General features: G+C 41.6%; 5 protein-coding genes across 8 annotated transcripts; 3 read left to right on the forward strand and 2 right to left on the reverse strand.

The window, feature by feature from the left end:
- Nucleotides 1-203: 203 nt before the first annotated feature.
- On the forward strand, nt 204-11,153 carry BMPR1A (bone morphogenetic protein receptor type 1A; the record flags this gene model as incomplete). Of its 4 annotated transcripts, none has more annotated exons than XM_082002047.1 (10): nt 204-364; nt 2,240-2,342; nt 3,846-3,945; nt 5,043-5,142; nt 6,047-6,191; nt 6,937-7,129; nt 7,517-7,814; nt 8,603-8,778; nt 9,549-9,679; nt 10,787-11,153. In XM_082002047.1, 10 exons carry the CDS (start codon nt 219-221, stop codon nt 10,910-10,912), a joined length of 1,518 nt encoding a protein of 505 aa, XP_081858173.1. In that variant the 3' UTR covers nt 10,913-11,153. The 4 variants fall into 4 exon arrangements, with proteins under 4 accessions (XP_081858173.1, XP_081858175.1, XP_081858176.1 ...); XM_082002049.1 differs by having other exon boundaries at nt 210-364; nt 3,846-3,939; nt 6,943-7,129; XM_082002048.1 differs by having other exon boundaries at nt 219-364; nt 3,846-3,939.
- Nucleotides 11,154-20,624: 9,471 nt separating this feature from the next.
- On the reverse strand, nt 20,625-42,814 carry MMRN2 (multimerin 2; the record flags this gene model as incomplete). The annotated part of the gene is made up of 7 exons (XM_082002585.1): nt 41,413-42,814; nt 29,286-29,408; nt 27,939-28,045; nt 26,461-26,523; nt 25,047-25,220; nt 22,041-23,951; nt 20,625-21,013 (listed from the first exon to the last, which is right to left on the reverse strand). Exons 1-7 carry the CDS (start codon nt 41,691-41,693, stop codon nt 20,625-20,627), a joined length of 3,048 nt encoding a protein of 1,015 aa, XP_081858711.1. The 5' UTR covers nt 41,694-42,814.
- A 6,684-nt stretch (nt 42,815-49,498) lies between these two features.
- Nucleotides 49,499-65,800, forward strand: SNCG (synuclein gamma; the record flags this gene model as incomplete). Its single annotated transcript, XM_082001955.1, has 5 exons — nt 49,499-49,619; nt 54,702-54,743; nt 55,617-55,744; nt 64,494-64,739; nt 65,780-65,800. 5 exons carry the CDS (start codon nt 49,499-49,501, stop codon nt 65,798-65,800), a joined length of 558 nt encoding a protein of 185 aa, XP_081858081.1.
- Nucleotides 65,801-74,824: 9,024 nt separating this feature from the next.
- ADIRF (adipogenesis regulatory factor) lies at nt 74,825-77,518 on the forward strand (the record flags this gene model as incomplete). The annotated part of the gene is made up of 3 exons (XM_082002210.1): nt 74,825-74,885; nt 76,534-76,596; nt 77,412-77,518. The coding sequence occupies 3 exons, from the start codon at nt 74,825-74,827 to the stop codon at nt 77,516-77,518; spliced, it is 231 nt and encodes a 76-aa protein (XP_081858336.1).
- Nucleotides 77,519-92,461: 14,943 nt separating this feature from the next.
- GLUD1 (glutamate dehydrogenase 1) lies at nt 92,462-122,176 on the reverse strand (the record flags this gene model as incomplete). The annotated part of the gene is made up of 13 exons (XM_082002051.1): nt 92,462-92,581; nt 93,229-93,291; nt 95,604-95,695; nt 97,175-97,298; nt 98,039-98,119; nt 98,245-98,382; nt 99,440-99,577; nt 101,338-101,517; nt 106,037-106,131; nt 107,817-107,880; nt 108,769-108,824; nt 109,660-109,740; nt 121,738-122,176. 13 exons carry the CDS (start codon nt 122,174-122,176, stop codon nt 92,462-92,464), a joined length of 1,671 nt encoding a protein of 556 aa, XP_081858177.1.
- Nucleotides 122,177-144,179: the final 22,003 nt, after the last annotated feature.

Consider the following 144,179-nt stretch of genomic DNA (forward strand, 5'->3'; position numbering starts at 1 on the left):
AATATTTGAGCTAGGTATTTCTAGAATAAAATTAACTCAAATTTCTGCCATAATCTTGGGACAGGAGGTTGTTATGTCTTGTATAATTCAATTATTTGTGAATATAATTATTCTATTGTCATGTTTTGCCTGAAAGCTCTTGAACAGTTATCAGAGAGATGCAAAAATATTTTCTTTGTTTTCTTTTTCTTAAATGTCCAGGTCAAAATCTAGACAGCATGCTTCATGGCACAGGAATGAAGACAAATCCTGACCAAAAGAAACAAGGAAATGGAGTAACACTTGCTCCAGAGGACACCTTACCTTTCCTTAAGTGCTACTGCTCAGGACATTGTCCAGATGATGCCATTAATAACACATGCATGTAAGTATTGAGTAAAGAAGAGGCTCATTTTTGCTCATGAGAGAGCAAACTATCCCTAGAGTGCTGACTGAGGTTCTGTCAGGTGATTTGGCCATAATTGCTTAAAAAGTCACTGGTTCTGTGGAGAGCTGAGCACTAAAATCCATGGTCACGGTCATCTGTAAGTAACCAATACTGCTTTCGCCATACCTTAAACCCATTTGCAATCAGTCATTTTGCCCCCAGAGACTGATTTGAAGGACTTAGGTTATAAGTATACTGCAGTATTTTATAACTGGATGAGTATTAAATGACCCAAATATGAACGCTCTGATATGACTACCTGCTTGCATAGTCCAGTATTTTTTCACCTAGTAGTCAAAAGGTCCTGTTAGCAACATAGCCATTTACTGAGAAGTCTTGTTACATGTTCGTTAGTTGCAGAGTATGAGGGAAAGGCAGGGAAAAAAAGAAAAGCCTCTGAACATACAGGGACAGGAGGGTAGTTTTAACTTAGGCGTAAGAATCCTACAGACTCATGCCCTTATCATTTGCTTGCTTAAGATGTTTATTTCATGTTGTGAAATGTCCTTGTTTTTCCTTTTTCTCTTCATTTGCAGTTTCACGTTTAAGGCCCTTCTGTTTTCTCCCTTCAGAATTAATATAAAGATGCATGCTAAAGAACGTATTACTTGCTACTGTAATTTGAGTCTTTAACACATAATATTAAGCTTCTCTAAAGCTGTCACTTGGCAGATGAAACAGTTTTTGTGGAACCCAAGGGGGTGGAATAAACACTACTATCTTTTTAAATGTAAATATGGGTAGTATTTTACACACATGGTTGTTCACCTAGAAAATATTCAGTTACGATCCAGTATTGTGTCTTTCAATTCCTTTGGTATTTATTTTTTTGCTTTTTATTGCCCTCTAGTGTATGTCATCAGTATGGACCTTAGCAGTTTTTTGCCTCTGAACGAATGGCTATATAGATCATTATTGTGATAATAAAGCTGTTAGAGAGTTAATAACACTTACGCAGTGTTCCTGTGCAGGGTAGTTTATGGCATTATGCTTCCCAAAACTGCATTTCTTTACATTCGTTTAAATAAAAAAATTTTTGCAAACAATAATATTTCTGGATTTGCTTTCCTTAGTATCTATGTTGAGGGAATGAATGAATTTTGATTTACTTAAAATCTTAATTTTGAAAGCACAGACCTACCATTGTGATTTGGTTTGGGATTCCTTACAAATATTGTTGACATTTTCATGTAGTATAGAAGTCAAAGCATTTGTATAAAGAGATAATAGGGAATTGAAGTGCCTTTTTTTTTTTAAGCAAGCTATTTGTTACTCTTACCTTCAGAAAGTGGGTTTTGAGGGTTTGTTTGCTTTGTCCTAAAGGCCGAATATTTGACAGAGCTTATGTGGGAAAAGTGTAGCTGAGCTTCTGACCTTGAAATAGCCACCTTACACATACTGGGACTTCTCTTCGAGAGTTTATCATGGCAGTTTCAAGAACAGACACAAGTGAATTTTAGTTTTGTTTTAACCTATAAAATTGTAGTCAGTAAGCCTTTTTAGGCAGATCTCTGCTCTTCTACCCCCTCAGTTGTTTCTGAACAACCACGTGTGTGTGTTTGGATATGAGCAATCTTGAAGTGGGGTGAGGAAGTAGAAGACTAGAATATTCGGGAGAAAACATCTCTACAGTGTTTTACTTGAAAATACTATGGGGGTGTTTTGTTCTCAAACTGTATGGTAACCACTGTGTTAAAGAAGAATTTTTCTAGGTATTGCCGTTCTAGCATTCTTAATGAGTTCATGGTCAACAAGTGCTGCATATTAAACAACAAAAATGTTGCTAAAGCACAACTGAAATGTTTATTCCAGAACTAACGGGCATTGCTTTGCTATCATTGAGGAAGATGAACATGGAGAACCTACGCTTGCTTCTGGCTGCATGAAGTATGAAGGTTCAGACTTCCAGTGCAAGGTAAAAAAATGAGATATCATTAAAATTTAAGATCTTCATGGAGATAATGTAGGGAGACAGCGTAAGCAGTTTAAATCTCTACTTTACAATGCAATCATAGAATTTTGCATGTTGCCATTTACCACTGAGCAGAATGGAACTGAACAGTCATGGGTGAATAGTGACAGAAAGGATACTTCATGGTGTTTGAGCAAAGATTGGAATATAATCCTAGAGTGTCAGAGTTCTCTGCAAGGATCTATAAACCACTGACAAAATAAACAGAGGACATAAACCTTTTACTTCTGTTAGCTGTTTCCTTAGTTGAAGAGACAACTTTATAGTCAACCTAATTGGTCTGAGTAGTTTATGTTTTAATGCAGCATTTCTTGGTTGGTTTAACTTGGAACGTCTTGGTTTCTTCTACTTCAGTTCATTTGATACAAGAGCCTAATCGTAAGGACTTGTCTTCACAGATCGCACAAGAGCTCCCTTAAAGTTTCATGGACATGTACACACAGTTTATCAAATGTATATGTTTTCCTGTCAGACATACAGCTTTTTTTTTGTCTTTCTAGAAGAATTATGTATCATTAATTGCATGGATATAGCTTGCTTTTGATTTAAAGGGGTATAATTAAGCAGACTGCTGCCTTTAGGACTACTTTTATCTATAGCAAAAGTTGGAACTGAAAACACAGTTGTTAAAGCAAGGATTTGTTTAGAAGACAGGGATCTAGCATTAGCTGGGCAAATTAATACTGCCTTGGAAGACTGGATTTCGCTTTTTCTTTTGTCACACTGCTTACATTAAACAAAGCTTTCAGAGCTAATCATCAGCTGCCTTGCCCCCCTGCCCCCCATCACTGTTTTGGATACTCAATTTTAAATCTCGAGGAATAGAGTTTCTGTATAATGTAGCTTGCAGTAGCACTGCTTTTTGAAAGCATTGTTGATTTCAGTTACAGCTGTGAGTGTTTAGGGTTACTGCAAATCAGACCTGAGGCAGCAGGATGACCTGACATTGTTCTTATATTTGTATTAGTGTCTTGCCTCCAGATGAATTTTCAGGCTTCTCCCCCTTTTATATGGTGTTCTGAAGATGTTTTTGAAGCAAACAGTGCTGCTATGATGAGTGCAAGAGAAAAACTTCTAAAGGGATTGGGGGTTTTTGTCTTAAGAGCAGTATTTAATTTAACATACAATTAACTGCTTTTGACTAAGCTTAAAAATTTTACGATGTATGAAATAGCAACTTAAGTAGGAACCATCTATTTCTGTGCACCAAGTAAAAACATTCCATGAGGAATAAAAAAATGTGAACGTAGAATGTATGCACCCAAAGAGATTAGATGATGCTCGTCTGCCACTGTGAAGTTGTCTCATATATTAAAAGATGAGGTTGAACTTTAAAATAAAATAACTTAAACTTTTGTCTATGTTGGTTTTATTAGTAGCATCACCTATGCCTGTCCTAGCTGATCACTTCAAAATCTGAATGTTAATTCAATTCCCCTTCAACAGGACTCACCTAAAGCACAATTACGTCGAACAATTGAGTGCTGTCGGACTGATTTCTGCAATCAGGATTTACAGCCAACGTTACCACCACTTGATAGTACAGGTAAACAGCTCCTAGATGTTCACTCTGCTGCTAATAAATGCTATGTAGATTCTGTTCTTCCTGATCAACAGATCGAAGTAAGGAGAAAATGTAATTAAAGTATTGCACAGATCTGTTTTTTTCCTTACTAAGTAATTTTGATATGAAGCTCCATACTACAATTCATACTCTATTTTCAGTTTTCCTTTTTTTGCCACTTCCGAGTTAATCTTTTTCTCCATCAGTCACTCACGGTATTTTTATTTCTCTTCCTTAGTTTGCTCGTATCTTGATCTGCATGTGATCTTTTGATCTGTTGTTATTCTGTTTCCGCAGCCTGTTCTCTTTTCTTTTTAAAATGGTTTTCTTAATCTCTGCTGTACTTCTGCCATGGTGAATCTATCTTAAAAAGAGGTATCCTGACATTGTTAACTTATCTACTGTAAATTCATTCTCTTCTTTCTGTTGTTCCTAGTGAAAATAGCTTATATTTTCATGTACTTACTCATTCATTGCTAGACAAGTTGCACTGGTTTAAGTGTTAATACCTTCTCAGACTTGTACTGCTGTAAATCCTTCATTTCTATTTCTAGAAATATTTCTAACTCCAAAATCTCAAGCTAAATCCTTTGTTTTGTTGTCATCCAAATTAAATTACTGCTGCTTTTCTGGTGTAAATACTTACTTTGATACTAAAACACTACACATTTTGTGTAATTTCTTGTGAACTGATATGTTATATGCATCAACTGTCTTGCTCCTTTCTGACGTTTTGCAAGAGGCTCCACACACTGTCACAGAATCTCTGGAGATCCTCTCTTCCAACCCCCCTGGTCAAGCAGGACCACCTAGAGCCAGTTACACATGTCCAGATGGCTTTTGAGTATATCCAAGGAAGGTGACTCCACAACCTCCTTGGGCAGCCTGTGCCAGCGCTTGGTCACCCTCACAGTAAAGAAGTATTTCCTGAGGTTCAGACAAAACCTGCCTGCTGTGTTTTAGTTTGTGCATATTCATATGCACAGGGTATGAAAATGTCATACCGAAATAAACTGTTTACAATGGATTTTTAATTAATAGACTTTGGAAACTTTCCTTTTGTGTTTTTTTTAAACTAGATGGACTTTTTGATGGCAGCATTCGTTGGATGGCAGTGTTGATTTCTATGGCAGTCTGCATAATTGTCATGATCATCTTATTTAGCTGCTTTTGTTACAAGTAAGGAAAGCACTTTCTTTATTGGCAAAGTTTTTAATTTCCCAAATGAGTGTAAACAGAAAAGTTTTATTTTGTAAATGTACTCAGTAAATCATATGTATTTCTGACAAAAATAGATGGAAGTTAAACCGTTGTAATTTAATTTCACATTTCTGTGCATAGCAATTTGTATTGCTAGGTAAAATGAAATGTTCACAGCGTAGAATTTAAGTGAATTTGATGCTTTCCTCTGGCTACAAAGTGTTTACAGTTTTCCAAACTACATATAACTTTGATGCTATAGCATCCAGTAAACAGGAATATCTTAATGCTTTTTATGGGTTTGGATCTTCAGTCACTTTTCATAGTTAAATTCCATCTACTTCTGAGATTTACCTTTGTAAAGTGCTTTTGCAAGCCTAAAGTGACAAGGATGCGTTTTACAACTTTTCCTTTTTCTGCTGTGTTTCAAAACTAAATAATTGACGAGCTGAAAGACAGCAATTCATGCAGGTGCAGTTTAAGACACCATGCCTGCTTCTGTCAGCTCCAGCCCTGTGCTGGAGGTCATTATTGTTCTAGCAGTTTCAGAAGAAATGTCCATATCTCGGCCTCATCTGCCATGGTTCAAGGTTCAGTCTGTTCAAGCCCAAACCAATAGTGTTATGCTAGTAGCACTGTCTGTGAGCTGAGTATTAAAAATGTTTGGTTTCTACCTGACTCGTAATAAACTGGCGTGCCTCTGCATGCATTACAACAACTTCTTAATATTAAAAAACTAGGTTACATTTCTGAAAAAAATGGTACAGTGAAATCTGATTATTTTTTTCTTTTAAGAAAACTTGTACATTTAATTGTCTCAATTTACTACATATTTTGGAGAGTGTTTTGGAGTTCAGCTTAACTTCTCCTGTTACTTTTGCAGACATTACTGTAAGTCGATGGCAAAGAGGCACTGTTATAATCGTGACCTGGAACAAGATGAAGCATTTATTCCAGCTGGGGAGTCATTAAAAGACCTTATTGACCAGTCACAGAGTTCTGGGAGTGGATCAGGGCTACCATTGCTGGTAATAATAAAATAAGATTTTTCTTCACTGAACTTCTCTCCATCAAATACAAAGTTTGGCTTGTACCTAACGCCAAGAACAAAGTGGATTATCCATACAGTATGTTAATTATTTTATATGCAATTACTGTGAAAGATACAGTACAAACTAAACATGTACACAAGCCCATCTTCACATAATTACCTAAAATGAAGTGCAGAATTACATTGTATGTTAGGAAATCTGTTGGCATCTGCAAAATGTAAAGAAAAATTGGCGCCTACAGACACTAAAATAACAATGCAATGAATGGCTAATGCAAGTATCAAATTGAGGAAACTCAAAGATTTTTTTTCTTAGTGTCCACTGTCCAATAAAATAGATATGCTTTTTATTAGCTGGTAGTTGTTTGTAATTTTTCACTCGCCATCCCATATAATACTTGCATTAAAATTAGCCAGTGAGACAGATGACTGTAGTTATAAAATAGAAACAAATAAAATGCAAGAGAATGCATCTGAATTAAATAAGAAGTTGAGCTGATTTAGTCTTTTGAGGTTTGCTATACAATTCTTCCTTGGAGGCAGCAATAATGAATTTGAACTGGGAATAGTGCAAAATAGTATACAACAAATTTTACGATGGGATCAAAATTCAAAGCAATCCAAGCTTGAGAAGCAGCTTGTCCAGGTACTTCTGGTTGATCACTGGGTTTCCCTCCTCCACCTTCCTCTCCTTTTTTCTTTTTTTTTTTTTTCTTCCCTAGGTTCAGCGCACTATTGCCAAACAAATTCAGATGGTGAGGCAAGTTGGAAAAGGACGATATGGTGAAGTGTGGATGGGCAAATGGAGGGGTGAAAAAGTTGCAGTGAAAGTCTTTTTCACCACAGAAGAAGCCAGTTGGTTCCGAGAAACAGAGATTTACCAAACTGTTTTAATGCGTCATGAAAACATCCTTGGTAAGGAAGCAGGACATTGTTTGGCTACTGGAGGGTTTGTGTGAGGGTGAAGGAGGAGGAGTTCTTAGTGGGTGGCTCGAGGGGCATATGGCAGCTTCTATGGAATAACCAGATGGGTGTCCCTTAATGTATGCTAATAAAATGTTATTAAAATGGTACAATCTTGCTGCTCTTGGAAGCGTGTCTGCAATCTCTTTGCTGGAAGACTGGAATGGTAACCTCATGTACAGTTGAAATCTGAGCTTTACATTATTCGTTTTCCTAAGGGGAACAACAGGTATCTTTTGATACAGTCCAAGACAATATAGCTTTAGGAATTCTTACTAAATCTGTTACATAAAAAATTTATATACAAATAGATTGTAACTTCATTTATATATTTCATAGGTTTCATAGCTGCAGATATTAAAGGCACTGGCTCCTGGACACAGCTTTACTTGATTACAGATTATCATGAAAATGGATCATTGTATGATTTTCTGAAATGCACTACGCTAGACAACAGGGCTCTCCTCAAACTGGCATATTCTGCTGCGTGTGGCCTGTGCCATCTACACACAGAAATTTATGGGACACAAGGCAAGCCTGCTATTGCACACAGGGACCTGAAGAGTAAAAACATCTTGATAAAGAAAAATGGAACCTGCTGCATTGCTGACTTGGGTCTTGCAGTGAAGTTTAACAGGTAGATGAACAACTCTTCTGTAGTGGGTAAACTTCTATATGATTTTTTTTTTTAATGCACCAGGTGTCCAATTTAAAAAGAAGATGAAATCATTTGGTTGCATGGCTTTTAGTTTTTTTCAGTTTTAAGAGTAAAATGCTGCTCTTCCTTTGAACACTGGTAAGCATTGAGATGAAAATAGGTTTTTAATATAACAATGATAAGACTTCTGTGAAAAATAAAAGTAGTTTTGTAGAGTAAAGGAGGAGGACTAATGCACTTGTAACTAATACACTTTTTATTCAAAACTGGCCTTTCATAATAATTGCTGTCATGTAGTTTCATTATAAATTATCTTATAGAAAATTTGAAGAGTTGAAACTTAATTGAAAAAGTAATACTATAATAGTATTATTGAACACTTTTTTTTAAGTCCAGTGGAGCCAGAAAATTGTCTTTTGCTACAGTAGAGCATGAAAGAAAGCATAAGCTTTTGCGAATAATTTTCTGAGTTGTTACCCAATATACTCATCTTTATAGTGGCTTTTAATTCATTTTTTTCACAAGTGTTTTCGATGTCTTGCAAAAGAAGCGGTAAACTGTCAACTTCGGTACTCACTGTCATTTTCCTAGATAATCTTTTTCAGGAAGGTACAAGGTATTGTAAGTATAGTATTGAGAGGCAAATAAAAGAAATAATTTAATTTGTAAATGGGAGCTTTGCAGTGTAGTGATTGCATCAGACAGGATTTCATACCATTGTCTTCTAATAGTCCACAATTCACTAACTTCCTAATATTTTCATACAGTGACACCAACGAAGTTGATGTTCCCTTGAATACTAGAGTGGGAACAAAACGTTACATGGCTCCAGAGGTCCTGGATGAAAGCCTGAATAAAAATCATTTCCAACCGTACATCATGGCTGACATCTACAGTTTTGGGCTGATCATTTGGGAAATGGCTCGGCGCTGCGTCACAGGAGGTAAACTTTTAAATATTCTGGGTAATATCTACCAGGCCCTTGTCTCACTTTAACAATACTTCTCCAGGAAATAATGTAACAAGCCTGCTATATCAGTAGGCTTGCATTCTTTCAAAGCAGTAGTAACAGTCTGTCCAGAGTACAGCTTGAGAATCACTGAACTAAGTAAACCTTTTTGATTGCTACAATTAAGCATATCAGGATTTTTTTTCCTTGCTCAAAAAGCACAGTTCCTGGTCTGGGAGAAATAGTGGGATGCAGATGTATTTCACCCTGGTGCTGTTAAAACGTTTAAAATATAATTGATAATATATTATTATTTTGTTTTACTCTCTTGCATTTCATGTGTCATTCAGTTTTCTCCTTACACATATTTTTGTGATTCGTCCTTCCTTTCACTTTTCGTTTGTGACCATACAGATCTCTACTTGTATTTTCCTCTTCTTCCATCTTATGCTTTTTTTCCTGTTTCTTTATAGCATATAGTGGATTAGAAGATGTCAAATTCTACACTGGGTATCAAAGTCAAAGGGACTGCAAGTAATTGTTGTAGCTATTAAACTTAATAGTCTTAATATTGGAGCTTTTCTGGTAAATATCTGATTTTTATAGTGAAATTTTTTTATTTTTATGACAGTATAACAGTGTGGTGGGTTTGCCTTGCACAAAATTGAGTTAATTTTTGCTCCTGGATAATGAAATCTGAGAGTAGATACATAGATTTATTTTAATTTTTTTAATGATTCTTGATCTTTCACAATTATCTCCAGGTATTGTTGAAGAGTATCAGTTGCCATATTATGACATGGTGCCAAGTGATCCATCCTATGAGGACATGAGAGAAGTGGTGTGTGTCAAACGCCTACGCCCAGTAGTATCGAATAGATGGAATAGTGATGAAGTGAGTATGCTGAAAGGAAAAATTAGTTCAGTTTGTTAATTAATATGGAAATGTATTTTAGTTTAATAAATATTAAAACATTGTAAAAAAGGGACTACATCCAGATGTTCTGATGTTTTGAAAACCTCATAGCAATAATAGGAGGAAGATACATTTGAAATCAACTCAAAATACAGTATTCTTTATGAATCTTTTCAGTGATCTGATGGGAAGATACCTTTAAGCAGCATCCAAGTGTATGAATACTGCTCTGAGAGCTTCTTTTTACATAGTGGAATATTTTTCAGAGTTTTGATTGGAGCTAAAACTTAGAGTTTTTAATTGGTTTTATTAATCTTAATGTATATAGCGTATTGGTTTGTGGCATAAGATATTTCATGGAATATGGAGAGACTTCTTTGTAGATTTCCTATTTTTTTTCTTTTTTTTTTTGTGCTTTTTTTTCTTTTTTCTTTTTTTCTTTTTTCTTTCTACATTCCAGGGCAAGCCATGATGTAACCAAAATATTAAATTTAAATGTGTTTTTAAAGGGCCACAGCTTGAACACAGTAAATAAGACGTAACTATTTCACATAGCAAGTTAGATGTGCCATATCCTTTTTTCCATAAGTCTTTGATTTCTTTTAGGAATTCCCATTTTTTCCATATTATTTTTTGACTGTTGAAAGAACTTTTGTCACATCTTCATTTTCAGTGAAAAAGTTCTCTACAGTTTTTCTGCCATATATATGGAAATTATTCTGCTTTATTGCTACCATTTTTGTACCACTGTTCTTGAATTGTAATTATAAGTTTTGGTAATGCATCTTTGTGAAACTAAAGAAACACTTCAGTTAGTTCCAGCTACTGTAATACTAGGCACTGAAGGAGAGGAAGAAGAAGGATTGGGGTGTGGTTGTTGGGTTTTGGTTTGGGTGTTTGGTTTTGTTTTGTTTTTTTCCAGTTGATCTGTTTACAGTGGTTCTCTATTAGAAATTTTGCAGAAAATTTAGAAGTTGCACATTTGGACTTAAGAGTTCTATAATTTGGGTTTGACAGCGAACCAATATTCTACACCTCAGGTCTGTCAAATTTTACAATACTGTTCCTTTGTTTTTTATTTTACAGTGTTTAAGAGCAATATTGAAATTAATGTCTGAGTGCTGGGCTCATAATCCTGCCTCAAGGCTCACTGCCTTGAGGATCAAGAAGACACTTGCCAAGATGGTGGAATCACAAGATGTAAAGATTTGACATAGTAAATGAACATTGGAGAGCAAAGCTGGACTCCTAGATCTTGTCACTCAGACATGGGTGAGACCTGTGTGGAAAGAGGAAATAACTGAGATTCAGTATATTTTCTCGGCACACTTCTACAGGCTGCTAATCAAATCTTTCAGTACTTCATTGACTGTGATACTGAGAGCCTCTATACACTACATGCTACGTATATGGACAGCCTTGATAAAATACACTTTTTGGTTTTGTTTGAGCTGCATTGAGACTTCAGTCATACTTAGTGAGTCTCCAGTAAAACTCTGGGTACTGAATTGAATGTTCAGATTACAGTGCTTTCTGTGAAAGCCTAACAAGCTATATGGATTCAACAGAGATGGAGAATATAAGCTTTTTTTTGCCTTCTACCTGATAAAACCTAGTCAATCCATACCAAGTTTTTGTGAAACAGCCTGTAGATTATGAATCTGTTTGTGATACTACTCAGTTTAACAGTTTCTTACGCCTTTATGTGTGTGCCAGGATTATTTTGCTGTCATTTGGCATAGATGAGAAACCATTTAAATGAACAAAGTTTTATGGTCAGGGCTCCATGCATTTTGTGGCTCCACAATCGGAGATTTGCTACAGAATTTACTCCTTGCCTTTAAGTTATCTTACAAAATCTCAGTTTTAATTTTATTTCTATTCTTGTTTTGGTCACGAGGAGGACTGCGAAAGTGTGAACCATTAATAAGTTAAGGAATACCTACCTAAGTCTGTAAAGAGCTTGAAACAACCTTTCTTAGAGGTATAGACGGCCTTGGTCATTTCACAGTCTACAGGGCTCCATGACTGGATGACTATGAAATCTGGCATGTTTTTCACAATGCCACATGCAGCCAGTGTTTTTGTAGAATATTTTACATCATAACAGAAAGACCATTGAGGATGAGTTTTGCTTTTCTACTTTATTGGGACACACTGGTAGGTGCCTGTCATGTTCTGAACTTTTTTTCCATACAGGAGGGACTCAGTCAGCTGTAGGAGCATGCTTTTTCATCATTTGACAAAACTAGGCAGAAGATAAGCTTTGAAAGGCTTAAGAACAAGTCTAATTCACAAACACAAAAGAGGGAAGGCAGGAAGCACAGGCCAGGGACTCAGAAGATAGAGAATACAGTAAAGGTCAAGACCAGGAGAACTGAATGTGTGGACTGTTGAAGGTAAAATGCACAACGTGCAGATTTTGAGCTGGGTTGCCCTGATGTAAATGCAGGAGGCTGTGTCTGTGGACCACTTAGTGGACAGTTACAAAATTCAAGATTTGATATAAAGTAAATCAGTGGGTGTTTTAAGTTCTAGTTAGGCACATTTGGGAGGAACGGCATTGAAAGATTAATTCATTATGATGAAGTAAGTTAACATAATTGCAAAATTTGGTCCTATTGTGCAAACTATTTGGCATACACAGGAAACTGTAGTTCCCTCCTTTTCTTCACTGATCCAGACAAGTTGGTTAAAAACCAGAACCCCTCCATGAGGTTACTGTAAGGCAGAATTATTGATCTATAACTCCTTTGGCACTTCTACTTTGAAGTTAGAAAATAGTACCGTAACTCAAGTTGAAGCTTCAAATGCGTGAATCGTCTGAAGAAAGAACACACAGTATTGGAACCATTGAACCTATTTGATAATTTAAGTGCCTGTAACTTTGTACTGTAAATTTTGTTCTAGATAACTTTAAAAAGGGAAGTTATTTATATGGTGTGTTTTGTGCTTTAGTAAAAAAACTGACCTAGTCCTAGGTACACATGTACAATTAGATACATGCGTGCACACACACACATATGCCATAGTTGAGATTTGAAGAAAAAAGTTAGGAATAATATTAAAATTGATGAAAAAAATGTTAAAATGTCAAATTGATTTACACCAGATTATTTGTTGTCTTAAAATATGTACATGGAGATTGTTTTGATGTGTTTAAATTTCCCTTGAAAATACAACAGATAGAAAACAATGTAATGCAGAACTAATGTGATTTGTGAACAATTACAACTTTCTAATAGGTTTTGGGTTTTTTTAATTCTGTAGTTCACATAATGTAAATGGTCAGGCAAAAGATTGCAGTATTTTTATTTTCTATTGTGATGTACAGACTTTATTTAACAGTTCTACATATTTTATAGAAAACTAGCTATTTCGAGGGACATTTCTTTTTTAAAAAAAATAAAGTCATTACTTTTGTTCAGTAATGCCTTTATGTATTAATATGTATTCTGGCTGAAAAGTTCATAGGTGTGTCAACTATGATTTTAACTTATTTGAAAACAGCAAGAGATATATGATATTGTGCCACAATCGTCATGATAAAGGGCTTTTTAAAAGAGTGTTTCTCCGTCCATTGCCAAGAAATACATGATGAGTTTGAAATTGTTAATCATGTCTTAGCACATAATTTTTGCACAGGTATTTGGAAAGTATTTGGTATGAGCCAAAAAAAGTAAGGGATAAGCTTTTTTCCCCCCCCCTTCTTTAGGATTTTTATCAATAAGAAGGAAAAATGTTTATGTAGGTACCCTGCTACCTTAAACTTTCAGAGCATGGGAGTCTATTTGAATTAACCCGTTCCTGTTTAGAATTTTTTTTTTTAATTTCTTTTTGAAGTTGGCACAGCATTATTAGCTGTAAACTTGTTTTGTGAATTTTTTAATTCACTTTTCCCAAGTCTTCAGGAAGCCATTGCTGGAAGAGTGACTTTTGATATTTTTTAATTATTCACTTGTTTTCTCCTCTGTTGTTTAGGCATTTGCGAGGCAATAGGATGGTGATCTTTGGTAGACACTTAAGACATGAATTGATTTACACATTCACTTTAACACAGAAGTAGTGAGCTGACTGCTGCAAAGATGATCTCTGAGGGGGGAAAAAAAAAATCTTTTCACCTTAAGCTTAACCTTAATTTTTCAGCACTTCAGTTACTAGGTTCATACTCAAATATAGGCATATGCAGTTTTCATAGTCCAGAACAGGAGCTGCTAGGTCTCTAGCATTCCTTGATTCCCTGGTATTGCCAAAAAACGTTAACGCTAAAGGACCTGGTTGCATAAAGCACTCGAGCACATATCTACATTCCATGCAAAGTCATTCACTGTTTGAAGCCTAAGTATGTCTATACTGATATTTTAGCAATCATTTGGGGGAAAAAAAACCAAAACAAAACACTTTGCTCAAAGCTAGCCCATTAATTTTTACATAACTAAGCATACTTAGTGCAGATTCTAAAGCAAAACCATAGAGTTCAGAAGCCTTTAAGGTCAGAGAGGGTAATAGCACTCTTCTTTTGGAGTGTGATTAATCTCATTTTGATGATCAAAATTTTAAACATTTGCCATCCAAAAAAATACCCCCAGAACTAGCAAATGTGGTTTTATTCTTTTTTTTTAAAATATAAAAATCAGAAATGTGGAAAATATATTGGAGAGTATCAAGACTCTGCCTTGGAAATTCTTAAACACTCACATACAGAGGGGTTTTTTGTTTTTCTTTAACCTGCTCCATGTGATTTCAGTTAGGTGGAAAATAATTTGAGTCAGTTCTAAAGTTCTTACTATTACAGCAACTGAAAGGAAAGTTCTTGTGTTCCTGGTCAACTTGTAAATTCCACAAGAAATGTGATATTCCTACAGAAAAATGTAGACTTGCGTTTTGAGTTTATTCTGAGTTTTACTCAATATGTAATTTTTCCTGAGTTTTACTCAAGACACTGACAGTTTTCCCAATATCCACCACTCTTCCCCAGTTGTTTTCTTAATTGAAGTCTGTTTTGAAGTATTGAATAAAATGTAAAGTTAATATTGTAAATTACCTTCATAGTAGTCTAGAATCAAATTTTACATCTTGAGCTACATGACCATTTGAATGTGTTTTATAAAACAAATAATTTGGATACATTTCATCTACTCTGTCTTCACAGATTGTATTTTAATGATCTAAAATATTTGAAAAGTTAAAAAGCATTCTTTGGCTATTGCAGATAGTTTTAAAGCTCATCTTCTGTCAAATACTAGAATGATTTAGTACTTCCTCATTCTTCTGACAGTGCCTCTGAAGTCAAAAGTCTTTATGCTCTGCCCACAATCTTTATTCTAAATAGGGGTGATGTCTGAACATGGCTGGCGATGTTGCAGGATACAGTGCTTTATGGATCCGTGGTGTATTAGCCTTGGTTGGTATAGCAGAAGTGGAGTGCACATTACTTCTAATTTTTTCACAAATCTCTTGTAATTGTTGGTTTGTAATATTTTACCTTTGAATGCAATTATAGAAGCCCACCTCCTGTAGTGACATTTGTGCTCTGACATGCCATGCCCAAAATGAAATGTACTATATTGTATACAAGAAGAATAAATAACATTGTAGTTAACTCAGAGAAGATGTAAATAAAATATGAAAGAAGAGTGGAACAAGACAAATGGTCACACTCTTGTGTGTGTTATATGCCAGAAGTGTAGAATACTCCTTTAAAAATGTAACACACTAATGTATTTTGTACAGCATCTGCTTTAGAAGGTGCCTTATTGAGTTTACCATGAATTGCTTGTTCTGTACACAGATTATGTCCAATGTATCATTTTTAAGTAAATAACCTTATTTTAGTACACATTAGTTATGTGTTTTGTTACTATAAGATTTTGCCTTAAACTGTAATGACTTGGAAATCATAATACTGTAACTAAATCCCTGCTTTTTAATACCTCATTTATGTCCATTCCATCCCCCCACACTCCCCCTTCCCCAGTCTTTGAATAAGTTGTTAATGATCACTTTTATTGTTGAATGGTGTTCGGAATTATTTGGTGCTCTGTAAGTTCAGGGTCTGCATTCCTTGGACGAAGTTTGGGCACAAGAGTAAAACCGATGTTTCCTTCTACTGATTTTTATCCTTGTCTTACAGCAAAGCCAGAAGCAAGTCAAAATTGAATAATTCTTTTAATCGAGCATATGCAAGTTCACTGCTTGTTGGTTTTATCCATACAAATTTGCCTCAAGCTCTTCAAGTAAAAAGAGAAAAAATACAGGGGATGGGGATTCTGTAATTGGTTTTTGTTCTTCTGTATACAACATTAAGCTTCTTGTGTAGTGATACCCAAATTACGAGATTTGAGCTGATATACTTATGTGCTGTTGGTTACAAAATCATGCAGGTGCCTCTGTGTTAGCCTGCTAAATTCACTCTGTTTTTTATGATTCAAGCAAATGAAGACCAATCAAGGGGATATCTCATCTGTGAGTACACAGTTATATAAAATCTCAGAGCTTATTTTCTCATTGCAGAAATGTATCGGCTACTACTCTCGGTAGACTTCATTTTTAGTTTGCAAGCAGGAAGAAGTAAGATCAATTTCTATTCTCTTTTTGCCTTCCATCAGGGATAATCTTCACTTTAAAGGCAGATTTTTACAGTGGCTGGAAAGTTTTGATACCTGAGCATCATATAAGCTGTTATCACTATATTGGAAAGATCGTTGTACCACTTCCCCCTCCATCTTCCCCACTTCGGGGCCCCCCCCCGTAAAGTCAAATGTTAAATTCTGTATAGTTCTGGAGAGTACAGTGGAAGACTAGACTGCTTGTAGTTTTTAACCTTTTTTTCCTCAATACATAATACCAGGAAACGAGACTGCACAAAGATTTGGTCTTCTTGTGATTAATAGCTTGGCAAAGTAAACTTTTTTCTTATGGTTGTGGCTATTGTGTAGTTTGTGGAATATCTTCACTGATTGCACTGATCATGGTTGAATTGAAAACTGGGATTTTTATATTAGCGTTACAGGGGGGCATAATGAAAATACTGTGGGTAACTGAAGCTTTTTGCACCAGTCTTTGTTTTGACGAGCACATAATTTATTTTTTTCCCCTGCTGTTGCTTCTTGAAATGACCACTGGATGGTGCTATATCCTAAAGGTATGAAGATCCTTTTGACAAAATTGGGGGGCTTTGATAAATGAAAATAAATTCTACTGCCTGCTAATAATAAATATCAAAATGTTATCACTTGTGTATGATTATTTTTGACCTCTATATAAAAATATATTACTGATGAGCTTGCATCAGTATTTAAGAGTTGAAATGGCCATATCCAGTGACATGTCTAAAAACCTCACATGTATGTTTTGTGTGCAAGCCAAAAAGCATACTGATTCAATTCACCAACTACTCAAGCTTTTGAATAAATTGCAGAGGTATTACTAATTCCATATTAATTTCATTAATCCCTTCTGCAGTTTTGTCTTCACCTTTCCCCAGAATAGCACTTCAGTCTTTTTCAATGATGTTAGTATAGTAAGTCAACACCAGCTGTGAATCTGAGGCATGAGGGGACCACTAGTGTGGGTTGACCACCTCATGAATCTGGTTCATGAGGGGTGACCACCAGGGACTTCAGAGACTGGTTTGATGTGGATATCTGAAATGGGTTCAGGTGAATCTGACTGCAGAATTCAGGCATTGATGGATCTGTAGAAAGTAAAATTGTTGATATACAATGGGTACTTGCGTTTTGAGTCAACTAAGTAGATCATCTTCGTAACAGAAAAGAAAAAAACATTAGGAGACTTTAATGAATGTAAAGCACTGCAAGATACTGACATTCATAAAGCAGTAAAAGCTTCAGTATAAAATAATTATGCAAAGTCATTACGATGCACGGCTTTTTTAATCTTTTTATAAAGCTTAGTGATTTGATCTGGAAATCCAGAAACCTGAGCTATTGGCAATGTTTTCTGGCAGTTAGAGGATTTATGGGAAGTACTAAGAGAAGTTGGAAGCTTTTTTTTTTTAATATGAAGCTCGGGTTGATATTTTTTTATATATATATACATACACACATATATATACACACACATATATACATGTTTCTGTGCTTATTGGTGTTTGGCTGAAGCTGCCATCAGGCATGCTAGTCTAGTTGGTCTGCTATGAGATAACTGAAGCAACTTGTTTATTTTTACAGACAACTCTTTTCCTAATGCCTATGGTCAGCTTCAATTTGTTTTTCATGTTTGAAAATCCCCTGTTCTTAATCCACTGAGCCAACCAATAGATCTTTTGTTTTTTAAATTGTCAATTAATCACCCTTGCCATTTTTGTGAAGGTTTTCTTTCCTTTAGGTCCTAATCTGGAGTCTGCTGTCTCTTCATTAAAATAGTTTCCTCTAGTCTGTTGCCTAAAAATGCAGGTCATGGTGATGTGGCTGTGTTTATCTTACAAAACAACCAACAAACCCACCTCCAAAAAAACCCCCAAACAGCAAAACAAGTGTTTGTGGGGGTTTTAAAGACATTTATACCTGTAGTCAAATAGTTTGCTTGTATTTGAGAGGTGGTTTAGATGCAGTTTATTAGAAAGCTGATGTATTAATTAAAAAAAAAAAAAAATTTACCACAACCCAGTAGCTTAATCATCGTTTCTCTTGTCACTTGAGAAGGAAGTCAGGTTTCCTGGCTTGTGCAGCCAATAGAATGTTTTAACCCATTATCTTTCCTTCATTTTTTGCTTCATAGTCTAAAAATGAATGTGTTCCAGTCAAGTATGTCTTCTTTGTATATGCAGGTGGCTAACTTAAGCACATATTTGAAGAATACAAATATGACAACATCTTTATGTTAACATTGTGTTCACTCTGGAATCGATGATCTCTGAACTTGCCTGGCATATTCTTCAACAAAAGTAAACTCTCGTAAGAGCAAGGATACCGAATCTAGAAGTCCTGTCTGGATGAACTGCTGTCTTGTCTACTACCTGTGTCCTTTTCCAAGTAGCTGTATGGCTTTTTCAATCCCATTGAAGCTTTCTGTTAAAGCTTTAAAAACAAGCAAAGTGTTTTAAAATATATATGTTCTCTGTCTGTATTTCATTGTGGAACTTAGCTGGTAGCTGCAGAATCGGTGTGCGCTTGAAGATGGGGTGTTCCTTGAGCTACCCTGACCTAGGCAGCACACTTGGTTTGTCACCACAGAATGCTGCCACCACAAAAGCCCGTAATTGGAGGACCACTGGTAAAAATGTCTGGGTCACCCCCGTATAGTAGCTTTGTACTGAAAGAAGCCAGTCTTACCATTTGGTGCTTTTTCTCCTTTTTGACATTTCACCTTTTCAAATTTTGCTTCTCTTCCTTCCCTCAGATATTTGAGCAATCTGTGGGACAGCAGATGACACTGAGCTTGCGGGCACTTTGTGCTGCCTGCTGCAGAGCAGTGTGTGAACATCTTGTGTGAAAATCAGCACCGGCTAGGAGTAGACGGGAGATCATTTTTAGTCCTTCGTTGGATTTTTCAGGATGGAGAATAACATTCTCAGCAAGTCAGTAGCTAAAACTGCTTTGTAGCTTTATTTCAAAAGATACATATTGTCTGCTAGTCAAACTGCTGTCTTAAGTGCAATGTGTATTGGTACCGATGTGTTTTTTAATTTTGTAGTTTAGTGTTGCATACAATACAAGTAGATAGTGAGAAAACTCTTTAACAGCAGGATGGATTTCTTTAGAAAATGCTACCTTAAAAAGGCATAAAATACATAGTCAGCATTTGCCTCTTTCATCAGAAATACTAGGAATTTCTAAATGCATTTCTTTGGGGCAAATTTAATTGTTTTAATATTGTTTTGTAAGGTATTAGGATAGACAAGGAAAAATACCACAATAATTGAACAACTTCAAAAGGAAAGCCTTTGCGATACTCTTTTTAACAGAAGAAAAGTTTAAGCCATGACCAGACATGGTCATCATGAGATTTTGGAACTTCAAGCAAACTCCACAGTTTAGAAATTCTACTCTTTGGTTTACTCTAATTATAAATTTATTTTATATTCAACAATGACATTGCTTGCTTGGTTTTAAACTGCTTACTAAATGCGGAACTCTGGTCTGAATTCACAATATTCTTCAAGATTATCTTTAGAAATAAACTGCATTTTCAACAATATTTTTGGAATATTGTTGACATTTTCCTAATGTCTAAATGTAGATCTAATTCATCTTAACAACGTTATATTGCTATCATATTTTTCCAGTGCAGCTGAAATACAACACAGGCCCAGAAGCAAAAAGACCGGGCCATTTCTAAGATCGTTGCTTACATATACTAGCACAGGGTACATCTTACTGGGTTTGGTCGATCTCTTCTAGTGTTCATGTTGTGCGGAGACTGAAACATTGGGAGTGAGTTGCAGAAGTTTCCAAGACAGTCTGTGACTGCCTGTGGTCCACAGAGAACTAAAAGGTAAAATTGTCCTGGCTTCTTGGTTTTAAGCTAGTATTCACAAAATATGAGAGTTGATATATACTGTCCTTCCTAAAATCTTTTCCTTGCCAGTGGTGGGTGTATTTGCCGGGGGAGGGTACTCTTTTGCCAGGGGAAAGGAGAAAGTATTTCTGTTACAAGCGAAGAAAGTCCCACAAAGCAGTTTTTCTAATTAGGTGCAGTTCTCACAGTGGAAGGATTTGGGAATGCGTGCTGGTACATTTGGGGCCCAAACCATTAGCTTATCACTTGAAAGAAAATCCCATTGCTGCTCATAAGCAACTAATCAAAAGCCAAACACTTCCAGAAAAGAAGCATGAAGACAAATCTAGGGTAGTGCTATGTTTAAACACATGCAGTAGGATTGAATACATCACAGATGAAGCAATAGTGAATTGATCCATTGCATCTATGGAAAGATATCAATAAAACACAATGTCACTGTTCAAGTTTTAAATACTAGGAATCCACCCATTGTTGTCCCAGGTGGACTCCGTGTCACTATAGAGCCCTGCAGCAATTCAAAGCATACTTTCTCCCCCTTCTCCATTTCTGCCATAGCAAAAGTAGTCATGGTGTTTCCATTTGGTGTTTTCCTCTGACTACTCGATAGAGTTCTTTTGTACCCACGGCTAAAGGAGAGTTGTCCTAATGCTGGTCCTGAGCTAAACTCCACAGAGACGACGAACAGGTAGACACCTTTATGCGGTGCTTTAAAGTAGCCGTGTTCAGGGAAATAGCTGTTTCCATAATTGAGGTAAGTTTCATTAAACCTCAGAGTTTTTTCTTTATCCTTTCCTTCTGAGAATCCCACATGGAATGCCACTGCTGAGTCTGAAAAAGAAAGAGGAACAGGTTTGTAGCAGTGAGCACTCTTCTCTCCCCAGGATTGTCAGGGTGGGAGATAGGGTGAAGCCTTATCAGGCCTGATTTCTGTGTGCTCCTTTGTAGAGCTAAACGCTTAAAATGAGTATACGCCTTGGATTAGATCAAATGGTCCCTTGGAAATATCTGAACCACTACTCTTGGAAAAGTGCAAAGCTGAGACCACCCAGGGAAGAAAAAAAAATAGCACTTTTTTTTTCTGTCCTCAAAATAAATTGATTTTAAATACATTCTCTGCTTATTCAGTCTTAACTACAGTTTTGCAGCACAGATGCCTGAAAGGGCTGATTTTTGCTGTGTGTTTTATGTCCATAGCAAGGGCTACAATCATAATAGCCAGTGCTAAACCTGTGGTGGTCGTAATTACCAGGTGCTTATGGCCCCATGCTGGCAGGTAAAGCAAACTGACTGGTCACAATGAAGTAATCTGAAAACTTGTCTCTGAAGTTTAGCCATAAGAGGGAGAGTGTGCGCTCTGGTCAGTCCTCCCTGTTCCACTTGTGCAAATTGTAGCAGTTAAGTTAATGTATCTGTCCGCATTAGGAAGGATTTAGTGCTTCGAAGTACACTCCTTCCAGAAGTAACAGAGGACAAAGAAGCAATACCAAGAAACTCAGCAGTCCCCATCAGCTTCAAAAGGGAAAACTGCTACTACATAACCATGAGCCACCTACAAGCAAAATTCGTGTTATAAACATCTAAAGCTGAATTAGTTCAAGACCAATTCTCCAGCAGCTATAATGGGTGTAATTTTATTGGCCTCAAGCAAAGTGCAGCAGTGTATCAACTTGATTCTCACTCAAACTGCTTATTTTGATAGTGGAGAAGGGTGTAAATAATGTCAGAATTCTCCCTCCAGTATCCCACAAGTTATCTAACAGGTCTCACAATTTATATGCTCTTGTGTGTGGAACTTACAGCAGGACCCAGGAAGAAGCTAAACCTGCACATGAGCAAGTGAAAGAAAAGAACCCACCTTTTTCCAAAAGTTTCGTCTGCACTGTATTTCTTCCACTTATTGTCTGCATATTTTCTCTGTGCTTCTCAGGCTTTTTCTTGTCTCTTTGCTTGTCTGGACCTTTATGTTGTCTTCTCACTTTCCTGCTCAGCATTGACTGAATCTTTGTAACATCCAGACTTATATTTGAGGCAACTAATTCCTCGTTGCTTCCAAATAGCTTTTTAAAAATCAGTAGATGTTCCTCCAGTTTCTGATTGATGGTTGCTAAATCGCCTGAGAGAATTCCCACAGAAATGTTGAGTGGCTCAATTACATTTGCTATTGTATGATTGCAGCAGAGATTTGTGCCACTTCTGAATTCATGGCTCTTGATTGCCTGGCTCAGGTGTTTGATATCATTCTTCAGAGTCATGATATCATTATAAGTTGAGCTATCCAAGGACTCATCTTTGGCAGCCTCATAGTTAGGTTCCATATGTTCTACAATGCTGCGTTGACTACTAACTTCATCTAGAGTGGAGGATGTTTGTGTTTCTTCTTTGGGATGCTTAGGAGATGTATGAGCATGATAATTATTCTGTTGCTCTCTCTTCAGGAGATGAAATCTCTTTATAAGAGATTCTAAAGTCACATTTTGTTCTTGGAGTTTATCTGAGATGTGTCTGAGAGATTCTTGCAGCTGAAATACCGATGATATTAGGATACTAGGATCTTCTTCAAACAAGACTTCCATAAATTCTTCACCCAGTAAAGCCTCTAGTGCTGCTTCATGCCGCATGGCATCTTCTAAGAGAGAGCCAAAAGAACTGTTGAGGTACTTGATGTGTCGATGGATTTCTTCATCCTTCTTCTTCAAGAAGCCTATGTCTTCTGAAAAAGCTGTAACTTGGGACTGAAGCTGTCTGTTTTCTTCTTGACGGAGATTAAGAGACTGATGGATAGATGGAAAAGCTGAGGAGAGCTCTTCAATTTCATTCCTCAAAAGATCTCTGAAAACTGACTCTAAGTGCTTCATATACTTTAAGTTTGATTGGGTGCCTTCAAGGGAATAAGTGATGTTCTTTAAATCTTCCTCCAGTACATCAGTGTCAGAAGATATTTTCTGGCAATTACATTCCTCCATGTACCTCAACAGATCTGAATAGTTTTCCCGAAGATTTGAGAGAGTATAGTTGAGCTCTGATATTTGCCTTTCCATTGCTGCTTTGTTTTCTTCCATAATAAGTGATTTCTCCATTAAAGTTATTGTAAGATCTTCTGGCCTATACTTCGAGATATTTTTTTTTAACTCCTTAAACCACCTCTCTAAAACTGCAATATTTTGAAAGGCCACATCTGACTCCATGTAAAGTTCCTTAAGCTGCTTTGCATGCCCTGCCAGAATGTCATTTATTTGTCTGATGGTTAGCTGGGTATTTTCATCTTTGGGACCATGATGTGAGGAGAGTTCTGTTAAATTTTTTTTCAAAGTCTCAAATTTATTTTCAAGATTGTTTTGCTCTTGTTTCATGTTTGCTATGCTGTTGTTCAAAGCTAAGAAGTGAGACTGCTGTATCTTATGAAACTTCTTGAGCTTTGTGTCAGTATCTGCCTTCATCGTGGTGAGATTATAGTGAACACTAGCCTGCTGCATTTGCAGTTGGTTCTCTATATCTCTTTTCACCTGATCAACTTTCACTACATTTTCTTGGACTTTTGATTCAAACTTAGTTCCCAGTTCCTGGAATTCCTTCTTGGGCACAGTGCTCTCTTGGAATCTTTCTATGCTTTTCTTGTTGGCTTCCACATCATGGGACAGGTTTCTTACCATGTTCGAGAGGTTCTGTAAGCTTCTGTTGAAGCTTGCCCACATTGGGTTAAAATGTTTCCTTAGGAAATTCTCCACATGGGGAAACAAAACTTGCTGCAGAAGCCTTTCCTGGACATCTGTTAACATAGTGTTTAAAAAAAAAAAAAAAAAATTACACTCTGCTTTAGGAAAGCATCTTAATCTGGCCAGGGTAACAAGTACCTATTTTTCTAGAGTAACTGCCATCTCACTCCCCAAAATCAGAGCGCATGCTAAATATTTACAGTTACAAAACCAGCCTAATTTTAAATCAGGGTTACTGTAAAGCACATTGTCTGTGTCTGCAGACAATAACTTTAATATGTGTTGACTGCCCCATTTAAGTCATAAACATACCGCATTTTGAAATCCCTGGACAAGCAGTTTTGTAAGTGGCCATAACTGCCCATTTTCACAACAGTTCTTAGCTGGTGGGCTCTTGCTTATTTGACTGTCTCATCACGTTCTTTTTCTGATGCTTTCCACAGTGCACCTTCTACTTCACAAAGTTGCACAGCATCTTAACAGCTGAATATTCCAGGCCAGGACTAAATAACTTGAAAAATCTGTGAAGCATCCGTACTAGATGTGAATTATACTGCGGCTTGATTTTTAACTTTAACGTTTGAACTCAGTGCCTTGAAGTTCACTGAGGACGGTAGTCTGTATCATTAGGAAATGCTTCTGTGAGCCAATGGCTTGCGTTAGTAGGTCAAATTCGATAGCTCTTTGTTGTCCACTGCAATATATGGCAGGAATAATGGTTCAGACAAGGATTGAATGTTGCATTTTGTTACATACACCAGTCTGATACTTGGTACATCAGAGTATATAGCACAAGTATGAAAAAAAGAATGAAAACCAAACCTAAACTCTGCATCCCTATAGAAGAAAAGAAGACACAGAAGCAAAGTAGTTAGCTAACAAATAAGTATAAGCGACCTCTCTATGCTGTGGTTAACGCATATTCTTAAATTCCAGAAAAGTGCCAAGGAATCTGCCTTTCATCTCATTTCCCATTTCAAGTTACTCTTGAGTTTGTTTCATTTATTTGTATTGGAATTGCATCCAATTTTGCTCTCTTTAGAAATAACCAGCAGGCAAGGGTATTTTTGTTTTCAGTTTTTCTTTCTGATCTGCGTGGTTTTACAGGGCCTATTGGCAGGCTGATAATTCTGCGTCAGACCTCTCACCTGAATTGCTCTGGTTCACTTCTAACACCATGCTTGTACCGTTGTTTTCAAATATTCTCTGTAAGTCACCTAAGTTGCTGACTGCTTGATGAATATCACTTTGAAGATCATCCAGTAATGCCTCATGATTTTGAATGACTTCCAACATTTCTCTTGAATCCACTGATGTTGACACTAATCACAAGATTCAAAAAAACAAAGTCATGCAACGGAGTGCAGCGACCCGGTGACAGGTATTCCTACAAGACCTGCAAGCTCTGAGAACACCAGTGTACTTTTGCTCTGAAATTTTTGCACTAACTTTTAGGGGGTGTGATTTATAGCACCTAAACTCGCAGTTTCTTTGCAAAGATTTTTTTAACAGTGATGAAAACCTAATATATTTCAATATTCATAGAAGAATTTCAGCCATGCTAGCCATGTTGGCAGTGAAATACTCTTCCTTTAAAACCTCCCCATGCCATAGAAATGTTCTGGAGTAAAATGACTCCTTTCAAGCCAATTGACTTGAAAGGATAGCAAGGTTTAACAATCCAGAATAAAAGGAGAAGATGAAGGAGCAATTGAAGTGTTTCACTAAGGAATCAGCAGCGCAGGGTCTAATTGTCATAGCCCCTTGCTGAGAGGACCTTTAACTGATGTTATTCTAAATAAACACCTGCTAATTTGAGCTGTAGATTTCAAAGTGTACACTTGAGATTTGCAGAAACTGGTATATCCAAGCTGTGCCATCCTGGGGGCCTCTTACCCTGCAGGGTTACCTTTGACCTTTCAATCTAATGTTTTATAAACTTAAGTCCTGTAAAGCAACAGCTTATTCATTCTGTGTTGAGAGCATAATGTAAAGAAGACTCTTTCAGGGCTGTAATGAAGAGCCAATTGCTGGAAGATAGTTAACAGCACTGCAAGCCACACCATTTCATAGAGGGTAAGGAAAGGTCCTTTTTGGATACTTAGGTTGGCAGGCTAGAGTGCCAGAGATACGAATCTACACTACCTCATAATAATATTCTCAAAGCTACTGGATAGATGCTCTAAAATAGCATTTTGACTGGATTTTTTTTTTTTCTGGCAAGATTGGTGAGCATGGTGTGCTTTCCTGTGAATCCACATAGTAGAGCAAGGAGTTAATCATCCGTGCCGTTGAAAGGCTGAACGCTCTGTTCCAGCTGGCATTCTCACTGGGTATTGCTGATGACCAGCCAGCATACAACTTTGAAACTTTTGGCTGCTTTGTCTAGAGCATTCATGTAGTGTTATAGCAAAAACCCTCATTTAAGCCAATAAATGAAATGCAGTTGTGTAAAAGCTTTTCCAAATAATATTGTCACTAGAGACTTTGTCCATATCTTCTTTTTCCAGTCAGTGACCGAGAGGTAAAAGAATGGCAAGCAAAGTAACTTCAAGCACATACTGTGGTTTGATTCTTCTTCCCGTCCTTCAGTTTGATTTCCTGGCACCAGAATAAAATTGGGATCTGCAATTGAGATATAATACAGCTGTGAAAATGGTTTAGGTGCAGAAACGACTATGGTATAGCAAGGTGAGAAAGGGCAATTTCATGTGTAGTGTGACAGATGTGTAGATGGACTTCTGCATTGCAGAAAGGCAATCCTGCCTAGAGAGCTTGCTTTGCTTCCAGTACTGCACTGGCATACAACATTGCATAAATGATAATGCTGTGCAGGGTGGATTTTTAATTCATGCTGAGTTACCACTCATAAGAATTTAGTCTTTTACAAATAGATTTTTTTTTTTTTTTCTGGGGGTCCTATCAAATGATCTGCAAATTCCTCTTCCTTGTTCCACAGTTACCTGAAAGTTCTGGTGGCACCAGCTACAGTGAGTGGGGCCGTACAAATACGGAGATAAAGAAGCAGCAGCTGGTTTTGGTCAATGAGTGTAACAGAGGAGAGGCTAAACTAGAAGCACTGTAGTTGGCAATATCCTTCTAACATCAAACATGGAAGTCAGGCTGGGGCATCACCTTAGAGAGAGATCTGTGAAGAAAAGCTAAACCTACAGAGATTAAACGAGGCACACCCATTTTATCTGTGGAGTCTGTTTGGATAGGTGAGTTAGGCAAACGTCATGTGAAAATTTTCACACGAGCATTTGATGTTTTTGTTGTGGTGGCCTTAATTACAAGGGGTAGTTACCTTTTATCTGTTTAAATTCTCTTCCTGCTTTTGGACTATTATTTGCTAAATCCTGCCAATGCCATGAAGCACTCCAGGTTTTTAAACCACGCTGTCCCCCCTCTCTTTTACTTAGCAGCTGCACACATCCTTATTCAACGCTGCAAAGAGTTGCAGTAGTTTACTGTATGTAAAGGCTATTGCTAGAGCTTCCATGGAAGTAGCAGCCTGGGCTCTGTTCTTGTGCTGTCTCCCTGCTCTAGGAGCCGGTATCTGTTGCAGCCAGTGTAAGCGGAGAGGAGGCAGCGGTGCAGGCTGGAGAGTGAGCCCTGCCTGCCTTCTTTGAATTTGGGTATGTTGTGACTTCCCTGGCCAGGTGACTTCATCCTGTAAACTGACTGTAGGGGCATTTCACATACCAGTGTTGCTTTCTGATGTCACCAGATTCTACCTGGAATTAGGCATTCCTAGGTGGACCTCTATATCTGACAGGGCCTCTGGCAAATGAACGCCTTTATCCATGTATAAAGATTACAAAGCTGCTACTAACAGAATAATAAGTAGCTGATGCTATTAGCTGCTAATTGCAGCGACTCCCTTGTTTCAAGGTATCAGTGACTTGGGGCATAGCAGACCAAAGAAATTAAGGCATCGATTCCCAAAAAAAGGGAAAACAAATAGGCAAACTTAGTTCTTGCCACCGTGACTGGCATTTAGTCATTAATTCCCACGCTTGTTCTCTAGCTTTCCTTACCACGCTGTTCACAGTCCTTGCCAATAAATCCAGGGCAGCATTTCCACTGCAAAGACTTCAAAACCTTCTGTTTCACTTGATAGACTGGCTTCAGAGCTGTCCTGTACCTGGGGAGTAAGGGTCTGGGCATTAGCTTGCAAGTTACTGTCAGCTGGCGTCACTCAGGGTAAATTCACTGACTCTAGCAGCAGTCTGGTGCCAAGCGTGTTCTGAATGAGTAATGCTGTTAAGAAATTTGTCATAAACTGTATCACTGCTGCTTAGTAAAATGTTTAGGCAGTCCACAGCAATTTTTTTCCCCTACATAAGATTGCTTTTCAGGATTACTGTCTATAATAGGAGGTGTGTGCACATTCTTACATGCAGACAGAGTAGAACTACTATTTCAGTGTGGCTCCAGTGGTCTGCCTCATGCTTTACTGTTCTTCGGTAGAGATTTTTCCCAAACACGCTGGCACTGATCTCCTGCAAGTCTGAGAAACGTCACAGATGGAAAATTCATGTAACTATGAGAAACACAGCTGTAATACTTATTGTAATAGAGTCCGTTGCAATCAACTTTGGACTGAACTTGAACTTGTGTAAAATTCTGATGAGCTGTAGGGAAAGTTTTGTTTTTAAGCAAATATTCTAAAATGTCACTGGTACCAAAGAAGATACAAATTTGTTAAAAACTCCACTAGAAATAGTCATGAAGCTTTTTTTTTGTTCAGAGAAAGAGAAATTAATTGCATTAACAAATAACAAAAACATTTTTGCAATCAAGTAACTACATAAATGTAAAAACATGTAGGTGAGTTTTAAATATTATTTTACTTCAAAAGTGTTGTGAGTCAGTGTCTCACAACTTTAATGATGTATCAGTCCTGGTACCTTAAGGTACCCTATGGGCTTTCATCAGAACTTTTTGGGCAGCTAGTCCTCCTGAAATAAGAGTAAGCACCTGGGCCCTTGCACATCTCTAATTCCTGCCATGTAAGTGGTCTCACTGATGGCCACAGGCAGAGATTTTTTTTTAAGTTATGTGGGTGTATTATGACCTGAAAATCATGGAAAAGGTATGGTTTCTGGTGTGTTTTTCTGAATAACCATATGGGAAGATTTGAAAAATCACTTAATCACCTTGTAGTTCTGTACTTGATGACTTGGAAAGGCAGTTGTTCTCCCCGGTTACTTAAATGCCTGATCACCTTAGGTACACTGTAGGTACCCTATATCACTTTAGTATTAAACTGAGTTGGTGCTTTAATTCTTTTTAAAATGCTTCATTAAATACTTTTGAAAATATCATTTAGATGCTTCAGATAAAATTATGTTGCCCTCATTTGTTTTATTTGGGATGCTTACATGATCTTCTGGCAGTCTGGTGCTCCATTTAGACAGGGCTGTTGGGAGTTGACAATGTACTTCTCCTTCATGCAGGCTTCTATGTATGTTACCAGCTGGGACTGCATGAAGGAACACCAGTTCCTAGTGGAAGAAAGACATAAGAAAGGAATTTGAAGTAGGTCTTTTAAAACCTCTGATTGTAACAGTGCCAAGGAAGAGTGACATGAAGAAGGACCTTCTAATTTTTTTTTTCATCTGGATGATGAGGAAAGTGGAAAATGCATGGTACTTCCTCCCTCCACTCCCAGTTCATTTGTTTTCATTTGGGGTGTTTATCTGATTTTGTTACGAAAGGGAAAGGTTTGATTGCCTGAACTTTGATGCATTAGTTCCATTTCCAGTTCTTTCATTTAGCAGGAGAAATTTCCAACTCGCGATAACCTGCAGGTTAATGTCACTTTAAATGTCAAATTGCCTTTCTAGGCATGTTGCCATTGCAGATGCCTAATGACTGACTCATCAGGTTGAAGCAGACTGCTTCTGAAAACTTGATCCCATATAAACTCCATTAATAATCAATGCCTTCCTAAGTATTACTTCTTCAAGATAATATAGTAACTGATTGGATTTTATTAATTAGACTAGCTTTGAAATAATTTCTCCCATCACCTGCAGGAAAATAATATTGGAAAAATGAGGGTGGGTTTCTTGGGTTTTAGTTTTATGTTTCTAGCAAGGACATGTGAGTTTTAGTAGTCTGGTAAATTTTCTGAGTCAGAATTACATAGACAGCTGTTAATCTCAGAGTGTAGGTGAGCCTCTTTCTTTTCAAAAGTTTAAAGTCAAGACACGGAAGGGTACAGTTTGTTGAAGTTTGATGGTCGAAATCCAAGATATCAGAAGTGACAGGAAGTCAGGAATAAGAACTGTAATGGGAAATGAAAAAAAAGTGTGCTGATTAACATCTGATCAATTAGTAATTGCAATTATTGTTGATAAACTAGGCGTGTATTCAACACACTATTTCAGACAGTGTGTTTACAGAAGTTCACCAGTTAAACACCAGGGGATCCTACCATTCTCCGTGGATAGTGATGAGTAGAAAAGGGATGTGGCAGCTTTGTTTGGACAAAGAAGCTATAGGGAGACAAGGGGTCCCCACTCTCTCTGTTTAACTCTGGCTACAAAACCTTCAGAGGAATAGTCACTGAGGCAGCAATTGCATTTTACAGACAACCTGTCTTAAAGACAGTCTGGGCCCTCATGTTTCACATGAGTGGCTACATGTCCTGTCTATTGTAGGTATCCTAAAACTGTGTGTGCACACAGGGCCGTTAGGAAGTTGCAACATATCACTTAGCAGCATACTGATGTTAAAACGTGCTAATCCTCTTCCTTAGGGAAGAGGTAGAGTTGAGCAGTTTGGACAGAGAAAGGAAAAAACATATACCACCCTCACTGACAGCCTCTGGCGGTTCCGCCTCTGTGGTCTAGACTCTGAAGTGCTGACCTTCCACAGCCCATGCCTCTGGGGCATCAGGCAGGCTGCAAAGGATGCCATCTTCCCCAGTGACTGATGAAATCCAGCTCTCTTCCCCTTTCAGCAGGACCTGTGATTCCCCCAAACATCCCTTGATGCTCGCTGGGTTGGGGCTGTTAACTATTCTGAACCAAAACACTAAGCTCCATAGTTTAAATCACAGTCTTGTTTTCCATTGGCATGAAATCAGTTGCAAAAGGGGTTTGAGGCCTTCATCACACCCTCACAGTAAAGCACCTGCAGAGGAAACAGCTCTCTAATTGCATGAAATTGGCTGTCCTGATGAAGACCACCTGCATCTCAAAAACTGAGCTACTTTGTTGTGTTAGGTGTCCATGGGATCGGTGTATTAGTGATGGCAAGAACTGGTCAGTATGGTGTTTTTTTTTTAACATTGTTCTTCCTGATACTGCCGCTGGCAGTTCAGTACTTGAAAGTTTGGCACTGGAAGGTTTGAATGCCCAAGAGTATATCTGATGAGTGAGCAGGTGCTGTTTTCACATGGTTTGGGGTTTTTGCCCTCTGTCTGGCTTCTCTAGGGTCCAGTATCCATTCTCTTCACAGCCATTACTATTAGCCTTGGAGCTCGCTGGCGTCAATATACGCAGCATACCTGCTTAGATGAAGCCTGGAGAAAAACTAGGAATCATATTGTATGCCGTATTAATTTCCTTTCCTGTAAGAAATAAAAACTAGTTTCTCAGAATAAAAGTAATGTTAGGCCTTATACAAAGTCGATCATGTCAGCTGGGGTGTTTGGGGAAATCAGGAGGTTCTTGTACTCCATGAGTTTGGCAGAGCTTGTGTTACAATGGAGCAGAGCATTGTGGGGGGGAGCGCTGTGTCTGATGAAGAACAACTGAACTTTAGGCAGTATATTTTTAAATGGGAACACAGGAACCAAATCTCTGATAATCAGCATATATGGAAAAAGTTTGCCTCTCGGAGCGAGGCGCAGAAACAATGGGGAACGGAGTCCCGCACAAAAGCGGAAGCTGCGGCCGGGAGAAGGGGAGGAAGCCGCGAGGAAGCTGGAGACATGAGGAGGAAAGGGCAGACAGCCTGGGCTTGCTGGGACGTACAGAGCCTTTTCTGCTCCCCTGTTTCTTACGGAAAATGTGACTGGGATTCCAGCGAACACCCATGCAAGCAAAACCCTTCGTCTCTTAGAAGCGGGGGCAGGAATCTGGCAAAGCCTGTGGCGCTGGGAAAGCTGAACAGGCAAGCAGGCTGCTGCAGCCTTGGCTGGGATTTCAAGCCAAAACAGCTGTTTTGGTGAGCTGTAGTTTTAAGACCTTTGCAAGTGACTGGGGGAATTTTTGTGCCTCTTATCGGTGGGAGTCTTGTTTCCTATGAGACTAACCCAGAGGACAAATCCTCAAGTTTTTATTAAATCATTACTCTTCAAGAGTCAAAGGCTCTGCTCATATCACGGAGCAGTTCAATTAAAGCCAGTAGACCACCACGCATGCTCTGGCTGACATCTGCCTCGAGGTGTGCCCGAGTCTGCCAGGCTTTGTAAGGCTGCATTGCTTTGCAGTGGTCGGTGAGAGATGAGTCACTCAGAAGCAGAGACCCAATTCGTGCTTGCATTTAAGCTGTCCTCTCTCATGTGCCCAGCCAGCCATGGCTAGGACTGGCTTTTCCCCCTCGAATCCTCTGCTTTTCTCCTGGGGAAATACAGTGACGGGGCGCCGCGGCTGGAGCTCGCTGGCATTGTTGCTAGGTGCAGCATCTTGGGTCTGCCTGCGGCATGCCTGCCAGATCCAGGCAGGAGCCCGCATTCCGTGTGGAAACCTTTTAAAACAGGATTCTTTGGCTTTAGTGTTTTGTTGTTTCCTGACAAAAACAATCCACTCCCCATGAATTATCATCTGGGCTGATTTGTTATTCCCACCATACACAGCTCCCAAACAAGCCCTTTGAGTCACGTAAGCCAAATCTAAACCAAATGTTTACATGCATCAACACGTGTGTGAGCAAGAATGTAGCATCGTATGACTGTGAGTACGTGTGCTATCCTGCACATGTAAAAGTGCACACAAATGTAATAGAAAATACGAAGATTCCCTTTCAAAACCCGTTAATGTGTTGGAGATATCTGGTGGGCTTCCCACATGTAGAAAGGGCTTATGTTGTATCAGAAATTGAATCAATGATTGATCCCAACCTGATGGTTACTTTGGACAGTTATTAGCATTATGCAGAACGAACAGCATGAAAAAAGGGGAATTTGATAGGCTCTCGATAAAAAATTCCTTAAATGGTGGTCACATTTCTTTATGTCCATTTTGCTGTACTATCTGCTTACTAGTTGTCCCTTGCTTGATCTTAAAGTTTCATGGAGCTGAAGTGCTACACAATACGCATGTTTCGGTTTTAATAACAAAAACTTTTATTTGTTTTGAGTTCCATGAAACTTATCAGAACTTTCATCAAATAAGTAAATAAGGCCTGTTTTTCCCATCTGTAATGAGCTGCAATATAGGCACATGTGCCCAAAGGTGAATCTTTTATTGCAGGATTTTTTGCATATCTTGTCAAATGCTTCCTTTAAGGAAACTTTGATATCTGTTACTAAAAATACTCCTTGACTGTATTAACCTTGAGGGAAAATATGTCATTCTTTAATGTTAAGTGGAACAATTTAAAGACTTACAAAGGCTAGATCTGAAGTTCAGTGAGGCGAGCGGGACTTCTGCTGGCACCAGTGGGCTCTGAAGTTTCAAAGAGCTGCTCTTTCACAAATAGCACTTTCTTTATGCAGCTGGTTTCTGGAACACAGCAGCTTTGTGTTCTGCTTCTGCATTTTTTTCCCTCTTTGTAATTATGTCGCTTCATTCACTGAATATGTAACCAGCTTAACACCCTCTGCTTTTATTCTCTTTAATACAGTTTCCTTTTGATTCAAGCCTCTGCTACCAAGGAGAGAGGAGAAGAAACAAGTTGCTCATGAGGGGAGCAGAAGAGCTTTCTCTCTGACATGGTGAATGGTAACGTTTATCCCAATACTGCAAGTTAGAGCAACACTTAAGGGCACCCTAGCAAATCCAGGGCTACAAATGTTTAATTTGTTCAGTTGCTTTTCCTGTTTTACATTCCAAGCAAATTTAATCCATTTTCTTTAACCAGGAAAAAAGTATTTGAATAACTTTCTCTACTAAGACTAGGTAGGTCTTTTCCTAGTCTTTCTTCTAATCTCCTTATTGAATAGAGTCTTCACATGCATCTATCCATTTCTGCCTTACTTTGAGTCAACTGTATTCTTTTGTCTGAAGTTAAATACATCTGATGACAAGGCAATCTGTATTTAAATCAGATTCAGCAAATTTGTGTTAGCTCAAGCTCCTTTTATTTGAACCTTTAAGGTCTTTAATCTAAAAACTGATCTTACAATATTTTTTTCTTATTTTGAATACTACTACTGCTTTTACTGAAACATAGCAAAATGTAGGTAGTGCTATCTCTGATTCTAGGATTTGGCTGGGCTACTTCATATCATAGCAAACAGAATAAAACCCACAGAACCAGGAGATAAAGCAAGATGGCTGGTGTGCAGTAATTATCACTCTGCTCAAATGAATACTGGGTAGTCGCTTTTTTCATACAGCACTACACTGACAATCGCAGCATGATAATGAGCGTAATTCCCCCCAGCTCAGCTAGGTACTTCCATACTTTATTTTTCGTAGTTACATGTTCTCATGATTGGCACCGCAATGCATAATTTTAGATACTTCCAGTGGTCAGTGGAATTTTTGGCTGAACAAAAGCTTCAGGACTTCAGGACGTTGTTTTTCCATAAGTTTTATTATTCCTTTGGCTGTACAATTGAGTTGTCCTTCACATCAGTTTCCTCAAGTTTCAATTCTCAAGGAAGCCAGCTTCTATAATTACTTGGAAAACTCCTGTCCAGCCATTTCTGTGTCTACCACTGAGAGTGCAGAACTTTTCGGGTCTGTGACACTTTCCTTTTCTATACAGTGCAAAAGGCACCAGATAAGCAATTATTGCTGCTTAAATGTGCTACAAGATGACAATAGAGGACTGTGTTGTTCTAATTTAATCAAGTGATTTTCCACTAACTTGTGCAGAATGCCTCCTGATTCATACCAGTTGAAGCGGGGGGGAAAAAAAAAAGTGAGGCATTAGCTGTGGAATAATCTATGTTCTGTTTTTCCCTCAGTGCTAAGTTCTCACTGATAAGAAAAAGCAGCCTTAATAAAATAGAGGTAAAATATCACATTTAAATGAATCTAAACTAGGACTATGCCCATCAGTTTTAAGACAGACGTATCTTTTTATTCATTATAGAATGGAGAAGGTATTCAGGTGTTTAAAAAGGTGCTGCCTCACCGAGGGATCCCAGTGTGCCACTGGGTTTTTAATTAGCAGACAGCGAGTAATCGCTGGTGGTCTGTCAGCGAATTCTCCAGCTCTTCCCGAGCAGCCAGCAGCCCTGTATTACCATCAGATAGTAGAAATTACCATATTTCTCAGGCAGGGTCTGGGATCTTCCTGCGACTCATCCCCCGAACCACCCTGGTTTTCACTGGGCTTTAAGTAGACTGACCGGTTTACCTTATGAGCTGGGCTGAAAAGAGTGGCAGTGGTAGTTTCAAATGTGTGGATTTCCATACAGTGCTGGAAGTCCTCCAGAGCCCTGAGCAATGCTGGTTGAATGCCACTTTTATTCCACAGTAGTGCCAGTTAATCTGTTATCAGCTGGGACTTGTCCTGCAGAATGTCCTAAAGACTTAGTGCAGTGAAGACTTTCTGAGCAAATCCAGTCCTGAACCTAGAGCTTCACTAGGAGCAGGAGCCCAAGAGAAAGCAGGCTTGGCTGGGAGCTGGTTTTGAGCCAAGTCCAACTGTTGAACAAGCTACTTCAGAGAAATAAATGCAAGAGGTTTTTCCTCTTCACAAAGCATCACAGCCATTACCTCAATTATATTATCCTCCCCATGATACAAGCTCTCCAGCCAGCTCAGGGGTCAACTTACGCTTGGATTTCATCTTTTGATTTCTGCAGACTTAAGTTCACCCCTAGTTGTGTTTTGGGCATGAGTGTGATTTTGTTCAGGGTTGGCCACCGATCACTCGTTCAAGGGGTATTGACCCTCAGGAGTAGGAGGGCTTCAGATCCACGTGGTAATAGTGCTGATGGTGGTTCTGTGGCTATGCTGAAATAAGAGATCCTTGCTATCTGCTGAAAGAATTAATTGCTACAGCTTGCACTAATGAGCTGTGTAACAAAGGAAATAAAACAACCCTTTGGGCGCAGAGAGTTCAATAATTCCTGTAGCGCATGCAGTGAAGCTGTCTCATTTGCATCAAATACACTAATGGGGAGCCATTCCACCTGCAGATGTGCAGCTCAACAAGAGAGCCAAGTATCGAGTGGTGGTTTTGGTCAGTAGCCACTGTCTGAGGCAAAAGCTTAATTGGAGAATTTCCTAAAGTCCTGAAAGCAGCCAAGTGCCTAACTTTGACAGGAAACCATTGCTTCTGTTAATGAACTTGGCACTGCAAAAGCTATTGTTGAGCACTCAATGGCCATTCCACTAGTTCACAGGATGTCAGGGACTGAAGATCACATTTGGCTGCATTTCATCCAAACGTTGTTTTATTTTAAGCATATGTTCTATGCCCCTTTGTTGAGAAATTCAGTATCCATAAGGTTCCTAAGAAAGTCCCTGTCTAATTTTGAAGAAATGGATGAGTCAGTGTGAAACGGGTCTTAATGAAATCAATGGATATTTTCCTGTAAAAGCAGACAAAGAAAATAAGCTATTAAGATTGAGCATTGTTCTGACTTTCCCTAGAATAAGACTGATTTGGGTTTTCTCTACTTCGGAGGATAGTTGTTCTGTGTTTTGATACCCTGTGTAATCAAAAAGAGAGACCTACTTCTTTGTGGCTGTCTCCATGCCGAATTAAAGGAAGAGGTGTGTGTTTCAGTGAGATAACAACGCACCTGGTTGACATCAGGAAGCCTTCCTGTAAGGAAGGGTGACTTCACAGAATCGTGTGTCCAATCCTCAAAATATTTTAATGCAATTAAGGATTTACTTATGCTGAAGATTTCTGCCTTTGCTATTTATAGTTCAGGTGGTGGGGGTTGGTTTTTATTGGTTGGTTTGTTTTCGTTTTTTGCAAACACATTGTAATGGTAAGAAAAATCCCAATAAATGCAAGACTGAGCATGTGTTTCCACATTGAAGAGAAAGAGAGAGAACTAAATCACCTGCCCACCCAGAGGGCAAATCCAAAACAGGGGCTACTTGGCAGTGATTACACTTTTGGAAAGATGGAGGAGAAGGTCTGTGGGACTTTGTCATAGCTGGGGAAACCAGCTTTAGTTGCTGTGCTCCTTCCCATCTTATCACCATGGTCCATTTCTCCCTTACTGTGTGAGCCATCCGTTTGGGGACCAACGCTGACAGCGTGCTTACTGAGGGAGAAAGTTAAAAATAACCTCTGCTTTTTCCTAAGTTTATTTTTAACCCGGAATGCTTAAGTGTTCTGGTTTACTGTGTTACATGACAGACAGGCCAGGCCAACTGAGTGTCCAGGCAGCTTTGGGCTTTGCTGTCAGAGGTAGCATGTGGTAGAATTGCACCTTTTAGATGCTCCATTTATCTTTTTTTTAAATTAAATATGAACACTAAGTGCATGAAATCTGAGTTGTCAGCCTGACTGTTCTTGGTGGTGTGGGCACATGGATCAGATTAAAGCCAGCCGGCTGCGGCTCTAATCAATGCCGAGAAAAGACAGGAGCCTTGGTCTACAGTGCTCTACTAAGGGTGCTTTAGTGCATTGCTTGATTTGAGAAATAGTCTGTTTGTTAGGGAGAGAAAATAAGCCCTTCTGAATGTAATAACAGTAGAGGTCTTTCCATAGGTCTCGAATCAATAGAGGTAAGTCCATGGCAAGGGTACAGAGAAGATGGCATGTTCTTCCCAGAGCCAGGCAGCCTTTCCTTTCAAAGGCTGGGTCACCATGTTCCTGGCCCCCATACAGCCGCATGGAGGAGGACACGTGCGTCCAGTTCTGTCTACCCCGGTCTGAACTGTACAGCCTAGGAGAGGGCACACAGCTATATGCTTACACGGCCCTCTCCTTCAGCTCCCCTGAGGCCAGCTCAACCCTGCCTTGCTCAAGTATGTCTCGTTACCAAGTATTTGATGGAAGCTGCTCTAAAGAAAAATCTCCAAGGTGGCTTGTCAGGTTAGGATGAGTTTTCACAAGCTATCAGGTATGTCATCCACATAGCAATTGTCAGGATAACAACAGTGATGTATTATCTCCTTGACATATCTATTATCCATTTCAATATGACCTGATCAGACAGCAGCTGAACTGGTTACACCTAGTGGTAAGTATTAGAGTAGGCGATAAGCTAATGCAAAGCTAATGAAAGCTCTTATTTGATATTTACTGGATCACTTCTAGAACTTCCACATAACTGGTCATATCTTGGGCACCTTGTCAAGCCTCACTTTAGCTGCCTGTATCCACACACCGGTTGGAAAAGGAAAAGGAAAGCCACCGGTAACAACAGAGCGTTCCCATGACGTTCTGCATTAGGGCATCTGTCTTATATGGGAAATAAAGAGTGAAAATGTATGTATTACCTATTTTGGGTGTTATGCATTGAGTATTTATGAAATCCAGAACCTGTTTTTACTGTTCTTGCTCTTCATCTTCCGTTGCTAAAACAAATGCTAATACAGTCTAGCAATTTCACAGGACAGATCTCTTTATGTACTTGTGCTTTCATTTCCCTTTTTAATTCTGCAGAAAGTTTGGGTACACATGGATCCATTTACCTCAGCCATAGAATAAAATATCTAAAGTCAAACCAATTAGCTCACAGCTGCTATGGGGGTGGGAAGAAAAAAGATTATTTCCTTTAGAAAGTTGGCCCTTTTTTATATTTTTTTTATTTTGTAAATAACAAGTACAGATACCTGTCCACTTTGAACATGCAGAGCTTCTCTGGTGCACTCGGCTACAAGCAACAGCTGAGATACTAAACCATTGCCCAGTTCTTCCTCTAAAGAATAGTTAAAACAAAAAGGATTATTATCCACATATTTCTCTCCTTTTAAAAAGTCACCTAAAGGTCAGTGAGTTCTTACTGATTTTCTTATTTTAAAACTCTTGCTAGAATAATCTTGTTATTCTGAGAGGAATTAATTAGTGAAGTAACATGTCCAAGCATTTGACTGGGATCTGATGAGTTATTTTACCTTACATGCTGAAACAGAAACCAGAGGATTGTCTGACTAGTTAATAGTCGTGATGGTCTCCATTATTCAAATAGGTGCAATAAGAAAAATAATAATCTAAATTTTAAAATAATCTGAGAATATTTTGTAACAACCACTAGTTCTAATACACAGGGAAAATAGCAAGAAGTTTGTTAGAAAATTACAAGAGTCAAAACTTTCTCAGAGACAAAGTTACCATAGATCTTGCTTGTTTGTTTGTTCGTTTCCCAGTTCTAAAAATAAAGCATTTTCTTATTTCAAAAGCAAACTAAAAGTGGGACATAGTTTTGGTGGAAAATTATTCTAACTACCCCAGGCTTTTTTTATGGCATGTCTTCATCTCTCTGTATGTTTTAATTCCTGATTAACTCCTGATGCTCTTCTTGCTCTCCCCTGTAGAGATACAAGCCCAGTTCCTCGATGTTTTTTCCAGGACATGTGTCACATGTAGGGAGGAAATACCAGACTCGTGACAACTTCTTGTCTCTGCATAACAGGGTACTCCAGCCATAAGCACCTGCCATGCTCCTGAGGACTTCAGGCTCTGAAGGTACATTGCCTCAACCATTTGCAACGGCTTTTAGAACGTGGACTGCAGTTACAAGGGGACCCATGCTGTCCCTTCTTATTCACACTCTCTCCCCTCACTTTTGGACACTTTTGTGCGCACCGTAAATGTGATAGCTCTAGCAAAAGAACAAATCCCTTAAAGCTACTGGCAGTGGCTTTATTTTGATTGCCTGTAGTCATCAACATAGCTTTATAATTGGGAAGAATGTTGTGATTTGACTCCTTATGCAACTATCTCCATAAAAGGAGGAAGTATTTCTCTTCTTGGGAGGAAATTGGGATGAGTAATAGGTGGTGCTGAACTGAATTACACAAGCTGGTGCTGAACAAAGTTACAGAGCAAAGGAAGAAACCCCTATTAGGGCAGTGTATTGCAGCATCTTGACCTACACATGCACCTGTTTACGCCGTTGAATTTTCATAGTACTTATAATTTTCAGGCTGCTTTTGGCATTTCAACCAGCAATCAAATGGTTACCGCTGTGCAGTATAATGTGGAAGTCCAGAGCACCACTTAGGCTTTGTTTTCCTTCCTCTTGACAGCGTCTGAAATGCATTAACCAGGAGTTGGGGAATTAACAGTGCCCGTCATTATCGAACACTACCCACCAGGAAACTGGAAATCAACGCTTACAGGCTTTAGAAAATGACTTAAGGTTAATGGTGGGAGGTACAGATTTGTGGGAAGACGTAGTATGAAGGACAACAGGGTTTTAATACACTCACTATGCTACATGCAGAAGGGAGTCCTTAATTTTACATGTAGATGAGATTAGAAACAAGATAGCATGCTTTAGTTTGCATGAAAGGAAAGCATGACATGAGCAAGATTTTATAGTCTTTTTCCGTCTCCCTTTTTTCCTTTCCTCAAGAGCATTTAAAGGGGAAAAATACCAGGGCATCCTAAAGCACTGAGCTGTGAACAGCACTCGCTGTGCTGCGGTTTCAGCTCTCCCAAACAGGGCTCTGCAGTACCCATCCATCAGGGCTATAAAAGATTGATTCATTCACTGTCCTGCTTGGTTTTCATCTATTTTAAACATTTAGAGACCTACTTATGTGCCCGTAAAACTTACAAAAATCATAGCGCTTGGAAAGCTTTCTAGTGAAACGTATGCCTTTTCCGCTCAGGATGGCTACTCTTCTGCTACAGATTACCATAAGAAAGCATTTCACTGTCACCAAAACCTTTTTGGAGGGTTGAATTTGTAGTCATTTTCATGCTTATTTATTATTCTTTACTTTGTTATATTTACTCCTCGCTATTTTTATTTTGCTAACATCCTGCTATGCTTTCCCTCTCCATTTCCAAGGCCCAAGTCTGCAGCCAGGCACATTCCACTGATGGGCAAATATTGCCATGATCAGCAAAAATAATCAGCATTGGTTTGTGATGAGAAAAACTCAGTAAATTAATTTCCTGTAGTTTGGCTTTGCCAGGTTTTGTTTTATGGTGCTACAGCACAACTGGAAGGTTTCACATCTGCCAGCTGCGTCCAGACCCCTAACCCCATCGTGCCGCCTCGGACTAGGCAAAGAACCAGTCCTGTTGTCGTTTTCGTTCTCCGCAAGCACTTCAGCCTTCTGCTTCTGTAGTTAAAACATTTAAACCCCTACTGTTTGTAGGATTGATCCCTAAAATCTAATATATTTTAATGAGAAACTTCTATTGAAAATGGTCCTTTATCAACAGGATGGGAAGGTATCAGACAGGATTGCGCTATCGTTACGTGTAAGACAGACGCGTTGGGGTACTTACCCATTTCGGGACTGTGGACTCGCAGCTTCAAAATCCTCTCTCTCCTCCTGATGCGAGATCACACTTGAAGGGTAATCTTGAGTATCCTCCCTGAGCCCTTCTGCCTCCCAGTAACCTTCTCCCTCGTGTGACAGAGGATTCCTCTGGGGGTATGCAGAGGTCTCATAAGTTGCTGGCTTTGAGCTGAGCACCGAACCATCATGATATCCATGATGGTCCGAGCGTTTGACCAGCCTTGCCAATCCTATTGTGTTACAGATGAGCAAAAGCTTCACTAGCATCGCGGGGTTTTTCCCCACCCAGTTACACCTGTCTCTTGTTCGCTTCTCTGAAGCTCAGCCTGGATTAATTCAGGAATGGCCTGGCAATATTCTTTAACTGGAAGGTTGGAAGAAGGAAGGAGGGAAAAAAAAAAAAAAAAAAAAGACTTGTAACAAAGAGCGGAAAAAGCTTTCGACCCTCCCAGCTACTGTGGAAACGTCCGTGGCTATTGAACAATGTGAGTCTGGTTCCTGTGTGGGGCTCAAACGTCTCTGACAGAGGGGAAAAAAAAGGTGGTAGGAATATAGCTTATTCAAGGAACTTCTGAGCTTGGCTGCGTTCTAAACTTATCTGTGAACAGGAACTTGGCTTTTATCAACTGCCTTCTCCCTCAGGCACAGGAAAAGGATGTTAGCTTAAAGGAAAGGAAGAGAAAAGAAAGGAAAGAAAATATTGAGTGGTGTAACAGACTCTCATTACAGTGCCAGAAAATGTCACAGACCTGCTTGCTCCAGTGTCTGCACTATTTTTTTTTTTTTTTTTTTAAGGCTGAAATACCCTGGCTTTAGCAACAGCATATTCATGGTATGTACAACAAATTATGGTTATTAAGGTATTCAGAATAAATGCACAGCAAAAAAGAGCTTACAAACATCCATTTTTGTGTGGTCTTTGCAAAGTAACTCTGAATCGTATTCTGTTCGCGTCGAAGTGGAAGATTTTCATGAAGTAGACCTACAGAGGGGTCAGGATTAGCGAGCATTTTTAAGAATTTCTGTTTGGGTTGTCATCTCTGGATCTCACGCCTGATTTTTTTGTGCATTTTTAATTAGCATTACAAAAAAACACTTAGCAAGAGCTGCTGTGAAGAGCTACCTCTGTTACCTCACCCTAATAACTTAAAAAAAAAAAAAAAAGGGGGTTGGATGTGGTTTTATTACTGGTCTTGCTTCACTTGATGGTGCTACTTTTAGTTTTATTGCTATTATAAACTGTATTTCTTTTCTCACTGTCTTGCAGGGTGATGTGCTCTGGCATTTTGAAGAATAAAATGAGGGAGAACGATGCTCTGCTGACAGAACAGGTGGGAATGCTGGTGCAGGACTGCTCGATCACGTCTCGGTTTGAATGATGAGATACACAGCCCAAAGTTCAGTATGTTCTGCAGAGCATTAAATGTAAAGCTTTTCTGGAGTCATTCCAATGCCAGCTGAAAAAGAGAGGATAAAATCTCTCTAGGATTTTGGAAGGCCTTGTTATTAAAGGCTGTGAATTTGCATCTCTCTATCACTGGTTGGATCTGCACCCCTCTCTTTCTGATTGCCCCTCTTTTATGCTTAATGGAAGAAGCTAGAAAAATGCAGAAATGCCCTTACTGATGGGTGACAGACACCGCTGTGTAAGAGCAGTTAAGCCCTAGGGCAGCGACAGTGGCACGTGAGGCAAGGTAGAGAGAGATTTTGATAATTTTAAGGGCAAAACCTGCTCTTGCTGTTGTAGTCACTTCTCCAGGGAGATGAAATCACAAGTTCTGGCCTGAAGACTGAAAGAAATAAGCAACTTCCCTCTCCTTCCTGCTGTTTTTATTTCAGAATTGTGTGCATCCTGCTATAATACCTGTTAATCTGTGAATATTCTATGTGCCATGTTTCACATACGAATGTGCTTTTCTTACAAGTAACTGGATGTGACATAAGCATCGTGTTTGTTTACTTAATAAGACCCATTGTTGGGAAGGAACTGAAACAAACATGAGACAAAACAAACGACAGGCTTATAACCCGAACTGCTGTGTGATCGTGGCTTGCAGAAAAGTGATTTTGTGCTACAGATACTGAAGTTGTCTCACTTGTGACCTACTTCCAAACCCTTTGGGCTTGTCTTTCAATATATACCTTGCCACTTAAGATTAACTCATCCATAAAATCTTTGTTCTTGGTGGATGTGATACCTCCCAAGTGGTGGGGCGATGTTTCTCTGCCGCCCTCCTGGCTGGGAGCACCTGCTGCTCCTTCAGGTGCAAGGACCCGTTCTCTGGGCCGTTGTAACGGTGCTGCCTGTGAGCGCAGCAGTCGGGAGGCACAGATTGCTCAGCCGTTTGTGAGTTAATAATTTTGCGTGACTTTTTGGTAGCAGTTATGAAAGATGTTAAAATATTGAGCACGCCGGGGACTGACGTCTCTTCCCTTGTGATGGGCATAGCATAGGATGCTGCCATGGACACATGGAAGGTATGAATTATTCAAGCGACCTTCCTTACTGAACACTAGTTGAGGGTTCTGTCTAATAGCTGTTCTGATTTGGGGGTTCTGATTGACATATTCGTGGTACACGGTTCTTTCATAAGATCAGATTTATTGGCAGACTGAGCTGTAAGTTTTCTTGCCTCAACATCTGTAGAGGGACAGGTAAGAGGAGTGTACCTATTTAGCAGCAAGATACACCACAATTTTGGCTCCTTTTTTTTTTGCGATGGTGCCTTAGCATGGAACTAGGGAAAACAGACATACAAGGTCATTTGCTGTAACCATTTGCTCATTGCTTTCTGAGGTCAGTCTCTTCTAGGAGGTACCTCCTAGATGAAAAAGCAGCCGTGCACCAACTAACATCAATAGCTATCTTACTTTTCAGTTGCCTCATTCAGGCTTGGTGTACCTTACAGAGCTGGGTACCGCTGCTGGAATGGAAGAAATGGGTGAGATAAATCAAATTTAAAACATAGTTTGGGAAATTATTTGGAAATAGGCGTTACTCCAACAAAAAAGTACGTGAAACCCTGTCAGTAAGTGACGTGATAATAGCGCTGTGGAGATGTTTGGAGCTGCCCTGATACTTCTCGGAAGTTTCTAGCAGTTCTCAGAACAGGTAGACAAAAAACCCATCCCATTCACTCTTTATTTTGGTAACTCAATTTGACAGGTGACAGGTATTGTTCCTCCACTCTTAGTCACCAGTCGTTAGTGGCTTTTTTTTTCCCATGCCCTTATTCATGAGAATATTTTCCCCCCAAGTATTTCTGAGAACTATTTCTTCAAACTATTCAAACTAGTCTTCAGACTTTGAAGTAGTCTTGAAGAATTTGATATTGCAATTTACACCAGACTAACCGGTATGCCCTGGGATCTTGCAGGTAGCTGTCAGGACTACTCTTGCCTTGTCTGGTAACTAGAACCATTTCCATTAAAGGCCACTCTTGACTCCTCCAGTGTTGCTCGCCTGAGAATTCAATGTCCTCTTTGCAATTCCATAATCAAGTTGTCAAATACCAGCACCGTCTTCTGGATGATCTGCAGAAGATGTAAAATCTCATTTTGGCCTCGTTCTGTTTGTTTAGAGTCAGAGCCCTGCAGCTACAGTTGGATGGGAGGTGAGTGACCACACAGTAAACGCTGCCAAACAACACGCTTGATAAATGGCTCGTACGTACTTGGAAAGCAAACGCGCTGGCTATTCCAGTCGGTGTCTCTCTGGAGGAAGAGCCCTTAGAAATTAAATTTTCAATTAATAGATTCAGATTTTTGTTTGTTTCTTTTGTATCTTCCCAGATTAACTGCCTGCTCCATAACGCTCTTAATTATAGACTTAAATTCAGAATCTGTGTATTTAAAAGAAAAAAAAAAAAGCCTTGGAAAAACATTTAAAAAGCCAAGAAAAGATGGAATTATTTTAATAAGCGTATGCTGCTTTACATTCATATATCCCAGCTCCAAATCTCTGAAGCAGACTGAATAACTTAACATATTTTATGTCTGGGAAGATGAATAGGACAGTTTTGTTGATAGCTGCACAGCGAGAAGATAACTTCTTATGAGGCATCGGTTTTTAGATCTGGAAAACGCTGTCTCATTCCCTGCCCGCTGCCGATGCGCGCGCATGCGCGTGCAGCAGCTCCAGGGAAGGGGAGCACGGGGAGAGGAGTATCGGGTGGGGGCTGCTGGGCTAGGAAACGATTCCTTTCAGTGGTCTGTCCGCCAGAGGAAGAAGATGAATTCTTGTTGACTATATTTTCATTAGCCTGCTCGAAAGCTATCAATGGCTTTCGATGGCAGAGATCAGTCACAGAAGGCTGCTGTACTGGCAGCGCTCTGCTCGCTGTATGCGTGCCTTAAAAATGGCTCGTCCGTCAGCCGGCACGCTATTCATTCCCTGGGAGAGGAAATTACTCATTAACTATGCAAACGTACATGCACGGATTCGAGTCCTAAACGGTTTGCCAAGAGGATGTCAGACAGAACTGCTTGTTTTCATTAGGGCATGAAAATGAATGACCTGAGACAGTTCTCCCTTCTGCATTTTTAAGTTCTCAAAAATGGAGGGGAGCGGGAGGATTTCTGTTTATACAGAGCAAGGTTTGATCCTGTTAATGTAAATATTATTCTCCATACAAAAACTTCCTGAACAAAGGATATTTACCAGCCACCAAAGCAGTCTGTCTTTCCTTTCCTTACCTGTCTTGCAAACAACAGCGTACACCATTTAAATACTTCAATAAAATTGGCCAAATCCCACTCCTTTCATCCAGCCGGGTGCCTTTGTCAGCTCTTAGTCTCCAGCATAAGTTCATCATTAAATGGCAAGGTTAAGGTTTTCTGTGCGGGGAAACTTGCAACCGGGAAAATTAAAGAAGGAAGAGACACAAAATTAAGTAAATCCTGTTTTATTCTGTTGCAGACACAAAGGAAAAAAGGTCAGGGAATCTTGAGTTCTGCTTTGCATTCTTGTCTTGCCCTTGTATCTGTGCTTTGGGAGTAGGTAGACTTGAGTTAGACTTGTCTTGCCCGTATTCCAGAGTTACTGGCAGGCGCTGCGCAGGCCTGCTTCCAGGTATTGGCCACCAACACCCAGAGAGGGGTTTAGGCGCATGGGAGGTGAGGGACCGCACCTTTCGGAGACCTTCACAAAACTACAGTCTTATGCAGCAAGAGACTCGATGGACAAGCCTGAGCAGCCAGAATTCAGACTTTAAATGAACATCAGCTGGATGGTTTGTCATTGCACAAGTCAAGACAAGGCTGTCTTTTGGTATTCTGCAGATCAGCTAAATGTTTGTGTGATACGAATTTGTTTGCAAAGTGATACGAACTAAACTCAACAGAAAAAAATGGGTACTTCATGTCTGGCTTAACTGACTTCTCCCCAGTGTCCCAAGGTAGAGAACAGAGAAAAAGAGGTTGCTGCCAGGTGAGATAGGAAGTTGGGTTCTCCAAATTGCCCGCTGGAGGAGCTTCTATTTAGCCGCTGGTTTTGTTATCTAATACAAAGGAAAAACTTACCAGGCACAGAGTTGAGATCCTAGCAAAATCTTAAAGCCAAGGTTGCTTACATTAACTCCTGTTGTTAGGTTTGCCTGAGGCAGGACTGGCAACAAATCAGGACTGAATCCTCCGCTTAGATAGAAATAGGGTCCCGCAGTTGCCGTGCGGTGGCAATCGCTCAGGAGCTGTTATTGATGCTTGCCCTATATAGATCACCTATGATGTTGTCTTGAGTCCAGAGCTTTCCTAAAAGGGTTCCAAGGTAAAACAATGCCCGTGCAAACTGCCTGCTGCCTTGGGAGGGATCCAGCGGCATTTAAATGCCTCTTGTGAGCTCTTTCTGAAGGTCATCAGGAGAGGAGAAGGCAGGAAAGGAGTATCCCACTCAAGTACTGGCTAATTCAATCTGGTGATGATTCATGTTTCATATCCCAGGATGGCTTGATATTTCATGTATTTGTTACCTTTTATAGCAATGCAAAATATGTAGAATTCAATTGTACAAATCACAGTGGCAGAACAATAGCTTAACAAAATCAAAATACACTTCTCGGCCTTATCAGCCTAGGCATTCTGAAAATACCAGTAAAACCCATAACCCTGGGAAGCTCCGTTCTCTGTTTTAATGGTCTTTCAAAGCCTAGTGAAAAAGTAAACGGGCCCTGTAGCAATTCCCAAAGATGGTAAAGTCACTTTTTACCAAATGTGGTAAAAACGAGACTCCTGCCCTGCGCCTGATGAAATCAATGGGAGTCTTGCGACTGACTCCAAGAGCAGCTAGGTTAAACCGCTGGTTGCGTGGCACAGTGGGACGCAGGTATCTTCAATTTAAGAATAGCCTGGGAGCAGAAACAAGCACCGGCTGTGCGCTTTGGGTAGCGGTCAATCAGCCACCTAAAGGAAATTTTGAAAGATGGTAAAAAACCCTTTTTTTTCACTCCTTGCTGCAACAGTCCAGAGCAATGAGAGGTCCTATAATAATTTATATGTTGTGATGGCCTTCCTCTGAGTCTTGCACTTTTTTTAATTAACAATTGATAAATGTATTAGTCTGTCAGAGATTTGGCTCCTCTACATTCAAATAGAAATTTGTTCTTAATTTATAAATAAGGAGATTTATGTGCAGACATGCCACATGCCATTTTTATTCAGCCTTTTTTCTTTTCTGTGTAGACATTCCTCGTCTGACACTCACAGTGGCTTACAGACCACTACGCTTCGAGACGTTATGGTGTGCTACCCTCCCATAATGCAGCTAAACCGCTGAATTTCGTATTCTGTTTGCCTGGTAAGGAAAACCAGCCAAAGCTGGTCAGGGTTTGCGCTCAGGGGCCAGTGCTCCATGGCTCCCGTAGCTTCAGATATGGCACTATTAAAAAAAAAAAAAAAAAAAAAAAATCACCTTGTTGCACCAGCAATTGCTTTTACAGGTGCTTGCACTGAATTTCAGTTTGCTAGTGGGACGAGAGCTGACATGGGCCAGTCAGGATTTACTTCAGAAAACAATTTAGCTTGAGTTTAACTTCAAGCACGTTAGGATATCCAGCTGTGATTAATGATCATATGTTCTGGTATTTTTTCCTAGCGAGGCCTTGAGGCTGGATGGATCCTCTACGCAAACTGTAAGGTTTTCCCAATCGTCTTCTGTGGGTGTTTTTCTCGCCGCGCTGTGCTCTGCAGCACAGACCTCCGACGTGAGTGATGGCGTCGGTGTAAAACGCCGTCTCACTCTGCAGCGGCAGAGCAGGGCTCTGTCTACAGCCACCCAGAAAAACAAACAGGAAACAGGATTTCCCCCAACAGGCATCTGGTTTTTCAGAAATGAACTGTTGTAATGGGATGTGCAGTCGAGCAAAAACCATCATTTATACTGACTGCCTTGAGACTTGACAAACGTGGCGAATGGGAGTCCCAGCTCCCCTCACTTGAGCACCAGCTTTAGCTGCTTCCCTTTTTCTCGCCGTATTTAACAGAAATAATGTTCTTGTTACCATTTTGTACAGGGTGGGTTCTGGTAACTGCCAGACCAAGAAACCCAAGCCCGTTTGTTTGCTACAAACGCGGCCAGCTTTAGGTGCTCGGGGAATGAGCTCGCGTTTGCCGCCTGCCGCGGCCTCGGGGAGATGCCCTTTCAGGACCTCAGCGCTTCAGATAAAAACTCTCCCTCTTCACACGAGAGCATCCTTGAGTGAGAGCATTGCAGCATATTTTAAAGCTTTATTTCTCTGGATATTTTCCAGACAGTCCCTTACCTACTGATGTCGTCCCCCTCCTCTCCCCCTCCCTTCTTAAATCTTCCCGAGCAGATCCGTATCATTAATATTTCAGTATCGGCTGTTCGCAGGCATTGGCTACGCTGCAGCGCGCCTCGTCAATAAGAGCCGGCAAAGGCTGAGAGGTTTGCCACACTGCCTTCATCCAGCGGAGGAGTAAGAGCAAAGGCAGAGACCGGCAGAGAAAGCGAGTATCTGCCGAGGGTAAGGCTGCGTATCGCAGTCCCGCTCTTGAGGTGCTTTTTGCTGCTGTCCCTCGCTCAGATCGCCCAGGTAACACCCTAGCAAGCAGCAAGAATGGATGTCTTTAAGAAAGGTTTCTCCATTGCTAAAGAAGGTGTGGTGGCTGCTGCAGAAAAGACCAAGCAGGGAGTGACGGAGGCTGCAGAGAAAACTAAAGAAGGGGTGATATATGTAGGTAAGAGAGAACTATTTTCAATCTGCATTTGAGCATGAACACTGCCACGTAGATTGTCTCTGAGAAAGTCTGGGGAGATGATATCATGGCTAAAGCTCGGGAGTGAACAGCAGAAGGTCTGGATAACATCCTCGGCTCTGCCACAGCCTCGCTGCGCCAGCCTGGGGTGCCACATCCTCCCCGTGCCTCAGTTTCCCGCCCCGTAAATTAGACCTAGACAGGGCCACTGCTTCCGGGGGGGCAGAACCAGCGCAATGGTGCGAGCAGGTGCCCGGGTGGCAGGTCTCTGTTACGACGGTCACGGGCTGTTTGCAGGGCGGGTCACTGCTCTCGGAGCATCTGAGCACTGCCGGTGTCCGCCTCACCCGCGCGCTGCGGCGGTCCCTGAGAGGACCCAGCGGCGGTATTAAGTGGGGATTGCAGGACGCACCCGTTTCCCCACAAACATGCCGTTTTATCCTGAAATCCTTCTCTTGTTCACCGACCTGTTTCGTTCCCCAGGCACGCATTCATCTTGCTTTACGAGATTCATTTTGCCCCAAGGACAGGACCTGGAAAACAGCACGACGGGTGTCCTGCTGCCTCACAGTTAATGTGCTGTTTCAGAAATCGCTCCTTTCAAGGTCACCCTCGACACCCGCTTTCTCCGCTGCCTAGCGCATGCAGCTATATGGCTGGATGGCCAGATATTCCAGATACTACGAAGTCTACAAAGTCTTAGGTTCCCAAGACTGAATACCTCGTTGCCGGTTACTGCCCCTCGTGCGGCTTTTTATGGTTGCTAGTTGTGGGAGGGGTGTTTTTAGTGGGAAAGTTTACATGCAGGCTCTTCCTGCTGTCATGCTCCAACGTCCCCAGCTGTACATAGCTACTACATTTAAATCAGCTCCACAGACAATAGCTACAGGCATGTATTTGTGCATTACAAATGAAGTACAAATTTTATGTGCAGCTGATCTGGTAATATCTTCATCCTGAAATTTTAAATACTCAGCTATTGGCATGCTGTAAATGAACGTATGTAACAGTTCACATTGCAGTTTGAAGCTGACTCGCAAGAAAAAGAGGTAGAGAGCATCCCTGTAAACGATTAAACTAACCGCAGTAACTGAAACACCAGCCTGCAAAACGTCACATCTAGGTGTCAAACTGTGGCATCGCTACTGCTCCAGCTGCGTCCTGGTTTGAGTGATGTCGGAAAGGGTTATTCTGAATTTTTATACATAATTCCTCACATCTCGGTTCAGTCGTGGTGTGTGTCTCCATACTGTGACCTGGTTTTCATTTTTGCACAGCCGTGAGGTACAGAGCCCGCTCATGAGATTCTATCCTTTTCAGTAAAGTTTTCTAAAAGCCTTCTTAAAACCTAAATCTCTGAATGAGGATCAGATGAGGATCAAGGTGAAGATTAAGTCCTTTCTCCTTTTATTTTTTCAGTTTGGTAGGTTTGTATACTGCCAATTCCTGCCCTGTCATGCACCGGATAGCGCTTGGCTTTGGGGCTGGCTCCGTTCCTGTTGCACGCTGGGCGATGATGCTCAGCCCTTTGGGGAAGATCCAGCCTTCCACAGGCAGGAAGGGAAAAGGCCAGATGCTGATGAGCCCAGAGAATTGATTTTTTTAAATAAGCAGAGAAGGTGGAGGCCAGGTATATCGGTTACAATGAGAATTAGCATGTTGTTCGTGCTGCATTTTCTCACTCTGCCCCACAAAGGGTTAAGCAGAGACCCGACCTGTTCCTTCCCAGCTCCTTCCTTCGCAGAGCCCTATCCCAGCAGCTTGGTCTAGAGCGTGTTGTGTGACACAACCTGAATTTTTGGATGCGATGAGAAAATAACACTTGTATAAAAGCTTGAGGGTCTTTTCAGAACATCAGGAAAGGGAGGAAAAATACCCAAAGCCTAGGACGGACGAAGTGGATCCCTGACTTCTATTCAGGTTTGTGTTAACTCATCGCTGGCCCTCCAAGGAGAGTTCTGGGTGTCTGGGCACAACCACCACGTCTGGTGAGTCCCTTGCTGCTGCCCCAGGAGAAGAAAATAATGCTCATTCAGAGGCATCCGCCTGGAGTGGACGGTGCCGTCAGGGCACTGCGGCCACCTCATCCCTCCCCTCTGAGCCACGCCGGTTGGATCCCCCAGCCCGCGCCGGAGCGGAGCTGCCTCCTTGCCGCGCTCTCGCCGCAATGCGGTTGCCGGCCGGGCCAGCCGGCGGTGCTGCCCTCGCCGGGGGAGTCACCGGCGTGGGGTGCTCCTGCCCCAGCACGTGGCTTGCCGACCCCGTGTCGGGAGGAGAGGAGGGGGCACGGGAAGAGTGAGAGAAGTCCTGTAGCATGGGCCGCCTTTGCACTTAGTAAAATCCCAGTCTGCTCTCCCAATTGTAACAGCCTGCGGATATACCGGGGTGGCAGTGGATCCTTGCACGGTTAATGTGTGTCCAGCAGTCGATTCGATCGGCTGTCTTTTTTATTTGGTTTAAATAGGGGGATAAGTGATGCCAAAGTTAGTTAATGACGTTAATGCAAAGCTGCATCAGAGTATTGAGTATAAGGTCATTAGTACTGTTTAATGCTATAATTCAGGAAGCCTCAAGAAAGAATACACTTCCAGTTTTGCAGAACGGCTTTCGACTATGCACGTCGCCGAAAGCCCCGACGCACCGAGCCCTGCTTAAACGAAGTGACTCCAGCACGAACTCCTGCAGCACCTGCAGCACATCATAATATCCTTTTCTACTGCAAACCTTTTCCCACCGCACAGCCCTCCGCCGCCTCGGTCGCACCCTTGCGATACCAAAGCTCTTACAGATGGCTCGCAGCACTCCGAAGAGGCAGGACGCCTGAACTTTTAATTCTGTGTACACAAGCCGCAGGCAAGGACTAATGAGTGAAATGAGATTGAGCATCAGGTGATTGCTTTCTGATAGAACAGATGCGGGCTGCTGGCAAGGGTGCGCGCCGGAAGGTCGGATTTCGTGTGGCGTGTAATGGCTGCTGAGCCTGAGTCATTGGGTGTGGTCAGGAGACGGGGTTAGGAATTGAGGCGAGCTCTCCTCAGGCTGCTGCGGTGGCACTTCCCAATGCTATCGCTTCTGTCGTGAAAGGGATCCGGGTGTTTTTCTTCTACCTGCAACCCTCCTTTCTGGAATTACTTTCCATCAGAAAATGTGGCACCCACCTACTCCCCTCCCCCTGCAAAAGAATCGAGCCCAGATAGTCATCTTAAATCAAAAGTCTGGTAAAGAAACCACATGGAGGTACACCTCTTGTCTCACTGAGCGTGTTTACTGCAAAGCCGAAACTGCTGCTGAAAAGCAAGGCCAGTACAGCAAATTCTATACGTTGCTTACCTAACAACTGCTCTTTGACCAAAAAACAGCAAAGAAGGGCTAAGCTCGAACAACTGTGTCTGACGTGAGAAGATCTTGTATGTCAAATCAGTTTTGTGGCAGTCTTTCACTGGGATGGCACTGGGAGGGAAACTGAAGCAGGATGGTGCCTGCGTTTGGCCCGCTCAGGAGCTCACGTTCACGGCTTCAGACTTACGGCTGCGCTGCTCACTGCTGTGCTTCTGGACACATTCGCATAGCGTGGCCGTCACTATAAAATCCAGTTACAGCCGTGCTCACGTATCGTACGCATCTTTAGGAATTGCAGTTTACAGCAGTAGCAAGTACAAGGATTTCACGTCTTCAGTTTTAACGCAGTTCGGGAGGGTGGAGTGAAATGTCGAGGGCATGTTGTAGCAGAACGGCTTTGTTCTGCCCCAGGCAAGTATGACAACCACCACAATAAATCAACAATTGAGAATTAGATTCAATACTACATAACGTGTATCGGGCAGAACAGAGCTGGGCTGGATCTGTTGTTATCAGGGCGCTGCACCTGTTTGGCTTTTCAGGCTGTTAATGAGAACGAGATGTGGCCTGTAGCCCATTTCTCCCACCACACCCATGGATGCTCCAGTACCTCTGGAGTTAAAGATCTGCCTGGCTCTCCGTTTCTGTCATTTTGACAGTTAGTTAGCCATAAAAATCCTTTTGTTGTACCAGTATGGGAAACTTGAAAAGAACCTGTATAGGTGCACGTGACTTACAAAACACGGTGAAGTGGGGCCAGTGGAACCTTTTGGCATGTGTGTGTTTAACTTCCAACAGAGATAAATTTGATCTTTTATTTTTGTAGTGTGAAAAAGCATCTAGTTACTGTGCGGGCTGCCCATCTACCACATGATTTAACATATGTGCTGCAGTATACAAATAGAAGAGCTGTATAGCAGGTCACTTCAAGCCTGGAGGAAAACCACAGAGGTTAATTATTCCTTAAGGGCTACTTGTGTTGCAAACTGAATGCCCTCACATCCTGTTAGCTGTTCTGCCTTGAGAACGGCAAGATAAATTACAATGGAAGTAAACACATGGTGTACTTTCATAATTTGAGATAAAAACATTTGCGTTCTGTGTATCACTGCGAGCAGGCACTTACAACCTAGTCTGGGGCACTGAAATGGGAATCTAGTAGGTAGGTATGTAGTAGGTGGGTGGTTGTTCTGTAAACTCAGCCTCAAGTTTCTCCAGAGTCTTTATTAGAGGCATAGAATGAAGCTTTAAATGACCGCTGCAGCCAAGTGTCCTGCTGAAAGGCAGGGGAGAGTCATGGATGTGACTTCTTGTTTTGAAGGACTGAAGTAGGTGAGATTTTACCAGGTAACATAATGTATATTCATTTTTACAATTAGTTTAACATTGATTTACTTCCACTCAATTGTTCTTTTCAGTTTGAAAATACTCCAGGGACAATTTTTGTACTTCAGCAGATATAGTCAAGATTCTTCAGGTCTAGGCATGTTCAGACAATTTGCAGTTGAAGTTATCCAGCTCCCGACACAAAGGTACTCATTGACTTTATTGGGGAAGGAAGCTGGTCTCTCCTGCCGGCCCCGCAAATGGCTTGTGCTGTAGCTGGAGGTGCCGGCAGCACCATGCTCCCTGCTGCACCTCGTACAAACAGAAAGCCGTCCGTGTCCAGAAACCAGGGGGTTCTTTGCCAGGTAGCACTGATGGACCCTGTGTTTCCTTTCACAGGTACCAAAACCAAAGAAGGCGTAGTGCAAAGCGTGACCTCAGGTAAGAGCGCAGCCCTGGGAGAGATGTGGAAATCTGCGACGTGTTGCTGGACCTCTTGATAAGGCCACCGCTCCTGCCAAATGGAAGGTCTCTGAGGGACACCGCTGATCTGCGTGACCTTCCATTTGGTGAATGGAGGATCTTGCCAGGAGCGATGGATCAGGGTCTGGCGTTTGCAGTGCACATGGATGGGAGATAATATTTAATCAGTAGAGCAGGTGAAAAAAAATCTAACAGATGTTACTTGGCAGACTCAGATGATTCACGGCAATTTAGACATTTCAGAATGTCAAGAGTGCTCCTTGGCATGCAGAGAGGATTTACTTGCATCAGATGCTGTTTTGCCAAAACTGTGGCCTTTAGGAGACTCCTGTCAGGCAGCCGCAGAGTCGGGACCCTAAGGGATGCTTCCAGGTATCCCAAGCTCCAAGGCAGGGCAGCTGTATGGACTGCCTTGAAGAGAGATAAATGGACCTTTCCCTAGAGAATTTTGTGATGATTACTTTTTTTTTTTCTACCCAGGTGTATTAAATCAAACAGAAGGTACCCAGAGAGCGGTCGTACGCAGTCTGCAATGCAAAATACCTCATTTGCACCATATCTTATCTTACAGCAAATTTTCCATTCTCTAGTTGCCCACAAAGACTGACAGGCTGCAGTGCTGCTCTCTGAGCAGCATTTTGAGTCAGACAAAACCCTCACGTACATGCTCTAAATTCAGATGGGATCTCATATAAAAAATCCAAATAAGGACTGTACCAGGGTTGATTTTTTTTCTCTTACCTTGATGCAATCATTTTATTGTCCCAATGAATCTGGAAGCCTTTTGGCAGTGCGTAGCTCATTGACTTTCTGCTTCTGTTGAAATCCCAGTTGCTGAGAAGACCAAAGAGCAGGCCAATGTGGTGGGAGAAGCTGTAGTAGCCAGCGTGAACACAGTGGCAAACAAGACTGTAGAAGGAGCAGAGACCATCGCGGCTACTACAGGAGTTGTAAAAAAGGTATGTTTCTTTCTTTGGTGATGTGCAGGACAGAAGAGTCATCTTTGGATTATGCTTAAAATACCTGCAAATATTTAGAGTTGATAGTTTTACTTATTCAATGAGAGGTTTTCAGCAATATCTGCTTTTATATAATGCTTAATATTATTGTATAATGCCTAATATAATCACAGAATGATTTAGTTTGGAAAGGACCACTTGAGATCACCTAGTCCAACCCCTTTAAGGTCAACACTGAGAGGGTGGTCAGGCATTGGAACAGGCTGCCCAGGGAGGTGGTGGAGTCGCCATCCCTGGAAGTGTTCAAAAAACGTGTGGATGTGGCGCTTCAGGACATGGTTTAGGGGACATGGTGGTTCTGGATTAATGGTTGGACTTGATGATCTTAAAGGTCCTTTCCAACCTAGTGATTCTGTGATTCTGTGATTCTGTGATTCTGTGAACAGGAACAGGTTGCCCAGGACCGTGTCCAGTTGGGTTTTGAGTATCTCCACGGATGGAGACTCCACAATACCCCTGGGCAACCTGTGCCAGTGTTTGATCATCCGCACAGGAAAAAAACCGAAGTGTTTTCTCGTGTTCAGATGGGCACGTTAATCAATTTGGCCCATTGCCTCTTGTCCCGTCAGTGGGCACTGCTGGCAAGAGTCCGGCTCCCTGTTTTCTTATGAATGTAGGAAAGCATTTTTCCCTGGGACCTGGGTAGAAATGTGGCCAGGCTGCAGTGAGCGTCTTGGCCGGAGCCGGCGCTCTGGGATGTGCGGGCTGTGAAGGAGCGGGAGCTCGGCGCTTGCCCTCGCGCCTGGCCAGCGCCTTTGCAAGACGCAGCCTTGGCCTTGGCCCCGGCAGCTCTGCAGGCAGCAGAGGGCAGCAGCAATTCAGGCAAAGCCTGGTCCCAGCAGGGACCCGACCCTCCTGCTCTGCTTTGTGCTGATTTTGACAACAGCCTTGATAAAGGCCGCGTGACCCAAATTGTGCACGGATTAAGCCAGATTCAGACAAGGCATCTTCTGTCCTCCAGCCTAATTTGACAAACTGGGTTGCTTCAAGTGAGGGGACTAAGGGGCATGTGAAGGAGCAGAACAGCTCCCTAGATGAAGGCAAAGCGGATCATTATGAAAGATGCAGGGTGGTAACAAGCAGCAACTATTCGTACAGTACATGAGGCTAATATTTGGCAGCTCTTTGATAAGCCCGGCTGCGTTTCCCCTCTTCAGAGAGCTGTGGTCAATGGCGCTGATAGCGACATGAGCTAGATGAGTCACAACAAACCCAAACCCAGAATCAAAGCAAAGTGGGGCTGGCCAAAATTGTTTTAATTGTTCAAACAGTTGGCTCATGAATTTCCTGACCTGCACATAAACACATTGTGTTGTGAAACAAAAATTCTACACACCGTATAATTCCTGCGAGAACAGCCAAACCAAAGAGGAGAACAGCAGCTACAAGTGATGCAAAATGTCCTCCTGAAAGCACGTGAAAAGGGCAGATACAGAAGTTCTGCTAAGCCCTTGGGATAAGATTAATCTCTATTCCCACAGGGAACAGCAGTTGGCTGCAGGAGTGCAAAGAGTGATTCCTAATTCCATGGGGCCAGACTACCCCCTCCTCCCTTTTGACTGACTGGGTGCGGGGTGGTTGACCCAGGAGAGATAGGAATTTGCTGACCGAAGGAATCTGTCCTGCAGATACCAGAGTGCCTCCCCTTCTGGGGAGCAGCAATCATCTTCCCTTTTGTCCTAAGTGAGAGTCTCCCCTGAAGGACTGAGGAGCTACAACTTACAGGTGTTAATTTCAGGGCTCAAACTGGTCAGTGTTACCTGTTTCCATCCTTGCACAGGTAGTGCCGTAGAAAATCAGCAATTCCTTCACCCTAACAATGGTTCTGGGTTATGCAGACTGCAGGCAATGCACAAAAGCTGTGAGTTTTCTAGAGGATTAAAGCATTAAGCATCTGAACAGTCACACCGGCATCTTCCGTTCGTGTCTGCCTGCTTAGAGTTAAAATGGGGATTGATCAAGAAATAAAAAAGTGGGATGTGTCACATGCCAACAGGCAGACTAAGCGAGGGAGCCGGTAACTGCTTTGGATACAGTACCGTGGTGTTGTGCCAAATTGCAGAGGTGGGCAGCAGAATGAAAACAGAAGGAGAAAAGCAAAGCAAAAGAAATCACAGGAGAAAGAAATTCAGGAAAAATGTTTGTTTCTGTGAAAGAGGGGGGCCACCTACTCTACCGGTTTAGTTAAGCTTAGGTTACGAGTGCAAATCTTGCAGTCATCCTCACTCACCGTACTTCAGCTGCAGCTGCTGGATCCCTTTTGGATAGCAATGGCGCGGAAGACTGAGCTCCATATGCGCACGGAGTGCATCCCAGCTGCTAATGGGTAACTGCCATGGAGCCAGAGCTGCTCCGGAGCGGGGCCCTGGAAGAAGTGCGGGGCTTGTGCTGGGCTCTCGGCACCGGCTGTTTTCTCTCCAGGTCTGCTCCTGTTGTGCTGCACAATTTGCTAATGGAAATACAGCCAGAGGCTGCCAAGAGCAGCACCGGGCGCTGTAACGCGTGCGAGAGACCCACTGGAGATACACTGGGAAGAGTGATAAGGTAGAGCACTTAGAAGTTTAAAAAATAAATACCTACTGTTATAATCTTGCAATCCTGGAATTATACAGAAGTGTTTCAGCCCCTGAAGTTTGAGCGAGTTCTTAGATCCAGTCCTGAGACTTGTTCATGCTCTATCCCGTCCTCCTTCTTTCTGACTGCGAAGAGCAGTCACTAACGTCTTATTTCTGTTTCCACCCACCTCCGGTGTTGTTCCCTGCCGACTTTATAGAGGGGCCGTTCAAAGCACCAGGGGATCTGTGTGAATACACGGCACTGCGCAGTGCTGCGGGGTGACTCGAATCTGGGGAGTCGAGTGGCCCAGGAGGCATGTCCCCAGCTCGGTGTTCCCAGTATTAATATCAATTACGGAGAGCTTGTTGACATCTAATCTGTGCGTTGGACAGCTGGGATCAGTGGCAGGCACACACTAGCAAGGAGTGGGGTACTCTTAAGGATTCTGGATTAAGGTTTGTTAGGGACGGCGGCCGCGGGGCGGTTGAGGTCTGCGGGTGTATCGGATGGCGACTTTGGCCATGGGGAAGAATTCAGCCCTTTGCAGAACACAGCAGACACTGAAACGAGGACAGACGTGGGGCGGTTGGCAGCCCGCTGCTCCTTGCTGTTCTCGGCGGGAGCACTCGGAGCCAGGCAGAAGGAAACGGGGCTGAAGTAACTCCACGCCTATTGAGGGGTGCCAAGCACCAGATGAGAGCAGCCTCGAGTAGCGTTGGCATCGCCTAGTAGGGCTTTGGCACCAGCCTGGTCGCTGCTCACTGAGTACAAGAAAGTATGGACTGATCTGGAGGAGGTTTTAAGTATTGACTTTAAAATATCTAAGTTAAAAGATTATGATCTTTTTTCTGATTTTTCTGATACGCAAAGGAATGAGACCCATCGGTAACGTGTTTTGTCTGTGGCTTTGCACCCATCCCAGTCCCTGGAGTGGACATTAAGGCATTTCAGTGAGATAACCACCCACTAAATATCCCTGTTTTAGAAGAGGATTAATTCTTTGTCTGCATGACACAGCACAAAGTTTGCTGCATTGCAGACACCACGTGGTTGGGAACAAGCTCATGAACATGTACACACACACGCTCTCACAAAATGTCGCTGGGGGACTGGAGGAATTTCCCCAGTAGCTGATGCTTCCCGACGCCCTCCACCTAAATCTTCCCTTTAGATCTATTTGCACAGGCTGTTTTCATATGGCTTAGTTGTCAGTTCGTGGCTCTGTCATTTTGAATTGGGTTTGATCTTTTTTTATCTCACTCCATTAATTAGTTGAGCAGTTGTCAGTTATGTGCAACCGCTGGGCGCGTTCGTTGGATCACATCGTTTCTCTCTGTGCCTGATCTAGCGCAGGCGTACCGCACCCGTACCGTGGCTTGTCGCTTTCCTGACAACTGCACATTTTGAATACGAACAGTTGACGTTCATGGCCTTAATTCTATTCGCTTAAGCCCTACGATGCAACCGGCGCTGAGGCAGTCGCACAGAAACTGATGAGTGACCTCTCTGAGTTACTTTGGGCTGGGCGAGTGCTACTAGGAGAGAGCAGCCGAGGGTGCCTGGGGGGCTGCCGAGGGCAGAGCTGCTGAGCGGGAGGAGCAGGGAAATCAACAGCCGAACTACCTTACAATTAAGAAGAAGAAATAGTCGAAACTCTTCCCCTTTTATTCAAGCTTCACTGCACTTCACTGATGCCATGTTGCACCCCGATGGTATCCTTCAGCGTCCCATGGAGCAGGGGAGACTGCAGGAGCGGCGTGGAGTGGGCTGCTCTGCCACAGGCGCTTTTTCTGCGCTTCGCGCTCAGCCTCGTGAGTGCATTTTTCACATGCAGAATAGCTGCGTTAGTGGCGCTGCTGCAGCCTTACGCTCTACAAGACTCCGTGTGTCCTTCATGGGTAAAGGCTGTGCCCCTGTAATCCTGCAGGATAATAATCTCAACTTTATTAAATATGTATTATTTGTAGAAAAAGCCCCAGGAAAGCCTAAGAGAGTCTGGCTGTGAGCTGGGTGAAAACGAAGCTACCCCGAGAGTCCACCTGGATATGTAGGGTGAGACAGGAATCCTGCGTGCCCGTCTGTCTGTCCTGTCGGTGCGTCCAGTCGCTTTAGTCACGGGTTGACCTCTTAGAGCTGTCAGCATCACTCTGAGCACATTCAGCCTGAAACCCATCCAAGACAGCCCGTCCTTAGTACCTGTCAGGTTGCCTGAGGGGTAACAAGGGAGTGGTTTGGGGATACTGCCAAGCAGCATTGCCTTTGCTCCAGCGCCCAAGGTCAAGAGCCCTACGGGAGGCCGAACCTTTCTCCGCCTTACGGAATTGACGTCCCATTGCGGGCTGTTAAATTTGTTGCAGGTTAGGCTGCCTCTCTGGTTTTACAGCCTTAAAATACTAACAATAAAAAAAGAAATCTTGCTTGCCACAGAATTTGTTGAGTTTTTGAGGAGTAATGTTCCAGCATGCAACATTTAGACTCTGCATGCTTTCTCTGTTAGATAGGGAAGGTAATCCTGATAAGGTTGTTTATCTCAGAATTTTTGGGGACAGCGAAAAAACCCACTGGCCTATAATGTAACATGGATGAAAATATAAATTCCATTTATATGGAATTACATGGACACATCCAGTGGAATGTACAACACAGTCGCTGAGCTGAAAAAGGGAATTTCACAGAACCTGTGAAATAGGGAAATCTGAACAATCAAATTGTAAATTCTTTTTTTTTTTCAGAATCTGTAGACTTTTAATATCTGTTTTTAAAAAACATATTAAGATATCTGAACCCAGAAGCCTATAGCATGCTATGTTTAAGACCTCTTAACATTGCGCAGGAGTATTTTTATAAATGTCAGGTCCTAATTTGTTGAGTTTTTCATTAGTGATATGTGAACGTGTAGCTATGTTCCATAAACTTAGTGAAATATTGTATTTTATATATATAAATCTTCTATAGTGTATACATTCTATATAAATATATATTTTTGTATATACAAATATTTAAAAACTTGTATAGTGTTCCTGTAATGAATTCTAAGGTCTTGTGTTTCACTTAACTATTATGTTAAACTACTTTGTTTTTCTCTCTTCTCTAGCCAAAAAGATTCAAGCCCCCCCAAAATAGGAGAAAACAGCCCATAAAAAGCTAAATCAGTTTTTTCATTTTCAGTACTTTTACTAAGATAATACATAGTTTCTGAAGGAGAAAAAAAAAATCCTCTTTCTGTTTAAGAGCAGGAGGAGCGTTACTAATTACTTCGTGGTTGCAACATGCCTTTCCCTTAGAACATTTTATCCCTTTTAATGAGGAGATGAACCCTGAAAGGAACAGCAAAGTTCTCGCTGTCCTCCAGGGAAGCTGGATTTTCACCCTGCTTTCTTGCCCATCCTCACGCTGTGAGTCAGTGTTGTAGCTGGGGTTGGTACCCAGGAATTTCTAGCTCTTCAGCGAGCCAAAGCGAAGACCCCTCCATCACATGCTCCTCCTCTCGATATTGTTTTCCTCACTAGTCACCGAAATCCCCAGCCTGCTAACGCCCAGCTGAAGAATGCAGCCCTTCCTCACCTCACGCTCGCTGTTCTGGGCAGGGCGCGAAGCGCGTGAGAAAAAGGCTGTGAGACAACGTCCCTAGCACGGCCTGACACCTCTTCATCCTGCAATTGTGCTGGTTCTTCCACCGCAGTTTAGAAACGCTCTCCAGAAACACGGTTGCTTCCCTTTCTAAAAATAGATGGATGAGTCACTTTTATCCTTCGGGAGCAGAGAGTCTTGGCAGAGAGCACGATTTCAGGGGTATAGTAAGCAGCACGATAGCTGAACAGGGGTTCTTCAGCCCACCCATTGCTGCTGAGGATGGTCCTGAGGAAGCGATCCCCTTTTCCCTGACTGTTTCCACATTTGCCAGAGCTGAGCTCCCTGCCCACAGGAAGAGTAGGTGGTCTTGCCCTGTAGGAAGATGGGGTGCACTGCACTTGTCCTTGTGTCCCTACGAGCTGTCCCCCAGTTCTCCCGGCGCAGCTCAGCGCCTTGGATTCACCTTCATGGTTTCACAGAGCAGCTGGTAACTCCACCTGCAAAAAACCTACGAAGCCCCTGCTGCTGCAGTTACTGTCATCGGCTGGCATTGCAGCTTTCTTTTCTTTCCACCTAGCAGTCCAAAAAACTGCTTGTAAAGCTTCAAAATACTATTTGAGGCTATTTACCCGCTTTGACCTAGCGTGCACTGTTGCGTTATAGTCCTTTTTGTATGGCCCTATACGCATGTGAAGTGTTTCAAAGCCACGGACCGGATCCTGAGGCCGGATCCGCCTCCATAAATTCAGAGTAGTGAGCTCTGTTTGCCGACAACGGGAGAGGTCCCTCGTTTCGGAAAGGCTGTGGCTAAGTGGCTCCATCAGAGCGGTGGCCTCTCCCCAGCAGCCGCGGGTCCCTGCTGCGCCGGCAACCAGAAACCGGTGTCCGCGATGTGCGCGGTTTGATGTCATTAGGTTACCTGGGCTTACTTAATGCGGATCGGGCTGATACCAGCAAAGAATCATTTTGGCCAACACAAGTTAAGGGCACGTTTCTTAGGAAAAAAGAAAAAAATCGCACTGTGCGTTCCCTGCGGAGACGCCGCCGGCGCGGGGCGCTCCCTTAAACAGGCTCAGTGGCTCTCGGCAGGGAGCTGGGGGCAATGCCTGGAGCTGCGGCAGACGGCAGTACTGGGCTGTGGCTCGTCTGTTGGCCATTTTCTTTCTTTGCCGGATTGGTCTCCTACGGTAGATTGCGTGGAGAGCAGGAAGCCTACGGCAGGAAAACCAGGTTGTGGCGCTTCCATCTCCCGGCTCTCCTTCCTGCCAAAAATGGATCTGAAGTCCAACTTCCAGCTTAAATTTCTGTGGGATCTACCTTATGCCTCTGTAACTCTGTGAAATATGTCTAGTTTTTCCTTTTTATTTCACACCACCTTTTCCTCCCTAATTCAGTCCCAAAAGCAGCAGGGATGCTCTCCTACTGATGAGAGCAGTTGTGAGTGGACAGGAAAACAAGGACATGCATGCAAATGAGGAGTGGTGTCCCCCAAAACACACGGACCACGAAGTTTTGTTTACAGGAGGTTTGACAGGGACATTTGATTTTGCACTGCATCAGCAGCGGCACCAGGCAAAATGGTGGCCTCGTGTTTCCAAAATATTGACATTCAAATGATAAATCTCCCTCACATGTAAAATTGACTTTCCCTTTACATCGTATACGTGTCTCAGGTTCCTTCTGTGGTGGCCGTGGGAAAAGAGGGTAAAAATTCAGGGATACTGCTGGCCATGTGTGCTGAAAGGGAACAGAAAAGCTTTGTAATTCTGGTGGAGTTCCCTGGTGATTCGGGGCTGGACTGTAGAGGTCCTGCTATTTCTTTACCGACTGACTCCACCAAGGTGCGTTTCTGCTTTCTGTCCATCCCCTGTGCACTTCCAGTACTGTCAGGAACGTTGTCTCCTCTTCCCACGTGGCCAAATCACGTTTGAAGTAATTCCCTGGTGATAAAATCTTTTCTCTTCTTCTTTGAACGGGAAGGTAGCTGCAGGATGTGGGCAAGGAGCTAAAAGAGCCCAAAGTGCTTGTGAAAGTGTTTGGGCTTCAAACACAAAGCAAAGCTTATCCTTTGAGAATGGCATTTTATCTGAGGCATGACATTAATGCCACCGCAATACTGCTATAGCTGAAATGAGTATTAGCCTATACGATGAGAGCTTAGGGTGAGTAGGATAATGTGGGGAAGGACTAGGCATAATCTGTCTTACACTGGGGAAAAACTTATTTGTTCCTCCCACATTGCTTCACGCTGAGGGAGTCAAAACTCTGGCCTTGGTGATGGGAAAGAAAACTTCAGGAAAAGAACTGATTTTCTGTCTGAAAAAGACCCTAAACCAGGCTGTAAGAAATTGAATTGCTTTTTCATAGATATCTGCTCTAACAAGCTGCACAAAAAATAGATTTCGAGCGGTATTTGCCATCTGTTAAACCCGGGATTTTATTCGCGTGTATCTAATGCTCAAACCCGTTTCGCGCAGTCTGCTCGAATAGTCTGGCTAAGATTAGGGTGATGACTCTGCATGTGGCGGTAAGGACAAACATCTCGCTTGTGACTTGGCAGGAGGACCTGGCTGCGCCGCAGCCGCCGGAGCAGCCGGGGGCGGCAGGAGAGGGGGCCCCGGCAGCAAGCACGGGCGGCGGCGGAGAGGTAAGGCGATGCCGCGGCCCCGGCTTCCCCGCCGCTCCGGGCTCTCGGGACCGCATGTGGGCTTTTTCTGCCTTGCCGCTTGCCCCCAGGACAACCTCCCCTTTGCTTTCCGTGGCTATAGATCCGCCGCGCCGGGGGCCCATCGGTATTCCCGCGTTCGTGAGTTACTCGAGGAAAACCCGAGCCCGTCGGTTCTCGCTTTTGCCACTTCCTTTTCTGGGACCAAGAATTCGCCGCAGATTGGGCAGGTTGTAAAGGGCTGCCTGATTGGGGCTGATTTTGTGGTATAAATGCACATATAATATTTAATGCTTTTCTGTGGTTTTGTCATCACATGGAATGGCTTTTTCCTGGTTGCGGCCATGCTTCAGAAGAGTTTTAGATAACAAATTAGATTTTTCTATAGATTTTTAGATAACAAGTTAGATTTTTCTTTAGGTTTTTCTATATTTAAATTGGCTATCAATTTTTGATCTGTTCTACCTGCAACGTCCTTTTGAAGCCCTGGGTCAAATGCCAGTCTTTGGACCAATTTCAGCTCTTGAACAAGGGAGTTTGACCTCTTGTTGTCCAGCATGGATGCTTTAAGGTGACAAACGCTTCCCCCAGGGTATTTCCTTTACGATTTCAGTCCAAAGGCCTTTGGCTGCCCACGCCACAAGCCCCGCCGTATTACACGCACCCAAACTCCTCAGTTTTTGGCTTGTCTGAAGCTCAGACTCTCTTCATGGTGCCTGAAGCTCCCAAAAGCCTCAGCTTGCACCTACCACCTTCCGCCAGACGTCTCCCTCCTGCTGCCCGTCCCAAAAATGAGCCCCGCTAACCCGACTGACTTCGTGGCTGCACGAGGGCTAAGCCGGGCGGCGTGTCGGGGCGGGAGGCAGAGCCGGCGGCAGAACGCGGGACGCTCCTGCCGGTACCGGGCAGCCTGGCCCCACGTTAGCTCAGCCTCCACCACGTGCGAAATCGCACCCTCGTTCTCCCCGGAGGTCTGGGTTACAGCGGGAACGTGTCTGGTTCCCCGAAGGGACGGGCAATTCATGTACTTTCTGCACTGCATAGGGTCCTCGTTGTTTTGTAGCTGTTTATGTGGTTTTATGTGGTGACTGCCAGCATTGATTTTTCTCCTAATTTTATTTATTAATATATGTTTTCCCCTGGAAACGTTTAACTGTTTTCCTGTCTGTCTTCTCTCACAGGATGAAAATGAAGGCAATTAATCAACTTAGGGACTTCTAGGTCAAATGAGAGCATTCCAAGAGCATACGTGGAAATATTAGCTGACACTGCAACAGGAAAATCCCGCTCTCCGTAGACTAACCGCATTCAGCTCTGTAGTCTTTCACTTGCCTCATAAACCAATCGTACAATATATGTAAGCCAGACTCCTCTGATTGTAAGTAAAGTGCAGGCGTGTACTGGGGTGCGTGCCTCCCTCCCCGCCTCCCTCGTGGCTCCCCGACCCGCTCGCTTCGCGTGTTTTGGTCGGACTCACTGATCCGTGTCTCGCGTCCACCTGCACTGGCGCTTGGGATCTCTAGGTATCATGGAAATATTTTTTAACTAATAAAAAAGTGTTTGAACAAGTTTTTTGTTTTGTCAGTTTTATTTGTACGTTTTAGGTGTTGATCCTTCCAGACTGATGAACTCTTGCTGTAAAAGTGTGGTATTAGAAATAGAAGGATCTCAGGATTGTACGGGCCTTAGATGATGATGTAAAAGATGGGGAATAATGAAAAACTGTATTGCTGGAGTCAATGGCATAGGTAGGCCAGCTTTCTCTCTCTCAGGGCTGAAAAATAGAGGTTTCACTTTTTAAATACCCCCCCACGTTTAAGAATGTCAGGGGGAAACTGGAAAAAAGGCGGCTTTATAACGGAACATGAAAGTCATGTTGAGCTCAGTTAGCGTTTGTTCTTTGCCGTTTCTGTTTTGTAAGCTTTTCCTGCTTATACCAGAGCTTGAAAATTCTACCCTGATGTCTTCTGGATGTAGCGAGCGGCTAGACGGGAATTAAAGAAACGTGGCTGGCACCGACCTGTTCGGTCAGAAGCGCATCGCTGCTGGCGGGAGCGGGCAGGATTGCTGTGAAACGCGTGAGCCCCAGAGCAGGTGCCAAAGCAGCGTTACCGGCGCAACGCGAACACCGGGGCCGGCACCGGTTACAGCAGTCAGTCGGTCTGCGGACAAGCTGCTGAGCGAGAGCAGCTGAGACCTTCCACATTCACAAACGAAGAGAACGGGAAAATGTTGCCACAAGCTCGTTGCTGTACGTAATGAAGGATGAGTTTAAAGCATGTCAAGTACGAATCTAGAAAGAGATCTCTGCCCTACAGGCAGAGCACCCACAAGTCCCCGAGAAGCCAGTGTAAACTGCAGAGATTTAAGCTGCTTCAAAGCCAGACCGTTAAGCTGCATAGTGATGATGACTACGGAAGGTATTACAGGAGATACTTGCTGTAGCATGGAAGCATCTAGCAAGTGTGGTATCAGCCTCTCTCACGCGTTAACAGCGTGCGTAAAGCATTGCCTTGCAGGGACCACAGGATTTCCATCCGAGTGGATGTTTGATTGACAAGGAAAGGGAGCTGTAGAAGAGATATCGAGGCCCCTCAAAGGAAGTTACATCCAATATGTGCATACTCTTTTCTGATGTCCTGCAAAACATCTGCCAGTTAAAGAGAATAACTAAAATGGAGGCCAAGGTAAGAGGCCACGAAGGGCCGCGATACCGCCCGCGCCCAGTGGCAGAAGGCTGGAGTCTGCTACTTCAGCACGTCCCTGCCGGAGCCGCTGCCTAGGTCTGGTCTAGCCCCGTTGCAGTCGGAGCGCGGAGGAGTGCTTGTGCACCTCGCACGAAGCAATCACACCGTAAAGACAGAGCTCGGGACACGTGCCTTCCTCCCACGGGAGCACCCCGCGCCGGTGAGCGGCCACGGGGTAGTGCTGTGCCGGTGCAATGGCTCGGTGAGCCTCGGCTTCTCCCCATCCCTTCCCCGGGGAGAGCAGAAGCGCCGGTCCGAGCGGCCTTTGTCAGAGGCGAGAAAGGGGAACGCTTGTTTCTCCTGAAGTAGAAGGGTCTGTCATAAAAGAGCCAAAAGATTATTAATTATTCAGCTAAACTTTGTTGTACGTCTGTGTGGTTCACTGCATGGAAAAGAAGTCTGTACTTTTAATGAGTGTTCGGGCAAGCGTAACGAGAGGTGGTGGGAGGAAACTGAAAAACGGAAGGACGGAGGAGATGCGTCGGAAAACACCCAGCAGCAGAACGTGCTTTGGCAAGGGAGGCACCTGGAATCCCCCGGGCCCGGGTGAGAGCTGACGGAGGCAAACACTAGCCAGATAATTTTGTGCTGACAGGCCATGGTCTGGGCGATCAAGAGTTTCTTTTACACATCTCACCCTGTGAATTATTTAAGTGGACCTTGTATGTGTGATACCACTCTCGCACAAGCTGCTAATTTAACCCCGCTGTGGCCAGACAGCGCTCGGTGCCAGGCGCAGCAGGGCCGTAGTCTGTCCCCAACGACGTGAGTCTGGGTCCTCAGACCTCCGTGGCCATCCAACGAGCCGGCAGCAGCCGCTGCCACGTGTTGCCTCAACCCGGTCACAAGCGGTGTTCCCCAGGGCTCGGTTCTGGGGCCGGTCTTGTTCAACATCTTTATAGATGATCTAGATGAGGGAATCGAGTACTCCCTCAGTAAGTTTGCAGATGACACCATGTTGGGTGGGAGTGTTGATCTGCTGGAGGGTAGGAGGGCTCTGCAGAGGGATCTGGACAGGCTGGATTGATGAGCAAAGGCCAACTGTATGAGGTTTAATAAGGCCAAGTGCTGGGTCCTGCACTTCGGCCACAACAACCCCATGCAACGCTACAGGCTTGGGGAGGAGTGGCTGGAGAGCAGCCCGGCGGAAAGGGACCTGGGGGTGCTGGTTGTCAACCAGCTGAACATGAGCCGGCAGTGTGCCCAGGTGGCCAAGAAGGCCAACAGCGTCCTGGCCTGTATCAGAAATAGTGTGGCCAGCAGGAGTAGGGAAGTGATTGTGCCCCTGTACTCAGCACTGGTGAGGCCGCAGCTTGAATGCTGTGTTCAGTTTTGGGCCCCTCACTACAAGAAGGATGTTGAGGTGCTGGAGCATGTCCAGAGAAGGGCAACGAAGCTGGTGAGGGGTCTGGAGCACAAGTCTTATGAGGAGCGGCTGAGGGAACTGGGGTTGTTTAGTCTGGAGAAGAGGAGGCTGAGGGGAGACCTTATCGCTCTCTACAACTACCTGAAAGGGGGTTGTGGCGACGAGGGTGTTGGCCTCTTCTCCCAAGTAACTAGTGATAGGACAAGAGGAAATGGCCTCAAGTTGTGCCAGGGGAGGTTTAGATTGGATATTAGGAAAAATTTCTTCACTGAGAGGGTGGTCAGGCATTGGAACAGGCTGCCCAGGGAGGTGGTGGAGTCGCCATCTCTGGAAGTGTTCAAAAAAACGTGTGGATGTGGCACTTCAGGACATGGTTTAGGGAACATGGTGGCGCTGGATTAATGGTTGGACTTGATGATCTTGAAGGTCCTTTCCAACCTAGTGATTCTGTGATTCTGTGAACTTTACCATACCGGTCACCAACAAAATGCTGAAAAACAGGTTTTTTTCCCCTTGTAACAGCAAAATTTACTTACCATGTAAAGCTGCAGTTAAGCTTTATTAACTGATTTGTTTCGATACAGTTCATGGCCCTTGAGAGCTCCCTCCCAACTACGTTTTAGCCAAGGGCTAAAGGGCATGCAGGGCCTGACTTTTCAAAGGTGTCTGGGATGCAGAAGAGAAAGCAGTGGCTCTCTCCCGACTATCTCAACGTGCATTCCATGTTATGTTTTTAATTCCACAGCTGTTTTTTTAAATACTATTCTCCATAAAATACATACAATCCCACATTCTCATCTCTTTGACACTTTTTTCTATATTGAAACATAGCTTAACTGTTTCCTAAAGTCATTGAAACCCTACCAAATCACAAGATACTCCGTACTGTTAATAGCATATCAGAAAAAACTCAGATTAAAACTGAGCTTTCTAAACCCTGCCAGCACAACTTTGCACAGGTCTGTTAGCGGCGCAGTTTCTCTGTCAAGCTTTGGCACTGCTTTTTCGGGTGGGTCCCAGCATGGGAGGGAAGCAAGCTCGGTAGCTTGGCTTCTCCACCTCCCCCACTGAGCCCCAGGTGGGGTGGGCAGCACGGCTGCGTGCCAGAAGGGTAGAACCACGGCACTCCCTCCCCCTGGTGTGCCTCGAAAAATACACAAAGCTGTCCTGTAGACCTCACCCTCGGCTTACAGCCCAGCTCACACACTCAGCTTTCCTAGCCCCTCCTGGGATAGGACGTGCTATTTCTTTCACTAGCCCTGTGCCAGCTCTTAAGGTGGTAGTCAAGCCTTTCTCATCTTTTTATTATCCCTTCTAATTTAAAGACCAGACAATTTTTTTTCTTTCCTAATACTGAAGCCGCAGGATGTTGCGAGACTCCACAACAATCCCAGTATCTAAGCATGCTTTCAGTCTTCAGTGCTCCAGAAGACGATGGAAACCAGACACTTCACCTAGATGTTGCCTCAAGATTCAGAAACCAGAAGGTAAAGAAATCCATACATACTGGCCTTATTTTGAGCTCATGCTTTGAAGCAGAGCTGACTGATCATTTTTGGAGAATGTTACCACCTGTAGATCAGTTAGATCTACTTTTCTCCCAGAACTATATTTCAATATTTGAACTGAAAGGCTAATTTAGCTTAATTGGAACAGCTTTAGTTTGATCTTTTAAATTGCTAACATACAACCTATGATAATTATATCTTTTTATGAGCAAACCATTCTGTTTCTTAAAACAATTATATTTCTCGACATAAACCTCACATCCCTTCCACACTGATATCAGGCTCTTTTAGCTGCTGCGGATGTTGAACACCGAACACTTTGTTAACTTCAGGAATGATCTGTGTAAAACTTTTCAGCCCCGACACGTCATTGCATTTACCTTGCTGATGGAAACCATACCTAACTGTAAAACCCGACCCTGGTAAAATTATAATTGAACAACACCCAAATAAATTTCAACACTTCCCATTTAATTAACCTTGTTTGCCCGTTTTCACGTGTAAAATGAGCTCTGGCTCTGATCAATTACTTCTCACCTTCATCAGGTTATAAAAACAGAAGGGTTCATGTTACTGATACGTGAGAGGGTGCTCAAAGATGCCATAGAAGAGGTGTGAAAGGAAAGGAAACCAGAACAATTTCTGATTTCCCTGCAGTGCCTTAGATTGAACTCACAGCTATTTGGGCTGCATGTTTGGAGTTGCCAACTACCTCCAGAGCCGGGGGCCGTGGAGCCCTCCTAGCACTTAAGGAATCAATTTTGGTTTTTTTTCCCCCAAACACAAATAACTGCACATCACAGGCAACAGGCTGAGAAGGTGCAGAATATGGAGAAAAAGCCCGAGGAACCAGGCACAGGGGAAGGGTGTCGGTGAGACAAGTTACCCGTCATAGGTGAGCTGACAGCGCTGCTGGAGGTGGTGACAGATTTTCTCGTCTCAGTCCTGGCCAAGCAGTGTCAGCGACGTGCCCCAGCGTTACCAGGTGGAATAACGTTTGGGATAGCCTGAAATTTCAGGGGCACCTCGGCATGTGGCTTTGCCTGCACATCGGTACCTACCCCAGCTGGCGTTCACCAGGATTTCTGTCTGCAGTCCGCAGATACCGAGAGCTGAATGGAGCAAAAGTCCAAACTAACTTTCCACCTGTAGGCAGTTTGATGTGACCTTAGGACACATGGAATGATGCAATCAAAGACCAGGAAACCCATTCGGAAAGAGGTTATGCATGGGAGGAACAGGAGTAGAAACTGTAGGTGTACTTAGAGGCTGGAGTTTTGGGTTGATACTGTGGAGTCATCAGGCAATGAGGAGCACGCAGGCTGTAGTGTTTTGGCATTTAGCTTGCAAAATATTTTAAAATACCCTGCCCCATCCCATCTTTTCTTGTTGTGAGACAACATGGTTGAGAACTGACAATGGCAAAATGAGCAATCCCACAATGCTTGCCAGCCAGGTCCACCGAGTGGTGGTTAGGTCCTCTGTGGCAGTGGTGACAGACTATTGAAAAGCATACAAAAGAGTCAAAGCAAAGACTGGGATTCATGAGGAAGGAACTGTTCTTGAAAAAGGTCATTTTTTCACCCAGGTGTTCAGCATAGCAGAGACACAGCATTTCAGAAGACCGCACATTGGAAAGCCGACTATCTTAAAAACGTAGCCGCTCCTGTCCCAGGGCAGCCACAAGTGCGTTAACTCCCGCTGAAGTCACAGGAAAGGCTGATGCCCCAGTGGGGCATCCAGCTCGTCATGAGCTCAAACGCTTCCCATCACGCTTGTAAGAGACCCATGGAAGCCCATCACGAATACCTAGTGTCAGGAGATATATGCAGTGAAATTCAAGACAGATGACCTATAGCTTGGACCAGGACAGGAATGAATGTAAAGCCATACGGTTAGTTCTCTTAGTTCGTTGATCTATAATTAGAAATAAGTTACTATTTTACTTTTACTATTCCTTAAACAGTCTGTCTCAGGAAAAGCTTTCGACAGTTTCTCTTGTGATATTATTCTCTTTAGAGGCCGAGAGAAGGTTAAATTCTTTTGAGAAATAGTTTTTTACAAAATCCAGGAATAGACCCGATCTACATGAGTAGTTTCAATATTCGTAACAGAACAAAATGAAAACTCAGGAAGGAATTGCTGCAAATTTCTGAGCAGATGAAATTCAAATCCTCCTTTTTGCTCAGGTCAATCGTCCTTTTTATATCTGAGCTCTCTAATCTATACTTAACATCAGTTAAAAATGCTTCATGTTAGCTTTAAGAAAGTAATGTCAACTCACAAAGTGAATAAAGATGATGCAATGTATTCCATTAATTTGCTGCTGTGATTTTATAACTCCACGAGCCACCTGATGCACAGGCCTTTTGTCCCATCGTATGGGATAATTTCATACTATACCAAAGGTCCCTTTCCCCTCTACTCTGGGATGCATTATAATGATGGTGCCGTGCCAATTTGCCAGGAAAGTGTAATTTTCTTTCTTTGCTTCTTTTTTTGGCTTGGAATCAGGATAATGGTATTAATGCTAAGGATAAGGCTACATTAGATGAGGAGTCACGCTGCTATGCTGGCAGTGCTGTAGGTTTTACTCACGAATTCATGCTACTTAATGCTTTGAGCAGGAGGTAAAACAAGCGGTGGCACAAATCAGACACCCATATTGAGTCCAAAGTGCCAAACAAAAATTTCCACCTGGAAGAATAACAGTTGGAGCTCTGGTAATATAGGTAGGTGTCAGAGCCGAATTAGAGAGGAATATTTACCTGAACTGCTAAGGAGCCTCTAAAACATTGCTGTAACGTGGTGCACGGTTAATGCTCGATGTAAGTTGCATCAGTTTTAAATGTCCTCCCAAGCTCCTGGGCAGAAAAGAGCTGGGAGGGCAGCTGGAAGCTTCTTGCTGCTGGAGCCTGGGCACGTCCTTGCTCGAGCCGTGACAAGCTGCCCGGCGGGTGCTGGAGAGCCTCGTCCTTGCTTTCACTAACACTCTGCACAAAGTTAATCGAGGCGGCAGCGGTCTGGCGACGGGGGCTGAGAACAGCTGAAATCCGCCCGTTTGTTATGGCTGTGTTGTTGCTAGGTTCTCGGGTTTGGGCAAGAAAGGTAAGCAGGTCTACGTTAGTGGTTTTGTCCAAAAACTGCCAGAGCCCCACAATACTGGGTGTCTTTTGTCTGAGTTTTTGCCAATCCAAATAAGAAAATCGTTCAGAAAAAGAAATCAGCAAGGAATTGAAGATGCATGTTGTGAATATATAATTAAAATGCTAATTGACCTGTTGAGGGGGAAAGAGGATTGCTGTTTGAAATAACAGATGAGTGGTGCCAGCAGTGCCAAAGTTGAAAAGAGCTCTCTGAAACGCCAAGCTGACTAGGAGCGGCAGAGGAATGTGTTTAACCTTGCTTTCTGCAACTCCTCCTCGCTTGAGTACTAATGAAGTACTAAACTTATGAGAACTGCCCCTTCCCACCCTCATTCATCCACGGCATCTTGTTCTCGCGCCCATTTCTCAACCCAAAGCTTTCCTCAGGGTGATGAATATGGGTATGAGCGTGAGCACCTGGACCGAGATGCTTTGTATGCCGGAAAATGGCAACGAGGCATCCAAGTCCCACAAAACCGGCGAGCCCCTTGGCCTCCGACTCTGCCAATAGGTTGTTTGCACAAAGTTCCTTTGTACTGGGGATTGGTGGTAGCAAACATAAATTCCAAAGGCTGGTGGGAACCTGTGAAATGCCAGAGGTTAAAGTCAGAAACTTTTATTAACGTAGTGATGCTAGGTAAGGAAATTATTTTAAACATTATTTCTGTACAAACAAAATCTGTACTACAAAGCCACACTAGGAAAAGGTGGTTTTGCTAATTTGGCTTCTTTTTTTCCCTTCCCCTGAGAACTGCTAGGGCTGGCACTGGTGGCCTGTCTAAGCCAGGCAAGACCTTCAGTGATGATGGGCTTTTGCAATCCAACTTGAGCAGGCAACTGGAAAGGTGACCAGATGTGCGGTTTCTTATAAAAATACACGTAAACGACAACTCTCACCATCTAACAGTATCCCACCTGACAAGAAAAGGAGATTGTGATTAAAACTGCTAAAAACTGAAAGAAGTTTGGGCTGGTTTCTGTTCCCAGGAGGTTCAGCTCAAGGGATGAAGGAAGGAGAAAGAAACCAGCCCGGCGGGGACAAAAGTTGGCCATGCCCAGGCACTGCTACTTTAGTAGTTTTCCAGCCACTCTTTATAAAGCTCAGCTCAGTGGGTTTTCTCTGTCTGTGATGGTGGAACAGGTTTTTTTGTGGTTTTGATTTAAAAAAACCAAACAAACTTATAAACAAAGACAGTGCGATGAAGCAGAAATCTCTACCAAGGCACACCCTCTCATTGGGGAAGTTAAATAAATGGCTTTTTTGTGTGTATTTTCAACTCTCATTCCTCACATTCGAACTCCACCCATTGTACCAGTCACCCCCAAAAGCATCAGCAAGTCTCCTGGCACACGTATAAAACACGGGCAGGTCAGGGCACCCCTCACAGAGCGTGCTATACGTCGCCAGGCACTTAATTTTATTGATGCAGAGGAGTGTCAATAGGGGTCAGAAGCCACGATGTCGGGTAAAAACTTCCAGGGACTGAAGGAACAGGCTGAAGGTGCAGCAAAAGATGCTGGTAAGAAAGTTTAAATATCGTTGTATGTTTGTGCGGGGCTTAGCTGCTGCTTTTGCTTACAGAAACCCCAGTCTGAAGTTACACTGGTAGCTTCACCGGTGCTCGCGGGGCAGAGCTTCCCCTTTTCTCTTCGGTTCCTGGGGGCTGAGTTTTGGCCATCGCCTGGAGAAGGCCCCGGGCCGCCTGCACCCACCCACAGCTCCTTCGGCGGCTGCTGAGCGTCGTCCTACCTTCATCACTCCCTAAACAGTTCTTCAAATGTAGTGTTTTTAGAGCAAGGAAGCCTTTTTTGGTAGTAACAACCTGTTGTATTAAGCATTTACATTGCTCGGGGTGATGTTTTCTCATGCTCTGCAGTGGTTTTTAAACTGCTCTCCTTTTAAGAAGTTGGAGTTAACCTTTGATTAACGTTTGCTACTTGGCCTGACTATCAATGCCTTCTGGTAGCAACTACCTCGATTGCAACGGGCTGTTTGCAGCAAGCAGTCCAAGCATGTTCCTGTTGTGCTCTTCTCCAGCAGCGGTCACCAGACGTTGCAGGGTTTAAAAAAAAAGGGCACACAAATTTCTGTCGTAGCTATGCCCATGTTGTAGGGCCAAGCACTGTATTATTATTAGTGCTGTGCGTTGGAGACCAGCTTTTCAATGCACAGGATAATAGCGTTTCCTTTAAATTAAAAATTGCAATATGTGCATAGCTTATTCAAGCATTTTATAGTATATTCCTTGCAGTGTTTGTGTGCAGCTCATTCCTAGCAGGGTATAATTTGTATCAGATACGGTCCTGGATTCTGATCCTGCAAACGCTTTGTTGTATGAGTAACCTCACTGATTTCTTCGGAGTTACGGTGAGTTTCCATACACCCGGGAACAAATGTGCAGTAGACCCAGACACATGACAGTACGCCTTTCTGGAAAACAAAATAGTCCCTGCTGCATCCTGAATATGTTCACACCTTTGAGGGGTCACTACTTCTTTTAGCAAAAGTGAAAGGATGGCTATCACTATTTCATAAACTATCAGACATTTTGCAATTACATAGCATCTCACTTTAATGCTTTATGTTCTGGAGTTGATCCGTTACGTTTCTAGCGTCTGCTCCTCCTCTGCTTCTATTTATATCTTGTTTGTAAAATCTCCCTTTCAGGAAAAGGGAAAAAAAAAAGATCCTGTCCTGCTCTGTTTAATGCATTTGCTTTTGGAAAAGGCACTGCTCCCAAACAGCCCGCAAAGAAAACGCATGCTAGATGGCCAAGCTTCTCCAAGCAGAATAAGCTAGAAAAATCAATAAAAGCCAGCGTAGTGCCAAATAAGCAACTTGCAGCTAAATGTCATCATTCCAACTCACTGCTAATCTTTGCTTCTTTAGCTCCTTTTTATTTTATCTTCTTATCTGTCATCAATTTGCTCAGCTGACCATAGGTGCTAGGTGAAGGCTAATCTCATAGCACGCTGCTCTGGCAACACGCATAGTTCCCAGGGCGCCCGCGAGCACAGCACACAGCCTCAGCCTGCTCCGTACCAGCCTTATCTCTTGCCGGGGGCATAACCTTCTGCGGACACGCAGAAAAGCTAGTCGACATAGGGAATTCCTATAAGCATAAATGTGAACAGCTGGAAATGAATTTTTTTTGTCCTTAATTACAGCCAACACGTTGGGGCAGGCTACTCAGGATGCAGTCAACCAGATTACAGACGCAAGCCAGAAAGGTAGGAGCAATGACGTTCAAATCGAGAAGCGATGGAGCAGATAACACAAGCCGGCAGCCGGCAGTGCCCATTCGCCTCTGTCCCGCGGGCATTCTCAGCCTGAAAGTCCTTGGTTTCAGTGACAATTTTTGGCCTTTTATAAATCTCAGGGGAAAGGATTTCAGGATGTGCTGCTTAACAGCTCCATACGTTTACTGGCAGACAATAGCTGACGCTCCCCTGGCCGCCGAGTCTCATGCACGGCGTTCAGATTTTGGCTTCCTTTTCTAAAAAGGGAACAGCATGGACAAAACGTTGCTCTTCTTTCTCGAGGATTAAGTAATCCTGTGATACATCGTGCTCTGGGGTCCATCCAGGTCCAGCCCTACACCGGCTCCTAACGCCTGCTGAGGCAGCAGCTGGGGTCAAACATTAATGATCCCGCAGCTGGAAAGGTGCCGTCAGGAACGTGTTGGCGTCTCTGGGGACTGGGAACAAGTCAAACTAAAGACTAAGCTCAATTCTCACTTAATTTTAATCATTTTCTAAGAATGAGGGGAGAATTAGTAACTTTGGGGTCTAAAATGTTTAATGAGAGCCAAAATGCGGTGGCAATATCTGCTTAGAGCAGACACCCTCGACAGCTCCACGGATGTGATGAGAAGGGCGGGTTCGGGCACTTGTTGACGTTAGATGGGGAGGCAGTAAAATTGCCAAAATCTTTTTAATATCTATATCACTGTATTTTTATAGGCTAATCTTTTTCACACCTCCCCCTTCCATCACTAATATTGCATTTTTCCAGCTTTCTGCTTATCTTTTTCCCTCTCTTGCAGCTATTGACAAGGCTTCCAAGATGGCACAAGATGGGGTAGAAAAAGCAACCGGACAAGCTGCAGAAGCCATGTCTGGCCTTGGGAAAAAATGTGGATTTAAGAAATGATGCTAATTTAAGCAAACAGTATTGCATATAAAAATATCTCTTTGGTCTGCAATTCCCTACTCCTTTGTGTAGAAAAATGAAAGCTCTTTGGTATCTGGATAATTTCTCTCTCTTCAAATACAAAATTTTAAGGCAGAAGCCCCCCCTCCCATCCTTTATATAGGAAAAATATATCGTTTAGCACATCTGCTCACAGTCTTCAGCATGGCTTATAAGGCTTCAGCGATGCTATTGCCCTACTCTTGTAACAGTGCAATGATTATTGCCACATTTGCCGAGAGTATTTACAAAACCAGTGAAACTGTTCATACTCCAGGACAGCAGAACATCTGTATCATGAAACTGAGTTGCCTTCCAGTAATCAAAAGTGAAGATCGGGGTTATATTTCTTGTCAGGTGTTAGTTTGTTCCCATCTGCTGTATTTTCACATTAAGGTAAATAAAAGGTATTGTAAGATTTCCACCACCCAGCAATGTATCACCTTGTTACGTGCTCTCGTTATTTACTGGGGCTTTCAGCGAAGGATCGCACAATGTCTTGCAAGTCTCTTTTGCTCTTTGATTCGGTGCCCGGTGAGGTCGGTGACCGCCCTGCACGGGAGGTGAGTACTGAACCATTTTGCGGTTCGGCAGGCAGACGTATGGAAGCGCAGAGCCCCGCACCGCGGAGGAGCCCCGGGGTCTCTGCGAGTGAATGGGAGTTGCGGCGTCCACCCCCTCGTCCTTTCTCTTACCTGTCTGTTACCCGTCTAAATTTTTTTTTTTCTTTTTTTGTTTCTCCTGGTTTGAAGCCTTACCAGCCTGGTTGCAGTAAAAACCTAACCTGGGCCTTACAAAAGAAAACCAAAGAATAAGCAAAAGCATCCAGATTTAACCAAACAGGGCAACCCAGACCAGCTTGAGATACTGCTGCCTTGCAGCTTTTGACCAAGAGCTGTGGCTGGCCGGGGATTTTTGGAAGCTGTGTGTGCGCTGATCTTTGCGAACGCAGTCCCAGGAGAGGCTGACACAGCGCTGAACCCAAAGACCACTACGGTCTGCAGGAGGACTGCATGGACTAAAAAGCCTTTAGAGGACCCTATAAGTAATAGACCGTCTGTGAGTAAACATAGTCCAGGGCTTTGCACAGTGTCCCAGTGCAGTGTCCATTGTCATTTAAAGCTTTAAAAGCCTAAATATTTACCCAAGTACGAGCTCACAGGAAAAGCATTAGACTATTGCACTTTCAGTTACTGGGCAACCTTCAATAGTACTTAATTATTTTGTGCTTTCCATGGCTACCTCGCTGATGGTGAAATCTTCAGAGAATGAGCTCTTTAGGCTAGGCATTTCAGACACCAGTGCTGCATTTGTGGGTGATAGTGGGCCATACACCACTCTCCATCACACCATTTTTTTCTGTGAACTATTTCTTAGTTCATATTAAAAAAAGAAAAGAAAAAAACGAAAGAGTTGTGGGGGTTTTGACAGTAAAACCTGTTATCCACTTACTTGACTGGTTCTATTCCTGTTGCCTTGCGTGGGGAACGCAGCCCTGACTCCTGGAACGCGGTTTTTATGTTCCCTTATTCCAATCAGGTGACGTCTCCAGTGTAACTACACCGATTGTCACCGGCCGCTGCCCTGGCCCAGTGTTGGCAGCAGCACTGGCAGGGTAGGGGCTGGGCTCCCTGGCTGGAGGGACCACTGGCGGGACCACTGGAGGTCATCCACCGAGCCAAGGCAGGAGCAGCACCTTTCTTCATCCGGCCAAGGAGCACCGGGAGGCAGCTCCTGACTCCCGGTCCCCAGCACAGGGACGCCCTTGCTACTTCAGCTCCCATCCCAGGAGCCTGATGAGAGTATTCCACATCTCTTTGGTCCCGAGGGCGGATGCTGTGCCACAGGCACCCGTGAGTCTGAGTCACTTGCTGGCAAATGTTTCTAGGTCTAAACTTTAGAGCTTTGCTCCACAAATAAGGTCACTGCCTTATTCACAGTGCTCTTTGGCCTTAAAGTATTTAGAGCTGTCTCTCCCTCGTGCATCGCACAGGGAGCCGTGTCCCAACCCAGGACTGAGCCTTCCCATCCCACCTGAAGGTTCCTACCAGCTCATGTGCCATCAGCCCTAGACACAGGTGAAGTTATCCAACACCTGAGCTCTCAAATCCCCTAAAGTTTCCTTCTGGGTGTGCCCGCAGCTGCCTGAGCCAGGAAATGCTGAGCAAAGGGGATTCATGTGCCAGCCTGGCCGGGCTGCCCAGCATGAGCACTGCCTGCCCCGTGCCCCACTCCAACGCCCCAGAGACCTCCCCGGGGCGGCTGGGGGGACAAGCAACCGCCCCATCTCCCCTTTGCAGCTCAGCAGGGCAGGGGCTCAGGGGGCACAGCTTTTACCAGACTGCGCAAAATCCACCTTCAGCTCCTTCCTTTGCCCAGGAAAATCAGGTGCATGCTTTGATTTGATTTGTTCCCACGGTCTGTGGGTTATCAAGGATCTGAGCTTTCTGAAACCTGTGCTTGTGGCCACAGTTTCCCGTCATCCGGCAAAATGCAAAGGTGACTTTTTTTGTAAATCCCCGACGCCTCTCCCCCACTCCGATGCTCTTTACCAGGTTCCTGTGCAGTTTCCAGCCCCGGGCATGGCGGGGTGCCCAGCCCGTGACCCTGCCCAGCACTGCCGGGCTCCGGGCCAGGCTGGGCTCTGCAGCCCCGTGCCACCGAGGCCAACAGCCTCCAAAGAGACTTGCATGAGCCATTTTCATTTTGCTCATAAGCCCTGCCTTAACAAATGCTTCCCTGGCTTTGTGTTGGACCCTCAGCCGCTGCCGGTACCCCGGCGGTACACATGCACACACACACACAGACGTGATGCTTGTGTCGTTTCCCTTTTGCCTTCAGATAGGAAATTACCAGGAATTCCATGCAAACAATCCCATTTTATAGGTTGCCACTTCTTTCCATTTAGTACAGTTCACATATTATTTTTTTATTCCTTCCTTTGCAACTCCCAGACCTAGACCAGGCAACCGGGAGTGCCCTTTGAGCATTTCTAGCCCTCGTGGTTAGTTTTAAAAGCTGGGAGAGCAGAGCATGTAAAAGCTAGATAGCAGAGAGCACAATCGCTGTGCGCAGCAGGTTGACTTGCTGCTTGTGCAGAGAGGCATGCTGTGGTAAACATTAACCAGCCCTCAGTAAAGAAAGCCCTTCTTACTGCTCTTCTGTTGGATTTGGGGTGAGCAGCCCCCCAGGGCCTGCCAGCATCAACTCACCCTGCCTCAGTTTCCCCCAGGTCCCGTTCTCACACCTGGTTGCTTTAGCTGCTTTCTTTTCCCGTGTCTAACCCTTTAGGAAGTACAGCCTCCTTCGTCCTTTAGGACTTAACCCTCCGGCTTTTTACTTCTTCTCCCAGGTCCCTGTCTCTGCGGTTCAGCAGGTTCTCGCTCGCCCCTGGGGCACATCCCACGGCCCTGGCCCCAGAGCCCTCCGGGGGCTGGGGGCTGGTGCCCGGGGCCCGCCGGGCACGGCGCGGCTGGGGGCCCGGGGCTGAGCGACGGGACAGAGGCAGGGCACAGGTGGCTCGTGCGCGGCCGCTCTGGGAGGCTGCGGGTGCCGGGGGAAGCCGCGGCCACGGCGGTGCCGGGGCCCGTGCGGGAACAGCTCGGTGCGCGTGAGGGTGCTGTGGAGAAACTGCCCGCCATGAGAGCAGCACGTCTGCAGACAGAAACTCGCCTTTCTAGACGTAAGTCCAAGGAACCTAAAGACGAACAAGCTGTTGCTGCGTTGGACGCTATTCTCCATATGCCACTGGTATGTGCTGGGGGTGAAGCTGCCGTGAAGGCTGCGTCCTTTGCTTGTGTTATGCCATGAAAACATGTCAGACGATCCCCCTCAGCCTCCCTCCTTCCCAAAGAGCAGCAGCAAATGGCGGCGATAGGGCAGGTGACTGGGGGAGCCTCGGCAAGCCTGCTGCACCGCTCCCCTCATACTCCCAGGCAACCACCACTGCTGGATTAACAGTGTTGGAGGGTATATCCCGGCCGCTCCCTGGAGTCTCCAGTTATGACTGCACCTATTGTCCGTGATGATGTCCAGCTCCTTTTTGGAGCTGACAGCACTGTCTGCTCCCAGAGCCCATGGCAGCAGCAGGTTTGCTGGGGCTTGCTGCCCACGGGACAAAGGTGACCTTCCTTTCATGCTTTTAAACTCATCTCTTACCAGTTGCGTAGGTTGCCCCTTCACTTGAAACCCTGCAAGGTTTGGGAAATAAGGACCCTGCTGCAGGTGGGGCTGGGCCCAGGCGGAGGAGCCCTTCCCCAAAACCTGCCCGCACCTGGGCTGGGGTTGCCCAGCTGTGGCGGGGCCGGGGCTGGGGCGGGGGCCGGGGAGGCTATAAAGGGGCTGGGGGGGCAGTTAGAAAGCTGAGCTGAGGAGCCCCCAGCTGCAGACATGGCGGGCAGGTAGGAGTGCGAGGCAGCTCTGTGCTTTGTGGGAGGAAGCACGTCAGTGGCGTGGCGGCGCGGTCGCTGTGATGCAGTCGCTGTGGCTTTGCCCCCAGCGTTGTGCTTTCTGCTCGCCTGGTGCCGTGGCCGCGTGGCGGTGGGACGCGGCCCCATGGGAGAGGCTGAGGTAGCTCCCGGTGGTCGGGGTGGGCAGCGGCATTTGGCAGGAGCGGCCCGTGGCCTGCGCTCACGGCAGAGGATGCCGGGTTTTGTCTCTGCTCTGGACCTGCGTGTTCGCCCGTGCTGGCCAGTGGCTGAGCTTGGGACACGTACGTGCTTGTGCCTTGGCAGCTTTAACGCCCGTTTCTGCAAGCAGCTCTGGCACCGCTCGCGCTGAGCGGCCCTGCGTGCCTTAGCCGCTCGGGGAGGGGAGCGAGGCGCGGGGCGCATGGCAGCGCGCAGAGGCGAGGCCTGCGGAGGCATCGGGAGCTGAGGGCCGGGCGCGCGAACAGGCAGAGCTCACCGGCACGCGTCACTGCGCCGGGGGTGGCCGAGGAGAGGAGAAGCGGCGGAGGGGCAGCTGGCGCTATGGAAGGGCACCGCGCTACGCGCCTGCAGCGCCTGCGCTTCTGTGACGTTCGGAAATGCAGCTACCGAGAGGTGTGCTGCTTGGGTGACGGATGGCAAAAGCTGTGGCACCGAGTGCGACCAAATGGCAGTTCAAATGTGTGCGTGATGAACCTCCTGGTGCCGGCAGAGACCTAACCTCTTCTCTGGTCTTCTGTGGTTTCGGTCTGTATGTGGTAACAGAAAATAGGTCCTTTTTATATTTGAAAACTGTGGTGTGTTTTCATGCTGTGTGTTTTTACTCCTGTGAGGCAAGCAACACCTTCACCCCTCTGTAGGGAGTGTTGCAATTCAATACATACCTGCAGCGCGTCGGTGTAATATCCTTAGGTTTGTTTCTGTAACTTTATTTCTACACCCACGTTCATTGTGAAGTCAAAGCATCAGTGCTGGTGCTGTACCGATCTGCTCTCGTAGAAGTTGCTCGTGAGCTAGTGATGATGTGGCTTTTAAACACAGAGTTGTATTTGCAGTACTAGAGGTGGGAGAGAAGGAACCGTCGTTCACTTTGCAAGGACAAGGAGGGGTATTTCTAGTGCCTCTTTACAGTGTAGTGTAAACAGTCACCTCGCCAAATACACGAGCCTACTGCTGAGTCTGAGCCTCGCTGTCTTCGTGCATCTCTCCCTGTCAGTACCTGGAGCAGCAGCCGAGCAGGACTAGGAAACTGCTGTCTCCTGCAAGCAAGGCCAGCCATGGGTAACTGAGGAGGGTACGGGAGCAATGGGCGCGTTTTACCACTCTGCTGCCATGCAATGAATTTCCATGTGTCAAAAGCTGCTCTGAGTTATCTGAAATATTTCAGTTTTTTCTGTGCCATAGGTCTGTTCTGAACTTTGTCAACACCCCTTGACTTGACATCAAGGAAGATGTTAATTTAAAACCAAAATCGTCACTTTCCTTCTGGTTTTTGTGAGCATATTCTGGTAAAATTTACTTTCAGATATGGTGGGTAATCCCTTCCATGCTGTCAGAAGATAAAATCATGCAGAGAAGCCCCTCCCCACTCCCAGAAAACCCTCCACATCCTATTTAATTGACGTAAAGTGGGACTTTGTAGTCAGTAAGAAACTGCAATGGTTGGAAGAAAACAGAACTTTCGCTGCAGTGCTGGAAGGGACACCGCAGAGGAACTATTGTTTGTGCAGTGACATGCCTGGGATCAAGAGAGGTATTCCTAGAGCCCGCTGTGGCGTTAGCTGTAGGCAGGGGATCAGTCTGATGAATAAACCCCTTGTTCTGAGGTAGGTTACACTTTTTTCTCCCTTTTCAGCAACAATTATTTGATCAACAAGCGTGAAAGCTCCTGTCTGCAGCATGAAAGGGTAGAAAGCAGTTCTGCCAGAAAGCAGGTGATCCCAGAGAAAGAGAAGCCTGGCCATTTGGGGCGAGAGCAGCTCCTGGCTGGCTGGCACATAGGTGTCCTGCGAGAGGAGCCCGGGTGGCGTGGGGACCGTGAGCCTGGCAGCCCGCCTCCCGCGGCACTGCGCCCGCTGCCACGTCCCAGCCTGGTAAGGGCAGGCAGAGGCTGCGGGGCTGCAGCCCGCCGGCCCTTGCCTGGTGCCCAAGGCCCAGGAGGCTGCGCCACGTCCTGCGAGTGTTTGCTGTGGGGACGGAGGGGAAGGACACAAACTTTCTCTCTTTGCTCTCCTGAGCCAGGCATTGGAAATAAAGGGTTAACATATTAATTATGACATACCACAAAATTATTAGCTTCGTCTAACACAACAAAGATTTCATCAGATACTTTAAAAAGCAGGGTTAGCTCCTCCCATTTCTTTTTATAGCCATGGATTTTAAGTGCCACCGGGGACAAAAAAAATGTGGGCGAGAATCATCTGAAACGGGATACTTTTCTATGTAAGGTTTTGAAATGCCAAAGTTGATTTAAGCAATTCTTCAGCTGTGCGTTTTGTGACGCAATGTTTTTCTGCCCCGTTCACGATGGGCTGTGCCTGCCTGCATCTCCCCCCGCGGCACCGGCTCGGGAGCCTTTGGTCGGGACAGCTGTGGCATGCGTGCTGTTTACCAGCTCCTCAATATGGACAAACAAAGTTTTCATTCCTGGGCTATGGAAAACTTCTGCCGATTAATCCACGCCCTCTCTCTGGGGAGGAAAACATAATAAACACTAATGTCTCTTCACCCTTTTATGCCTCATATATTAATCACCTGCCAAGGGCTCATGGCTTTTCCCTGTTCCAGTTTGCATTTGCCCTGTAACTACTGGGAGGAGTCCTGCTTGTCTATAAAAAGCTGCACTTTGCCAAACATTGTAACAGAACCGAATTCAGGGATTCACTCACCCCTCCTCTGCGGGAAGAGAGGACCGAGCGCAGCCATGTTCGGGATTGGGAAGAAGCTTGCTGAGGAAGCCACGCAACAAGCTGAAAGTGCTGCACAGGCGGCAGGTAAATACAAATTGCTGCTTTCCCTCCCCCTGTGCCTCGGGTGTTAAAGTATCTGCCCTGCTCCCACCCTGCAGCTGGGAGCAAACCTGTCTCCTAGGCATGAACTCTAGAGCCACTGTCCTCGAGGGTGCGGTCAGCACGTCCTGGAGCCCGCAAACCCTCTAACACTATAGTAAATGAAGGACCGGTATTAACTGCTGGTTTCCCACAACTTCTTCCGCTCTGGCTTTCAATGCGTGGGTCTCTAGATGATGCACTGAAGAGAGAAGGGGCCAGTGGAAAGCCCAGAGTGGAGGCAAGGCTGCTTATATAGGGCTCTATTTCCTAACATGAACAGCCATGATAAATACAAGTTTTATAATAGTGTAGTGGATTAGTTTTCCTGAAGACTTTGATCTGCTCGGTGCTGTACAAACACGTTGCAGTTAAGTCAGCTCCCCTCTGCTGTCAGTGCTCCCGCCCTGCCTGTATGGCAGCCGCTCACCCCACCGACCGCGGTCACAGGGGCTCAGGCACCCGAGTCAAGTTTACCCCTGCAGAGAGGCTTGCTGAATTGGCCCCAAACGCAAACAACATACCACTTAGATGAGCCATTGCTAGTGAAGCTTTAACACCAACAGAGATCTGGACTCGGGCGATTCCTGAAATGTTTCTGCCTAGTATAATATGAGTAGTGGAGACCGTTTCGTATTTCTTCACATGACATTTTGGTAAACTCTTGAAACCAGACATTTGTCCGTGACTTCAAATGCAGTAGAAATACTACTTGCAGGTTATGTGCCCAGTGAAGCAGGTGGAAAGCCTGCTACTATTTTACCCTCTATCCTTGGTTCAGTTTGTTCAGAAGATCAAAGATGCCTAATCCCAGACCCATTCCCCCCTTTTCCAAAGTTAATTCTTAAATCAACTATTTTTATGCTGAAGCGTGAAAGAGGAACACCAGGATGTGGGAAATTGGAGGGTAACAATCCATTTTTATTTCCAAGTGAAGATTTCTTCATTTTCCTTTTGATGTACAGCAGTCAACATGCAACAAATGCATATTTCTGGAGGCTTTTTGATGTTCCTAATGTGTTTTTTTTTAATGTTGTGGAAACATTATCCATGGCTTTCTATGCTAGAAGACTAATATGGATGTTTTACAAGTGGTATTTGTCACCTTGAAGGAGCTGAGTAGTAATCTCAGTGTTCATCTGATTGAACTAAGTGTTTAGGAGTCAACAAACTCCAAGAGCAACGCTTTTAAATAGCAGCAGCAGTCCTTCCCCTTCTGTCCCAATCACTTGAGGCTGAACTAGTTCTTCAGCCACCGGCAGTCTGAAGCCTTTTGCCTGAACCCCACACCTCTTCCCAGCAAGTCCTGTGCCACAGCACAGCCCTTCCAGCTAGAGTTGGATCCTGGAACAACAACTGGAGCTCCCAGGCACTGGCCTGACTTTGGCCACTTCTGTGCCATCAGCCTGTACCTTGATGATGGGCAGTAAATATGCAGCACATGATGCCGAACGTGTGTCACATCAGTGTCAGTACTGCACCCACTCCTGGGAGTATTATAAATAGAGGTACCCTCCAAATCCTCCTTTAAATGAAAACAAAGGGGGGTTTTATGCCAGTTTTTGACTAGAACAAGACTGTCCAACTGGTGGCTGTACAACTACTCATTACCTCACCTCTGAACTACTTCTGTTGTGCCTGCATGTGCCCTGAAGGTGCAGGCCCATGAGCCACTGCCGAATGCAGAGTGGCACAACTGGGCTTTGCAAGTACCTAAAATTAGCACCTACCTATGGTTCCTGAAAAGGGCCATGAACTCAGCTGTGACCTTATGAGCCACCTACATCATTCACCAGTTAGGAAACTGCAGCCAAAGATGATGCGTGATGGTAACTAGCATGTCTTTAAAGCATTAAAAAGTGTCCTATAAACGCAAGGTGAAATAGGCCGCTGGTTTTTACAAGACACTTAGTGAAATAACTACTGTTGAAGAGCCATTCAATCCAAGCTTGAAGAACTTTGAAGTTTTAGACACTCCTAGTCCACTTAAATGTCCTTCTTCACCTCTGCGCTTCTCCCTCATACAAAGTCCACCAGGAACCTGGCTTGCTCTGTCAGGCCCCCCTCCCTTCTGTTGTGCAGAACACATCAATGTGGTGGTGGTGGGGTTTTGATAGGTAGTATTTGGAGCCAGGGGAATAAAACAAATACAGGTTCAGCTGAAGGCCGTTTGCCCTCAACTTTTATTTGACCCTTGTCAGCAAGACTTCCCTGATCATAGCTATTGGAGGCTGATCACCCAAATATTTATCACTATTTTGTAGGCTGCAGTTCCTCCACTTTAAGACAGCACCTTCTCTTGTTCTTCATGTCTCGATAAGTCTCCTCTGTTGAACATTTCCATGCCCTTAATAAAAACTAGTCTGGTCTCTTACAGAATACAGTTTTCTCTAGCTACAGGAGAAGTATTAGACTGTACAATAAACTTTGTGCTGCCCCACAGCATGCTGCTTCCAGGTACCAGGCATCAAGCTTTCTGCAGTTGGTGAGAGAATCTTTACCAACCAAACTGCCCAAGCCTGCTCTTGGCAAATCCTAGCCAGGGTCAGTAAAAGGAAGGTTTCATTGCACCTGATTATCTACCAGGGTTTGTTTCCTGACACTGTAGGTGACACAGATTGTAACTTCCAGAATCATCATCCATATGAAGACACACAACACAGGGTACAGACAGCTTCCTAATAGCATCTCTCTCCCACTGGATGAGGGTGCCCATACTTCTAGAATCATTTTTCATCTTCTAGCCCTGAAACATTGAGTGAACCCTTCTGAAATGTGACTACTGAGTTAAGGGGAAGGGTAAAGACTGCTTTATTTACACTTGTTTCTCTCCCAATTCCAGTTAACACGGTGGGCCAGACTGTGCAGCAAGTAGTGGAACAGGCCAAGGATGCTGGTCAGAAAGGTACGGTTGTGACTGTTTACCTCAGTAATGGCATGTCAGTGAAATCCCAGACAGGTCCCCCAGCCCTGCCTTGGCCCACACTGGGTGGGAAAGGGAAGGGTATTGCAGTGATGCTACAGTTACCTTTGTTTTTCTGTTTTAAAAGCTCTTGACGAAGTCTACAAAGTTGCTGAAACTGGTGAAAAAGCTGTAAAAAATGTAGCAAATCAAGCAACTTCGTGGGGCAAAAGCTTTGGACAATGAAGACAAAAATGCACCACCGCTGAGGTTTTTGTAAACAAGTTTCTATGACATGTACTTTTAAATAAAGAAAATACTTGTACTCTACCTGGCTTGTGTGTACTCCTTAGGAATCCTTTGGTTACACATATTTAAAAAAACATTTACAATTTCTGAAAGACTGGATTACTTCACAGGGCAGACAGCTAAAGCTGTGCTATGCTATTAATGCAGACAAACACTGTCTGTTTTTATGAGCTAAGGGACAGCTCAGAGTGGGTGCAATGTAAAGCCAGGGACTTGAGATTTGGTCTCTCCCATTTTGTCACCGAGTGCAAGTTGTGATCATGTGTGCAAGTAGCACAAAGCTGAGCCCCTAACAGCCATTACAAGGTAATCTGTGACTGTACTTGTACTTCTGGTCTCATCTATAAAACTGCAATTAGCTACTGTGCTGATGAAGACTCAAGTGTGTTTAAGGTATACATAGCCACTGTAAAAGAGCACTGTGGTACTCAAACTAATGCTAACAGCAGAACAAGGCATTGCAGAGCATTACCTCACCACTGAACTGCTTGACACTGCCTGAGCTGGATCACTGGTACAACTTCACATCACTTGATGTGTAATGCGGCACGCAGTATGGCAAAGGAGTTGTTTGCCACACTTCAGGGCTCCGGTCAAACACACAGATGGACAGTAGTCAAGCAGGAGCTGGAAGAATAAGAACTGACCAAGTCTGGGCTGTAAAAAGACAAAACCAAAGCACAAAACCCTGCATGCACATGAACATACAGTGAGAAGGGAAGAAATGTCTTGCTACTGCAATGAGTAAGGGATCTGATATTACAGGACTCACCAGGTACTAACAGAGTAATTTACAGGTCACTTACTTGGCATCTTGAAATCACAGCAAGAATTACAATTGCTTCAACACTTCCTCCTGATGGTGACAGTTGCAATCAATGAAAACAGATGCAGGTCTGAGTTCTTTACTGGGATGAAAAATGATTGTTCTACTTGCTCTTCTGTATAATAGAGATATTTTTGTGTTTAGTAATTTGCAGGCAGCAGGGAACCCTAAACATTGTAGTTGTTATCCTTATGAAATTCACCTGCAGCTTTAGAGTACTTACTGAGCCACTATTCAACACAAACCAGCTACGTAAATCAGGATTTAATACTGCATAAGATATTACAAATACCTGCTGTGGTAAGGATGTGGTTTGCTCTAGGTAGCGTGGTTCAGAGCGGGCTGAAATCTGTGCTTAAATCTAACTTCAGGTACTGACTGTCTCCCTACCACGTTTCGTGGTGAATGTCTAGTGGCATGTGAGCACAAGCAGTGACAACATTGTTAGCTGGAAGATAAAACTTGTGTGTATGGGTATGTACATGTAGGAAGAGGAGCATTCCCCGAGAAGTTTGGCCTAACACCTAATTGAACAGACAGTAAAAAAAAAAGCCGGTACAGTTACACTTATAACCTACATCCCAGAACGTGACTGCTTTCTTCAACTGGGGCTAAGAAAAGGCTAGAGCTGTTTTGCACCCAAGCCTCTCAAACCACATTAACTCACAGTAACTGTAAATTTTACCACTTTTTTCTCTCTGCTGTTGCCAGGTCTTGAGAGGTATGTGCTACAAAATGTAATAAGGAACATGCGTTTTTATTTTTTTCTTAACTGTCTGATCACATTGGGACTGAGCCCAGTAAGGCTCGGCACCAGTGTAGCCTTAATGTACAAGACCATTTCCAAACAGGCTACCACAAGAAGTCTGGGTTCACTGATAGTTTGGTTCCTGCTTTTAGCTACAAGCAAAGGGCAAATTGGCTGATGTGCTATAATTTTAAGTCAGACTCCAAGCATCAATCTCCTTAGGAATCTCAGCTCTTTGATAGAAAGTATCCTAAGTTCTCCTTACACCAGCCTTTGGATATGCTCAGATTCATGTCTCGCAGGCGTCTGGCACCGACTCTGTTAACAAGAGGTTGGTGACCATTGCAATCAAGTTGGCTGAGGAGAAATCCCATCAACCTGAAGGCCTCATCTCTGGGATTGGTAAAGTCATACCTGGTGGTAGGTCTACTTTCTTTCAAGATGTTTGGGGAAAAGTGCTAATGTGTGCATGTAGAAGAATATAAGATGTTAATGAATTGGGGAATTCGGGTATTGTGCAGCTTCTGGCTTTTTTTCCTTCAAACTGAGTAGGAGGCAGAAGATAGCCCAGTTAGCTGTCTATGCCAGCTTTCTATATGCTCCAACACTGAAAGGGTCCCAGTTTTCAGGTTTGTGCAGCCAAATTAGAGGTGCTTTACTTGCTGGAGAGCAAATGATCGGGGAAGGGAGGGAGAACAGCAGTAAATTAGCCAAGTCTCTTCACTGCTACTGTGCTTTGCTTTCAACTCTGCTAGATAACACAACTCAGCTTTTAAGATACTATCTCTTTTCAATAATACAACTATATTTATTTGTGAGTTTTTAGCAGCTGAGTTTTGGTGCAAGTAGGTTACAATTTGTCAGTTAAATTGTTACAGTCTTAGTTTCATCTTACTATCCAAAATGTTTACAGAAAAACTGCACTGAAAAGTATGATCCAAGATACAGATCTGGTGTTTAAAGATCCACACCTTAATCCACAGTAATTCTTTCATGCTCAAAGGATTCTCATTTTTAAAAAATAAATGCCATTATAGATATACAATGTACTTAAGTGAGTGGAAGTACTTTTATAACCCTGGGTATCATCATACATGATGGAGTAGCCACTAGTTAAATGCATCACACAGGTTTATCGCTCAATGCTAACTACTAGAATAGTTCTTCACACAGATTTGAGAGGATGCAGTAAAGACCTGAAATGACTTACCTAATACATCCAACTTCAAAAGTCTTGTTGACAGGCAAGTTCAAGAGACCGAGATCTGTATTAGTGAGCCTCGTAGGACAACTCAGGGACAGTACCTTATCAGAAGGCATGTAATTAATAAACAAGTGTGCTGTGAAGATTCACAGACTGATTGTAATTACAGAAAGCTATTGAATGAAATAGAAAACAGTAATACACCAGCATAGTAGGTTTGGAAAGGTCAACTTTTTTTAATAACTGCTCTTCTCTCCAGGTTATGTCATGCAGTTACAAAGTAGTTAGAAAAAAAGCATGAGTTTCTGGGAGGGACTAGTTGTCTTTTAAAAAAAACATTCATATTCATTACATAAATAACATCTGGCACTTCAAGGGGACTCCACTGGACAAAAGCCTTACACTTTAGAAACTGTGCTTGATCCAATATTGTGTTGAGGTCCATTTCATTGTACTCTAATATGTTCAAAACTTTCAAGACCTCCCGATGGAGGGGGGGGCTGTGTGTGTTAAAACAGTGGATTAAGTCTATAGCAGCATTGTAGCTCCTCCGTAGTTTAGCCAATGATTTCTGGGTTCAGTTTCACTTTAGTTGTTCACTGAGGCAGTATCTAGTTTTCAGAAAGCCTCTGAAAGGAAAAGACTGAAAAAGAATTCTAAAAAACCTAAGTACGTTTGCTTACCAAATTCAGACTACCCCTTTTTTAAAAAAAGGAAACAACCTATAGTCAGAATAGTTATGTAGATACTTGGTTAAAAACATAACTTGAGTTGCTCGATAGTTTCAGCTTATAAAAATATTAGTCTGTCACCTCTACATCACGGTGATAGTCAAGCTAGCTTGAACAAGCAATAAAAGGCAGTCCTATAACAGCAGCACAGTTAAAGAAAAAACACTGCCTAAAGAGAATCAGGCCTGAAGCTTTACTACAAATGAAAATTAGACTCCTATCAAAGTTAATCCCTGCTGGAGGCCCATTCTTCCTTTGACAATGCCACAGCATTGATCATACAAGGCCTTACTGAAAGTGCCAAAGCCAAAATTACATCATTTAACAAAAGTGCATGAAGTAATAATGAGCTAAGTGCTCACCTAGTACAGTATCTGATCTGAAGTCTGAGAAGTGGCTCAGGTGGCAAGACCACTCTTTCATACATAAAATGTACCATTTTGTTTTGTAGGCGAAATACCCAGAATGGCCCCCACAAGTGCAGATGAACTGTTATCTTCAGATACATACTTGTGTACAATTTCCTAGTCCATGGATTTTTATTGTAAAAAAACTAGTTTGGACTGAAACTAATTGAGAATAGAATCCACTATAATGTCAGAAGAAAAGAAAATTTTGTGGTTACATGTAAACTGTGATAAGCTTTCTCAAGAAGAGGGTACGTTAACGGCGAGAGGGATGGGATACAGTAAGGAGCGGTAATGGCCTGTTTATGTAAAGGTCAGACCAGCCTCATTGTACACTTTGAAGACTTTCTCAATTGCATTGACATAGGCAGCTGTTCTCAGGTCCAGACCCAGGTTGTACTTCATGGCAGTACGCATGATTTGCTGAAACAGAAAAGGGTATTTGTGATTTCTGCAAGTTTCCCTATAGGAACTACAATAGAGTTTGCTTGGAGGATCCAAGTTAGGAGTAGAGCCGCTAGATTTGGTATCAGAGCTCCGACCCTTGTGGATCAATTCTAAAATTTCTTGCTTCCCCTTACAGGTGAGATCTGAAAGGGAAGAAAATCTTTCCCAGATTACTACAGTGCCCCTTTTCAGGTCTTGGATCCACATGTACCTCAGATACAGATAGAGACAAGATGCCTCAAGTAGTCTTTGCCCCACTAATTAAAAATACTGCATAGAGGGATTAACATAAAACTGCTGATGGTAAAGGGAAGCACTCTTAGGTATGCGTCCCAGATTAGTCAGGTACAAGACGACAACTAAAAAGTTTCTAATTACTACAGCTTCCACTAGAAAATACTTCCTGATTTCATGTATTAGGCTCTAATGTTTACTATACCCTGTTAAAGTTCGCCATCCTGGCACAGAGCAGAAATACCTCATACTCACAGTGCCTTCCATTATCATCAACTGTTTATCTACTGCTTTAATTGCAAAGAAATTCTGTACAACCCATTCAATAACTGTCACAAAGTCATGTAAGTTCTTTTTCCTGTAAGTATATTTACTAATGCAATACTTACCCGGGCAGAACGCTCCATTGTATAAGCCAACCCAGAGTGGACAATGTCTTTCTCAGATGCACCCTGGAACAACAGGGAATAAAATCAGCATTTAATCCAAAACACAAAAAGGTACTAGTCCTGTATTAGGGACAATGACATGTTGGATTCCCATAATTACGGAAGCTTGCTCGCTCATTTTCTTCTAATGACTGGTGTAAGAATCTAAATCACCTTTACTGCATTACTTCAAGCGCTAATTATGGTCAATCCAATTCTAAAACCTAAGATGTAAGCACTGAAGTCTTTGATATGCCTAGCTTCTAGATGCATGATGCTAGCATTTTTATATTGATGTTGTAACTACTGTTTTCAGCCTTCAAGAACACACGGTAAATGTTAAAACATAAAAGCTCCCAAGAGTTAGTAACCTATAGAAGCTACCTGCAATTGTTTTGAAGCCAGTCAGGTTTTAGGAAGGGCATAGATCCACAATTCACATACTCAACTATTATCCCTGAGCAACTCCAGAATAACTTCGTTCCCATTAAAGTTTAAATACACAGAACAATAAATAATTGAAGATAGCCTGAATTAGGATGACTGAGTATCAGCATCAATTCCATCATCCTGACTGCTGTAATTTACTAATAATTTAAGACCTGGCTTCACAAAATACATGCTTTCCTTCGAATACCAATTTGGGCTGGATGTAGAAATTACTAGGCCAGTTTCTATGGCTTGTGTTTAAGAGATCACGGCGATTGCTTTAAGCCACAGAACCTATCTACCATGCTATTCATTTAGCCTAACATTTACGAAAATGTTAGCTTCATACTGGATCAGGCTAAAGTCTATTCCTGTCACCTCACAGTGGCCCAAGTTTACATGTGCTTCCCCTGATTTCTTCTTGAGGAAGCACGGTTTAACGTTTTTCACCACTCACTGGAGTTTTTCCCCCAATGATTTGTTCCTTCTCCTCCTGAACCCATGTTTAAAAAACCAAACTGACCAACCCTTTTAGCTTCTATACATCCCTAGGCAGAGCGTGGCACATCTTAACTGTCTGCTGTGCTAGGAACCATCCCTGTTCGTCATTCTGCGCCTCACTCCGCTGGTTTTGTTGGAACACATCTTGTTCTCTTACATCGTTCCTTCCAGGGAACAATCTATCCTTACCCATCCATTTTCACACCACTCATTCTATTGATTACTGTCTCCACCTCAGGACTAGTTCAGGCCAATAGTACTTAGGTTAGTTCATTGTTCCATGTAGCTTCCGTATATTTGATTATTCTTGTGATCTTGGTCTGAACTTTTTCCACATCTACGATGTTTTAAGATACAGAGACCTAACCTGCATGTAGTATTCAGAAGGTAGACACACTCTGGATTTACATTGTGGCATCATTAGTCAGTCTTACTCTTTTCCCTTCAGAACAATTTCTAATGCCGGATTTGCTTTTTGATTGCTATGGATTTCTAAGCTTATATTTTGTCATTACCTCCAGATCTTTCATTTGAATGCAAATGGATGAGCTCACAACCCATCATTTTATATGAAAATTTCCCCACCACGTACTGCTACACAATAGACAATAATGAATTTTACCTGACATTTCTTTGCCCATTAATTCAGTCTTAGAGGAACATTCTACAGTTTTTTCATCCAGCTCTTGTCTATATTATCCTGGAGTTACAGAAACGGTCTATCAAACTGTCTGTGGTGTGGGATCTTTTTGAAAGTTGTTTGGAAATCTCGGCAAACTACATCAATAAGATCTCCAAAACAAATTCTGGTAATGTTTGAGGCAGTATTTCCCCACTACAAAAGCTCCATAGACTTTGATAGCTAGGGTTCAAAGAAATTACGGAATTTATGTACTTATCAGGTTAGCCAGCAAAAATATCAAGTATTTCATAACAAACAAAAGCATTAGGAAAAAAGACAGATTTTTAAGTTCTCCTTACTGGCCTGCAAAAAAGACTCATTTCCCTGCCCCTTCCCAGTAAAAAGAACCTCACATGGTTTGTCTAAACAATGGGCATGGCCTGTTGCTCTGAAAAACTCCAGTATATGAACAGCAACATGCAATCTAACACTAGTTACAAATGCAAAATGCATCTGTATTAAAAACATAGGTTTTTAACAATATTGGAGGTATTTTGCAAGGGCTCAAGAAAATGAAAGAAAAAATAGCTTACTTCCAGTATTCCTACAGCAGTTCAGATAATTTCCTTGCTTTATGTGTTTGGCCATCAGGCTAACTATGTACTAATGCCTTGCTTAGGGCAAAAACCTCCATGATAGCTACAATGGTAAAATTTAGATTGCAATTATAATACCAGAATACAGTTATAGAAACAGTAAAAAAAACCCAACAGCAACTACTTACCGATATCCTATCTTGAAATTCTGCTGTAGGCACAACTGGAATAGTTCCACCATGTTTCCCAAATTTTCTTTCCAAGCTTTCCTGGACAGACACTAGAAACGAAAAAAAAAGCAGAAGCAAGGTAACTGACAAGGAAAGGAATGTGCTCCCTATCAGAGGAGCCAGGACTGTCAGCCTTCAATGGCATGCAATGCAGACTACAGGGACTGGGTGCAAAGGGAGTAATTTTTGTTCTCTAAGAAAAGGGAAAGATGTTGATTTTTATGTTTTTATAGGTGAATGCCTCCAATATTAGTAGTAACATTGTTCTAGCACAGTCAAATGGCAAGCAGCTGTGGATTTACTGATCCCACTTTGCTAACCTCATAAAACTGATAGAGCAACGTGGATTAACATTCCTAACTTGATAGATAGTAGTAGACAAAATTTTTCTTGAAATTAAAGCAATCAATTACGTCCTATTGCACTTTGCATACACACTACTTGCTAAGAAAAAAGCCCACGTGGAATTTTAGGTTTTTTCCTTAGGATGTGAGGAGTGCTTTGGTAATTTGAATTGATACTTATTTAATCTTAATTCTTAAAATTTAGGTAGTAACATTTCCTAAACAACATAGAATCACATAGAATAGTTTGGGTTGGAAGGGACCTTTAAAGGTCATCTAGTCCAACCCCCCTGCAATGACCAGGGACATCTTCAACTAGAGCAGGTTGCTCACGAGCCCCGTCCAACCTGACCTTGAATGTTTCCAGGGACAGGGCATCTACCAGTGCTCTGGGCAACCTGTGCCAGTGTTTCATCACAGAGTATTTCAGATGTCACAATACTGAAGTTAAGAAAGGGATTTAAATTAGAATTGCCATAACCTTCAACCACTTTAGAAACACCTTAAAAGGTATCATTTATGAGAAAAGGTTATATTAAAAAAAACATTCAGATGTATGTTTTGTCAAGTCCAATGTCCCAAGGTGCTCAGATGTTTTCTACAGAATACTGTTTACAATAGAGCAATATCCTACAGTTCGTCTCTGTTAAGCTTTCTCTCTCCATGTAATTGGTATTCTGGCCCAGAAACTGGGAAGCCCAGAATGACCCTAGTGGAGCTGCAGGCCGTAAGCAGATTTTTACAGCGCCTGTACCAATTATATTATTGCTCTTTATAGAATTCCTCTATTGTTGTACGTGCAGAACAGTGTTACTCAAACTTTGAATACTTCTTAAATACCAAGTGTACAGCTGAAAGATGTTTATTACGAAGTAATAAATATTTTACATAAGTAGTCTGAGTTCAGTATTTTCACAAAACCGAGGAAAGTATCTTTTTATGAATTAAAAGTATGTAATTAACTAAAATTAATTAACTAAAAAAGTATGCATTTAACTTAAGTCATTAGAGTTGCAAGTCAGTTAACCTACCAAATCTTTCCTACTCTTCAGTATGCAGCAATAACAGACTTGTGGGAAATTGAGGTGAATTTAAAACAGTTCTGTATTCATTTCTCCCACATTTGGTGTTTGCTAGTCCAAAGTATTAAATAAACAGTGAGCGAAAGTGGAACTGAGCACTTACTGAGCAAGTGGTAGTTTGAATCCCTTTCATATTTAAAAGTCAAGCGGCCATAGCTGACGTGGTTCAAGTTTTTCAGCCACTCAAAATAGGATACTGTTACACCACCGGCGTTCAGGTAAAGATCCTGCACAGAAATAGTAAATGTCTTGAATTGTGACCATGTGATAAAGACAGCACTATTGTATTAAGGAAAAGAAAGCCGAAGTATTATGTACAAAGTTTTAAGTTTAAACTGCAGTACAGAAGACAATCCAGTTTTTATCTTTACGTGACAACATGTAGCCTCTTCTGCAGTCCAGGAATTACTTTAATTGATTTAAAAGAGGACTTGACTTTAGAACATGTGAAGTTCAGGTGTGCTTGACCTACTACTTTTTTTATTTTAGCACAAGTTTTTAACCAAGAAAATTAGGGCATTCTTAGGCCATCTCTGTGAGTAAAGGCTGAAGATGCACAGTTCTGTCAGAGCATCACCCAGGGACAGAATGTTTGCAGACAAATTGGCCAATGTATTTGCCTTCTTCCTTTGCTTAGTGGACTATTTACTTGAGCAAATGTCAGCTAACACTCCAAAATGCAAAACTACAGATTTAAGAACTAATTGTGGGTCGTCCTCTCTTCCAAAAACGTAGCCTTCATGTAATAGTTATCTTATAACTATAGTTATAAGTTGCAGTGAGATCTTTACATAATTACTGCCAATCTTAAGCAACATTGACACCCATCTCCTAGGCATCAGTTGTTAAAAACCACTTTAAGAGAATGAATGGCTATTAATAGAAACCTTCAATAAATAACATCTTGCTACAATTCACAGAAATATTAACCTTGTAATGAAAATCAAAGGTCGTAATAAAACCTTACAGGGATAACCATGATATTCCGCTCCAAGAAGATTTTGTCAGCTTCAGGAGTCGTAGGCCCATTGGCACCTTCAGCAATAATCTGAAAGGAATCACAGTGGAGTAACTCAGAGGTATATGTTTGTTTCTGTCCATGCTAATTATTGAATATTAGTATTTAAACAGGCCTTCTCTATTTTTCATTTTCATTTGAACTCTCTAACTCACTTTTGCTTTAACTTTGTGAGCGTTGGCCTTAGTCAACTGCTTCTCGCTGGCAGCAGGGATGAGAATGTCACAGTCTGTTTCCAGAATACTGCCCTCAAGTGTCTGTGCTTTAGGGAAGCCCATGATTGTCCCATGTTGCTGTTTGAAGGAAACAAACCAGGGTGATTTTAGTGTGTGTGTACTTGTATGACTTCCTTCCCTTCTTCTAACTTTCAAAAAAGAAAGAGGAGAGAAGCAACAGTATTAGCAGCACATAACGTAATTCCTATCTTTACTTGGATTAGGCATAAAAAGCAAGCTACAAAGCTTGGTTAACAATCAAAGTTCCTATGCTTGAGACATAACTGCTCTCTGGCCAAAGACCCCAATAACCATCCGGACTCTGGAGTATTAAGAAAAAAAAATAGTCTGTCTCAACTCTTAAAATACATGGCAAATGCAATAGCTTTCCAACAACTAAAATGATCCACCGCTCTGCTATGCACAGTATAAGTTGCATCATGTAAGATTTAGAAATTTTAGAATTCAGTACTACAGTGATAGTCTTTGTTTAGTGACAGAATCCTTTTACTCTTTTGAGAAAGGGGTGATAAAGACATTCAAATACTCTCTGTGTAAAGATGACACATCAAACAAGCCCCTTAAAAACTCTAAGTAGAAAATTGGATTTTAGCACCTTAGTCCCCTCAAAACTGCTTCACTTGAAAACTGAAATAAAAAGTCCATATCCAGTTTTCATTATAAACTACATATTCAAGTCACACTGCCAGACAGGCTTTAATTTTTTCAAAAACATCCAATAGGTAAGAAGCAGCAAAAGGGCACTCTTAAGTCTTAAATGTGATTTTCAGTCAGGAACCTCCTCGTCCTGGTTCCTTGGGATGTCCTTCCTAGTTTAGTCATAAGAAAGGCAAAATAATCACGAATTCCAATTCTGAAACCAAAGTAATTAGTCTGCACACATGCAAGCCCTTGCCATTTCTCAGAGAGTCAGGTCAAAGCATAAAAAAAGTACCACCTACATTCATATTGGAGATAAGGAGAAAGCCAGAAGAATCAACATTCTTAAGCCATTTTCTAAGTACTAGTTTACAGTATGATTTAAATATCACAAATTAACACCAGTCTACGGTCATCCTCAGTGCTTGCAAAGCTGACAAAAATGGAACTATTTCTGTTCAGCTATGTTTCATACCAGTTTGTAATCTTCTAGTTCCTTCGGGTCAATCCCATCAGGATTCCAGATAGAACCATTAAACTCTCCAACAGCAACGCATTTTGCTCCAAATCGATGCAAGTATCTCATAGAATGCAGACCCACGTTACCAAATCCCTGAAGGTAGAAAAAGAAAGGGGAAAGCTGTTAATGCTTCAACTGCAATGATGATTATTGCTAAGGCTTATATAGCTTTTAATAGTTTTAAATAGTTTTTCATCTGTTGGCATGTCTTGGCATCAGATGATGCGTGCAGGAAAGATGGAAGAATCTACATGTATTCTGGTCTGAATACCACTGTAGAAATTATGCATTGTAGCCAGCGATGTACAGTCTTGCTAAGTTTTTTATACTGGAAATAGAGAAGGGAAGCATTATTGCTACTATGAAAGTGCCAGAACTATGGTATTTATCAACATTGGAACATTACGTGTATCTATTTTATAACTGTCACTGTCTTAGAGGGATTCATGGATTTTTGTATGACTATTCTAAGGTTTGACTAACATTTGCAGGCCAGGTAATATTCTTATTTAGTTTGGGTAAGGAAGGCTTACAAGTGTATAAAACCATCCCAGAACGGAAAGCACTAAGCAAGAATATCATTAATTCTTCAAATTAAAATATACAAACTAGTAGGAAGCTATGTAATTTCTAATACATTTCTGAAGTAGTCCTGTACAAAACAGATTGCCTAAATTTATATTTAGATAATCTTGCATTTTATTAGCGTGTTTTACAATCCTTACAGGTGTAGTAAGCCTAATTCTAGGCCATTATTCAACATTCTGGAAGTAAAGGAACACACACGGCAGACCAAAAGGTCACACGATCCATGTCAAAAGTTTGCAGTAAGATTCTGTGCCAGAAAAAAGCTGAATATTAAAATCCTGTCTAGCACAGCTCCAATTGTATTTAGGATTTTTGTTTATCTATTAGAAGCAAACTTCAATACAACAGTTTGTTATGCGCTAGGTTTTTTTGCAATGCTGTATCCTTGTTTTCCTAGAGGAATGTTCAGCTTTCTTTTGGCCATGTTTTCAGTCTAAGTTATGCTTAAGTGACTGTTGGTTAGCCCTCTGCCAGGCATGAAAATGCCGAAGTGCAGAGAGAGGAGTGTGCTGCTGGGTCTGTGCAGGGCAGAGATGTTTGTTTCAGCCCACTGGTTAAACAGAGGACAACTTGGAGGTTACAACCACTCTGCTATTTCTAACAACCAGTGTATTGGTACTAAAAACAGCAAGAACAAGCAATCCCTCAAATCCTCCATTTAACATGCTGTTCAAAGCTGAACAGAACAAGTTATTTCTTTGAAATCTTAAGAATGGTAATGTGTATTACTGAATACCAAACCCCTTCAAAATCCAACTTCATAAATCCTGAAGTCTTATGAACACCAAAAGCATACATTCATCCCTACAAATCTAGCATAAGGTATTGGTTTCTACTTTTCCAACTGCTCATTCCATAGTGGAACAAGAACATAACCCCCAATTCCTTTTCTCTCTGAATTTTTTTATTGCAAAACATTGTAACAAATTTTGTGTAGGCAGAAACAGCGTCACAGCTCATTGAAAAGTGTGCAATGCCTTAACTCCTGTAATAGTATTTCACTTTGTTCTTTGCAGCCTGTGTTTATAAAGAGCGGAGATTTGGCTTTGTGCCTGTAGGGTGCAATTGAAAGTTCAGTTTTTGAAAAACACTCCAAAATAAAGGGCACCTCTGTTGCTTAAAAAGTGTTTGTAAAGTTTGAGAGTAAAGGTTAACTTGGAAGTCGTAAAACCCTAACAGGATTTATTGCTACAACCTTTTTTAAAAGCAGCTCTTCTGGAAGCTTGTTTACTACTTTTTCCCTGCAGTTGAAGGAAAAAAGTTACCTGAACAGCAAATGTTTTATCCCCAAATCCAGGAGTCATTCCTAATATACTCATATATGATGCTTCATTGATGAAATTTTCAATTCCGTGGAAGACACCACGACCAGTTGCAGATATACGCCCATGGATCCCACCCTGGCTGATGGGTTTACCAGTTACACATGCATGTGCGTTAATATCCTGTAAAACAGTGAAGGACTTGTGAGCTATGGAATTAATCAAAGAACAGCTGGAACAAGAAGTTTTGTACACTTTAGAGATAAGGGAAAATAGGAATAAAGAGAGTTAGAACATCATATACTTTATGTACCTTTAGTTTGTAAAGATTTCCTTCCTGGGCTTGTGTGAACAGCTTCTCAGAAGTATGCTAGTAGATGATGGAAAAGTTGCATAATGCAATACTGGATATGTAATTTTTTGTTGCATTTAAGTGTATATGTGAACTTCAGTCTGTGGTTAATTAAATATGGTGATGTCTCTGTTGCACTGTTAGCAAACAGCAGACCTTTGACAAATCAAAAAGCTTTGAGGGACGTGTTTCTCAAAATTAGCTCCTATTACAGCTATAATTTCCATCATTATTCTTGACTTTTTAATGTTTTAAAGGGCTCAGACATATCCTTGGATGGGTCACAGCTAAAGCTGTTTAATCATCTTTAAACAGTGTTTAGTGTTCCTTTATACCAAATTCAGTTATTTAGAAACAACAATACATGCCTAATACCTTCCTGTTGTCAGAATACAGTGATGTTTGATCTCAGAGCAAAATCTATAGTATGAAGGTCATATGGGAAAAGTTAGTTAAGTTTTTACTACTTTTATTCAGAAAAGCAATATATACAATCAAGCCTCTATCATTAATTTGGTGGTAATAAAATTAAATCCCATATGCTAGAGAGCTAGCCAAAATAAAAACAAAATTAATTTTTTCAAATTGAAATTAACTTGAAAAAACTTCTTCCAAACTACATACTGTTTGAGCCTCTCTCTTCTGTCACCACTGGTTCCCATGCTCCCCACACCCTGGGAGCACAGTAACACTTGGCATCCAACACAAGTGAAAGAGTAGGGATGAAAGGGAATCCACTGAAATGAGTCTGCCAGCAGCCGGATGGGTTTCTATTCCACCAGCCGCATATTCACTGGGAGGCTCCCTCCTCTCCATCACTTGTGCCAAATGCATTTGCATGCCTGTGGCGTGAGCACAAGATGCTTGGTGAGAGGAAGGAAAGGAGCAGACAAAAGTATGTGGAGGCAGAATGGCAGGAGATGACTAGAGCCATAATGGAAACGAAAACTATTTATTATTTGAAAATGATAGTGAGTTAACCATATAAAGCCAAAAATAACCCCTCTTTAAAAACAATAAAAAATGATGCTGGGCTTGCCACAAAATTCCTAATTCAGTTTCCCAAAATACAGCTGCATTGCTCTCATTGAGCTGGATGCTCCCTCTGGTGGCATATTGACTATAAACAAGATCTGTGGTGGTGGTTTGCTAGGAACAACTTGGCCCAGCATTTTGATGTATTTTTAGGTTTTCATTCTGTTTCAGATTGAAACTACATTTTAGCCTTCGTGCATTCACAAATAATTGAAGAAATACAGCCTCCCACCATACTTGAGAATGTATGAGACTTTAAAGTCCCTTCACATGTCAGCTGGACGTGTCAGGAAGTACAGAAGAATGGAAATGATGAATTTAATCAAAGATTTTAGCCATATATAATGCAGTGATCCACCAACTTAAGATGGATTTTCTGGAACAGTTAACATGGTAATTATTAAAGTTTTGCATGGTTTGGCAAGAAAACAGAGCATGAGGTGAGGACAGGTCCAGGTCTTCTTGAAGTCACATATACAAACCACAATCAAAGTCCTAAAAACTCTGGTTTTAAGTCAATCAAAAAAATGTTTAACACATCTTGGGACAAAAAGAAAGACTATGGCTTTTAAGGAGAAGCTTGTAAAATGGCTTATGGCTAGCATTAAAGACTTCTACATTAGTAGTAATAGCCTATGAACTTAGCTGCTAAAGTGCAGACACTGAACTTTTGCTTGTTTCTTAACCCCTTTCCACACTGCAATAATATTCTCCTTGTCTCTCCAGCTTCCTGGCTCTGTATGTTAGGTTTCGAGCAGACTTCCCCTATCTGTTTATATCTGTTATTTGGCTTTTCCTTTCCACTTCAAGCTCCCTGCACAGATCTGTGATGGTTTGGATTGACGGTTGGACTTGATGATCTTAGAGGTCCTTTCCAACCCTAATGATTCTGTGATTCTATGGTTCTAACCACACTGACTCATCAGGTCTGCAGATTTCTCACCAAAGAGTTATCTTTCCACTCAATTGAATGTAGTCCCTCACATAGCTTCCATCTGTTTTCTGAATTATGGTTAGCTTCAGTTTTGTTCAATGGTCATTTTCTGCTTCTAGTTCCCTTCCCTCCTTCCCCTACGGTCACTTTATATATATCTGGTAGTTCCTTAATCACCTTTATTTTTGTTCTTGGTTTCTCAACCAGATAGTTATCTGAAACATCTTCCTCTACACACTGGTTTTGATAGGTTATTCCACTTTTTGTAGCCGTGTCAGATTTCCCCACCTTTCTCTACACCTAGTCAGTCTCCACAATAGCTCACAAGTTCCACTATGGCTACTGTTCTCCCTTCCATGTACAAACAAGCAGCCCAGCGAATTAAGTAAACAGATTTTTTTTTTTTCCCTTATTTAAATCCTTTAATTCACTTTTCAGAAAAATGTACCTAAATCCTCTCAGTTTTTTGATGATACTGCCATTGCAGAGAGGGCCTAGGAATAAAATAAGCTGTTGTAGCATAATTCAAATTGTATTATCCTCAGTAGTTGTTGGTTTCTTTTGTCATTGGTGTGTGCGTATGTGTAGGACTACACAACAAGCTGAAATGACCAAGTGGAAAGACTAAGAAATTCAGCCATTTAAAAATCTTTTCCTGTATCTGTGTTCAGCTGTCCACCTATTAAAAGAACTGAAGCTTCTGTGTAAAACCATATGTGAACTATTAACAAATATAGCCAGTCTGTGAGCCTCCTGTGTCAGCCATAATATAGCAATGCAGTCGTATCACAGTGAAATACGCACTGTAGTGCAATGAGTTAAATGTTAAAACTTACAATGCTTTGAGGCAGTAGTTTTCTTAAATGTTGGAATTTTAAGTTATGACTGAGGGAGCAAGTTGCCACTCCGCGTGCGGAAGTATTTCTGAAGTCACAATTTTGGGTTTTTTATCAGGTTTAAAGTTTTAAATAAAATATTTACATTTACATATGCGAACTAAAAAAAGGCAAGTAATGTTTTATGCTGATATCCCTATCTAACAGACAGTTCTGTGTAAAACTGATTTAACTCAGCTAATCAGCATGCCACAGCCTATTCCTCAAGCGTTCCTCTCCCCGCCCCTTGCCTAAGATACCTTAGGCTGTATTTCAGATCTAGAATAACCTGTGCCATCCTCTCCTCCTATTGTGAAAGGCATCAGACAGCACAAAACAAGTATTCTGCCAAGAGACTGTCTCAGGAAAGCCAGGCATGTCTTGAACAGACATGCCAGAGAGAAGTATGTGTTGGATGGTTCTAATGCCTTACTGCTGGGGGCATACATCCCGCTGTATTTCTGAGGAACTGTTAGAAGGGACTGCAGAAAGTGAAAAGAAAGAGTCTTTTCGATTCAAAAGGTGCTGGGATAGGCAAACATGCAATAGCTTAGCATACCAACACACTAACACAAAGCTATGGTAAGACTCCTTAGCGAGGTATGACCTGCTGGAGTAGCAACATCTGAAAGAGAAGCTAGAAAGTTTGGTAGCATGGACAGTAGAGCCTTAAGAAATAAGTTGTCTGTAATACATTTTTCTTTCATCCAACCTGTCAAAAGTATACAACAAAAGTGTTTGGTCAACTGTCATGTTTTTGGGAGAGTCAAAACAGGTACAAAGAACCCCAGCAACATAAGGACAAAGGCCAAATTAAGGGCTATAATTAAAAAGTAATTTTTAAAAACTTAAACTCAATTTTTTATTGCCTTCTGGGCAATAAATTGTATCAGTGTCCTTTTGCTTTCCATTTTGGAGAATTTGCTGAAGTCTACACTGATTACTTGTTCCCTTTAGGGGACCACAGAGAACTTTAATACCGTTTACAGGTTACACCAATAGTGTGAACTTAATTTACATGGTCTCTTGAATGCAGAAAACCAGACCATTTATTTAATAACACTTGTAAATTCAGTAGTCTGAAATGGAAAGATTTCAGTACTTTAAGAGTATATCAGCTATTACGAACTAAATTGTTTAACAACATTAAATTAGTAATTACAGGACTAATAAAAAGCAGGAGGTGGTATAAATAGAAACCAATTTTAGACTAAGTATAAGACCTTTAAAAACAGTGTATTTTCTTTTTGCTGAACAGTTGCCATCAGTATTGTATCAGACAAACTTAATTTAAGCCTAGTATAAAAACATTAACCTTCAAGCTATTTTTCCTTAACTGTACCCTAAAAACCTCAGACCAATTACAATGTCAGAGTTTGCAAGAATATATTTAGATCCACATAATTAAAATTATATGATTTAGCAGCATGGCAATAAATGTCTAGATAAAAGGATTTCTGCAAAGAGCAAGAAAGCTTTTCTACAAAGCCTCTGCTCAAAACTTACATAGTGTCCTATGGTACTGGCATAGGTGTCGGCAATCCAGGACATCTCCCTCTCCCCTGTGCTCATATCAGGAGCAGGGACATCAACACCAGGTCCTGTTGGCAACAGTGAAAACAGCTCTTAAGGATCAAACATGAATAGTTATCTCCAACCATTATTCCCTTGGGAACTGTGCAGGGCTTGGCAGAGAAGAACTGTTTTCCTGTTTAATCCTCAGTTTATTATGCAAGCAACAGATTCTTCTGGATTCAATTCAGTTTTAGATGCTGTATCATGCATTTGTACAATACTGTCAAAAGCTCCAACCTTTCACACAGCCATTCAGTACAATGAAGGTCAGTTTGTCAATAAAAAGTCAGAGTAAGATAATGCATTAAAAACATATTTATATATATCTTTTTACTATCATTGCTGTAACAACAGGAAAGGTGCTATCTAGGCATGATTTCTACATACTGTGACATCAATTGTTTTTTTGCACTAGAATTTCATTTGTGTTCCTGGGTGAGTTTAAAAATTGAAGATAGGCTGTTCCTAGTCATTGCACTGTAGCACATGTATTTGATTTTACCCCTCACTTCAAGAAAAAGACATTACATTTTTCTTGATGAATTAAACCTCTGAAAGAACGTTCACACATCTGTTGTAATAAAAACAAATTCTGCTTGTTTTTTCTGGATAACTAAAACCAGCATTTGCCCACCCTATATAAGACCAGAGGGACTTGCTCAGCAAGATTTTAAATGCAACTCTGCCTTTACCAGGTTTTTTTCTAGGTATTTTTAAAAGGTTTGTGAAAGCTGTGTAGCACCAACCGTAGAGGCAAAAAGGAACACAAATTTAATCAAACCATTTAATTGTCACTGAACTAACAATCACTATAGATGACATAGCATATAGTATTACCCTAGTCACATGTAACATCAATAAGTATGTTTATACAGAAGCTTAATTTAGATGAGCAACACTCTGGATGAAAGAGCAGATGACAAACACTCTGGCTGAAGAGCAAGAAAACGCAGATAAATGGATATACGTTCCCAGGGGCAGTTAGACATCAGGAATACGTGACAGACCTTCAACTAGTTACGTGCCTTATTATTCACTTGAATAAGAACCTCCTCCAGGTAAAGTTCCTCCATTTAATTACAAGTCGAACTAGTATCATTCAGCTTTCTCCAGGAGAATTTCAAATAGCAACTCCAGACAGCAAGCTATCAGAACAACTCAGTGTTGAGAGCCTGAACGAAACACATACTAACATTACAGAAGCTGAGGTTCTGTTACAACAGGCACCTATGCTTCTTGCCTATGCTTCTCTTGCAGCCTGTGGTTGCCATGGGTGAAGCCATCAGCATTCTCTGGGGTGGATCTTCTATTTCCTTCCTCTGTTTCCTCAGATACCTGCCAAAAGCCTCAACTGAGACTACAGGAAACAGTAACAGTGAAGAGTTTGATATTAGAGATTAAAATTGCAACAAACTTGGTCACAATTTTATAATCTACCTCTAAGAGAATCGTGATTCATTTTGGATCCTGTGAGCTCAGCTTTTGTGGCTTTTCATAGCAGAACAGCCACTGAAAAAGTTAAGACACAGTTCTGTTTAAAACGCACTCAGATGCAATGACTCAATTCTTTGTGGCTCTTTGCTGAAAGTTCTATACCCAAATTATTTACAGCTCTCAAAAATATGGTTATTTAAGGATACTAGCTAGTGGATGCTGCCAATGCATAATAAATCAGATTCATAAATTTTAATAGTAAAATTGAACAACATACCAATAAAGCCCTTTTTTGCCAGCTCCATGGTAAACCTTCTCGTGATCTTTTCCAATTCATTGTCCTATAGAGAAAATGCAACAAATATCACAAGAAATCTTTAGTGTTTATGAATATTTGCTAGAACTTATGCCCAAACATAAATGGAAGCCCTTTTCTTTTACAAGAAAGGATGATTCATGCATTTATATAATTTTTATGCCACTCCCTAACAGACCCTTGGTACTCAGGCAGCACAAGGAAACATAGCTTTTCTTTCCGTACATTCTGATCCACAAGAAGTCGGGAGTGTGGCACAGGAAGAACCACCTGTGCTTATGGCAGAGTTTTCCAGCAAACAAATCTGATATCCTATGTGAGAGATTTATAACTAGCAACAGCAGTAGCCGGCCTGCCGGTTGTGTAATCAACACAGTAGAATGACTTCACACAAACCCTTACAGGAGTTTCGAGCTTAGAATATCTGTTACGTACTCTAGTATGCCTTCCTGTACAAGTTATTTTAATTAGGGCAAGAAGGCAAGTCTGCAGTAAACTTTTTACAAGCCAAGTTAGTTATTATTCACACTGGAACACTGCATAGAAAGGTTTAATGGAGCATAAAACTAGTTGTCAAAATAAACAAAAATATTAACTTTTTCCTAAGAGTAATTCAATTGAAGCCTTTAATAACAGTATTGACTTAAAAAAATTTCAGGTTCCAAATTATTTGTAGTCTTCTGACTTTTTTTCTTAAAGTAGTAAATTAAGTAATTGAATTATTTCACCTCTGAAACACACACTTTTTAAAAATTCTTCTCCTACCTATTGCACGCACAAGCTAAATTCAGCCTTTACAGAGGCAGAGGTGGCAGGAAGTTTTAAGTGGTCAATAATGTCCTTAGAAGAGCTTTTTTAACGGGCTGGCTTCAGTACTGAAGGTAACCAAATTTTTATCTATGATTAAGCTTACTGTGTAGTTCTTGGGATTGATCTTGACACCAGCCTTTGCCCCACCAAATGGCACATCTACAAGAACGCAAAGGAAAATTATTTTACTTTTTCAACAATAAAGGCAGAATGCATCAGTAATACGTGTGAGGAATTACATCTTCGATTTTAGCAGTGAATTTGCTTTTGCCACATTTAGGGCTTCACAAGCATAAGCTATAATCTCACCTAGGTACTCCTATAAAAACGGGAAATCTTTCAAGGGCAGCTTGAAAATGGTCTTTGAAATTCAAAAGTTCATGATTTAAATTTTCTATGCTTCAAGCTCTTATACTTGGCACTTGTAGAAACACTAAGTTTTACAGTTTAGATTTTACTGGTTTAGCTCAAAAATTTTTCTTTGAAAGTCCTAAGCGAAGAGTCTCTATGTACATTAAGAAGTATTTTGTTTTCTTATACGTAATGCGCAGATTCTCTCCAAACTCCCCTACAATTTAGCAGCCATATATCAATTTTACTTCTTTATGACCCGTAAAAGAATTTTATCTTTCTCTCTTCACAGCTCCCCTGCCTGAATCCTTTACAGCCTCCATCTGTTCCCCCTAAAATTAGCCCCCTCCTAATCCAAGTTTGTCATACTTCGATTTCAGTTCAAAAGCAGTGCTTTTACAGGAGGAGGTAGCTAGCAGAATTTGGACTTTTCAAAGGAAAATGTAAATTTATTTAAGTATCTACAGTAACAGTGGAGGTACTATTATTTTCATCACTATATATTTTTTCCCATTTTGCTACAGATTTTAGTCAGAGATTAGTGTCTAAAACTTAATTTAATCCTTTAGATGCTTTTCTGTAAATTACATCAGTACTGACTGAAATTAAAGATTGTATCCTTGCTTGAAAAATTACCACTTACCAACCACAGCACATTTGTATGTCATTAGAGATGCTAAGGCTTTCACTTCATCCACGCTAACATCCAAACTATAACGAATACCTGCAAAAGACATATGAGAAAAAAAGGAATTCACTGAACAATTTCACAGCTATTTATAAATTGGGAAAGTTAATTCTAGACCAGCCATCTATAACATGCAAGTGCATAATTGATCAACTTATTTGCTTTAAGGCTTAAAGAACAATTCCCCATTCTCCTATGTAAATTATCTACCTTTTTACTCAGCAGAAATTCCAAACTTCAGCAATTCACTGTTAAGTAGTTTAACAGCAGCACTCAACCTTGGAACAAAAGTGAATATTCCTTGGGAGGAAGATAAGCCAATGTGATAGGTGACTCAGAGTTTTCAAAAGGCTGATAAAGCTCATCCGCACCCTGTAAGATCTTCAGCTTGGGTCTTCATTCATTGTATAAACAAGATGAACTTTGTTCCTGAACGTACCTTATCAGTACAGGTTATAACCAAGATCCCTTTGCCAGAGTAATGCAAGCTGCTGTTAAGTTACGAGCCTTGCAATAGGTTGGCTGTTATTCAATAAACCATACGTAGCTTCAGAGCTCTGGCTGCTAGGGACAGCCACTTAACAGAAAGCAGCAAGCCACTCCACTAATTCAAATTTGTTCAAAAAATTTTGATGGAATAACACACCCCAGCAAGCTTGTGTGACCAGGCCACCCATCCCACACCCGTATGGAAGCCAGCCCACACCTGCATTCCCTGCTCTGAGTCATTCAGCAGAACTGCAAGTGTGTGCTGACACACAGTCCAGATGCAAATTCAAATTGTTTTGGTCTGATAGCGGCTCAGATGCAAAATGGGCGATCCCAGCCATCAAGGCAATTCAAAATTGAGTGGAAAATGATTACACCATGGTAGGGAGAACTGTTACCTGCTTGTCTCCTACCAGTCTTCTAAAAAATGGGTTGTAGCTGTCCAATAAACTAATTGAATTCAAAATTGAAATTCATGTATTCTGGAGGGAGTTGCAGACTAGAAAATATTTAATCAAACTGGCAAGGCACATATACAGAACTGCAGAAGCCTAAACATGATGTTTAAGATCAACACAGTGCCCAAAGTCATGTGGCCACAGCAAAAAAAACAACTCTACAGCTATATGTCAGCTTCTAGCCAAGGTTCTACATGACTAAGCATATAGCAGAGCCATGAAGAATTCATTATCCCCACCTCTACTCCCCAAAGCCTTGGCTGTAGTTGTGCCAAGTTGCACGGTGGTTTGTAGCAGGCACAGAGTGTCCTTTAGATGCTAGGACAAGGCACCACAAATTTCCTATTATGTAAAGAAAAGACCATATTCAGGTCCTCAGGAGTGAAAAAAGGCTAGGATACATTATCCAAACTAAAGCACTGTGCTGCTATGAAAGCCATTCCTGAATGCCCTGGAAGCAATCCCAGTTTCAAAGGAACTGGGTGCTCCTTTCTTATGTGAGTTCAATCAGTAAAAGACAGTACCATGCCTCTGCAGAGCAGAATGTAAATTCAGTGTGTACATGAGGGAAGGGTGGTCTCCAAAAGCAAACTAACTAGTTTCTGACTGAGGTAGCTGTAAGGTGTTGATGTCTGGGCTTTCAACAACCATCTCACAGGAAGCAATACTTGAAATTTAAGTTGAATCTGGCAGAGTCCAACAGACCTGTCAAAGTTACAATGCACGTGGGTTTTTTTAACATGTCTTACTCTGACCCTTCAGAGAAGTGGTGATCCTTCTGTCAAGCCCTGAGCAAAAACCAACACCACCCATGGCACTGACTGTCCTGCCTGGGGACACTATTCCCTCCTGGTCGAGCAGGTACTCTGGGGACAGGTCTCACTTGAGCATTGCTCAAGCCAGCCAAGTCTGAAGCCCTGATCTATGCCAGGCAGAAATGAACTCTGCCCCTCCACCCCCAGCTGAACTAGGTCACTGTGTATTTATTCAACCCATATATTTATTCAAACTTCAAGTTGCACACACAAAGCAGTTTTGCTATAACTATACTCCTGCAGGCACACAAAATACTGTTTATTGATATATGGTAAACAGCAGTGGGCTGAATAGTTAGGGATAGTTATTTTGTACAGTTTTTAACAGGGAAGCAAAATACAAAAGGGGAGAGCAGCCTCTTGCCCATCATATTGAAGATGGGATCTGAAAAGGTGAACAGTTTAGCTAGAAGACTCAAACACAGGCAAAACAGTTACATCTCTAGTTTCCTTGTATTACAGTCAAGGGTTACTATAAACTTTACTGTAATAAATATTAAAATTTCCTACCATGGTAATTAGGGAAAAAGCCTGAAGACTAACAAAGTACTGAAAGGCTTTCAGCAGAGATGCCTATTTGTCACCCATGTACATATACCAGGATAGGGAAAACTTTTAGACTTGAGGCTGAAACTGTCCTTTTCTGGACAACTCCATATTTTTGAGCAAGATTTAGCTTCTTTTCCAGCCTTTTAAACAGCTTTAATTGAAATGGCTTGTATGCTGGCTTTATCTTAAGTGGGAGACTAGTCCATTCTGAGAGTTGTACTGACTTCACTAGCCACTTCGCTCCAGTTTATCTGCTAAAAAATTTCATTGCAGTGTCAGGCATAGTTCAAGGCGTGGATTCCAGGTTCCCTGACAGGTGTGACAATTTCCTCCCTTCTGTGGCATGAGTGGGTAACATTTAAGATGCGCCAACATTTCACTCCTTTTCACAATTTGGCCGGTTACCATTTTACAGGAACTGTAATTACTCTACAGGAGGCCCACCTCTTGACAGGGAAGTTATTTGTGCTAAGCTGTTAGGACTGATGAGAAGCAGACATCTGAGAATGCTGTACACTCCATCTGCAAGGGGATGCACAAAGATAAAAGACTTAATTTCTATTCTATTTGGACATCAGTGAAATTTAGTTTGACAGCTTCCTAATTTGGCAGGAGAGAGTACTGCCATGCATTTGTATGGCTCTTTTTGGCAGTGTTACTATGCATTCAATAGCCTGAGTCTAAAAATGGACCGTATACAGATAAAATACTGGTTTTGTTTTTTTAAAAGATCTTAATACATAAGCAAATGAAAGTCACTGCTACACATCAAGATTATAACTTTTTTAAACCCTGGCAAGTCCCACGCAGTAAGTCTCTGGAAACTTGTGACTTTTACAGCAAACTAGTTACAAAAAAATAGCTTGAAGAAAGCCTCACGTTACAGTATGACTCACTGCCATGGAAAATACTTTTCACTGGAAAACATACAAATTCTAGTTGAGAATTCTCTTTCTTTGCCACACCCCAAGAAGTTAAACAGTAAACTAAGACTTTGTTTTTCTACGCACAAGACCTTCTAGATGAGGAAATGTCTTCATTTTAATTTTGTTTCGTTACTGGTAATGAAAAAAAGAGAGTTTTATCATCACATTGCAATGTCTATGCTTTTACAACTTTTTATGATCTGTATTTTGGAGATACTATACTGCACCCAGTTACCTCTTGCACCGATCCCCAAAATTGTTTTGGCCAAAGTAAAATTTGCTCATTATATAAGCTTAGCTTCTCAAATAGATAGCTATGGATTAGTTTTACTTTTTGAAATGTAGGTAGCAAAGCACTTTGAAACAGTGTTTTTTAAATAAATGTCAAAGTAGTAATTATCAATAAGCCTGTTTTTTGGATACTATAACGATAGCAGTCAGATACTATTTTAATCAGCAGGTTTGTACTAAAGGGTGTACTAACAGGCATGCAAAAAAGATCTTGATTTCAAAGAAAACTGGCTATATACCTCCTACTAGATTTTACATTGTACAGATTTCAGTATGTCCTGTGACATTCACTGTGTTTATTATGCTTCCTTAGAAAACATGGTATACAGAACCACCAGCTTTTCAAGGATGATTACTGCCTTTCTCGTATGCCTAAAAATCTACGTTTAGGAAAGTTAGTGTAATTATTTCCTGATCTTCTAGTGCAGTGATCTTAAATGGTAGTATCTATGTAAGGCCTCCCCGCTAGTGAGCATGAAGTATTCAAAGACAAGTCTCAAAACTAAACAGTTGCCATAGTAACAGTCCAGAGCAAAACACTTGGCAGACTTCTCCTCCTGCACTAAATATCTTGCAAAACTTAGCCAGTCTCTCAAGTTCCAGAACCCGGAACAGATCTGCATCTCAGTCTGAATTACTAATATTTAACCAAGGCTTTTGTCCTGCTTTGACTTCGGTCTTTTCTTCCAGTTATGATTATCTTTCGACCTTTGAAACTAGCTTGGGTCCTTTATAGATGACAATTCTTGTTAAGAGGGTGCATTTGTTCTGCTCACCTCTATTTGCAAAATGCTTGCTCATCAGAACAAGCATTTCAGGGCAGCAGCTCTCCTACACTATCCACACGGCACTCGGCAAAACAGATCTCATGTGAAACTTTTTAGGACTGACTACAGCCATATTAATCTCCCAATTAGTAACACTGGATTCTGCAGTGGCTCTGTGGGTTAACAGCTTGCCTGACCCAGTCCAAAGGCTGACATTACATCCAGAGTCTAAAGGAGCTTCAGTAAAGATGCTCACCTTTGCTCAAACTATTCAGCAAAATCCCCAAGCAAAATCCACAAATCAGCACCAGCATTTACTGTAATGCCTTAGTTCGTTAATGTTTTAACTCTGGATTATGTAAAACATTTTTTATTCAGATTAATTTCGGGAAGTAAGCAAGTGAGACTGTGATTATATTACCATCAAACTCTACACAATCATTGACACAGCAGGATCTTGTATTTCCCAAGCAGTCCTTAGGCTCTTTGAGAACAAGTACAGTTTTTTAAATCCAGAAAAACAATCTAGCCTTGCCTATAAGGAAACTGCTTAGCCTTATTTAACCGTTTGGGAAGTGTGGTAAACAGCACAATGACAAATTTGTAATTATTGAAGATGAAGAAATTCCAGACAAGCCTAACAAAGCAAGATGAGTAATTCAGTGCTGGAAAATGAGAACATTCCTAAATTCAATTCACTAACTGCCAAGAGAGGAGATAAAAATATTTTTCTCTTCCCATACAGCATTAGCCAGCTATAACCTGGGGAAGGAAAGAGATTCTCCTACGGACATCCCACCATTCTCATTTAACCAGAAGTATACATTCAGTGACCATTAAGGTACTCAACCAGACAGAATACTTTAGTATACCACTTCCTGTATACTTTTAATAAGCTGGACTTATAATTGAAATATACTTAAACATATAAACAAATATGTTTATTTCATTCCATGCAGAGAAAAGCCAAGAATATTCTCTATTAAAAAAAATGTAGCACATTAGTAAGATCTTGTGTTTTAAATGCAAATATGGCAAACTTAGTATACCACCAGGCAAGCACCTATTAACCATATTCTAAGTGCATGAATTCAGGTATTAAGTAGTCTCACCTGTAGAACTACCTCAACACTACCTAAAGGATTAGGTTGCTCATTAACCTGCACTCCACACTGTAGTAACAAGGGCTGATACAGAGAGATGCAGTAACGCTATTTCCATGCGGATATTAGTACTATGTGCATGGGTGTGTGCAGAGGGCGGAAATAACACACAAGTTGGCCCTGGCTAGTCCAAACGCCATAGGAGCCACAAAACAATAAGCCACAATAGTGCTGACATGAAGTGGGCAAATTCCATGCTCTGCCTGTGAGCTTATTTCCTAAGAAGATGTAGCCCTTGCAATTCATGCAACAAAGAATACCTGCTACAATGACCCAGAGAACAGGAGGGAAACTATCACGCAAGAGATTCCCCTCCTTAGTCTCTCCAACACGTGTTTATTCAGAAAGCCCAATGCTGAGAGAGGTATGATCTCTCTATAAATAGACAAGGAGCCAACAGCAGCAAGGGAAAACAACTATTTCAGATCAAGGACAAAGCTGGCTACTGCACAAACACTAGGAGCTGATTATATGAAAAAGCTAAGACTGGAAAGATTCATAGCCAGAAGAGCAAGGCAATTGCCTCCTGCAAGAATGTCAGAGGTAAAAGCACAAAACAGGTATGGTTCACTGAGAATTGCAACTAGTTTCTTAAAGAACAGCAAAAGCATAGGACACCCATTCCTTATCCCGTTTTTTTCAATTTGCAATTTAAATATATACATCCGCTGTACTAATTCTAAAGTTAGGTACACTCTACAATAAGAAAACAGAAACCTATAAAAATAAGCCGCTCACATAACCTTTAGCTGTAACACTGCAAGTGTTGTTATCAGTTAGGCTAATTACCCTTTTTTCTGCAAAACTCTCATATTCCTTTGAAGTTAGATCAGTTTTCATGGATTATTTCGGGTTACAAATGGTCTGTGATACAGTTCCATCTGTTGCATGGTCCCTAGGGTACATTTCCGTGTCTTGCCCTCTAAGGTGCCTGGGCCAAAGACACGACCTCAGAACTTTCATCCATGCATGACTTAAAAAAGCAAAGCCACCAATATAACCCCAGGACAATCAGAAATCTGCTGAAGTGAGGATACCTTATAGCGCTGCTTCTTACTTCCCTTTGTAAGTGTACAAAGGGGAATAAACAATGTCACAGTAGCCAAGACAACACATGGGGTTGTAGTGATCCAACTCTTGCATGCAAAGCTGCTTCTTTTGCAGGTAAGGTTACCATCATGATGTATGTATGCTGTTTTAGACAAGGTAACATGTACAACAGAGGCTATTTGGTGACTGGACACTGAGATTAGCATCAGCCTTAGACATCCACAGTTGAAAAACCGTGGCAACGACAGCATGAATAAATGTCACTTTATGCATGAAGCAGCTCATTAACATGAACTCGTAAGTCAAGTGAGGAGGATAAATCCTGATAGGCAGAGGAAAAGCAGACAAAACCAGCAGACAGGAAAGTTTTGTAATGCAGAATAGTTCCCTCTACTAACCAGCCGAAGCAACACCAGACAGGAAATGAGTTTCATTCACCTCCAAGTCAACTGAGCAAATAAAGTAAGTGTGATCTGTCTTTATATACAGATAGTGAACTTCGTAGTAGCGTATCACAAAGTTTTTCAAAATCCCTATGTAAGTGAAAGTCAGACCAAATCTAGTCTGGAACTAAAGATGGTGTTAAAGCTTTTCAGAACTGAGAAGCCATTGAGACTTGGTTAAGGCAATTTGGGTGAGCATAAACAAAAGGTTAGGCCGTTTCCCAACTCTGATTCATTTGGTTTCATTGATAACAGACCTGTTGGACAGCTGGTTAATGTGAAAAGGCTTTAAAAAGTTTTAAAATAGCTTTATCCCAGTAGTAAGTACTGCCTAATAAACACGGAATCATTTCCATACTACTAAGCAGGTAAGAACTCAATAAGCTTACTCATATTTGCACATTGGTTATTTTCACTGATCTGTTCGCCGAACCTGGCCTATTAATGAAAACAGCTGTCAGCAACCACATGAAAAAGCAGCTTAACCACTTTTTTACCTTCCATAGAACCTGATAAAATTATTTACAAAGATTCATTATTTTAAGTAGGAACGGCCAGAGTACTTTTCAACAGTGTCATCTGTATTCCGCCATCTCATTTCCTGTACCCTGTTTGGTTTGGTTTAGTTCTTTAGGCAGCTGTCAGTGCAGTGAACAAGAGCAGCTGTGGTTTCCTGTTAGTGCTGGCCACTAGCACGCAAGTCACCGCATAAGCACGAGAAAGAGTGATCTGACCCACAGCACTGCTTTAGCTACCACACAGCATCAGTCCAGTCACAGAAGTACTAAGTTTGGATTGTAAGCAATTTGAGTTCCAACACACCAGAAAACTGCTTATCTCCATGTTCTCAATGGGATGAGGAAGCTCCTAACTAATTTTTCCTTTCCAGCAAACAGTTACATTGCAGAAAACCGAGTCTTGGATGGACTTGCATACTGGACAGACTGCATGACCATTTTGTAAAGATTCCTAATGCACAGAAGAGAAGCACTCCAAAAGAAAAAGAATCACCACCTTCTTGAATCGCAATCCCCAAAGTAGAATTAAGGATTCATTTCATACCACAATTAAAAAGGTAAGCACCACAAGATGCAACAAGAAATGTTATTTCTGGGTTCTCTCAATGAGGTGGAAAAAACCCACAAGTTATAAACTGAAAAGAAAGCAAGTTTCAGTACTTAGTGCCAGTTTTCTTGAAAAGCTATTCTCTTGATCCAATGAAGAATCACCTGCACTACTGTGTGGTGACAACTATGTCCAACACAATCAAGTTGACTTGTATTTCTACATCTGTTTTGGTGGGAGAGAGTAGGATAAGCCATTAAGTAACTTCCTATTTTTATTAACTATGCTTTAGATTGTTAAAACTAGGGTATTAAGACCATCGTACTTCTTGAATAGAAATATGACAGTCAAGTTTCCCACCAAGGCGTAGAAGTTTGCCTACGCAAAAAATGTAAGACTGACTTGAATTTGCCCTCATCCAGCCCAAGCCATGTGGTCTGCCATTCCATTTTTGTATCAGGCTACAGTCATCCATCCAGTCAGGCGTCTTACTTTCAAATCAGGCCTCTTCTGGCATTCACTCTGCTGAGTTATTTCTACTTGCAGGCAACAGAGAAGACAGCAGAGAAGGAGGTACAGAAAGTCCTAGTTGTCAAGGAACTGCCGCATTTCTCCTGGCAGGTAGCACCTGCAGGTACATGTGAGTTTTAAATTTGCTTCATAAAGATCAACCTTGCGTTAAGAAGTTGGGCGCTCTCCAGATTTGGGCTAGACTACTAAACAGGGGTTGAGGTTTCACCCTAGAAGAGGAATGAGCAGGCAAAGAAGTTGAAGATGACACCTGTGACAGAGGGAACATAATCTAACTGCTATAATGTTAAGCTAAAAACATTTAGAAGAAACAGAAAGTGCTGCTAGAGTGCAGATAATTCAAATGCTTATTTAGTCTCTGTTTCCTCAAGTAATTGAGCTGTCTCCATGTTTAGAGCACTTAAATTAAGACTTTAAAATTCGATTTACAGTATAAATTCTTTATTAGTTCATGATTAAATCTGTAAATGACCTTATAAACAAAAACAGTATACAAAAGTAACATACAGTCACTAATGAACTATTTTGGTATGGGTGTATGAAAAGAAATGAGGAACAAAGTTAAAGGAAGACAGGCTTTAAAAGACCTAAAAGCATTTGTTTTCCTGCATTCCATAGTTGAATCTTAAAGTGCACTTTGATCGTTTGTCTAATCTGCAAACAGAACAGTATCTAATACTCTTTAAACAGCATCTTATCCTTCAGCTTATTGGTAAATAATAAATGGACATACCATGTACTTTTTATGCAAATGTACTTAAAATGTAAATTTGATTACAATCAATATAACATGTAAACCTCAAGAAATACAAGAGATGAGCATTTGAAGTACAATGCTCCTTAAAAGAATGACAAACATGGAAAAGCATCCCTACTTGCTAGCAATTACCTAGCAGTAACTAAAGGCTATCTCTTTCTTAGTACAAAATACCAATTTTTTTTTCAAGGTCCTGTATTGGGAACGTTGTTTCATCAAACTTTACTTTTCAGTAAATGCAAAGGTAAAGTTCACATTTCTCCATCTGAAAAGATGTGCAAGTTGTGTTTCTCCCACTGCTCTGCAAGCCTTTCAGATGCCAACTTTACCCCTTCTTTTAAAAGGTGGCCTTATATCCCTTGATGTTTCTTGCTGGTGTGAATTACTTGCATTGGACTCTGGACTCCACAGAGTGTGAGACACTCACTTCAGCAAGTTTTCCCTTATCATACTATTATGGACTTCTGAGTTGTATTTCACTGGGCTTTGCATTTTTTTTTTCCCCTGTGGAATCCACTAGGATTCTAGTTCAAAAAATCACTCCTAGACAAAAGCTCAAGTTGTTTGTGCAACTTCCAGTGGATCCATGTACCATAAAGGCAGAAATACCTTTACCACCCCTTTGCTAAGTAGAAATGTTGCACTTCATCCCACCTTTTTTCATAGCACATTTCAAGCAGTCGATCTCCACTTACCACACATCCCATTTAAATTTACTACAAAGACAGATCTGTCACCTGATAGCAAGGAAATTCCTAGAGAGCATTAGAAGGTGAAATCCATTTATGCTCACTACACTGAAGAGTGGAAAGGAAATATCACTTGCAATTCCTTCCCTGAACCCACAGGAGGTGGGGAGCAGCACAGGAAGAAAAGGACAAACTGTTGAGACTTAGTATTTTCTTTAGCTGTCGTTTCCAACTGCCTTGAAATTTACAGTTTTACCTTTCCATAAATGCGCCAGTGTTTGCTCCAGTGTCAGTGCAGACAGGCGTAAGAAATGCTACTGAAAATCAAGAAATTCTGTTGAGGATTTAGAAATGTAGGTATCAGAACAGAAGGTATCCAATCACCCAATTGGTGGTTTTTTTCTGTTTGTGTACAGAGTATTTGACAATTCTTTGTTGTGAAAAAATTAATTTTTTCAGTTCTGAGCAATACTAATGTGATATATTAGAAGCTACCGTATGTTACATACTATCTTGTTACTTTATTTGCCACTGAACTGTATTTTGTTATGCAAGTGGAGATCTTAAGATTAACACTGGCAGTACAGAAAAGGACTTCTTGTAAGCATCAGCAAAAAGTAACTTAATCTAAGCAGTGACAAAACAGAAATGTAATAACCACCTGTGTTTTAAAAGAAATTATAGCAATGGCAGAGAGACAGTAGCTCCGCCAGAGTAAGCTTCAGCCATACCCAACTCCAGCTACAACTAAGTTTGATGCCGGTAACTCCCTTTCCAGGTAACAACCAGAAGTTATTTTGAGTTAGCCTCTTTCGGGTATGAATTAAACATGTCACAGGACACTCACTACACATTTGATTTTGGAAAGTTAGGAACCACATTAACAAGACAGATTCTTTGTGCTGCAAAGAGAAAAATTCCCATGCCATGTATACACAGCAGCCGAACTGATTATCAAGGACACGTTTACCAAAGAACACCCTTCCTACTCTATGCTAGAAGTCAGAGATCTTCATTGGTAAGAAATCACACAGAAAACTTTGCTTTCTGCAACCATCATTATTTACCACAAAGTTGGGTCTACACTGAAGAAAAAGAAATGTATTTACAGACTATAGAAGCTCCAGTTTGAGACAGTCCTGAAATGGTCTCCAGTACTTAACTGTCCACAAAGATCAGAGCTCCGGAACAAGTTATGCTGAAGAACATCTGTATTTGTTTTTCAAGGAAATGCCATCTATCCTGGACGAAAAGGCAGTTTGATTCCTCTGAGATCCAAGCTGATCTCAGTGAGCTCAGCTCCTGTGGGACCCACCTCCCGGTGCCTTTGGACAGGCATCCCGCTGGCCTCCCCTTGGCCAGGTCTGCGCTCCCTAGAAAAACCACTTTTGCCTCTTCCTGTCAACCCAGCCAGCAACTGGGAAAACTTGTTATTTTTTTGCTACCGACGTTTTCTGGGTGAGCATTAGACTTTCGCGAATACAGCATGTTAGGGGACACCTTCTCCTGCTCAAGAGGAGATGCTTCACGCGTGGAGTCTCCACACGTTTTCAAATAAACACAACTGAGGTTTGAGTCACGCCAGGTAACCACGCAGGCTGCCCTCGCACCCTTCGCCCTGCAGGACGTCAGGACCAGAGGTGTCCGCGGCGAAGGCTGCGCGACCGGCCGCCGTGGGGCCTCGCACCTATGCTAACCAGAACGTCACTCGTGGGGAGCCCGGGGAGTAGCACAGCGCTGAAGGGCCGCGTAGGAACCGCGCTGCCCCTGCCTTCCCTTCAGGAATCGGTCACGGCAGGTGGCAGAGGGAGGCTGCTGCTGCCCGTCCTCCCCGCAAGGGTGGTTAACGGTCGCTGGCCCGGCAGGCAGCGGGCAGCCAAGCGTCGCCCCGCCGGCACCTCAGGGACCGGGGCGCGGGAAGGGCCTGTCCCGCCGCGGGAGGGTGACTGGCGGGCAGGGGACGGGCAGGGCGGCGCCGCTAGGGGCAGGGCGGCCGGGCGGTGGCCGGAGGGGCCGCGGGGGGGCGGCGGCGGGTCTCACCTCCCTTGCAGGGGGTGCGGTGCTGGCTGTGCTGCGCCCGGTAGCCCTCGATCACCTCCCATTCGCCGTTGTCGCGCTTGATCGGGAAGGAGACGCTGAGCACATGGTTGCAGGGCTTGATGATGCGGAGGATGCCGCGGACGCGGTGGCGCCGGTCCTCCATGCTCTCGCGGGTGCGCAACCCCTCCACTAGCTTGTCCTCCACGATACTGGCGCCGCGGTCGAAGAACCCCTCCACCATCTTGAAGAAGTTGGGGTCGTCCTCTTTCGCCGCCGCCTCGCAGTAGTGCCGCCGCGGGCACCGGCCCCGGCCCCATGCCGCCGCCGCTGCTGCTGCTGCCCCCCCGGCTGCCGCCGCCGGCCCGCCCGGCTCCGCGCCCGCCAGCACCGAGCCGGCGGCCAGGCGGGACGCCAGCAGCTCCCCCAAGTAGCGGTACATAGCGGCGTCCGCCGGCGCTTCCGCAACGCGCGCAGACGGGAGGAGCGGGGTGGCGGCGCGGGCCCAGCGCAGCGCTGCTGCCCCAACAGGCGCGGGGCGCCGCCGCCTTCGCCTTTAAACGGCCTGGCGGTGGGGGAGGGGGGCGGAGGGGCAGAGGGGCGCGGGGGGGGGGGGCAGGAACGCGCCGCGCTTCCCGACTGCGCCTGCGCCCCCTTCCTCTCCGCCCCGCCCCCGGCGGGATTCGCGGAGGGGAAGGGGGCGCGGCGCGCGGGAGTCTCGCTATGGGCGGGACGGAGGGGGTGTGACGAGCATGCGCGCTGGGAGCGGCGCGCGCCCCACCCCCCGGGCCCCTCCCTAACAAAACCGCTCCCGCCCATAGGCGTAGTGGTGCGCGCGCTGGTGGTGGCCGGCGTCGTCCAGCGTGCGTGGGGTGAGGGCGGAGGAGGGCGCTCCCCCACGGGCTTCGGTAGGCCGGCGGCGGGAAGGGGTCGGCCGGCCCGGCCTCGCCGCCGCTTCCCGCCGGGGTCGCTTCCCTTTTCCTCTTGCGTAGCTGCGGGTCCCTGCGCGCTCGCCCCTCGCGCGTGCTTGCTGGCCGCCCTTCCCGCCGGGGAAGCTGACCGTTAAGGGCCGCTGCCGGGCGGAGGGCTTGGGGTCTGCTCCGCCGTCCCTCGCTGGCGAGGGGCTCTTCAGCTTGTGCTCAGCTCCGTTGCCGTGCGCTGGGAAAGCGTCGTTGCTCGTGAAGAACGCGGGGCAAGTAGCCTTCGCTAAGGCACAAGGGTGAGCCTCCAGCCGGCTTCCAGCGCCCTCTCCCCGCTCTGTGCCTGGCAGGGGTACTGGGGGGCTCTGGGCGAGGGGGGCCTGGCCTGGCTGTCGCTTGCTGCCCTCCTGCTGGGCAAAAACACCGTGGCCTCTCATCCTCCAAGTAAGGGTACTTCCACACAGTAGAGTGTACAAAACTTTTCGGGGAAAGTACAAGTTGTGTGAAAACCCCTTTTGAAGGGGGCCCGTTAGAAAAACCAAGCTTATCCACGTGTTTAATTGACTGTCCTGTGGAGGGGGGCAGAGACTTCAAGTTGGTACCTGTGCCATCGTCTCCTCGGGTGTTATGTTGGTAGCGTGTCATCTTTTACAGGGTCTTGGCCCGATAAAGGGGGGTTGTTTGTTATGTAGCTTAGACTTTTGAGTACACCTCTGAGAATGCCGTTTTAAACTGTGTAAAATCTCCTTTTAGGACATGGGAGACTATTGCAGCGTTTTTACCAGGCTTGGTAGCAGAAATAAGCAATTTGTTCACTTTCTGTAGGACTGGGCTGATAATTGAAAACGTGGGGGTTTTTATTCTCTTTAGGCACGTGGGAGACTAATGCCCTTAGAGTACGAATAACGAAGAACTTGCTTTATCTCTGTGGGAATCTCTCTAGCTTCTATGGACATTCAGGGGCTGTGCTGCAAGGCGTGTGGGAAAGTAAAGTAACTTTTGTGTAGGAAGCTTAGGCACAGACTCAGTACCCATAAACTTTTCAGGCAACTGATACTCAAATTTTATGTTGTTTTCTCTATCGGAAGATTCCTGAGAAGTTGTCATAAGGACCAGTAATAAGGAGGAATGTTGCCTCTTATCTGTGATGAGGATGGTTTATAACTGTAGTCTAAAGAACATAGATCCTTGATAGTAAGTGGTGTGGAAACAAAGCAAGAAGGAAGCTTGTTCTTAGGCCAATTTATTTGGGTGTTCCCACAGGGCTTCTGAAACAAACATACTGATTTATGTTTTTCTGTCCATGCTGTAGGTGGTTCATAGACAACTTCTATTGTGATGTTCATTTTTAGTTCACAGAATTGCAGCATTCTCAGTGGTTGTATCAGTTTTGAGCTACTGTTTGATTTCCATCATCTCCAGGTTCTCATTGGCTAAAGCTCAGCTTCTCTACAAGTTCTTAATTTTTGTAAATGTGTAGGAAAGAAGGTGCTAAAAGGTATTGAGGCAGTTAGTCCTTATAAGCTAATTATTTTCACCTGGTTCTGTAGATGATTTAGAGTACTATTTCACAGACACAAAGGCTGATTGAAAAAATAAGATTAACCAACTTGCTCAAATGTGTAGACTTGGATCACAATAAGGTTAACATGCTTAGTTTCTATCCTGCCTTCAGCTATGGCATCTCTAATTTATGAGCTTTACTCAGTTATCAGCTGTGTGCGGTATGAGGCTATGTTTGCATTTGTGAATGTATTTGAGACTATGGGACATGACAGTGTGAGAATAAAGTTGATCTCTCCATGGATTCAGTCACAAAATTGTATTTGGACTAATGGCAGCACTGTAGCAGCCCTCTTTTGTAAACAAGACTATTTCAGCAAGATTTTCAACAAAGCTGTGTGCTAAGTGCTAAGAATAACTAAATCAGTATGCTAAATTTCTTAGTTGTTAAATATTGTAAATGAAAAAATAGCTAGGCATTTTTATTTGCACATTTTTATGAATGAAATAATGTGTACAGTTTACAGACACTTTACCATCCTCAGCAGGTCCCTGGTATATTTTTGTTTGCTTCAATTCCTTTGTGGAGGCAAGAGTAACCATGCTGCCTGAGGGTAGTCAAGAAAAGTAAGAACAGGAGTCATATGCCCCATTTCAGTATTCTTATGTGGTAAGTGGTAAGCAGCTGAAGCAAAATCTATTTGTCAGAGGAAATTAAACTTCACATGCTTTAGAATGAGTTTTAGCAGGTATGAAAGTGGCAATTGAAATAATAAAAGATGAACTGTATCTTCTTTGTTCTTGTCTAGCACATGGGGTGCCATGAGAAGATTCACATTTGAGTAGCATCAGTGGAAAAAAAAATCTTTTGGATGGATTAAAAGGTAACTTTTTGTCTTCACAACCAGAAATTTCTTGAACTTTTTTAGTTTCATATTGAATGTTGGTCTTAGGCCTGCATTTGAAGAGAGGTACACAGAGAAAACTTAGTACCTGTGTGGTAGGAACTGTGTGTATAATTCATGGACTCTGCAGTGAGGCCATACTTAACTGTGTATACATGGTAGATTGGTATAAGCTTTTATTTCAAATCTGTAGTGTAGGTGAGGGGAGGTGAAAAAGTTGATTTAGTTTCCTAAGATGCTTCTAAAATATTTTTATATATAATTTTAACAGATTATTATTGTTCTTATATATAATAAAAATAAACAGTGCATTGTGCCTTCCTGAAGTAATCCACAGTTTTAAGGTGTAAATTATCAATTTCACAGCAAGTGGAGTCAAATTTATTATGTGTCAAATTTTAAAGTTTTATTGAAGTAATCTCAGACAGAAATCCAGTAATTTCTGCTGTAATCCATGATATTATTTGAATTATTAGCTGTGTGAGAATATGTAGGTGACTAGGATAACCTTTTTCTTATGTCTAACATCATTAATAGTGGTGTCATCAATGGAAAATAGTTTTTTATTAAAATTTAAAGATCAGTTAGTTTCAGCTTAATGTTCTCTATCAAAGATTGTCAATTTGGCTAACATGTTCCAAGGATGTCCTGGTATTGAATTCTCTCAAAAGCTAGGATAGCTATCCCCAGTTTGCATCCCAGTCTCCTCACCAAAGTAGGTGAGAGAGCAGATAAGCTGGAAATTTGGGATCCTCACAAGGCTCTAAATAACTCTGCCCCTTGTCTGGCTAAGACCCTTTGAATCTGGGGTAACTCTGGGATTGCCTCAGTTCAGAGGCTCCAGCCTCTGAACATCCATTAGACAACATGCTCACGAGGAAAGTTGATCTGTACGGTGGGCAGAAAACTAACTCCTTTGTGTGGTAAACAGATTTTCTTCTGGGAACAGAAATGGATTTTGAAATACTCTGCAAATGGAATTACAGTTGTTCCAGCAAGCTTCATTTTAAGCTGTCAGCCATATCACATGAAGCATTTGGCAATTCTTAACCTTTGCTTAAAGAATTGAGATAAAATCCAAATATTGGTAATACTATATGTGAAGGCATTTTTTTCTAGTGATTCCAGAAATAATGTGGCAAGCTGTAAAACTGAGCTTCTAGCCCAGTGGGATAACTTGGAGTATTATACAAATCAAAGCAAGTTCTTGTTCCCTGTACAATTGCCTACATGAGCAGCTGTGTTTCCTTTCCTCATTTCACGAGAAGTTGCAAAAAAAAGCTTGTTTTTCTTGGACTTTAAAGAAAATACTACTACATTGGTATTGCTTTATGTGGACCTTGGTCGTGTAACTAGTGAGAGCTGTGGTGGTTGTCTTATCCCAAACTGTTGCTGAAGAAAAACTGTTCATTCTGAGTTAACAAATCTGTGGATGTAGGACTTCACAATAATCCCACTGCACTGGAGCTGCCTGCATATTGTGTCAAAGTGTGTTAAAATACTATCAAATAGTAATCTAATTCTTTTGCAGGTCTTTAACTCGAGATAGTATCAATTTTTATGGATTGTGTTTTCCACCTTCACAATGCTTTAAAGTAAAACTGCATGTGTAATTATTTCTGGCATGGGATGTGAAAGTAGAGAAGAGATGGCTGTTTCTGTATCTGCATGAAAATGTTGGACCAGCATTCAGTCTTCAGAATAATGGGGGAATGTTAAAGCATGTGGTCTTTTAAGGATGTAATTTTTATAAAATAAATACAGTACAGTTTAAAGAATCTAAGGAATTTTTAATGTAGTCTGGGCCTAATTTTGATTCCAAATTTGTGAATAAGTTGTTAGATGCAGATCTAAGTGATAAATAGTGTATAAGTGCCACGTTTCTTCATTGTATTCTCTCCTTTTTGTGCCAAGCCAGTGCATGATATAACAGGGATGAAATGCGAAGAAGTGTGGTGCAGTCGTCTAGCTTTACAGTGTTGCTAAAGGGCTGGCTCTGTAAGATGCTATTACAGGCAACGTGAATTAGGTGAATCCCAGAAGATGACTTAGATTTGTGACCTGTCTAAATAAGCACTCTTACAAAATGAACATGTGACTAGAAATCTTCATTTTGATAATCTCTTTACAACCAATTAGAGACTAAAGCTGATGAAAAGGCACTTCACTGGCAGCATAAGGTATTAATACTTAGAGTTATTGATTTGGAGACTAAGGGGGATCCAGCTGAACTTGAGATTCTGGTAAAGACTGTTAAAGTGAATCTGTTAACCAAGGTATGTGAGAATTTTTCTTTCCTTTATAAGTAGCCTCAGCTGTGTTCAGCCACACCAAAGCTGGAGAGCAGACTGGCAGGTTTTCTTTATTTGCTCCCTTTGCATTGATACAAAAGAACCTGAATTTGGTGGTTTTCCAGGCAGGCTGCAGAAGTCAGATTTGTGCATGCTGCAAATCTGAGATGTGCTTTCTGTAATGCCGCGGAGTTGGAGAAGAGGTATCTGGATTATTTCCTGTTGAGATAAAGACTTTAAAGGTTCTAGTACTTTGTGTTTAGTGAGATGCTTAGGTACCTGTGGTCTGATTATTTTATATTGGTTTTATGTATTATTTTGCATTAAATTTAAGCATTTTCATGATTGCTGAATTCAAGTATAAGCTGCTAACATCTTGTTCATATATGAATAGTAACTTTTTTGCCTGTCTGTAGCACAGTAAAAATAGGGAGTGAAACTCTTTAAGTGTACAAGTACAGTAGGAAGTTGGTAGGGTTAGCCTGGTCAGGACTTTCTTTAGAAATGCTAGTTTGAACTAAGTCTCGTTTTCTATACTGGAGGCACTGCTACAAAAATCATCAGTAGCTGAGCAAAATAATGATTAAATTTACTATTTAAGCAATCATAAGACTTTTTACTGTTCTAGACCTTCTGCAACAAGATACTGTTCTTATTTTACAGTTCTGGCAATAAAATTATTAGGCTGCTTTCCAGAATATATATTTGACAGTGATTCCTAATTATCTCAGTGAAAGGCTTGAAAACTTGAAAAACCCTCAGTAAGTGGACTGATCTACCAGCATTTCAGAGCAAGTGTCAGAAGGCAGTGTCCTGAGCCTTTAAAATATTAATTCTGCTGCAGAAGTCAGAATATATTGAACAAATTCGGATAACTACCTTGAGTAAATACAGTTTTGATTGCCATGAAAAGTGGTGGTGCTTATGTTTATCAGCTTTAAAGACTGTCTGTCTCCATCTGTTTATATTGTTGCTGTGCATGATGACTGAGGTTGCCAACTGGTTACTTCAGCTCTGTGACAAAAGAGATATAAAAAGCTCTTCATGTATACAGGAGATAATGTCCTCGTCTCTTGTTTAGACAGTCTGTAGATAGGCAAAATTCTTCTGTGCCAGGCATTGCTAGATAATATAACTGAGAAATATAAAATATGCTTTTTATAACACTTCCTGTAATGCCACTTCTGGTCTTCAGATGAGTAGGACAAAAAGTAACTTTCTCTGGATCCTACAGATCTGATCTGAAGCTTACTGAAGTTGGTAACAAATTGGGGTGATTTCAGTGACCTTTCAGGTAACATGGCCCTTCCTGAAGTGGTAAGAGGCTTTTGCAGATCAATGTGAAAGCTTTTCTTTTCTTAGTTCCTATATCAGTGAGAATCTGTTAAAGAGCTGTCTTGTGTCTTTGTGGAATTATCTTTAGCTTTTGCTTGGTTTTTCCTCATTTCTAGCTTGAAAGACAAAAGATGATACAGTTACCAAACCCAATATATTTGAGATTCTCATCTGTTAAATGTGTTTGAAATCAACTGATGTTAAAAGCTAGCTACTGGAAGGCTAATAGGTATATAGGCATAAAAACCTTCACACATGCACTGTGAGCATGTGAGCTTTGTTCCCTTAAGTAGAGTTAGGAGGGAAAGTACTTAATCCAGTTTATTTCCTGGAAATTATACTGTTTTTTAGAGAATTGGTCTCTGTTTTAGTCAACAGAAAACAGCAGATAGTAGCATGTATGGTTTTCCAGGAGTGAACTAAGAATTGTTTGAAAGTAATATTTACAGTTGAAGTTGTTTTTTGCAACTTGTGGTGGCTTTGACTGTCTGGCTGAAAATTATACCTGAGACTTTAACAGCTTGGAATCACAGCATCAGAGTCTGTAAACCAGTTTTTTCTTGCTTTTAATAGTGAATTGACAATTAGAAGTTGTTGACATAAACAAAGTGCATATTGTTTAAATAACAAACATTAAAGCTGTTATGAACCAGAGGATACTGGTCTCTGGTAGTGCTTTTGTTTGCATTTCTGTTAATAAAATTAACTTTATCCTCTTTCACTTTGGAAGACTGGTTATAGAAATATTGAAGTGTTTGAATGCTTAATCCTTTGTGAAGGATGTTGGTGGATGAAGCCCAGATCCAAAGGAATTAAGAATTGCCTCTCAAGTTTGTTGGTACAATTGAAATTGGCATTGTTCATCAGAAAAGTCCAGGAGTACATTGGCTGGTATTTTTCAATACATGACGGATTTCCTAAAAAAAAAAAAAAAAATACAGCATTGGCTATGCTGGATGCTAAAAATGTATATGTGATACTTTTTCTTAGTCATCTTTCACAAACTTCAAGATTGTTCATGGTGCCCACTGGATGTAGAGATCCAGTGCAAAAAAGTTACATAGCTCATCCCAGAGGAATCTCAGAATGGGAAAATAGGTCAGAATAAGAAATACTTCTGTTTTAATTAAATTGTCCCATCTTGAGCACATTTGAACAATTTTTGAAAACACTGTGTTTAAAAAAAAAGATATTTTTCCAGTCCTTTTGGTCTGTTTTCTAGGTTTATTAATAATGTCCTGAGGAAATGCTGGAGTTCATTACAATCACATGTTATATGTGGTGTTAAGGTGCCCATATGGCAATCATGTTGAATGTATAGCCATGCAGCGCTAGACATAAGTGCCAGTTTATGGAGTTGTGGCAAAACCTGCACAGACAAAAATCTATGTATGCTGGAATAGCCTCTGGAGGCATTGTTGCTGTCATTAGTACTTGGTGCTGGTGTGGGAGCAGTGGACACCTTAAGGAGGAAGGGTAAGGTGGGCCTAGTTGGTGTCCAGAGGTGTGTGAAGCATCCAAGGGATATTGGCAGTTGACATGAGAACAGGTTGTGATTGCTGCCATAAACCCTCAGCACTGCCATAGAATCTGGCTTGGATAAATGTTTTTTTTAACAAGCTGAAGATTTTGTGCTGCTTAAGTTTTTCTGATTATTATTTAATGTCTAATCTTGTCAATGTTGGCAAGATACTGCCTGATTTATCTGTTCTACTTTATCTCTTTCTGTTTTTTCTTGTGAGAGTCAGTGGGTTGAAAGTAAGCTTATTTTGAAATACTTGTAAGGTAGAGCCTCTGCACATCATTGGTGACAGATTTTCTGATTTCAGAAGGAGTATTATTGCTGTCATCTGACTCAATGAGTTAAAATCGTCATGGAATTTCTTAAAGCTTATCTTGATTTCTTTTGTTTTGTCGTATCAGTTTTTCTGATAAGCTGGTGTTTGCCTTTAATTTAGTAAAGAAAAACTAACTGGCAATCTGTGTATCTTTCTAGATTGTTCAGTTATCATTAGAGATCAACTTTCTTGAACAGTGTATGCTATATGTTCATCTCAGGTTTATGGTCTAAGCACTGTGGCAGTTACATAAATAAATGTAATGTTGGGCTATATAAGCAGAAATTGAGCTTCTTCCACATGTGACAAATGCCGCATGAAGGTAATCGAGGAGAAGGAAGGAGAAAGAAGCTAGTCTCCTTCACTGTTCTGTTCCCCTGTATACTTTACGCCTCACCTACCAGTGAACCCATACTTGTAGTGCAAGTCCATTAGTGTTATTTAGTTTTAGGTTTAATTTATTCTTGTTTATTACCTGGCTAATTCGGTGAAGGTTATTTTAAGTCAGAGAAATTAATGGACCTGTTAACTAAAAGTAAAAATATCTTATTTGGCGAAACATTGTAACCTCATCACCTTTTTTTCCTCCCAGAGTGTATGAATCTTTGTCATACCAGAATATAGCATACTGCTGCAGGACTTTAAAGTAAGTCTTAACATTTTGAAAATTAAGGCTTAGTTGTGTGGGTAGGTTCTACACAAAATATAAGGTAAGAGAAAACTTCTTTCAAATGGTGTATGAGGTTCAAGAATTAAACAAAAAAATAGTAACACCAGGAGCCCTGTATTAATGCCAACTTTGAATCATTTGATTGTTTTATGCTGGTGTAAGTCAGCACCTGAGACCTCAGGTAAGGAATAAAAACATGTGAGAAGGACAATAAAATTTATATTGCAGGAAGAGAAAATCACAGATACAGAAATGGGGTAACCGGAGATAATGGATGTTAAAATCTCAATAGGTAAGCTGAAAAGTTGAGATAAAAAGGATAGTTTTCTGACGTATCAAAAAGGCAAAGGATTATGCACTGGGGAATGATAGTGCAATGTTTAAAGTATGAGTATGAAAGATGTACACAGAATGAGTTCTCCACTTCTTTCAGCTTACTGTGTGAGCCAAAGTAAATTACTTAATCTTTCATAGCCTCAGTTCCCATAAGAAAAACAGATGATAATTTATTACCTACTTAAAGGTATGGGGAGGACAAATACATTAAGCATCATTTGGAACTGAGCTGGTTATGCTCAGTTAAACTTGTATGGTCCTCATATCTGAGTGAGTATAGGTCAGAAATTACAGAGCGTGGACAGTGTTTCTCCATGAGAAGCTCCCAGCATATGCTTTTCTAATAACGTGATACAGTTTTTCTTCCCTATCAAAGTTAGGTTTTCTCAAGAAATACAGGAAAGTCTTAGTCTTCTAGGTGATAAGTAAAATACTACTTGTCTTGAATGTTTGTCCTTTATCAGAGCATATTAAATTTACTGGTTTTTTCCTTGTTAGAAACAGAAACAGTGAGCTCTAATGGAACTACAGTTAATTCACTTTACATTGAAAATAATGAAAAATACCAGTTATGTAGGTTTTCCAGGTTCTGTTGGATTAAATTACAGAAATAAGCAGAAGTTCTATATCAGTAACAAATACTATTTGTAGCTGCCTCCATAAGCTACGTTAATATGTCAGTTCGGATAAAAGGAGTGGTTGTCAAATACACTACATACATGTTTTTCAGTTATTTCCACACCATGTGCTTAATGAGTCTGGAAAGAAAAAAATCAGTCTTTTAGCAAGTCTTCACCCAGCAAACTGGATAATGACAGGTGAAGAAAAGGTAATATAACTTGACCTGTGACTAGCTTTGGTTATAAAACTTTCTAAAATGCCAAGTAAGGTGAAATTACTCAAGGTGGAATTGGCATGAGTTCTTTGGGAATGTGCCAGTCTAGATATGATTGTGCCTTTTTGCTGAGAACGTTAGATTGACTTCTTTAAAGCAGTGTAATTCCTTGAGCTTTGTCTGCACTTGCTTTTGTTTTCTCATCCTAGATCATAAGAGAATATAAAATCTGGATATGAGATGGACCAAGGTGACTTTATCAGATTTTTAACTGCATGGACTGCTAATTCTAATTGACCTGTTGGGAGTACAGACACTGCAGTTTAGCTGTTCCCCACTCTTCCTGCGTACAGCAGTGTAACCCCAGTGGACAGAGTGTTGACTTCGGGCATGAGACTTTAATTCCTACAGTAGGATATAATCAGTCAAGATCAGTCCTAAAGATCAATGACAAGCTTTCTTGCAGTAGTACTGCTTTTGACATCTAGTTCTTGACCCGAGAATTCAGTATTTCCTTCTTATGATAATGGCATTAGCCTACTCTTGAATTATCATGAGCAGCGTTGTTAGTATGAAGTGTGGTGGCAAATTTCTATCATGGAGCCTGGAACTAGACTGGTAATCTAATGTAATGTGGAAAACCTTAGACAGCTTTTAAATGGGAACAGCTTCAGTCCCTGCTTAACTCTGTTTTGATTCGTACAGGATAAGCAGTTGAATAGGTCAAAATGCATTCTTTCAAAGTCTCAAGGTTTTCCTACCCCTTTCTAAAATACTAATGTTGTCTGCAAGAGTGAAATTTTCTTTTTTTGAAAGATAAGCTTGAGTCAAGACAATTTCTGTGGTCTTTCATTTTATGTTCACAGTCTTAAGCAGCTGGGCTCTGGTTGGGGAGGGAAAAACTCTGCGTAACACCACCATTCTATATAGCAGTACAGTACAAGTGGCTTTGCATTGCACAGCAGTGGACGATATTACTGATGGATAGCCTCTCTCCAGTTTTACATGCCCAATGGAAATCTGAGATGCCCACTAAACAGTGTATCATTTCAGGGGTACTTGGATAATGACGTCTGCATAGAGTAGCTTTCAGAATCAGGGCTTCAGACTTAAACAATTATCTGGATTTAAAATGTCAGTACTTGTATTTTTAAACACTGGATTTACCAAGTTGAAGGGATAGGCATAGGTAAAGGGAGTTGGCAGCTGGTTCTCATTTGGGATTAGAACTAACTTCCTTGAGAGCTGGTAAAGTCAAACTTATTTATTTGCCAAACTGAGAAAGGAGCATCAAGTAACATCATAAAGTATAAAAGAATTAATCACTGTGTAATATTATGTACTAAATTATTTTATTCATTATGGTGTTACTACTTCCCTCTTCTATATTTGCCTTTTTTAATGAGGAATACAATTTAAATGGACACTGCTTTGGATGGTTTTTCATCCCAGCTTCATCAAATCAAGTACTTGCACTTGCTTGTTTCATGAAGATTAAAGGCTTCCATCCATACCCTGTCACTTACTGATTGTTTTCTCACTGTGATCTGACTGTTCAGTTCGCATGGTTTTTCTGTTGGCAGCTGCAGTTCATAATATATTGTAATGTCATATAAGTTTCTGTTGAGAAAAAGCTTGCAGTTAACATGTTAATATTTTGGTTCTCACTTGTCACTGACTACCTTGTATTTAATGAATGAATACTGTCTTTATTTTGGGGAGGATGCCTTCAATTATTTTTTTAATCTGATTTCCATACCATAAATGAATCTCCATTTGTTGCTTTTTAGATTTGTGCTGACAAATGTGATAGCTTAGCATTTTGTTTTTATGTGGTTTTATTTCTCGGATTTTTCTTCTGCTCCAGTGTTTCATAATGGTTAACATGAAATGTTGCCATATTTAATCTAACATTTGTTGAGCTCATGGCTCCTAAACTGCCATTAATTTGGATGGTATATTAGCTTTAGCTGCAAGATAAATCTTTATATGTACTGTAAACATCAGTATAGTTCTTGCAATGAGATGACCGGTAACTCAGAACACTAGCTAAGATGGAACAAACTGTACTGCTTTTTGAATTAGTTTCTGGTCAGTTGGAAAGGTTACTAATCTCTGGAAGAAGATGATAGGTCATATGTTTAATGTAATAGCTTTTTGTTTTTCTGCTTCATCTGTTAATTTTAAAATCTTTTAAAGTAGGCTCATATAAACAAGTCTTAATGTGAACTTTATAGGGGAAAAAAACAATGTGCATTTACTTATCTGTTACATGCTCAAAACTACAATAGTTGATTATTTATTTTTATGTTTGCTTCCTAACACAAGCAAGTAAAATCTGAAGTTACTCAAATCATTAGCTAAGTATGTAGAATAGTTTGATATGGAGTGGATAGCAAGTTCCCTATATTTCTTCACCTCCCTGCATTAATCATGATTTATTTTACCTTTAATTTTTCTCTCAGGTCTTTACAGAAGGTGAAATTTACCTGTGTTGACATGAAGCTGAAGTACCACATGGGTCATACGTGTGTCTTTCTGTAAAAAGTATGTCAGCTGACAAAGAGTAAGGGCAGGTTACAAAAGACTATTCAGAGCTTCTTCAGTACCGAACTCGTTTGTGTATTGGGGCATTAAACAGGACTTGTCTGAAAGATAAGTTTCTAACATTGACAGTGCCATTTCTGTTCTATATGAAGACTTCCTCCTAGTGTTTTTGAAGTATTTTTCTGAAGATTGCTGTGATTTTAGCTTTGTATAGGAGCTCACAGGGTTGTGTGCGTAAAAATTACGCTAGTACACTAGTAGCCGGACTGACATTGTGTACACTATCAGTCATATTGTTTCTATCCTAGTAAAGATCAAGTATAGAACTTACATTTTTTCTGTCTGCCAAATGTTGCATTTGCAAACAGGATTACAGTTCCAGTATACAAAGTGTTAAGAAAACTGAGGTGAGCATTTGTTAAATCTAGTCTTTCCTCATTATATTGACTTATATTCGGAGACAATTTAGTTTTACCTCAGCTTGGAGCAGCTTCTGTGTGAAGACAAATGGATAAATAAACAAACGTCTTTAGTTTCCATCCTTAACTTTTCATACTTGAGGAGGTTTGAAAGTTACACAACTTAGAATTTCATGGTTCCTTCATGTTTTTGTATTGTTGGTTTTGTCAACATAGCTTGGCAAGATTGATCCAGAGTACCAGCTTCTCTCTGAAGAAAGGTGCTTTCCTCTAAGTGGGTTACTGCTGAGTGGGAACATGTTAAGTCTGCATATACTTTACTGGACTTTCTTCCAAAGCACATGATGGAAGAGTTAGGGTAGGCAGAATATTCCCAGGTGACTTTCATATATTCCCAGCACTATGAATTCCAACAGTAGAGGGAGACCCAAGATGATTTGTAACACCTTGAGTTTTTTTATTTTGCTTGAGGTGTTTTCAGACAGATGAATTACCATGGAAAAGGGTAGATAGATGTACAGGCCATATAAGTCAATGTTTCAAGCATTTTATTCACAGATTTTGTTCAATTGTGATGATTTCATTTAAATTTTATGGGCATAGTAGGGTAGAAATTGTGATCTACAATTTTTTGAAGTATAATCAAACAAATTATTTTGAATAACTAGTCTAAGTGCATTGCTGCCTTGAAGTCTGAGAGAAAAGCTACCTCTTCGAAATAGGGAAATTTGCATCTAAAAGGCACCTTTGGCTCAGTCAGCTGTGTTGATAGTTACTCAGTGTCACCTGTTCTCTGTTAAAGCTTAACCAGTTTGCTAAACTAACATCTATCTAAACCATTGAAATGTAAAGGCTTATATATTAAAAAGCTAATGCTAATTTCCTTTGTGTCATATCTGAATTTTTTGCTAGGTAAATGCTAAAGGAACTTAAAACTTTGTTTCCAGAAGTTTTGATGTAGTTTCCACTAAGTTAAAATACTCTGAAATTTTTATCTTGTTTTTTCTACAGTGCTTTAGTAAATTAACAACTTTACTCCTTAACAATAATATCTGAAGCAGCATTTGCTTGGCTGACATTCATACAGTTCTATAAAGAAGTTGGTAGGTATGTTGCTTCTGTAGCCACAATAAGGAGCAAGTGTGTGCAGTGAACCGTCTGTGATCTTTGTAGTGCTATTCACTGTTGTACAGAGCCAGCTTGGCCCAAGTCTGAAGGTTATATTTCCTTAAGGGAGCTTTATCTCTGGAAAAACCTTAAACATCTCTACTTCTAGGGAGAAGGGCATATCTTTTTCAGTTGTTAAGGCTGAAGCGTATTCTTGGGGGGTGTGTATAGTGTGTGCAATAGGAGGATCCTAAAATAACTTTGAAATTTCTTTGCCTTTTCAAGAACAGAATAGAGATCGCAATATAAAAGTCAGTACTGTCATGTAGTTAACATCTGCAAGAGTTTTGTTTAAAATATAGTGTTCACATCAGAAATGTGTCATGAACTTTCCTTTTGAGACTTTAGATCTATAGAACTGTTGTGTGAAGCCAGCTTTCATCTTCCTGAGAGATGAAAGTATTGGTGAGATCAGCTATTTAGTATATCAGATCGCCAGTTACTTTGAACCTCACAGATATGCTGATGAGTCCACATGAAGGATGTAGCTGCATATTGCAGAATGTGGCTCAGGGTGGGGAAAGAATAGAAGAGGTCTGGTGCCATAGGTTCAATCCTGTCAAAATACTTGCTGTTGTTTCTGTTTACAGGAAGATTAAATATTTGCTCTTCTGGAGAGATCCTGTGTAAACAGTGAGGAGGTAAATGAACTCCTGATTGAGCTATTGGTCTAAAGAGGTCTTGTGGGCTTGTATGCCATCTGGCTGCTTCTGGAGCTGCTTGTGTAGTTTCTAGTTTTGCACAGCCTTGGAGCATGTCTTGGTCTAGTGATGACTTGTGTGCTCCTAGTGTGACTTCTTTGAGTGGGTAGCTGGTTTTTTTAGTCAAGACATCTAACTGGAATCGTTTAGTGATGCTGAGAAATGAAAAAATACTCTACTACTTGTAAATGCAAGAGGAAGTGTGGCTTTTGTTAGTCTGCTGCTAACATACCTGCTTGTGGAGAGTGAAAGGCATTTTACTAACACTAGTAGATTACTGATTTATCCCACCCAAGTAAATTTATGAAACCTTTCAACATGTTTTTCAACACTGTCTCCCACAGTACAAAAGGACAAGTGCAGTAGTACCTACACTTGTTGTCCAAAACATTGATGGTATCCCACTTTTGTCTGTGAATGGGCAGTCAGCATCCATCTTTTGTTATAAAACTTAATCTTTTGTAAAGGTGAGAAAATAATAGTGGTGGCTTTGTATTTTAGATAACATTTTTCTGCCATAGCGTGGCAGCCACATACGATATGGGGGAGGAAATCCTCTTTCTCAAGCTGTGAAAGCAACTGGAACTGAGAGCGCAGCCTTTGATTATGGCTATCTGGGAGCTGTAACAAGTTTGTCCCTGTGATGTATGTAAATGTTGTGGAAGATGGATTCCAATAACTTTCATCATGTGAAATACCAGCTCACATGATTTGAGCCTAAGAAAGAATATTCTTTTTTTGAGAAGTACACTGGATTTTTGCAGGAAGATGTACTTGATTAGTATTATAATGGCTGTTGCACAATATCCTAGTGATGTTCTGGTATTTATGTTACTACGTCAAGCTGAAAGGTATTTGCTGTTCTGGAAACAGATCTTGCAGAAATCCATTCAATCAAAGCCCGGTGAATTGTTGCTCAGTTTAGAAAAAAGTTTCATTTTCCTGATTGGTCAAAAAAATTCAGTTTAAGAAAACAGAAGAGACTTCCTACAAGGAAAAAAAGCTGATGCTGGCCTGTTACCTTGTTTTTTATCTTCCAATCCTAATAAATCAAATTTATAGGCAGTTAATCTGATGGAAATAGGGCTACGATGGTCATGTTTAACCAGTTGCCTCACTTACATCTTAAGTCCTGTATTGTTTTATCAACCTCAGCTTATCAGAAGATTTAAGTCCTAAAATAGATTTTTACTGGTAATGATACCTGTGAATAATGTTCTGCAGACTTAACCTTTTTTCTGAAAAAAGATGTGATTATCTCATTCTAATATTGTGAGTTTTTTGAATATGCTGAAATATCTGGAGAAATATCTTTCTTCACAGAAGGTGTAGCAGTTTAGTTGTTTAAAAGGCTCTCAAAAATAAGGGTTTGGGGAATGAGTGTTCTTCAACAAAACATGCACAGCACTTTTATGTATCTTTGACCTTTTACCTTTATCTTTTTCCTACTCAAAAGGTCACTGTTCTTCAGAACTTTTAACTTCTTTTGTTTGTAACAGCCACTGTATGTTCATATCTCCTTAATTATGCTTTTTCATGTATTGCAAAACAAAAATCAATAAATAGCATTTACTTAAAAAGAGGTCTCACAAGGCACAAAGGCAGTGAGGAAAGAATTATCAAGGTAACCACAAAAGCCTACTACCTTTGCTCCAATTTTCAAACACAGTGAAGACCATCTCAGTGGCCGAACTTAAAGTGTATTATCAGTGTTCGGATATTTGCATCATTTGCTTCCAAAAAATAGTCCTTTTAAAGTAAAATGGCTGATGCAACTGCTGATTAGATGCCTCTGTGATTGAAGCTTGTATTTACAGAAGAAATGTCTTTATTTCAGATCAAGGAAAGTATTTTCCTTTTAGAGCACAACTTTAGAAACCTTGCTCCTGCAGGCAAGTAGGTACACATTAAATGTTAGCAATGCCATTTGATCACTTGTCTTAGTTATGTATTTTAATAGTTCAGTAATAGTTACGAAGGACAACTTAGTGTTGCTAGCCTTTTGTTCAATATTTTGATTTAACTTTTGAGAAGTGTCAGACTGTATGTAACTTCTCAAAACACTGATTTTTGGTTTAAATTATCCATCTCCCTTATGCTGCAGGAGTATTTAGGAAGATTGCTGGTGTAACGCCTAAATCATAGGTGTTTCCTATCCAAAAAAGTATTTTGTTACTGAAAGTGCTGCAGATAAGGAAGAAAATTTGGATACATGTTTTTTTTATGGCTATGTATTGCCGCATACAGCTGTACCTGTCTTGAGGCCAAATGGTATTATAGTCATCTGCTAATAGCTAGTGACAAGAACTAAATACTGAATGGATTAGTATTGTTGCTATGTAATATACAAAGTACTAGAAGAAATTACTTTATGGTCAATTGTATTCAGATAGCATTTAGAGGTAACTTTATACTAATTATTACAGGTACTGCTGTAGGCAAATGAAAGCTTGCGACTGTCATAAACTTAGCCATTGACTAGCAGGATCCTTGCTATCCCACCGTATCTGGTTGACAGCTGCCTCTGCACAGTACTCCAGAAACATTACTTTATGTGAGCCAAATAACAATCTCTGAGTAAAATTACACTTGGTTAAACAGGTCAGTTATAGATAGGACTACAGTCTTTGCCTGAAACCTTGTATTAAAATTTAGATAAAAGGTATTTGGTGATTGTTACCATCAGCAAAGAATGACAAAAATAAGACCTGTAACTATCTATCCTATCCATTTCCCCAGCTGCCTATATGTGCATGTACTTTCTCCCACAGGCATGTTCTCCTGGCTTCTTGCCAGGTCCCACTAGCCTAGTCTAAAGCAATCCACTTAAATCTCCTTGAGCTGCCATTCACTTACAGGTATAATCTTTTAAGCCCATGTGTTACATCCCTCACTTAATGTAGAGTGTAAGATTGCTTCAGTTACAAGTTTTGTAGCTTGATTTCTTCTGGCAGTTTTTATTTTCCATTGGGTTCCTCTTAATACATATATATATTTGGACCAAGCTTCTTGTTGATTTGGTGGATAGGTGCTGTTTCTGGTATACTGATTCACTTGGCAGTGCCGGTGTGAGTTGTTGGCATGAAGAGCATCCTTCCCTTACACAAGTTGCAAGCAAACATGTAATGTGTTCATCACTTCATCCTGGAGTTGTTTCAGATTCTAAGTGTGTGAAACTCTTACTACACTGCTTGCTGTTTTTTCAGTTTTTCAAGGTTGTTGTAGAGCTACATACCTGGCTTTTAAAAAGAGAAGGTTGAATTTTGGAGGAAGATTTGAGCAGCGTGGAAAAAGTCCCAGAAGAGTTTCCTGTGGTGTAATCAGAGTTCTGCACCCAGAGGTTTATTTCGCTTTTTCCTTTGGCTGGCAAGTGTTTTGGTAGAGTAGAAAATCTACTATCATATGGGCTGAACTGTTGCAAAAAAGCCCCAACTAAACCCTCGAAGCTTGAACTGAAGGTAAATACTCTGAGGATGGTTGTTAATAGCTCAGTTTCTTCTGTGGTAAAGTCAGTGAAACAGTCCTTTAATTTTGTTTATACTACAGCTAGAAGTGTAAAATAAAGTGTGCAAAAGAGGGAGGGGAAAGCTCACAATGGAAGTTAAAATTTAGAATTTAAAGAATGTACTACTGTATGTATTTGTTATGTACAGGCCCAGCTTTTCAGCAGGTAAAGGACAATATAATTGCTTTTGCATATTGTGGGAATCAAGTTAACTACTTACAGGTTAGGATGTTCACCAAGCTGTACCAAATAAAAGCTGCAAGTTAAAAGAATGTACTGTCTTTACCCCAAGAAAATTCAGTGTTGGGCGTGTATGAGAACTCTGGAGTGAAAAAGTTATACTTTCGCATTATATTGCTTTAGTCCTTTGTCTTCTGATGCACTGCTGTCTCTTATTTCTGTAATCTTATTTGTAGCTTAAAGCTGTAGTGTGTAACAGATGTAAAGAAACTGTTACCCAGAGGTGGAATTATTTTGGTTTACTTTCAGTGTCTAGGGCTTAAGTGAAGATTTGATGAAACTGTATTTGTATGTAACTTTTAAATTAAAATAAGGATTTAGGCATCTGACTACCATTAATATTCAGGAGTGATGGGAAGCTGAAGCTGTGTCACCCTCTCTGTTCCCTTGACCTAATGCCTAAGTGATTATCATGGTGAAAGAATACTATTAAGGGATAGTGAAATATGTAATAAAAATAATGAATACTTCTAAGGTATTTTAAGGGTAATCTAAGGCCTTGTATGTAGCATTGCAAGTTCCTAGAGTATTTAACTATTGGAAGAGGGTTTTTAAAGCTATTTTTAATTTTGTCCTATGCATAGCAAATCACTAGAGATTAACAAGCTCTTAATGACATAGTTGTTCATTTTTAAAACCTTTAAATTTAGAATTCCTGTCTTACCGTTTAGGTCGGGGGAACTATACTATGTACTATAATGTATTTCTTGTAATAGGTACATTAAACTTTAGTTGCAGTGCTTTGCGAATGTAAAACTTGCTGATGTCGTTACTGTTTTTTAATAGATCATTGACCCGTCAATCAGACTCTGACCATTTCAGAGATAAAAAGCTAGGCTTTCATTGGCTATTATGAATAGAGCACCTTTCCACAAATTAAGAAATGGTGTAATAATTAACAGGTATAATGGATATGTGCATTCAGGTTTCAGTTATATCTTTATGAGCTTTAGCTCCTGTTATCTTTGGTGTAGTTAACCCCCTGTCTACCCACAGATAATTTAACTACAGTACAAAAATGTATTTGGTTTGTGGCAGTGGCATTTTTTCTAACATGATAGTTTTTTCTCATTTTTAAAGATCTGTATTAAAAGTTGTTCTTTCAGACTTTCTTTAAAACAAGGCACAGAACTTCACTAATAAAACTAATTTAATAAGTAATAATACTGTTCTAAAGAAGCATAGCAAAGATCCCTTAAACAATTTTGCATACAGAGACCTTTACCCAAACTTTTTTCTGATTTACAGCCTTAAATGACTATAAGTACTGATGATTCCTGGTATTGGAGGTTGGTATCTTTTGACCTAAAAAGTCACTTGGAAATTGCCAAAGCAGCTCATTTGATAGTGGACTTATTAGGTGAACCACTTACTGTTCCTAAGCTCTAAATATATTAAAAATCAAAATTTTAGGTTTTGAAAATGTAATTGATACTTCAGTTGCAAAAATTCATTAAATAACATCAAGATTCGGTTGCTTTGATGTGATATACTTGCACTGCAAAATATGAATCAAGAAAGAAAACCCTAATTTTAGAGAAGTTATGGAACTGGAAAGTTAAGGAAAACTTTCTGAATTTGTGTGTAACTTTTATTAATCTTTAAACATGACAAAAACCAAAAGAGAAGTGATAGTTAAAATGAGATGCTGATAAAATACTGTATAACTGGAAGTTTACCAAAGTATAGAAGTATTTTTGTTTTGAAAAGTGTTTTCCTATTGAAGTATTGTTGTTATCCTAATTAGTGCTATTAATCTGATTTCACATGTTTTATATGCAATACTGTTTCAGATGTGTTCTTATATACCAGATACTTATTCAGAACACATTTGTATAGTGGCTCACATCTTTAGTAAACCCATTTTTGTACTAGAAGTTAGTGTAGCCATAATTCTATTGTAAATTCAGTTTAATCTGTTTCAGGGAAATTCAGTTACTTAATGACATCAGTTGTCCCTGTATGTATCCTGTGGCAGATCTTGGCAGTATTCATTTTTTTGTGATCAGTAGCTCACAGCTTTTGTCATTGGGGGGGCTTTAGTACTGTAGTAAATAAGTTACCACTTATTATTCATATGTTTTTGTCATGTCAATGCTACTTAGGTGTAAGGTGTGCTTATAAAAGCAAATACTCAGTTACTTGTCTAAAAAAAATTTTCAAAGTACTCCTTAATTAATCACATATTTCAATGGGAATTTAACTCATCATTTTACAGCTACATTTATATTCTGGTAGAACACACATATTTTTCAATTATATTTGGCAGTGTCGTGCCTGCTGTAACTTCAGTCCAAAATACTGCAGTTGCAAGAGGAATTGGCTTTTTTAGAGTATACTGTGAGACTACGCCAAGATCTTCCAGGTCCACAAAATTAAATCCTCAAGGGGGGAAAAAAAGGTGGAACAGACATGATTGTTGTTTTCTTTCCTATTTATAATATCTCAATACATGTCTGAGGTGGTAGCTTACCTCCTCATAGAAGATGAGAGCTAGTGGAATGCATTTCTCATCAGAGTAGCTTATGTTGACTCTGGAATGCAACCTTCCCTGTTCCTAACCTCATCTTTGTAAACCTTCCAGTTGTTTGTTCTTTTTATTTTTAATACTCTGCTCTGTCATTAATCTTCTCATGCTGCAACATACCCTTACTTCCTTAACTGGAGATATAGATAACTACTTCTTGCTATGTTTTAAACTTCACACACATATTACTTGATCTAGTAGTGCAAGTGAAGCTACTTAAAGCAAACCACAAAACTAATTGATTCATAATAAATTAAAATCATTAAACATAATTCTGCTGTAATCTCTATCTTCCCATTTCTTATATTTTTTCCTTATTTAAATCTGCAACTAAAACTCTTCTTTATCCGCAAGGATCTTACCTTAATGTAAGAAGAATTCATCTAGTTGAATCTCAATGATGAAAATAGTAAATAGATTTTATGAAGACCACAGGTATGCCAGGATAACAGGTTTGTCTAATTCAGAATCTGCATAAGGAGTTTGTGTGTATATATACTGAGAAGAAAGTTTGGGGCTATTAGGATGTGTTTAGATTTACTTTTTGTTGTTTTCATAGATGAGTAAAGCTTTCCATTAAAAATAGTATAGTAGTGCTTGGGAATTAAAAACATAGCTAGTTTCCATGGTTTTAATATGGGGAGTAGACAGAATTACAAACAAAAAACCCCATGCTTGAATATGATTTTTCCTTCAAGTGTTAACT

Source organism: Phaethon aethereus (genome assembly GCF_964289735.1).
Source record: "Phaethon aethereus genome assembly, chromosome: 7".
NCBI lineage: Eukaryota > Metazoa > Chordata > Aves > Phaethontiformes > Phaethontidae > Phaethon > Phaethon aethereus.